The 118,471-nt window shown below is 42.9% G+C and overlaps 2 protein-coding genes across 8 annotated transcripts; both read right to left on the bottom strand.

The window, feature by feature from the left end:
• Positions 1-3,917: 3,917 nt before the first annotated feature.
• On the bottom strand, positions 3,918-6,906 carry b3galt8 (beta-1,3-galactosyltransferase 8). Its single transcript, XM_021606414.2, has one exon. The coding sequence runs from the start codon at positions 6,649-6,651 to the stop codon at positions 5,662-5,664; it is 990 nt and encodes a 329-aa protein (XP_021462089.2). The 5' UTR covers positions 6,652-6,906; the 3' UTR covers positions 3,918-5,661.
• Positions 6,907-7,467: 561 nt separating this feature from the next.
• Positions 7,468-118,261, bottom strand: LOC110525909 (tenascin). 7 transcript variants are annotated; one of them, XR_005052093.1, is made up of 23 exons: positions 55,415-55,731; positions 41,794-42,377; positions 40,226-41,446; positions 38,750-39,013; positions 37,953-38,068; positions 36,526-36,679; positions 33,762-34,031; positions 32,820-33,005; positions 31,079-31,168; positions 30,352-30,615; positions 16,465-16,740; positions 14,945-15,067; positions 14,177-14,320; positions 13,396-13,515; positions 12,761-12,904; positions 12,454-12,584; positions 11,983-12,115; positions 10,779-10,930; positions 10,435-10,531; positions 10,064-10,225; positions 9,633-9,796; positions 9,248-9,459; positions 7,468-9,165 (listed from the first exon to the last, which is right to left on the bottom strand). XR_005052093.1 is itself a non-coding variant. In XM_021606412.2 (22 exons), exons 2-22 carry the CDS (start codon positions 42,278-42,280, stop codon positions 9,349-9,351), a joined length of 4,809 nt encoding a protein of 1,602 aa, XP_021462087.2. In that variant the 5' UTR covers positions 42,281-42,377; positions 118,131-118,261; the 3' UTR covers positions 7,468-9,348. The 7 variants fall into 7 exon arrangements, 5 of the variants coding, with proteins under 5 accessions (XP_021462087.2, XP_021462086.2, XP_021462085.2 ...); XR_005052092.1 differs by having other exon boundaries at positions 9,253-9,459; XM_021606412.2 differs by lacking the exon at positions 55,415-55,731 and adding an exon at positions 118,131-118,261 and having other exon boundaries at positions 7,468-9,459.
• Positions 118,262-118,471: the final 210 nt, after the last annotated feature.

Raw genomic sequence — 118,471 nt, 5'->3', positions numbered from 1 at the left:
TGAAGCGCGTAGCATGTAAAAATCGACTGTCCTAGGTTCGAACACTAACTACCGAGTTCCAAACTGCCTCTGGAAGCGATGTTAGCCCAAGTACTGTTCGTTGGGAGCTTAATGAAATGGGATTCCATGGCCGAACAGCGGCACACAAGCCTTAGGTCACCATGTGCAATGCCAAGCGGCTAGAGTAGTGTAAAGCTCGTCATCATTGAACTCTGGAGCAGTGGAAGTGCGTTCTCTGGAGTGATGAATCAAGCTTCACAATCTAGCAGTCCAACGGACAAATCTGGGATTGGAAGACACCAGGAGAACACTACCTGCCCGAATGCATAGTGACAACTGTAACGTTTGGTGGAGGAGGAATAATGGTCTGGGGTTGTTTTTCATAGTTCGGGCTAAGCCCCTTATTTATAGTAAAGGGAAATCTGAACACTACAGCATACAGTGACATTCTAGATGATTCTGTGCTTCCAACTTTGTGACAACAGTTTGGGGAAGGCCCATTCCTGTTTCAGCATGACAATGCCCCGTGTACAAAGCGAGGTCCATACATAAATGGTTTGTTCGTGATCGGTGTGGAAGAACTTGACTGGTCTGCACAGAGTCCTGATCTCAACCCCATCGAATACCTTTGGCATAATTTGGAATGCTGACTGCCAGCCATGCCTAATCGCCCAAAATTAGTACCCGACCTCACTAATGCTCTTGTGGCTGAATGGAAGCAAGTCCCCACAGAAATGTTCCAACATCTAGTGGAAAGTCTTCCCAGACGAGTGGAGGATGTTATAGCAGAAAAGGGAACCAATTACATATTCATGCCCATGATTTTGGAAAGAGATGTTCGACAAGCAGGTGTCCACATACTTTAGGTAATGTAGTGTATGGAAGGGTTCAGAATATTAGGGATCAATGAACGAAATCCATGTAAATACATGCATATTCATCTCCTTCAAGCACCAATATATAGATATTTTTTAGGGTTAGGAAAGTATTTTGGTAAAGTTTTTAAACAGGGTTGGAAAGCCTTTTATGCACAAAATTAGGGGTAGGCTGTGACCAAAAAAATCGGCCTTGGCATTTCTAACCCACCTGCAAAAAATATTCCTTGTGGCCCCCATTATTATCCAGATAATGATCATTTTGCACAATAAAACCAAGTTAGATAGGCCCGCTAGGATTACAAATGGACCAGCCCTTGCACAAAATTCATTGGTGAATCAAAAATACAGTGGTTTCATTTATCCCGAAAGTTCCATAATCAATTGTTCCATCCATGAAATATTGTAAGGGGAGAAAAGTGTACAGTAAGGGTTGAATAGTAGTCCTATAACTCTACCCTGATAACCCTCACTAATCATGAAACTGTGATGACAATGGTCCAGTTGTCATGAACCGCGTGTCAGGGTCCAGGTTTAAACTGCTAAGTCTGGTGTGCGTTCCATAATGATTCAAATCGGATACATTAATGCACAACTTGTGCTACGTTAGCCTTATATGATCCACTTTGCTCGCGATCCACATGAACGTGACAGAGGAAAGAAAGGTAACCTAACGATGTAATGGAATGATGCAAAATGTAAGGAGACTAACAAATAAAGTTAGTGACAATTATAAATGTACGTGAGTATAACTGAGCGTGGCTACCGATAGTGGCTAATATTTAACACTACAAATTGTAAAAGAAATACAGTGAAAAGTCTGGGCATATAATTAAAACCCTCTAGAAATAATCAATGAGCCAAGTAAAACCCCACCCGCCAAACCCTCCCCTAACCCGGACGACGCTGGGCCAATTGTGCGCCGTCCTATGGGACCTCCGACCACGGCCGGTTGTGGCACAGCCCGGGATATGAACCCGGGACTGTAGTAACACCTCTAACACTACTACAGTGCCTTGCGAAAGTATTCGGCCCCCTTGAACTTTGCGACCTTTTGCCACATTTCAGGCTTCAAACATAAAGATATAAAACTGTATTTTTTGTGAAGAATCAACAACAAGTGGGACACAATCATGAAGTGGAACGACATTTATTGGATATTTCAAACTTTTTTAACAAATCAAAAACTGAAAAATTGGGCGTGCAAAATTATTCAGCCCCCTTAAGTTAATACTTTGTAGCTCCACCTTTTGCTGCGATTACAGCTGTAAATCGCTTGCGGTATGTCTCTATCAGTTTTGCACATCGAGAGACTGACATTTTTTCCCATTCCTGGTTGCAAAACAGCTCGAGCTCAGTGAGGTTGGATGGAGAGCATTTGTGAACAGCAGTTTTCAGTTCTTTCCACATATTCTCGATTGGATTCAGGTCTGGACTTTGACTTGGCCATTCTAACACCTGGATATGTTTATTTTTGAACCATTCCATTGTAGATTTTGCTTTATGTTTTGGATCATTGTCTTGTTGGAAGACAAATCTCCGTCCCAGTCTCAGGTCTTTTGCAGACTCCATCAGGTTTTCTTCCAGAATGGCCCTGTATTTGGCTCCATCCATCTTCCCATCAATTTTAACCATCTTCCCTGTCCCTGCTGAAGAAAAGCAGGCCCACACCATGATGCTGCCACCACCATGTTTGACAGTGGGGATGGTGTGTTCAGCTGTGTTGCTTTTACGCCAAACATAACGTTTTGCATTGTTGCCAAAAAGTTCAATTTTGGTTTCATCTGACCAGAGCACCTTCTTCCACATGTTTGGTGTGTCTCCCAGGTGGCTTGTGGCAAACTTTAAACAACACTTTTTATGGATATCTTTAAGAATGGCTTTCTTCTTGCCACTCTTCCATAAAGGCCAGATTTGTGCAATATACGACTGATTGTTGTCCTATGGACAGAGTCTCCCACCTCAGCTGTAGATCTCTGCAGTTCATCCAGAGTGATCATGGGCCTCTTGGCTGCATCTCTGATCAGTCTTCTCCTTGTATGAGCTGAAAGTTTAGAGGGACGGCCAGGTCTTGGTAGATTTGCAGTGGTCTGATACTCCTTCCATTTCAATATTATCGCTTGCACAGTGCTCCTTGGGATGTTTAAAGCTTGGGAAATCTTTTTGTATCCAAATCCGGCTTTAAACTTCTTCACAACAGTATCTCGGACCTGCCTGGTGTGTTCCTTGTTCTTCATGATGCTCTCTGCGCTTTTAACGGACCTCTGAGACTATCACAGTGCAGGTGCATTTATACGGAGACTTGATTACACACAGGTGGATTGTATTTATCATCATTAGTCATTTAGGTCAACATTGGATCATTCAGAGATCCTCACTGAACTTCTGGAGAGAGTTTGCTGCACTGAAAGTAAAGGGGCTGAATAATTTTGCACGCCCAATTTTTCAGTTTTTGATTTGTTAAAAAAGTTTGAAATATCCAATAAATGTCGTTCCACTTCATGATTGTGTCCCACTTGTTGTTGATTCTTCACAAAAAAAATACAGTTTTATATCTTTATGTTTGAAGCCTGAAATGTGGCAAAAGGTCGCAAAGTTCAAGGGGGCCGAATACTTTCGCAAGGCACTGTACATGCAATGCAGTGCCTTAGACCGCTGCGCCACTCAGGAATGGTGTTATTTCTATTTGGGAAAGAATGAAGAATAATATACCTTTATGTTGTTCCACTTGGAAGTGACAGGTTGCTCTACATTATTCAACGTTTCATCGCGTTAAGGTGGTGGAATTATGAGGGAATTAAATCAAGGTCAGAATACGGTGTATCTGTGGACACACCTCCACCACGCCTTCATTTCTATGATATCCACTGGTGAATAGCATGCTATTCTCATGCTTAAGTTCAAGGTCACAATACACATAGAGAGAAAAGTTAATACAAGGGAATTAAGTTTCATTTACACGTGCTTAGCCCGGGTCAGAATCCCCCCCCCCCATAACACAATATAACAATCTGTAAAATGATGCAGTATTGGAGACATAGACATTATTCTAGCTAAGTCTTTAATATATAATCATTTTACACAGTATTTTCATAGACAGTCTCTGTAACTAAACTCACAAATATTATATGAACCAGCTATATTTCTTGGAACATTTTGATGTCAAACAGAGTTTGCATGCAGGTAACATTGGAGCCGGGAAAGCGGAACATGGTTGTTTTGCAGGCTTGAGTGCACCAGTCTAAGCATAAACTCGCTCTGAAAGTGTGGGAACCAAATAAACACAGAAGAGGTAAAGTAGCGTAACAAAGAAAGGCTGGAACTTGCTGTTTGTCACTGTCTCATGGTGCTATGGTTAGTGTGACTGGTCCTACAGCCTGACTGTTAGTCAACCATCTGCTGCAGGCTGGCTGAGAGAAGCGGGCTGCCGACTCTAATGTTCATGAATCATCAGCCTATTTTTGATCCCTCTCACTAACAAATCCCTCTTCTGCTGCAGGGAGATTCTATCATTATATCATCATTTTACCATCCACCCACCCTGTGATTACACAGCATCTGAGGACATCTTCATTCTGTTAACTTGACTATTTTCCCATAGCCATTATGTAACAGTCACCACCAACAAACACTTCATTATGATGATATGGATTACTATACTATAGCATCAAATAACTAAATAAAGTCATAAATATATACATTTTCCTCAGTTAGATTACATTGCATTAAGGATAGTCAGGTGAATTTGGAGTATGGTCTACTTGTTCAATGACACTATTCAGTGCAGAGGATAAAAATGCATTGAACATAATATGGAATACATTTTCTGAGGTAGTAGTTGGACAGATTCAATATGTTCTATGATCAGAAGGCACTTCAATAGACATGATTAAATAACATATGTGACTTGTAATGATACTCTGGCCATGACACCACACACCATTGCACTGTGACACTGATCTGTTCTCTTCCATGTCATTATAATAGGATAGTGGGTGAACTATGCCACCAGCTGTTTATCAAGTGTAACTGCAGATCTTTGCTTACCTTTGGAATGATTACATCTAATTTTATGTCAACCTCTTTAGTATTAGAGGTCGATAATAAACCTTTCACCTAATTGTAGCTTATAATTTTGCCAACAAACACCAGTCAAGTTCAAGATATTGTGTATGACATCAAAGAACATTGCCTCCACTAGTTGTAATGTCAGAGAAAACCAGTGGTGGAAAATACTTAAGTAAAAAATACTTCTAAGTACTACTTAAGTAGTTTTTTGGGGTATCATTACTATTTATATTTTTTTTACAACTTTTACTTCACTACATTCCTAAAGAAAATAATGTACTTTTTACTTCATGAATTTTCCCTGATAGCCAAAAGTACTCGTTACATTTTGAATGCTTAGCAGGACAGGAACACGGTTAAATTCCCACACTTATCAAGAGAACAAGCGGTCATCCCTACTGCCTCTCATCTGGCTGACTCACTAAACAGAAATGCAAAATTTGTAAACTATATCTGAGTTTTGGAGTGTGCCCCTGGCGATCTGTAAATTTGAAAAACAAGAAAATGGAGCCTTTGCTTAATATAATATAAGGAATTTGAAATGATTTATACTTTTACTTTGAATACTTAAGTATATTTAGAACCAAATACTTTTAGACTTTTACTCAAGGAGCACAACTGGATACTTTTTCCACCACTGGAGAAAACAAAGAAACATACACATTCATTTGAGGGCTTGTTATTCATTTTAGTGCCGAAGAAAGACTGGATTGAGACATCAGCAGGTGAGATGGCTTTTCTGAAAGTCACCCCAAATGTCCAGCAGCTCATGTGGCTTAAATCCAGTGACAATGACCCGCGTGGCATACGTACACGTCTCATAATCCAACCGATTGATCTCAAACAAGTTCCTGGGAGGAAGCAGCGTTTGAGAGTACACAGGCCGGACCCCTAGTACCCGGAGACACAACCCCACATAGACATCCTCCAGGGGGATGGGTCTCACAAACCTGGATGCCCATGAGATCCTGTTGGCCAGGTCAATAGAGAAGACATACCCTGCTCCAGAGACATATGGGGGGAACGTGTCTTCGGGGTAAATGTCCTCAGACAGATGCCACTTGCTCTTCCTATCCCTACGAGGCCTGCCGTCACTGATGACTGAGCCTGTGATGTACTTATGCCTGAGAGGGCCACCTCTAACTAACAGCTTATTGACCAGGTAGAACACGTTGACGAAAACGTCTGTGTCCACCTTCATCGCATAAGAGGCACCCTGACAGTGGGTGGCGAGCCAGTCCATGATCATCATGGACTTGATGGTCAGGTTGTGGTAGCTGTCCAGGAAGTCCATTTGGATGATGTCAGCGTGTTCTTTGCTCTCCTTCTCCAGGTCCTGTTGAATGTGGGAGCTTTGTCCCTCCGCGGGCAAGCCCACATAGAACAAAGTGAGGATATCCACATTAGAGATGAGGCCTGGTCTGCCCCATGTCTTTCTGATAGCATCCCTGGACAACCCATCAGAGGGTGCCACTGGAACCATTAGCACCAGAAATGGGCTTCTTTCCTTACACACAGACACATGGTTGAGAACGTATTTGTAGGTCTTTGGGGAAATCACCTTGTAAAGTTCCTGAGACAGAGGACTTGGTGTTGATAAATCCGTCTTTGGCTGAGCTTTTTTGTTCAGTAAGATATTAACAACAACTGTGAGTACACCTGCAATGATAAAATACTTCACTAACCTCCAGTAAGACGTTTTAAGCATTGCAAAGTAATCATATACAATCGGTATCTCGAGTGTATCTGATTTTAATTCCTAAACATATTAATTCCTAGGTTACTGTTTCTGTATTCGCGAAGCACCAAAAGAAAAGCATTCACGGTGGCGACAACATCAAGCTTGCATCATTTCCTTGCTACGATTTCATGTTGCCACTCCCAGGCCAAAGAGCAACCAGGAAAATAGTTTCCGTCTGACTCAGAGCTCCTTAAAAGCTCTGACTACTAAACAGCATACGGGTCATACTGGAATGGCCGGTGGTGGTGATTACTACCGGTTTTCAGCACTGGTGGTTTGTTTACATAGTGGGTTACGATAACTAATGTAGCAGATTAGGTTAATAAGTTTACGGTTAGGAAACGGGTTAGTTACAACGCTACAGCTGTCAACAACTGTTATCACCGAAGTGACAACTAGATGGCGCTATACGGGTAGCCACAACCGTACAAACTATCACTATGTCTCCGCAAACCATCAGTATCATAACAGCGGTGCTTTGTTGCGCTAGTGCCCCCTTCACGTGGCATTGATCAATACATGTGATCGATAGACCTTCATGTGTAGGCCACCTCCCATAAAAATACAATCTCATTATAAATATGAGGCGTGCATTCTTGGTACTATAAATAGCCCCCAAAATAGGCTTTATAGACACTCTATGGCTCCTTCCCATTTGTGCGTCGAAGAGCTATTGACGAGCCAACTCCAAATATCAAAGGTAAAAACACATTTATGGCGGTAACTGATCGGCGTCTTAAATTATTTAAAAAATGTTTTGCTTTAGACAAGATTGAAGACTCGTCATTTTTAAACAAACTTTGTTTTATTGTAATACGTGTTACAGAGAAACACCTGTTGTTCACCCAGTTATAATCCCCCAAAAATGTTAAACCACAGAAGCACAGAAACGTTTCATTACACAGGTATTCAAGGGACGGGGGTCAGTGGTTTCGTCTCCAGGCATGGGGAGGGGGGAGGGGGGACAAAACAGAATGAGAACAACTTCTCTTTAGTTAATTTTGGTGTGCCCAAATATATGTTTCTCAGCAAAGTGAACACTGTGACCTTACAATGTCAATTGGAATTTGCCATGAACCTCTTTTCAGCATCAATATATTTTGTATTTCAACACAATAGTCCCCTCTTAATTAAACTTCTGTAGTTAATTTTGGTGTGCCCAAATATGTTTCTCAGCAAAGTGAACAGTGACCTTACAATGTCAATTGGAATTGGCCATTAACCTATTTTCAGCATCAATATATTTTGTATTTCAACACAATATTCCCCTCTGACTTGTTGCACACATATATGTATCCATATATGTATTTCACATTTAGCAAAAAATGTAACAATCACCCACCATTTCATTATATATTGAATAATAGGTCCTGCCTTGGATTTTATAAAGGAAATAAAAACAAATCAAACACATTGACTTTTTCCTCTGGATCCTGTAGCTAATGCATGATAGCTGGAGGAACAAATAGTACAAGCTCAGGTAAATGTGTAAGAAACAATTGCACAGCACTTGCATGGCCCACACAATCAATGGAAACACATCATGTCATCCACATATGTCTGTGTGGGATGCAGCAGATGATCTATATTCAGAATGTCATTTCTTTTCGCCCGTGTCATTTCAGATGACAGTGTGCAGGTTGAGGTGAAGAAGGGATGTCGGGAAAGATAAAGGGACAAAGGATGAGTCACACATAGACTGATGAATGACAAGATAGGACTTTCTCTGGGATCTCTCTCCATTTTACACAGACATTTAACATCTTAACGAGTCGTGCGGTTTAATGAAGAAAATCCGTTTTTGATCAATAATCTCACTTCAATCCAGGAGATCAATAACATCACTTCAATCCGGATGATGGAATTGAATGTACATACGGTACAGTATGTGCTTTTATTGGGTGTTGTGTTATTCAAAGAATATAATTTCTATAATCCAGTTTAGAGGTTATCAGTATTATTGAAGAGGCCCTGACACTAAAACAAGACCACATGTATGTAGACAGCCATGCCCTCTCTGCGAACACCCTAATGAACAAGCTACCTACTGTGGCTGGAGGAGATGGACACACTGTAGAGGCAGAAAACATCAGTATTCTACATGTTAATGTGCCATGCCATACCAGACTCAAATGCACCCCTCCGCTTAGTGCTGTAACATTGTGAGAGTGAGAAGAAAGAAAGAAATGCTTTATACTCGGGTTTCATAGATTAAGCTCTCTTTGGTGCATGTTTAATCGGCGTGGGCTGGGTTGGTGGAGTTCATTTTTTTCTCACATCAATTTGGCTTTGACAGTATTTATACTGCACACAACCATTTTGTATCAGGTGGGGTTGGATAGTGGAATTTGTAGTGAATTTGACTGAATCTGTGCTTATTTCTGTGAGTGAGCAGGAGGAGGGGTGTAATTTGAGGTGGCTGGGCTCTTGGCAGTGGCTTTGGTAGCTGCGGGGAGGTGTGGGTGGTGTCCCAAATGGCACCCTATTCCCTATGTAGTGCACTATTTTTGACGAGGGCCCGTAAAGTAGTGCACTACACAGGGAATAGGGTGCCATTTGGAATGCTACCCTGGAATCAGCAGGGGCAGAGGATGGAGGACGAGTTCAGGGGTCACGAAGCGGAGCGACAAGGAGAGGGGTCGGAGCGTGGATTGGTCGGTTGGTTTACGATCGCTTCCTTCTTCCCTCAAAGTTCCTGAAGTTGGATGGCCTGATCTTCATCTCAGCAAACTCAATGGAGTGCTCGTGGCCTTTCCAATGGAACCAGTTGACTCCCTGAAGAACATTTTATTTTATTAACACAAATGCCTTGCATTTCCTCCTTTGCATAGTCAATTTGTATCCAAACATTTCTGTCTATAGTTTCATACTGCGCTACAGAAGTATTTTTGAATTATGGATGTAGAAATTGCTGTTAGTTTTGTACTTTCAAATATATGTGCGCTCACCTTGCTATGACTGTCATCTCCATATCGTCCCATAAGGTTGACACGATGGCAATTCTTATACCAGAAGGCACCCTTGTAGGACAGGGCACAGTTTGTGACGGCGATGTCATTGTCATGGTCGTAGGTTGAGAATGGGCGACCATGGTGGTAGGTCATAGAATCACCTACACAGGGCAGCAGAGAGAAAGTGATCGGACTTGAGGAAGGAGGTTTTGAATCCATGCTGACGTCATACTCACACCTAACACCATGTCAAGTCCTTTATAACTTCAGTTTAGCCTGTCTATTTGGGGCGCATCCCAAACGGCACCCTGTGCCCTACATAGTGCCCTATGTTTGGGCTCTGGTCAAAAATGGCGCACCATGTAGGGAATAGGGTGCTATTTGGGATGCAGGCATGTAACTAATGGTTGTAGAGAAGGAAGGCTGACCCGCGGTACCACTGTAGCCTCCAACGTGGACCTTGTAGCGACTGCGGGGATCAGAGACAGAGAACTTGTCATACTGGGCGTAGGCTACATCCCCCTTGTCTCTGAGGTCCACACGAAGTTCATACTGTCCTGCTACTGTGATCTTATGGAGGTTTGACAGGCCTTTGGAGAAAAAGATATCAAGTCAAGGTGATGTGCTTGACTTTTTATGTAAATGTAGGAACTGTGGACATGAATTTCCTCTGTGGAGGACAATAAAACATATCTCATCTAAAAGATTTCAAACATTTGACAAAATACTCCTGATCACACAGTGGTGCTATAGCTGAATCAATTTGTGTGTTGAAATGTTTTCCATAATATGACCATACCGAGCCAGAACTCGTCGTTCATGTCACCAAAGCCAGCAGTGTAGTTCCTCCAGTTGCGGAAGAACTCCAGTTTACCGCTCTGGCGTCGGACAAACACCTGCATGGGATGGGGCCAAACTACATCAGCTCACTCATTCAAACATCATATGGACTAAGATCCATTGCACCACGTTAGATACATCGGAATCAACACGGTTTAGAACCGCTTATGCGTTTGTTCATATAGTCAGTGTTATAACTCATTATAAAGCATGATAAAGGATGTGATATAAAGCATTATACGTATGCACTTCATAGGAAGTCTTGCCAAGTTGGGTTGCAGAGTTTACTGGCCGGTGACTTACAATCCATCCACCTCCATCCGTGTCCATGTCACAGTAGACTTGTATGGGCTGACCCTCATCTCCACCCAGGTAGATGGTGTGAACACCAGACGCTGTGTCTCCATTCAGCAAGGCCTGGGAGCAGTCCCTAGGGTGTTTGTACAGCACGCCAACTACGCACGCACACACATACACGCACACACACAGACACACACAGACAGACAGACACAGACAGACACACACACACAGACACACACACAGACACACACACACAGACACACACACACACACACACACACACACACACACACACAGAGGATTAGTTACTAAACAGTTCCATCCGCCCAACAAACTCTACGCTTGAGATTAATATGGAATAGAGATGGTCTCAGTGGATGGTGAACAGAACAGAGGGTACAGTGACAATCCACTGAGGCCATCTCTATTCATTATTCATGACATGTTTTGTTAAACACACAGTACCGTTCAAACGTTTTACGGTCACTTAGAAATGTCCTTGTTTTAGAACGAAAAGCCAGTTTTTTGGGGCCATTAAAATAACATCAAATTGATCAGAAATACAGTGTAGACATTGTTAATGTTGTAAATTACTATTGTAGCTGGAAATGGCTGATTTTTAATGGAATATTTACATAGGCATACAGAAGCCCATTATCAGCAACCATCACTCCAGTGTTCCAATGGCACGTTGTGCTAGCTAATCCAAATTTATAATTTTAAAAGGCTAATTGATCATTAGAAAACTCTTTTGCAATTATGTTAGCACAGCTGAAAACTATTGTCCCGATTAAAGAAGCAATAAAACTAACCTTCTTTAGACTAGTTGAGCATGTGGAGTATCAGCATTTGTGGGTTCGATTACAGGCTCAAAATGGCCTCTGTATGCCTATGTAGATATTCCATTACAAATCTGCCGTTTCCAGCTACAATAGTAATTTACAACATTAACAATGTCTACGCTGTATTTCTGATCAATTTGATGTTATTTTAAGGGCATTTCTAAGTGAGCCCAAACTTCTGAACAGTAGTGTATATTTTCATATTTTAGCGTTTATGGACAGGGACAGTCGGGGAGACATATTCAGAGGAAAACAGAGAGTAGGGGCTGAGGCAGGATCCATAACCCTATTGCTAGAAGGTATGTTCGGTCCGGAATCGGCAGAGCTACCACTAGACTCCAGCATCACTATGGTAACACACTCACTGGTGGTGAAGACGGTGGTGATGACTCTGCTCCTCTTGGGCCCTGCGATGGCCTGCAGTCTGACGGAGTACTCAGTGGAGGCACTCAGCTGGGCCATGTTGTAGGAGGTGGCTGTGGGGCTCAGAACAACCTCCTGGAGGAACACCACAACACCACAGTAGTCAGAATATACGCCAGAAATGCAGAATTAATAATACATTGGATTTAGATAGGACAGTGTCCATATTACCTAAAACTGTGAGACTGTGTCTGTCCTAACATAGACTCTGTAATATAATGATTTTCTAGATCCCAAATATGTATTCATCAATAGGTCAATAGACCTCTTGGACAAAACAATTCTAGAATTGAAAGAATGCAAGGTTGTTCCACCCATAGAAATAGGTTTCAGATTCAAATAGATTCTACTGGAATAGAATAGATTATATTTCTACGGTTCCATTTCTATGGCTCCAGCAGACCACTACTTACCCGGATTGTGCCGTCAGCTGACTCGAAGCTGAGGATGTAGCCGGTGATGCCAGCGCGTGGGGCCTTCCAGGTCAACATGGCGTTCTCTGTCTGGATGTTACTGGCTGCCAGGCCCTGAGGCGCATCCACATCTAGGGGAGAGAGAGCATAGTTTAGACTGCGTACCTCTTATTTTGACCTTCTTTTTGCAGGTTCAGGTTGTCTGTTTGAAGTGGTAGGGGGTAAAAAACAACAACTGGCAGACTTGGAAGTGAGAGTTTGTGTGTGGGAGGGAATGTTCTAGGTCTTGGCCCTTTAGGCCACTCACCAGTGGTGAATTCAGTTGTGGTGACGGCGCTCTTAGCAGATGCTCTCATGGCATAGACCTTGACAGTGTAGTGGGTGGCAGGGGTCAAGGAGCTCATCTCAAACTCAACAATGTTCCCAGACACTCTCTCCATCACTGGGGAAACTACACACACAGAACACACAGATACAGTAAGAATACAGAGATAGAGACAGACAGACAGTGACAGACAGTGACAGTCAGAGACAGACAGACAGACAAGGACATTCAGTGACAGTCAGAGACAGTCAGAGACAGTCAGAGACAGACAGTCAGAGATTAGACAGACAGACAGACAGACAGACAGACAAGGACAGACAGAGACAGACATACTGTAGACAGACAGAGACAGAAACAGGCAGAGACAGACAGAGACCATAAAGGAGAGTATCCGTACAGAGACAGTAAGGGCCCGGTCAGCATCTGTCTAAAATATTCTGCAAGGAGATTAAAGCAATCTGTCAATTTAGATCTCTTCTTAAATCCAAACAATGAAGGAACATACAACACACGCAATGGGAGGCCTAATGCCTTTTCTCCCACAATCCCTTGTAATATACTGTACAGTACATCCAGATGGTGTGTTTGTGTGTGTGTGTGTGCTTGTGATACTGTACCAGTGTCTGCGCTGTAGGTGATGACATATCCGTCTACAGTGGCGATGGCAGGCTGCCAGTGGAGCAGAGCCTGAGTGTCAGTGATGTTGACTGCGGTCAGACCACGGGGCTTGTCCAGAGCTGTCACATAGAACACGCACGCACGCACGCACACGGACAAACAATATGGTTACTCTGAGCAGAACCACATCAAATACCTCCCCAAGGATAGAGACATGTTCTGTAGTTAAACGGAAACACAAAGCCTATCCACCCCCAGCCATGCTCCATCTGTGCACACTAACAGAATTCACAATGGTCTACGCGCTCAGCCTTTAGAGACGGGTTACCACCATTAGTGTTTGATGCTTTGTTTAGAAATGTTGAATGAATCCAACCATTTCTGCAGAGCGTACAAAGACATGCCTATAATTGCTGTGAGGATGTACTCTGAGTGTACAAAACATTAGGAACACCTGCTCTTTCCATGACACACTGACCAGGTGAATCCAGGTGATGCTGTGATCCCTTACCGATGTCACCTGTTAAATCCACTTCAGTCAGTTTAGATGAAGGCGGAGGATACAGCTTAAAGAAGGATTTTTAAGCCTTGAGACAATTCAGAGGGTGAATGGGCAAATATTTAACTGCCTTTAAACGGTGTATGGTAGTAGGTGCAAGGCGCACCGGTTTGAGTGTGTAAAGAACTGCAATACTGCTGGGTTTTTCCACGCTCAACAGAATTCCCATTTGTAACACAAATGGACACAGCCCTTGTGCTGTGAACAAGTGTGAATCTCACCTGTGGTAACGCTGCTGGAGCCTGGCTCACTCTCCTTCTGTCCCTTCACAGAAATGACGGACACCTGGTAGGTAACTCCAGGGGTCAGGTTTGGCAGCACGGTCTGAGTCTCAGTTCCACCCACTGTCACAGTCTTGGGAGCGCCTACACACACACACACACACACACACACACACACACACGGTCAAAAGGTCAGTCAGACGTCTGATTCTGTATACAAAGTTAGTGTCATAACACATTATAAGTGTGTTATAATGCAAGGCATTCTAAAGCATTTTGCATATGAACTTCATAGAATGTGCTCCCAAAAAGTGTTTTCATTATCATCAAGTAGTGAGGTGAAACAGTGAACCAGTAGCGAAGCAGTTGACATTGAAGTTGTGTTGACACCCTGCTTTCAAACTGCCACATCCTCTCACATAGACAGAACAGCCACTAGAGGGCAGAATGAGACTAACATAGGATTCCACAGGATAGATCAGTTCTTTTTACAGAGACTCAAAAAAAACACCTTATTTATTTTTCATTGATTAAATGAAAACGAATGCCATATGACCACAACCATACGTGTCAATGACTTACCCCTGGTTTTGCAGCCACTGTATGTACAGTATAGGTATGTATCACAGGAGGTTTGTGGCACCTTCCTTGGGGAGGACGGGCTCGTGGTCAAGGCTGGAGCGGAATGGTTTCTATGTGTTTGACGCCATCCTCCCCTTAGCAGCCTCCACTGGTATGTTTAGTATAGGTATATCTGCATGTACTCACCTCCCTGAGCAGCGACATACGTGACACGGTAGCTGTCCACTCGAGCTCTGGGGATTGCCCAGTGTACGGTGGCAGAGGTATCAGTGACTTCAGAGAAGCGGATGCCCGTGGGGGTGCCCAGCCCTGGCATAGGATAAATGATAGAGAGTACAACAAACACACAGAAGACAGGTAGCTAGTTAGCTAAAGACTCCGTGGGCAGGCTTTTAAGTGAAGAGAAATGTATACCAGATCCTAAGATATCAAATAATGCCTAGTCACATTTTTTTATAAAATAATACTGGTGTCAAATTTAAAACAATTTTAACAGGAAAACACATCCCTAAAGCATTCCTAAAGATCCCATCCCTCAATACATCCGTAAAGATCATATTAAATCCCATCAATAACCCAGAAAATACACATCATTCTATTCTTTTAGTGTGAGCCGATACACCAGCATTGAGAACCACTAGTTAAAGTAGATAAAAGGAGATAGACTGAAACAAAGAGGCCAGCGCCTGTCGTCAGCACTGAGCCACAGTATCTGCGTGACAGACATGACAGGGGGAGATTAACTTGCCCCCATTGCAGACACACTAAAGTGAAACATGCGGCAGGGCCATTGGACCCGAGAGTGAAGCCATACCCCCAGAGAAGGCAGGGGACAGCAAGAGAGAGCCATCCAGACACTCAACAGACAACTTTCCCTTTACAGTTTAAAGACAATTAGACAAACCCATTTAGGGGCAAGCCAGCCAAAGACAACATTGGAGACAACTTGACAGATAGAGACAAAAAAAACGGAGCAAATTAATAGATGAGTAAATCTCCTGAGCAGTTCTCTGGCCCCCGTGAATGAGAGGCCATCAGAAGCTGAGTGTGGTGTTTAGACAGACAGACAGACAGACAGACAGACAGACAGACAGACAGACAGACAGACAGACAGACAGACAGACAGACAGACAGACAGACAGACAGACAGACAGACAGACAGACAGACAGACAGACAGACAGACAGACAGACAGACAGACAGTGTGTTGGTTCACAGACGCTGGGACTGGTTTAAGATGAGAGGACTGCTGGATGATTCCTGTGGAATCACTCAAGAGTGCTGACAGACAAGACAATGACAGGACAGTGAACACTGAACAGACATGCCCAACTGGGTTGACAAACCACGATGAGGCACATCACACACAGCTGCTGACACATGACACACAAGGCAGCCCAAGCAGGTTTTAATAATTAATTTGCAAAGCTAACTGTTTATAATTCTACCAGATTGCTGCCTTGAACAAATATTATCACACAATGTTATCAGGTTAGTAAACAAAAATGGATGCAGGGATGGGCGATATTCAACACTGACCCAACGTTGACCCCATTTCCATGCTGTTGTTTTAGGAGTACACATTGAGATGTTGAGAATATACCATTTACAGTATTAAAAGAAGCTGACACGTTGTAATGAATACATTCCTAACATAATCTATCCAGTAGCCCTAGGCCATTGCTGGTGTGATGTCATACCGCGTACCTGTTTTTGCCACCACGGAAATAGAATTGGAGAGCTGTCCCGAAATGACTCCATAGAGCTCAATGTTGTACTCTGTGTCCTCAATTAGCTCAGTGAGCACTGTTGTTCTCTCCTCCCCGGGCACGACCACCTCTTGCGGAGAAGCGAGGTCGTCGCTTGTATCATTGATCATAATGACAAAACTATCAAAGAGGTCCTCTTCCGCTGACCAGGCCAGTTTACAGCTGTCTGGTGTGATGTCGGAGACCAAGAGATACTCCACGATGGGTTCAGCTTCTGGGTGATAAGGGAAGACATGTTGTTTTTGTCCCCTAGACCTCAAGAGTACTTAAATAAGTTCTTATGAAGATTACAGAAGATCAGGAAGTAAAAGTTATTCAAATCTGTGTGTACAATAGACATCACAATTAGTTATGGATCCATATCAATCTATGGATCCATATGAGTCAAACAAGAAGAGCAGGTTCACAAGATGCAATAATTAAGAGTTGTTACATACCCCATCCTGGGGGAAATTAAGAGGTTATTTCCAAGAATTATAATGATTTTCATGTTGACTTTGTGTTTACTCATAATCATTGTGTCAGTCATAACTGAAGTGTTTATACCACTTAGGCATCTTAATAGGTTTTGACACAACTATACACGGGTAGAAAACCTTGTGCTTAGTGTATGTGCCTATCACATCCACCGTGGTGAGTGTGTAATGTTACAAAATTCCTGGAATTTTCAATCAATTCCATGGTTTTCCCAAGATCCCGGTTGGAGGTATCCCGGAATCAGGAATGAATTAAGCAAGAAATCCAGAGCACTCCAACCAGGATTTCTGGAAAACCAAGGAATTTATTGGAAGTTCCAGGAATTGTGCAACCCTAGGTAAGTATGACAGTAACAACATGCATTTTATCGGGGTAGATAGGTACATTGTTATTAACCAGCTAGTTTGATCAAATTCAACCCTCAGTTTATCGATGCTGTGACTGCAAAAGAACATACATGGGATTTGTGCATCAGTTCCATAAATACACTGATACGAAAAGTAATCTACATTCAGAAGAAAAGGAACATTAGACAGACTCAGCCAGAGTTTTACTAGAGTTTTAAGAGCTTGGGTGACGTCAGGGCAGATGGGTCGGTCATATACAGTGTTGTAAAAGCCAACGGTGTTAACTAGTCATTAGCAGGAGCTAATAATGGCCGAGGAAGAGTAGAGGAGCTGAGCGAGCAGGAGTCTACAGCTGTTAGAGAAAGTGCTCGGCAGAAGTCAGAGAGAGAGAGAGGTTAGACCGACTGCCTGCAATGCAGCTTACAGACAGCAGCTCATTAAACTAAAGCTGCTTCCTGGAGAAACAGAGTTACAGATGGATAGAAGGTGGCCCACAATGGTTTTAAAGTATCTCTGCTGTATATGAGAGACGGACTGCAGTAGACCTCGAAGTGGACTCAGTGCCGCCTCAGTGCCACTTGGCTAGATACAGGGACATAACTCATTAGAACACTACACCAAACGTTAGAGTCGCAAGGTCTTGAGCCAGTGTGAACCCAGAGGATTCGGCTGACGTGAAACGGGGGAACTTGTTGTGAGAAGAAGTGGTGGAAAATGAAAACCAGAGTAGACAAATCCCAGGTGCTGTCACTCTTCGTTAGGAGCGGGGCAGGCCTGCCTTAGATACAGTAGTCAGCCAGTCAGTCAGGGAAGCAGGGAGGGTGGTAGAGAGGGACATGGAGGCCCTGGTCAAAATAAGTGTACTATACAGTGGGGCAAAAAAGTGTAATTTTCATCATAGGTACACTTCAACTATGACAGACAAAATGAGAAGAAAAAAATTCCAGAAAATCACATTGTCGGACATTTAATGAATTTATTTGCACATTATGTTGGAAAATAAGTATTTGGTCAATAACAAAAGTTTATCTCAATACTTTGTTATATACCCTTTGTTGGCAATGACAGAGGTCAAACGTTTTCTGTAAGTCTTCACAAGGTTTTCACACACTGTTGCTGGTATTTTGGCCCATTCCTCCATGCAGATCTCCTCTAGAGCAGTGATGTTTTGGGGCTGTTGCTGGGCAACACAGACTTTCAACTCCCTCCAAATATTTTCTATGGGGTTGAGATCTGGAGACTGGCTAGGCCACTCCAGGACCTTGAAATGCTTCTTACGAAGCCACTCCTTTGTTGCCCGGGTGGTGTGTTTGGGATCATTGTCATGCTGAAAGACCCAGCCACGTTTAATCTTCAATGCCCTTGCTGATCGAAGGAGGTTTTCACTCAAAATCTCACGATACATGGCCCCATTCATTCTTTCCTTTACACGGATCAGTCGTCCTGGTCCCTTTGCAGAAAAACAGCCCCAAAGCATGATGTTTCCACCCCCGTGCTTCACAGTAGGTATGGTGTTCTTTGGATGCAACTCAGCATTCTTTGTCCTCCAAACACGATGAGTTGAGTTTTTACCAAAAAGTTATATTTTGGTTTCATCTGACCATATGACATTCTCACAATCTTCTTCTGGATCATCCAAATGCTCTCTAGCAAACTTCAGACAGGCCTGGACACGTCTGGCACTGCAGGATTTGAGTCCCTGGCGGCGTAGTGTGTTACTGATGGTAGGCTTTGTTACTTTGGTCCCAGCTCTCTGCAGGTCATTCACTAGGTCCTCCCGTGTGGTTCTGGAATTTTTGCTCACCGTTCTTGTGATCATTTTGACCCCACGGGGTGAGATCTTGTGTGGAGCCCCAGATCGAGGGAGATTATCAGTGGTCTTGTATGTCTTCCATTTCCTAATATTTGCTCCCACAGTTGATTTCTTCAAACCAAGCTGCTTACCTATTGCAGATTCAGTCTTCAATTTAGTTTCTGGTGTCCTGACAGCTTTTTGGTCTTGGCCATAGTGGAGTTTGGAGTATGACTGTTTGAGGTTATGGACAGGTGTCTTTTATACTGATAACAAGTTCAAACAGGTGCCATTAATACAGGTAACGAGTGGAGGACAGAGGAGCCTCTTAAAGAAGAAGTTACAGGTCTGTGAGAGCCAGAAATCTTGCTTGTTTGTAGGTGACCAAATACTTATTTTTCCACCATAATTTGCAAATAAATTCATAAAAATTTACAATGTGATTTTCTGGATTTTTTTTCTTCTCATTTTGTCTGTCATAGTTGAAGTGTACCTATGATGAAAATTACAGGCCTCTCTCATCTTTTTAAGTCGGAGAACTTGCACAATTGGTGGCTGACTAAATACTTTTTTGCCCCACTGTATATGGGGTGGCAGGTAGCCTAGTGGTGAGAGCGTTGGACTAGTAAGGTTGCAAGATCGAATCCCCCGAGCTGACAAGGTAAAAATCTGTCGTTCTGCCCCTGAACAAGGCAGTTAACCCACTGTTCCTACACCGTCATTGAAAATAAGAATTTTTTCTTAACTGACTTGCCTAGTTAAATAAAGGTTAAATAAAATATAGGGAATAGTGGGAATAGCCATTTGGGACACAACCTAGGAGTGCAAACATTTGTTTCTCGACTTCTTTCAGAAGTGAACATACATACATTACACAAACTAATCAATCAATGGAGACAGACTGACAGTGTTTGTATGGATACTTCATAGTGTTGTAAATGGATTATGTTTAGGCTAATGTCAATCAGCGCTGTCTGAAGAAAACATGGTAGCTCCAAAACAGAAACTTTTCAGTAAATGGGGAAAAAAAACAGCCATATTTTCCCTTTAACTAACATACAATTACGAAACTGGTTTCTGGGGCTGGTTTCTCTTCAGATCATTAGCATGCAGACAATGGGCTTCAGAGCAGACTTGAATATGTGCCACATTGAGCCATGGTCCCAGCAAGCCGCAACAGTCCCTGGCACCCCAACACCAGGCGCCAGGCTCCTGGCCACAGTGTCAATGTGAGCATGAGAATGAGGAGCAGAGGGTCTGGGAGCGGAGCAAAGCGGTCTGAGTCGAGGGATGGAGGGAGAACTGGGGGTGCATACAGAACAGAGCCTTCACAGAATGAAACAAAAGCTCCTCAGGGACTTGAAGAAACCACTGACTCTCCATCTATCCATTTGCTGAATCATCATTATCTGGGAAGAGCTGAACTATCATGTGCTTTTGATGTTTACTAACAATGATACAATACCCGTATTGTTTATACTGCGAGTATGCAATGGAAAAACTTCCCTTTGTCAAAATAAAGAATCATTTAAAATTCGCTTTGAAAAGATCATTTCAAATATATCCCTTTTAAAGTGACCAAATAAGTAGATGAGAGACAACTAATTTGACGTCGTTTTTTTGTTAGCAGGTGAGATGCAAGACAGAAAGCGAGACCTGAACAGAACAAAGCTATGTGTGTGTGCAGCCTGGTCTTTATGTGAGTGTTTCTGTAGAGTGGGTGGTAGCAGGGGTCTCTATGTGAGTGTTTTTGTAGAGTGGGTGGTACCAGGGGTCTCTATGTGAGTGTTTTTGTAGAGTGGGTGGTACCAGGGGTCTCTATGTGAGTGTTTTTGTAGAGTGGGTGGTACCAGGGGTCTCTATGTGAGTGTTGTTGTAGAGTGGATGGTACCAGGGGTCTCTATGTGAGTGTTTTTGTAGAGTGGGTGGGGTTAGGGGTCTCTATGTGAGTGTTGTTGTAGAGTGGGTGGTACCAGGGGTCTCTATGTGAGTGTTGTTGTAGAGTGGGTGGTACCAGGGGTCTCTATGTGAGTGTTGTTGTAGAATGGGTGGTACCAGGGGTCTCTATGTGAGTGTTGTTGTAGAGTGGATGGTACCATGGGTCTCTATGTGAGTGTTTTTGTAGAGGGGTGGGGTTAGGGGTCTCTATGTGAGTGTTGTTGTAGAGTGGGTGGTACCAGGAGGCTCTATGTGAGTGTTGTTGTAGAGTGGGTGGTACCAGGGGTCTCTATGTGAGTGTTGTTGTAGAGTGGGTGGTACCAGGGGTCTCTATGTGAGTGTTGTTGTAGAGTGGGTGGTACCAGGGGGCTAACTGATCTGAAATGACAGGTATTATTCTCTCCATGACAGCAGAAGTATGCAGAGGCCAGGTTCATCCATGTACTCTATGCTGTAAAACAGATGGCTGTAACCAAACTGAAACCCAACTTAAATCCCAACGGAAAATAGATTACCACATTGAACAACACTCAAAAGAAAGATTTGGTTGGGCGTCACCCCTACCTTGCTGGCAAAACATTTTAGTGGCACCCGTCCAGAACATTTTGAAGTTGAAAAGTTAATTTCTTACAATTCTACACATTTTGCTATGGGTATACATTTTGCCACGTGGCGGAGAGAAAATGTTGCACATTTAGAACTAATTTCATGCAACTCTACTAGTTTTGCCACTGCATACAAATACTTATTATTACTTATGGTAACTACTGCTTAACTTCTTAGCCCACTGACAGTTTAGAAATGGTTCAGGTGCTTTTTATCTCATGGCACGTCCTGACAGGCAGATAGTGTGCTAAGGGTGGATCAACGATTGATTCACCGAAGGCCATGCCAGGCCTCATGTGAATTGAATCATATTTGTCTGGGAGGGGTGGTTCTATACCGTGGACGGTTGGTTTCAAAACATATTTTACAGTCAGTGCATCAAAGTGAGGGAAACACACAATGTGGGAAGAGGTATTGTTAGGTGATAATGGGTTATGGGAGAGGCATGATTTGAGTGGCAAGAGGTTAAAACGTGTGTTTTTTTTTTGTATTGTGAGGTCGGGCATTAGAGAGGTTGGGCACTGATGATGGGTGATTAGGCCTGGCTCTCAGGTGGCTTTTCAATTCATTCCAAAGTTCTTCGATGGGGTTGAGGTCAGGGCTCTGTGTAGACCAGTCAAGTTCTTCAAATTTGACGAACTGACTTGTTTGAAAGGTGGCATCCTATGACGGTTCCACGTTGAAAGTCAGTAGAATAGCTCGGGCCATTCTACTGCCAATGTCTGTCTATGGAGATTGCATGGCTGTGTGCTCGGTTTTATACATCTGTCAGCAACGGGTGTAGCTGAAATAGCAGAGGCCTCTAATTTGAAGGGGTTTCCAAATACTTTTGGTCATGCAGTATATTTTCTGTGTCCCAAATGTCACCCTATTCCAGAACCCTATCGGCCCTGGTCAAAGGTAGTGCACTATATACAGTTGAAGTCGGAAGTTTACATACACTTAGGTTGGAGTCATTTAAAACTAGTTTTTCAACCACTCCACAAATTTCTTGTTAACAAACTATAGTTTTGGCAAGTCGGTTAGGACATTTACTTTGTTTACGTACACTAAGTTGACTGTGCCTTCAAACAGCTTGGAAAATTCCAGAAAATTATGTCATGGCTTTAGAAGCTTCTGATAGGCTAAATGACATCCTTTGAGTCAATCGGAGATGTACATTTGGATGTATTTCAAGGCCTACCTTCAAACTCAGTGCCTCATTGCTTGACATCATGGGAAAAATCAAAAGTAATTAGCCAAGACCTCAGAAAGAAAATTATAGACCTCCACAAGTCTGGTTCATTCTTGGGAGCAATTTCCGAATGCCTGGAGGTACAAATCAATCCCAGAACAACAGCAAAGGACCTTGTGAAGATGCTGGAGGAAACAGGTACTAAAGTATTTATATCCACAGTAAAACGAGTCCTATATCGACATACCCTGAAAGGCTTCTCAGCAAGGAAGAAGCCACTGCTCCAAAACCACCATAAAAAAGCCAGACTACGGTTTGCAACTGCACATGGGGACAAAGATTGTACTTTTTGGAGAAATGTCCTCTGGTCTGATGAAACAAAAATAGAACTGTTTGGTCATAATGACCATCGTTATGTTTGGAGGAAAAAGGGGGAGGCTTGCAAGCCGAAAAACACCATCCCAACTGTGAAGCACGAGGGTGGCAGCATCATGTTGTGGGGGTGCTTTGCTGCAGTAGGGACTGGTGCACTTCACAAAATAGATGGCATCATGAGGATGGAAAATTATGTGGATAAATCGAAGCAACATCTCAAGACATCAGTTAAGACACAAGTTAAAGCTTGGTCGCAAATGGGTCTTCCAAATAGACAATGACCATAGCATACTTCCAAAGTTGTGGCAAAATGGCTTAAGGACAACAAAGTCAAGGTATTGGAGTGGCCATCACAAAGCCCTGACGTCAATCCTATAGAACATTTGTGGGCAGAACTGCAAAAGCGTGTGCGAGCAAGGAGGCCTACAAAACTGACTCAGTTACACCAGCTCTGTCAGGAGGAATGGGCCAAAATTCACCCAACTTATTGTGGAGTGCTTGTAAAAGGCTACCTGAAACGTTTCACCCAAGTTAAACAATTTAAAGGCAATGCTACCAAATACCAACTTCTGAGACACTGGGAATGTGTTGAAAGAAATACAAGCTGAAATAAATCACTCTCTACTATTATTGTTACATTTCACATTCTTAAAATAAAGTGGTGATCCTAACTGACCTGAAACAGGGGATTTTGACTCGGATTAAATGTCAGGAATTGTGAAAAACTGAGTTTAAATGTATTTGGCTAAGGTGCTTTTACTGTGCCATTTGGGATTATTGTCTCTCCTCCCATTTTCAGTCATCAGAAGCAACTGTGGCAGGGTCTCAGGTTTGGCCTTTAGCACATGCAGATGGATATGTGATGGGATGAATAAAATAACTTATTGTCAAGACGAGATAATCTCAAAAACATGCAGGACAGGCACTTTGTGCTCCATTTGGAGGAGAAATTGTCATGCAACATTTTTATATCAAAATAGTATCAACAGGGCCTCCCGAGTGGCGCAGTGGTCTATGGCACTGTATCGCAGTGCTAGCTGTGCCACTAGAGATTTTGGGTTCAAGTCCAGGCTCTGTTGCAGCCGGCTGCGACCGGGAGACTCATGGGGCGGCGCAAAATTGACCCAGCGTCGTCCGGGTTAAGGGAGGGTTTGGCTGGCAGGGACGTCCTTTTCCCATCATGCCCTAGCAACTCCTGTGGCAGGCCGGGTGCAGTGCACGCTGACACGGTCGCCAGGTGCACAGTGTTTCCTCCAACACATTGGTGCGGCTGGCTTCTGTGTTAAGTGGGCATTGTGTGAAGAAACACCACGGCTTGGTTGGGTTGTATTTCGGGGAGGACGCACGGCTCTCCACCTTCGCCTCTCCCGAGTCCTTATGGGAGTTGCAGCGATGAGACAGGACTGTAACTACCAATTGGATACCATGAAATTGAGGAGAAAACAGGGTAAAATATTTTTTTTTTATCAAACATCAAAACGTATTTAAAATTCAACAACATTTCCGGTCTTGTTCCTGGAACTTAGGTTTCAGAGGAGGAAGGGGAAGACCATACTCCTCAGTGAATTTCATCAAAATAAACTTTAAAAACTACAAATTATTTTAGGTAAAACTATACTAAATATATTCGCGTCACCAAATAATTGATTAAAACACACTGCTTGACAATGAAGGTCTACAGTAGCCTCAGCAACACTCTGCAGGGTAGCACCATGGTTTAGCCGGAGGACAGCTAGCTTCTTTCCTGCTCTGGGTACATTGAATTCAATACAAATCCTAGGAGGCACATGGTTCTCACCCCCTTCCATAGACTTACATAGTAATTATGACAAATTCTGGAGGACATTCTCCAACCTATCAGAGCTCTTGCAACATTTACTGGCATGTTGTCCAGGATCAGAGAATTAATCTAGTCCTGAAAGTATAAGCTACAGCTAGCTAGCACTGCAGTGCATAAAATGTGGTGAGTAGTTGATTTAAATTGAGAGAAAGACAATAGTTGAACAGTTTTGAACAAATCATTTTTTTACAAAATGAAGGAGAAGCAAGAGAGAGAGAAAGAGATTTTGATTGTATTTTTTTTTAAAACTTTCACTTAGCTAGAGAATGCAGCTACCTAGTTTAGCCTACTCAAATACATGGCTCAAAAAGAGAGGATTGCTATGTTAGCTAGCTGGCTACTGCTGTCCAACACTGGAACTCTTCCAAGTCAAGGTAAGCTTTTGGGTTCATTAAATTATTGTAACTGCTAAACTTCTTTCTGACTGTACACTGTACTGCATGATTGTAGCAGGTTTACTAACATATTAGTTCTAGTTAGTTCTAATATGTTGACTATGACATGATAAAGGTGTAGTCTGCGTGTAGTGGTTAGCAGTCATGATATGAAAGTTTGGCTTGGAAAGGTTTTTTCGCCTGGTCACAGACAGCTGATGTGTTGTGCACTGAAGTCCACAAGTGAAGGTAAAAGATGAGAGGAGGAGAGCGCATAGATAGTTGTGAGAAGTAATCAGATAAACAAAGAGCATGTTGTTTTTATGTGGCTGTTATGAAAGTGAACTGTGTTTGTTTCTTAAACGGAAGCAAACTGAGTCGAAAAGGGGATAAACATAGCGGAATTTGGATGTCGCTTAAGGCAGCCCCCCGCACCTCTCTGATTCAGAGGGGTTGGGTTAAATGTGGAAGGCACATTTATGTTGAATGCATTCAGTTGTACAACTGACTAGGTATCCCCCTTTTCCTAATTTGTCCAAAATAAACTATAATTTGCAACTGTTGGACTAATGATTACACCCTAGATCAGCTAGATGCTGGCAAGAATGTGCAAGGCGGTATTGAATGCGTCACTGTCTGTCTCCTCAATTGATTACTCAAAATTCTCTCGGCCTGTGTTCACCTACACTGTAAACTTTCATTCATAGGCTAGGTTTCGCACATTGACTCTGTACCGGTACCACCTGTATATAGCCTCGCTACTGTTATTTTCACTGTCATTTTACTGTTTTTTTTTTATTTCTTTACTTATCTATTGTTTACCTAATACCTATTTTTTACTTAAATTTCGCTGTTGGTTGGGACTTGTAAGTAAGCATTTCACTGTAAGGTCTACTACACCTGTTGTATTCTGTGCACGTGACAAATAAACTTTGAATTTATTTGATGGATACAGGGACAATTTTAGAATCATGTAGTAGCCTAAAACAGAGATTCTTAAGCTTTTTCAGCTCAAGACCCAAAATGAGAAATGTTCTGTCCTTGAACGACCGAAATGAATAAGAAATAGTGTGTCATAATAAATGTTTACTCATAACTCGCGACCCACCGCTCACATCGGTGGCGTTCAGGGCCATTTAAGATGAGGGAGGATGTTGTTTTTTTCATGAGCATGGCCTTATTTCTGTTACAGCATATTGGATGACTCTCATTCATATTCCATTCACCCAGTTCAATGTAACAGCGATAGGTTTAGGCTACTATATGATACACAACTTTTCCCTATACCCATCATGAGGTTGCTACAACCTAGCCTATGAATGAAAGTTTATAAGTTTATAAAGTTTATAGGTGCACACAGGTCGAGAGACAAATTTGAGGTGACAGAGAGTGACACATGGACTGACAGAGACATTGAATACCGCCTTGCACACTCTTGCCTGCATCTAGCTGATATAGTTTTTCAATAGAATCGGTGGAATGAATACACCCCTGATCACGTGTAAACACAGTTCACTTTCATAGCAGCCATGTTGTATTTCTTCTCATGCGCTCTCCTTCGCTCACCTCTTCCCTTCACTTGTGGACTTCCATGCACAACAAGTTAGCTGTATGTGACCAGGCGAAAAAACCTTTCCAAGCCAAACCGCATCACACAGCCTACATCGTTGTCACCATATTTGCTAAAGTAACAACAAAGATATGTATAACTAAACTCACTGTTCTATCTGTGGTAGCATCATAGTCAGCATAGCTGATAGAACTAACGCGTTAGTAAACCCGCTACAATCATGCAGTAACGTTACAGTGTACAGTCATTAAGCAGTTACACCGGCGGGCCCCGGAGGCAATATATTAGTAAACCAAAAGCTTACCTTTAATTGGAAGAGTTCCAGTGTTGTGTTGGAAAGTCATAGCCAGCTAGCTAAAATGTAATTCCTCTGTTTGAGCAGGGTGTTTCAGTAGGCTAGCTGCATTTGCTAGCTAAGTAAGGGAAATAGAAAGTGAAAAAAATAACTCTCTCTCTCTGTTTTTCTCTTGTCTCTCCTTCATTTTGGAAGAAATTAATTTGTTCAAAACTATTCGACAATTACCTCTATCTCTCTTTGAATCAACAACTCACCACATTTTATACACTGCAGTGCTATCTAGCTGTATTTTATGCTTTCAGTACTAGATTAATTCTCTGATCCTTTGATTGGGTGGACAAAATGTGAGTTCATGCTGCAAGAGCTCTGATAGGTTAGAGGACGTCAAAGCATCCCGGAGGACTTGTGAGGCGTCTGTTTCTCAAACTAGACTCTAATGTACTTGTCCTCTTGCTCAGTTGTGCACCGGGGCTTCCCACTCCTCTTTCTAATCTGGTTAGAAACAGTTTGCCCTGTTCTGTGAAGGGAGTAGTACACAGCGTTGTACGAGATCTTCAGTTTCTTGGCAATTTCACGCATGGAATAGCCTTCATTTCTCAGAACAAGAATAGACTGACAGGTTTCAGAAGAAAGTTATTTGTTTCCGGCCATTTTGAGCCTGTAATCATAAACAGGTGCATGTTCATTAATTGTTTATGGTTCATTGAACAAGCCTGGGAAACAGTGTTTAACCCTTTACAGTGAAGATCTGTGAAGTTATTTGGATTTTTACAAATTATCTTTGAAAGACAAGGTCCTGAAAAAGGCATGTTTCTTTTTTTGCTGAGTTTATATATATATATTTATATGTGTTTTTGTATATTTTGTATAGTTTTATCTGTTTACAAATGTAAAAAAAAAATGTATTCACTGAGGAGGATGATCCTCCCCTTCCTCCTCTGAGGAGCCTCCACTGGCTCACATGCTCAGGTCCCACCTTGGGTCCCAAACCATAGTTTAAGAAACCCTGGCCTAAACCTGTCAATGGAATAGAGAGGGTTATGTACAGCAGAATCTTAATAAGGCTTTAATAAGGCTTTGTTTGCAATCTAGGGTTATACGTCATAGTCTGAATGGTGTGTACAGGGCATGAAAGCCAATACATGCTGATGTGTTTATTCTGTTATTCCAATCCGGTTATTGGCTCCTTTGACTATTGCTCAAGATATGATCAATCAAACAGTTCTCTCTCATTGTGCCTGAGTCTCCCGTTTACACAAAGGCTCCCCACAACTCGGTGAGTCCCTGAATTTGCAGATTAGCCTAAATGATGGTTAAACTGCAGGTTTATTGTCTCCTGATCTTCCTGTACATTTCTGACTGCTGGACGGTACTTTCAATTTACCGGGACATTTATTATATTACTGGCTCAGCATTTGAAAAAGCCTCAAAATTCAGAACCGCTGTCCCTGAGCGTTTTTTCCCGCCAGAGGTATGTGTTTCTTATTTGTCTCCAAACACTTGAACTCAGATTCTTGTAATCCTTTCAATGCCTGATGATTGTCAAACACAAGTACAAGTAAGGCCCAGACCTGGGGGGGGGGGCAACACCCCCCCTTGTCCAATCCCTTTATATCCCTGCTAACATGCAGCATGCTTAGTGTTTGCATTACCCATCTGGAGACGATAAAACAGTCGGAGGAACGAATGCTGTATGCGGATTAGAGGAGTGTTAATTTCGGAGACACAATGTTTTTGCAGGGGCTCCCGCATGTGTCTTTTTATCTGACAGACCCACAGTTCATCGTAGTCAAATCACAGAAAAAAACACAGGGGAATGGGCTCACTCCAACAATTATCACATGAATGAGCTTTGTATGGAGCACACACAACACTGCCTCCATTCTGCACCTTGGCAGCATGGGACACAGATTCAACAAAATAAAGTTATTCTGAACCATCCCAGCGTTTTCCATCCCAGCGTTTTCAATTTTGCCCATAGCCATACACATTACTGGCTACCCTGTTACATAACTGGAGGACTTTCTTCTCAAATGTTTGGTTTGGAAGCACCCTGACCACTGGGGCTAGCAACAAAAAAAAATCACAATCATCTTTTTCTTTTTCTTTCCTTAGTTTCAGTCAAATAAGTTAAATAAACCCACATTCAGTTAAATGAAAGGCTTGAGGGGGGAAACAGAGACAGACAGAAAAGTGGTAACAATGAATTCAATTCATTGCCTAGGTTTGGCTGCAGGCCTCGAGAGCAAAACTGAATCTTTGGTTAATGAGAAAAGGGCTGGGGTCCTACAGTACGAAAGCCTGCAGTACAAAACCATATGATAAAAAACCCTACAGCACCAAACCTCACTAAACACAGCCCAAACTCATTTTCACAGAATAAAAAAAAAAAACTTTCTTCCATACCCCTACTATACAGCATCAACATGAATGATGGACAGTGTAAATCCCTCCTATAGCTTTTTAAGATACAGTAAGAGATTGTTGATAGTTAATATACCTGGAAGATGAATAGGGGTAGTGCTAAGGTATAGCCTAACATAGTTATTTTCTAAAACTCATCATGTGAAGAGATGTAGCCTAGTCGTCCAGTATGTTTGTGCTTTAGCCAATGAAGATAGAGTTAGGTCAGATACTGTACATACAGTCTGGAACCAGGCTAGGAGAGGTGTACTGTTAGCCTGGTTCCAGATTAGTTTGTGCTCTTGCCAACTCGTCATTGTCAAGACAGTTATTGTCAATTAAATTGAAGTTTTGGCTTGACAATTACAGTACTGTTTACACTGACCTGTGGCTCGTATACATACTGTACATTCTGAGACCATAAAAAGATATGTATGGGACCAGGTTTGGAGAGGTTCTGTCCACACTGACCTGTGGCTACTGCAGTATGGGACCATATACTGTAAATAGAATGAGGGGACACTCAATATGGTCGCCAGTCCTCCCATTATGGCATAACTGACCTGAATGGGCATACCTGCTCTATTCATTCTAATTCTATGTATGGGACAAGGCTTGAGTCTTCACAGACCTGTTGCTGCTGTGATGGTTGCGGTGCCACTCTGCTTGTGTCCCCTCTCAGCGGTCAGGGTTATAGTGTACAGCATGCCAGGCGTCAGGTTCCTCAGGGTGTACTTGATGTCATTGGAGAAGGGGGTCAACTCAGCCCTGTACCCGTCGGCTGACACATATAGCAACTTGTACTTGTCGATCTTAGCCACCGGCTTCTGCCACACCAGCACCAACTGAGTCTCAGTGGAAGACTCCACCTCAAGGTTTTTAGGCGCATCCAATGCTGAAGATTAGAATAAAGAAGGAGAATATAGAACAAATAATATGAAATATAGAAAGAGAATATAGAACATAGAAGGATAATATAGAACAAATAATATGAAATATAGAAAGAGAATATAGAACATAGAAGGATAATATAGAACAAATAATATGAAATATAGAAAGAGAATATAGAACATAGAATGATAATATAGAACAAAGAATATGAAATAGACAAAGAATATAGAATACATGATATAGAAGGAGAATATAGAACATAGAATAGGAAATATAGAAGGAGTATTTCAGGCTAACAAGACTAGGATGTCTGACTGTAGTGCAAGACAAGTGGAGAAAACTATTTGTGGATTGTAGGAGGTAAATAGTTGAATGGGAATTATAATTAGTAGATTCCTACTACTATCCATGACAGTAAACAACACAATGTATTTATTTACAATACAGTAAAAGTGAATAGATCTCACCTGTAACGGCATTGGTGGTGGAAGGAAGGCTCTCGCGCTCGCTCTTCACGGCAGTCACTCCCATCCCATACTCTGTCCCAGGTCTCAGGCCTACACAACACACAGACAAATAACACGTATTGTACCAGATGTGTGCAAACAGAGTATGAGGAACATATTTTTGTTGTATTGACCAATGATCAGGTTTTGATCTATGAAAATAGTGTAATAGAAAAACACTCAGCTGTTTGCAGCTAATAGCTTCGACAACAATAAAAAAGACTCAAGCACTTCAAGGTCTTAATTGCCTAAAAGAGATTCAAGCATAATTGGGTTTCAGCCTCTTCATCCTGGATCCTGTATTTGGAACCTCTATTTGCACTGATGGCTCTAGAAGAGGCTCTCTATGGGCCAGAAACAACATTTGCTGTGATATAAGAGGCTTTTGAGATCGCTGTGTGTGGTGCAATTAACAGCCCTCAGTCCAACTGCCCTTATTTCCTTTATTAACTCCCACAGAGGTCACTAGGCAGCCAAGCACCAGGAGTCTTGCAGCATGAAATTACATCTAATGCAGAGGAAACTCATTATCAATAAAATCACAAGCGTGAAGGCAATTACAGATAATAACTGTGTGAAAAAAGTGCTGAGGTGTGTGAGGATCAGAGAGGAGCGGAGGGGGACGTCAGTCAGCTAAATAGAAACACTGGGTTTGTCCCAAATGGCACCCTATTCCCTACAGAGTGCACTTTTATTTTGAGTAGTGCACTATGCAGGGAGTAAAACGCTATGTAGATAATGGAATGCCGTTTGGAATGCACGCACTGCCTTATATACAGAGGATGTGCCTCCCAAGGACAAAGAATGGGCCTCAGACAAAGACACAATTACTGGTTTGGAATCTTTTTTCTTTTTTTCACAGGTAGGGAGCCTAATCCTTCAATGCAGTGGCACATGGTTTAGAAAAACACGTCCGTCCGCCCACCTCAAAGCATGGTGCATTCTGGGAGCCGATGCATGTGGATGAAAAAAGGCCCTCCCTGCTTTTCTTGTTTGACCAGGATGGAGCTCACATGGAATAACACTGTTGCTTGTTTCAATTTAAAGCCCGAATGCACTTTCCTTTTAGCTGTTTTCTAATAAATTGGGGGGCTTTTGTGACCGGGCAAACGTTTCACAGACAAAAACAAAGCAGGCCATTTGGAAATACTGTAAGTGCATTGAATATAATGGAGAACATTTTTGAAAGAGGACCACAAATGCAGAGCGCCGCCGCTGTTTACATTGAAAAACAATATCTATTAATTTACACAAAGATAGCATGGTTGTTTTAAAGCTGTTATCACATTGAAAGAAATCCTTTTTTAAAAAATAGTTAACGAGTTAATGAGTTAATGTAAACTCAAAGAAAACAAAAGTATCTAAAAAACTGAAACTGTACCAGAAGCACAGTTCACTTCCTCACTTCCTGTAGAGTGGGAAACGAGACTAGCACCACCACAGCATCCTGTAACTCTGGACTAGTGGGAGGGGTTCTGTCTTACCAAAGGGAAAGGAACACCGCCACAACCTTGCTCTCCAACAAAGCCGATTTGAACTGAGGAGCTAACTGAAGTGAAGAGGAAGTTGTCTGGAAGAGAAACTCTTGGAGGGCAGTTGAAGTAGATCAAAATAACATCTTTATTGATATAACTAACGCATTTGAGCCCTCGCCAGGGAGCCTTCGCCAGGGTTTTACAGATATTCAAATGAGATTACTTACCACTGATCTTGGCCTGGGTGGTGTCCATGGGTCCTGTAGGGAACAGCAGCTCCCCGTGGTCTCCTCCAGAGAGGGGGCCGTATTTGATGCGGTAGTTGTCTACTTTAGCCTGGCTGTTCTTCCACTCCAGAGTGATGCTCTCGTCAGTCAGCTCTACCGCCTGCAGATCCCGCGGGGCATCCAGGTCTGGAACACATCCAGTCACAGATCAGTCGGAGTGGGAACAGACCACCACTTTTTTTTTAAACAGAATTTTGCATCCCTAGTGCTGTATGAAATGCTTGTTCCAGGTTCCTTGGCTGCATCCCAAATGGATCCTGGAACCAAATATTCCCTATATAGCAGGATTGGGGTCCAATTCCACAAATTCAATTCTAATTCTATTCCATCCCTGTAAATTCCATTTAATTCAATTATTTGAATTCTGAGATAATTCAATTCCTTTCAATTCCAATGTTAGGTAATTCCAATAATTCATTCCCCGATTCAATATTATCCCCAGAACTTCTACAAATTCAAATGAATTCCCAGACAGCCTAGCTGTACTGAAAATATAGAAACACAAGTTGAAATGACTTAAACAAATCATGTAGTCAACTTTTGATACTGCATTAATTATATTAACTGGGACATATACAAATATCAATTAAATGAAATTACAGAGATTCAATGTTTTTACAATTCTAATTCAAACAGTCTAATTACAATTCAATCCCAATTGTGTAAATTGACGATTGTTGAAATTAAAATGGAATTCAATGTACATTCTCCACTTCATGAGTGAAATCAAAAATGTAATTGGAATTTCAAATGAAATTGGAATTGACCCCAACCCTGCTATATAGTGCAATACTTTTGACCAGAGCAACAATGGGGCTTGATGAAAAAGTAGTGCACTATAAAGGGAATAGGGTGCCAATTGGGACATTGCTCGTGTCTTACCTGTTAGGAAGTTCTCAGACACAGGCACACTAGTCATCTCTCCCCTCTTGGCCATGAGAGACACCTCATACTCTGTGTCAGGGTTCAGGCTGCCCAGGTGGTACTGTGTGTCGCTGGAGGACAGCTCCACTGTGTTCCTGTCTGAGGGGTTGTCGTTGGGCCCGTAGGTCACGCTCACCCCGTCCACCACAGCCACCGGCAGAAACCAGGTCACCAGCGCTGTGGTGTCCGTTACGTCACGCACATCCACCTCTCTGGGCGAATCGATCTCTGCAGAGAGAGGAGTCCAGAAAAGGGGGCGGGGTGAATACAAGGTGCTATTCCCTATATAGAGCACTACTTTTGACTAGAGCACTATGGTACCGGGTCAAAAGTAGTCCACTACATAGGGAATAGGGTGCTATTTGGGTCGAATCCCATTTAATAAGCATTTAGTAAGCATTCATAAGGTTCGTAGGCCAGAGAAGGGGGTTTGGTTGTTAAATTAAGGCAGGTTGCCTATTTAGGAATGCACTGGGCAAGGGAGGAAGTGGTACTGGGTGCAGGTGCCCAGGTAAGACGACAAGGATCGGGCAGAGAGACTTGGAATCCAGGTTAGAGAGTGTGAGCTCTCACCAGAACCTTTGCTACAGGTTTGAATATGAATAGTGAGAGCATGTACTACCAATAATAGTTTGAAAACACTGCCATTTCTAGTATGCATCCATGCATGCGGTTGTTCATGTAAGTACACATCAAAACCTGGAGCATGAAAGGCACTTTCCCTACAGTGTGATGGAATTGATTTGTCACATTCAGCAACTTCAGGAAAGTCAAACCTTCTGCAAAAGGGAGATAAGACATGGAACCTGCATTGGAGCTTAACACAGATTTAACCCCCAATGAGACTGGCTGTGTGCTTGTGCGCGTGTGTGTGCGTGCATGTGTGCGGTTCCAGGGTTGCGATTGTCTCCTAAATGGTGCCTCCATCCCATACACATACACACCATGGGGGGAGGGGAGGGGGAGAGTGAGGGGGGACGGGATCACTCCATGCAATTAGACCCCCAGAATGCAAATCCCACTACAGTATGTCAATGTGTGTTAATGGCAGACATAAAGAAGCCCTGAGTGACATGGAGATATAGGAAACCCCATCCCTGTGCTGCTGTGTGTGTGTGTGTGTGTGTGTGTGTGTGTGTGTGTGTGTGTGTGTGTGTGTGTGTGTGTGTGTGTGTGTGTGTGTGTGTGTGTGTGTGTGTGTGTGTGTGTGTGTGTGTGTGTGTGTGTGTGTGTGTGTGTGTGCTTAACACCACCCAGTGTGGTGCTCAGGTTCCATTGTTCAACAGCTCCATAGACTTCACACACGTTGTAAATGCTAGTCCTATAGTAGTGACAGTCAATGCGTTAACTTATAAACTACCCATCCGATCCTAAAGAGGAGGTCTATAAGAGGAGAACGTCAGGTAGCTAATGGCTTCTCCTTGCCTTGCTCCGTTTACTCTGGCAAATTGGGGGCTGTTTTCAAACCATAAATAAGCAGAGAGAGCCTGACCTTGCTTTGGGATGGAGGTGAGGCCATAAAGGTTAGTAGAGAACCTTGTGAAACATTTTCTTGAGCATATTGAAATTGCCTTATTCTGATTGGTTGTTACAGAACTCTCTGGGGCAGCGTCAAAAGCTCACACTCTGTTCAGATCCCATTTCAGTGCTGAAATGTTCCACAAATCTTTTAAAAAATATATATATATATATAATAAAACACCATTCCCGAAGACTACTAGTCTTGAATGTGTTGGTGGTGAGCCACCTAAAAATAACTTCCCACCAACCCTGAGAGGGTTGGTGGGAACCAAGCTGGCAGTTGGAGTATAGTTTCAACCCCAACACCTGTAGTTCTATTGATCCAAAACCCAAAGTACTTCTCACTGATACAAGCCATTAGCCTTGACAGCAGCACCCTGATGGAGATATTATTTCCTCATAACTGTTAAACCTTCCAAGGGGGTAGTGATGGCTTTTTACAGCCTCTAGTAAATCAAGACGAGGATGTGAAAAGTAATGAGCTAATCACTCAACGTTGGAACTTCAGGATGCCTTGGACCGACTGTCCGACTGCATCCTCCTAAATTGTACCCTGTCGCCTACATAGTACACTACTAGTCCCATAGGACCCTGGTCAAAAGTAGCGCACTACATAGGAAATAAGGTGGCATTTAGGACAGAATCTCAGAGCTGCAGGAGAGGGGATATTCAAGAAATCTATTGGATCAATGTGACAATGTGTTTCTGTGTGCAACTTTGACAGCTGAAAGCTGCTTCTGAGTCTGTCTGTATTGATGGAAATCATGTTTAAAATGTATGCAGGAGGTCAGAATGGCGTAAGGGGGGTTTATGGCTTATTCCCATGCAAATATGTCATGAATACAAGGATTACAGTAGACTTGATGCTGGCAGGTCCCTGTGTGAAGCTCTCCATATTTTGAATTAGTTATTTACCTGTAATTGTGTGTAGCCAGCATTGGCAGGCATGAAAAAAAATCTAATTCTGAATGAATTCTGAACATTTAATTCGAAGCTTCTTCAGAGATTAGACATTCAAGCCTTGAGGCATTAAATCAAAGGCCTACTGTATATATGATTCTGTAAACCTTGGGTATCACAGCTACCATCTACTCAGGCTCAACATTCAGGTACATTTTTCAGGTACAAGTTATTTTCAGGTACAAGTTATTTGCCTGGAGGAGTAAATTGTTGTCCTGTAAACAAATGGATATACACTCACTTGTGAAAACGTTCTTGCGTGCCGGGGGTCCGCTGGTGTTGTTCTTCACCACCTCCAGTTTGACCTCGTACTCCTGACCAGGTCCCAGCCCAGACTGCTCGAACATGGTGTCAGGGCTGCCCAGGGAGTTCAGAATCTCCCCGTTCTCCTCTTTCTGTCGACACCAAACAACACCAATCATTAAAATGATATGGCATGTTTCATAATGGCACAGTTCCCCTTGTGGATTAATTAAGTACCTATCTATCTATACCCACCTCAAAGGCAAGCTTAGGCTTGAGCAGCTTCCCAAACCCTATTCACTTTACAGTGCACTACTTTTCACCACTGCCAATTGGGCTCAGGTCAAAAGTAGTGCACTATATAGAGAGTAGGGAGCCATTTGGGACAATCCCTTGGTGTGGGAATAGGTCAGCCACATCATACCCAGGGGTCCAGTCTGTGATGGTGGAACTATAGTAGGGTGTGTGGGGGGAACTAAATGTAATTAACTGTGGCTTTCATGTCCTAGGACTATTTCTCATAGGCTCCTGAAAAGAAAAAAAGCTTTTAGAAACAATAATCATTCTGTGCCTCGTGGCTGCAGTACATGGCCATTAGAGCTGTCAATAGAAGCCTCGCAGAACATTCAGTCACATTTAAACTTAGAGACTTAAAGAAAACAGTCTTTGGATACTGTCTCGGCGAAACTATTTTCCATGAAATACTAACCCTGTTTCACATAATCTCCCTCTCAAATGGCACCCTACACCCTATTCCCAATATAGTGCACTACTTTTGACCAGGACCCATAGACCTATAGGGCTCTGGTCAAAAGTAGTGCACTATATAGAGAATTATGTGCCATTTGGGACGCAGTACACATAGCTAGGGCAATTACTGAAGCTTGGAATGGGTGTCTGTCCTGTTATGGGGCGTATATGGTTTCTTCCACAGGGAAACAGGGATAATGATAGGCTGTGGGCTTCTGAAGATCTCAACCTCCTCCTTGTGGAATAGGTAGAGAGAGCTCCATTAACAACATGCAATGCACCATGGGAGACAGGAGAGGGGCGTGCTGCCCACTCACACTGTTTCTGAAGATGAATGGTCTACTGTTGCTAGCTCACAGTGTTTCTGAAGATGAGGGATCCACTGTTGCTAACTCACAGTGTTTCTGAAGATGAGGGATCTACTGTTGCTAACTCACAGTGTTTCTGAAGATGAGGGATCTACTGTTGCTAACTCACAGTGTTTCTGAAGATGAGGGGTCTACTGTTGCTAACTCACTGTGTTTCTGAAGATGAGGGGTCTACTGTTGCTAACTCAGTGTTTCTGAAGATGAGGGATCTACTGTTGCTAACTCACAGTGTTTCTGAAGATGAGGGGTCTACTGTTGCTAACTCACAGTGTTTCTGAAGATGAGGGGTCTACTGTTGCTAACTCACAGTGTTTCTGAAGATGAGGTTCCAGCCATCAAAGGGGATGTCCAAAGGGTCCCACTGAACCTCCACTGCAGTCTCCCTCACTGATGTGAACTTGAGTCCCTCAGGCACAGGAAGATCTAAGGGGATGAGACGGACAAATAAGACCATATTTGATGTTCTGTTTACTTAACCCTCAGGACACCCAGCACATGGTTACATCTCAAATGGCACCCTATTCCCTATACACTACACTGATTAGACCAGAGCCAGCCCTATGGGCGCTGGTCAAGGTAGTCCACTATAAGGAATAGGGCGCCATTGAGACCCAGACATGGACTCACGGCCAGCTGGTTCCAATGACGGGTAGATCAAGGGCAACATTGAAAAACTGCACCATCCCAGGTACAAATTAGTGATTTAATGAAATTACATTGGCAACAGATTTTTCGCATTAGCCCTGTAATCAATTTGTTGATATTAAAAGTTACATTGGATTTTTATTGACTGCCCTTAATGAATGGCATTTTTTGCATTACCCATAGCAGTCAGGCATCAACGGTTAAGGTTGTACAGTGTCCATATTAGGACAGTCTCAGTCAGACTTTAGTCAGCCTTATCATGAGTGCCTGCTGAGACAGAGAATGTCCGAAAGTGGGCACCGCAGAGGTGCCTGATGGCTCCGGGGTGAATTTTACCCTAGATACAGATCTAGGAACGGCTTCCCCTACCCAAATCCTAACCTTAACCATTAGTGGGGGAAATGCTAAACTGACCCAAGGTCAGCATCCTGGGTCAAAGTTACGCTACTCCTGACTTACGTGTTGCCACCCTGGCACTGACAGGGACACTCCTCTTGTTGTTGAGAACAGCGAAGACACTGATCAGGTACTCCACACCAGGCTCCAGCTCACTAATGGTGGCAGTCTTCTTGTCCCCAGGCACACGCATGTCCAGCTCCAGGCCCCCAAGGCCGGTTGGCACATAGGTGACCAGGTACTCTGACACCTGCATCTCGTTAACCCAGGAGAGGTCCACTGTCTCCGGGGTGACCTCTAGCACTGTCAGGTCCTTGGGTGGAGACACTGGAGAGACACAAAACAACAACATGTTAGGGGACATATTCATATTTTTTAGAAGTGATAATTGTTTTTTGTTGTTTATATCATGGAAGCTTGTATATATCATGGAAGCAGGGAAATTAAAATGTCAAGATAGGCTAAGTGAATATTTTTTTGTATGAAAATTACAGCAACACAACTACAGTTCAATGGAGGGTGGGCTTCAACAGTATAATTTGACATTTTTCTCTGATCTGAGTTATTTTGCGGCGTCTAATGACCTAACTTCAACCAAATCATCAATTCTCCATGTTGAAGCCAGTGGAAAACTTCAACCCATATGTCATCATTCGACAACCACATTAAACTGCAATATTATTGATTTAAAGCAATATAAACAATGTTGTGAGGCCAGACACATTAGCATTCCAATGAATGTCATCATGTGGAAATGTTCCTTAAAAATATCAGCCGACATAAACAAATGACATCACATCAAACAATACTCTCATCAACCAAAGGATCTCTCTTTCTCCTATATAGTGCACTACTATTTACCAGAGCCGTATTGGCCCTAGTCAAATATAGTCAGTGGTGGAAAAAGTATCCAATTGTCATACTTGAGTAAAAGTAAAGATAACTTAACAGAAAATGACTCAAATAAAAGTGAAAGTCACCAAGTAAAATACTACTTGAGTAAAAGTCTAAAAGTATTTGACTTTAAATATACTTAAGTATCAAAAATAAATGTCATTTCAAAAATATACTTAAGTATCAAAAGTAAAAGTGAAAGTATAAATAATTTCACATTCCTTATGTATGGCAAACCAGACGGCACGATTTTCTTGTTTTTTTGTAATTTACAGATAGTTGGGCACACTCCAACACTGACATCATTTACAAATGAATCATTTGTGTTTAGTGAGTCCGCCAAATCAGAGGCAGTAGTGATGACCATGGATGTTCTCTTGATAAGTGTGTGAATTTGACAATTTTCCTGTCCTGTTAAGCATTCAAAATGTAACAGGTACTTTTGGGTGTCAGGGAAAATGTATGGAGTAATGTAGTGGAGTAAAATAAAAAGTTTTCAAAAATATAAATAGTCAAGTACAGATACCCCAAAAATGACTTAAGTAGCACTTTCAAGTATTTTTGCTTAAGTGTTTTACATCCCTGAACATAGTGCACTATAAAGGGAATAGGGTGCCATTTGGGACGCATGCCTATGTCTCTTACCCTCAGAGCAGTCTTCTCCGATGAAGCCGTCGTTACACAGACACACTCCGTTCATACATTTCCCCTGGTCCTCGCAGTCTCCTGGACAGGTCAGCAGAGAACAGTCCAGGCCCTGGAATCCCTCGAAGCACACACACTTCCCGTCCACGCAGTAACCCCTCTCCAGGCAGTTATTGGGACACGTCTTCTCATTGCAGTCCTCCCCAGCAAAGCCCTGGTTGCACACACACTGGCCATTGACACAGTGGCCACGGTTCAGACAGTTGTTGGGACAAGTCAGCTCGCTGCATTCTTTGCCTGTGAAGCCCACAAAGCACACACACTTGCCATCAACACACTCGCCGTGTCCCAGGCAGTCTTTGGGGCAGGTCTTGATGCTGCAGTCATCCCCCGCAAAGCCTTTACTGCACACACACTCTCCGTTCACACAACTCCCTTGGTTCAGACACTTCATAGGGCAGGAGATTTCAGAACAGTCCTCGCCCTCAAATCCTGCATTGCAGACACACTCTCCATTGACACACTGGCCTCTGTTGCTGCAGTTGTCTGGGCAGGACAAAATGGAACAGTCCACTCCCTCGAAGCCTGGGTCGCAGATGCACCTCCCGTTGAAACAGTGGCCTCTCTCAGTACAATCGTTGGGGCAGGTGAGCTTGGAGCAGTCTTCCCCGCTGTAGCCGGAGTGACACACACACTGGCCGTTGACGCACACCCCGCGGTTGTTACAGTTGCTGGGGCAGATAGGCTCCCCACAGTCCACTCCTGTAAAGCCCTCTTCGCAGAAGCAGGTTCCGTTGACGCAGCGGCCGCGGTCGTAGCAGTCGTTGGGACAGATGAGCTCGGAGCAGTCGTAGCCCGTCCACGGCTCGTCACACACACACTCATCGTCCACGCAGCGGCCACGCCCCAGGCAGTTGTTCAGGCAGTTGGTCTGGGAGCAGTCGTTCCCCGTGAAGCCTTCCTCACAGATACACATGGCGTCGATGCACTCCCCGTTGTCCCCACAGTCCACCTGACACAGCTCCATACTGCAGTCATCTCCATAGAAGCCCTCGAAGCAGACACACTTGCCATCGATGCAGCGCCCCTGGTCCTGGCAGAAGTTGGGGCACTCAGGCTCGGTGCAGTTGGGTCCCTTCCAGCCGGGCTCACACACACAGCTGCAGGTCTCAGTGCTGAAGTTACCACGGCCGTTGCAGTAAGGCTTGGTGGCCACCTCACCTGAGGAAACATGGAGGGAGCAACACAAAATTCTATTTAGGTGATTATAATAGTAGAAGTTCTACCACAAATATTATGCAAAAAGACAAAGACAAGTCTGATTAGGGGTTATTGATCTTTAGAAGAATTAAGACCAATCTAAAAATGTTATCTAAATCGAAACTACAACTAACTGCCCCGAGAGCAGTGTTTCCACATCCTGGTCCTTTTGTTTTTGTCATAGCACTAACGTATGTTATTCAATTAATCAACTCATTATCAAACCTTTCGTTGAATCAGGTGTGTCAGGACCAAGATTGGGAAACACTGGCCTAGAGTGTCTGTAGACCAACTGTGCTATACTGTACCTGTAATCTGAGCTCCACAGCAGCTGGTTCCACTGCCACACTGTTCTCTGAGGCTGGACAGCTCAGACTCCAGCATCTCCAGCCTGCTCAGGATGTCCTTCATGTCGTGCATGGGGTTGTCACAGCCGCACGCCTGCTTGGGAATGTTGATGCGGTGGGTGAACACGATCTGGTTCTCCCCGTCCACCGTGTGCTCCAGGTGCTCTGTGGTCTGCATGTCCGACTGGACTGGACTTCCTTTGGGCTTGATCTCGGTTCCTCCGGGGCTCTCCACGTCTACGGAACACAGGGAGCTGGAGGGGACATTGATGTTGTAGATGTGGTTGAAGACCACTGGCTGGTCAGGGTGGGGCAGGGTCATGTTCTCAGAGGGGTCTCTCAGGGTCTCTCTGCGGTGGCGGATGATCTTCTTGACCAGGCCAGCGCTGGAGAGCTGGAGCAACACGGTCACGGTCACACAGCCTAGGAGCAGGCCTTTCATCACCATGATGACCAGGTCCTGTCAAGTCCTGCTGGGAGAGCTTGTGATCTGTCAGGAGAATGGAGTTGTTCTATCTGTGAGATGGCGAAGATGCCCTTGTATCCTAGAATCAAAGAAAAAAAGAAAGCCTAGTGTGAATCGAAGCCGAAGGTTCAGATAAACTGTATGTAAGAGAGAGTAGGGAAAATAATAGGAGAAAGATTGGAGAACAGTGGCTACTTTATCTATTTATAAAATATTGAATGCACAATCTCAACCCACTCTCAATTCTCAAGTTATGAAACTCATTGTTCATCTTGACATTTCTAGTTTGCCCTTACTAGCCAGTATGGATCTGACAGTGACCAACACACAACAGCCTGATTCACTTCAGATCATGTGGCTACAGTGAAATGTCAAAGTATCCTACTAAAAGCAATTAACATTCCACAGTCTCATTTAACAAAATACCTCCTACAATACATGATCCTGTTGCTGCCTGTCTGTCTGCCTGTCTGTCTGTCCTGCCTTTCTGCCTAGTTATCTCCTTGCCTGCCTGCACCCCATCTCAACCCCCCTGCTCACAGTGGAGGAGACAGACATTTTCTCTGAGGACCAACACTGCAGGGGCAATTACTGCAGGGGTGGCGAGTTGTGACCTTGAGTGCTGCGGGATTTTATTCTCTGTCCGGGTTTCTCATGACAGGCTGCCATGAACAGCAGGCAACACCTGCATGTGGGGAAAATGGAACTAACCTTCTCCCTCCCCTCCCCTTCCCGACGCCCCAGACCACAACCCAAGCTGACAGATTAAAACCGGTGAGGGGGAGACCATCTGCAGGGTTCCGGCTAGCCTTGCAGCACACCGCGCAGGGTTGGCCGGGTGTTCAGGGCTTGCATCCCAAATGGCACCCTATTCCCTTTATAGTGCATTACTTTTGACCAGAGCCCTGGGTTGAAAGTAATGCACTGTAAAGGGAATAGGGTGCCATTGGGGATGCTCTCCAGACGAACATTCAGTTCAATTTGGTAACATGATTCTTTCCACACCAAAAGTTACTGGGCTGTTTCTCTAGGCTCCCGAGACATGTTGCTTCTTTTAAGAGTAACGGTCTGCTGGAAAATGTGCTGAGATTGAGTTATGGTTTGGAGGCTGGCAGTAAAACCTTGTGGTCTGTCCTTTGATCTTGTTGTTACATAAAAAATACATGTTAGTGAAAATATGCCCCTCTGTGGGCAACAGAGCTTGAACGTGGAGCGTACATTACATGTTCTTTATCAACACAAGAACAAATCTGGACATATGGAAGGGGTTTGTAAAGACAATGCTGAACAATCAGGAATTAAGTAACTATTAAGTCACTTTGTGTAAGTTAAGAGTGACATACAATTCAACACGTTTTTTTACCTTCTCATTATTGGTCAGTTATAAGGGGGAGGGTAAATACACATTTAACAATGGATTTCCTGCCTTCAAAAAAGAGGTGTTTCCCCCTTGCTAATTACACAGTAACTTTTTATTTTTCCTTTATTTTAACTCAGGGGCAGAACGACAGATTTGTAACGTGTCAGCTCATGGATTTGAACTTGCAACACTTTCGGTTTCTAGTCCAACGCTCTTACCACTAGGCTACGCTGCCACCGTCAAAATGCTGACACCATCTATTTGGTGTTTCTCACCTTCAGTAAGAACAGATACACAGGTTGCTCTAAAAGTAGGATTGCTTTCAAGCAGTCAAAATAAAATGTTCTCCATATGTTCCAAAAAGAGTTGCGACTCAACACCAATTCAACATTCACTAGACATGAGCCCCTAGACATGTTCCGTACGGGTACGTCCCAAAAGGCACCCTATTGCCTGTATAGTGCACTTCTTCTGACCTGGTCAAAAGTAGTGCACTGTATAGGGAATAGGGTGCCCTTTCGGACTCAGCCATGGATATATAATGGAGGGAGTTCCATTATCGTGGGGTGATGAAAAGGGGGTTACTGCCTTGCCGCAGACAGGGTCAGAGTGACACAGAATATACTAACGGTGTGCAGCGAATCATAAATCTTCTCTACACACAGAGAGCGGGAGCCTGACAGCCAAGACAGCCACTGGCACAGGGAGGTCATGAGCAGTAGCTCCTGTGATGTGAGGAGCCACTGCTCTGCTGCTCTCTGCTCAGTCTCCTGAACCTGCGCTGACGTGTGATTAGGCTGTCTGACAGATGAGCTCCAGTCCCAGGGATAGAGCGAACGGGATCCCACGGCTGATCTCAGCATCAGCAGCCAGCCCCTGATTAGACAGACAGGGATGAGTGCCTCCGTGATGGACGCACAGTAAGAGCACTAATGTAGCCTGCTGATGGGAGCGCTGAGATCTGGGCCCTCGGGGGCACGAAAAAGCTACCCCCCCCCCCCCACCTCACAGGCATACATGCAGGCACACACACACACACACACACACCACACACACACCACACACACTTGCTCCGCTGTGCCTGAGCATCGCAAACCAGGGATTAAATCAACAAAATAGCCAGAAAATTGCTTTGAGTTGCTGCTAGGGTTTTAGTTCTGGGCGGATGGTTGGCTTTCTCACTTTGGAGGCTGGCTGGCGTCTCTCCACATGGAACACTTAGGGAACCAACCCTCTCTGAGAGAGCAAACTAGTCTTTGTGCGAGGCATTATTTAGCAAATCTGTGGCTTTGGCGAAACAAGTGGAAAGGAACTAAACTTGTATTTCTCAAATATCCATAGACAGTAGTCTAATATATCAACTACTTGCAACCATAATTTGATATGCTGCAACGGTTATTATTAGATGATCATTGAAATACACCAGACAGTTCTAGCCTTTTTTCCACCATGGGAACAGAGAAAACAACCTCCCCTCCTGGACTTCCGTCAGCAGACCCCTGTGGCCATGGCACTATGCTAATGCAGTTGGTTGCTGGCACACTCACTCGGACTTGACACAATTTGACTGCTGCTACTTTCTAATTCTCTCACTTTTATTTTACTCTATTGTTAGCTTCTCAGACGGCAACAAAGCCAGTTGGCTGCCATGTGGCCAATGTGTGGGGGATTTTACCAGGGGAACAAGAACCTGCTGGCTGGCACACATATTTAGTGCAAGTGATCTAAATTAGCCCAGTATTGTAAGAGTGCTGCTGAGCCGGCAACACTTCAGTTATATATCCACCACACACAGAGGATAGCTGGGAATGGTTTCAAACAAAGTCCCCTCTTCCTAAGCTTCTAATTCAAAACAAATTCTAATTTAAAACACTGCTGTATATGCCGTTCCTCTGAGACAACAATGATGCCTGTCATAGATTATAGAACAAGGTCTCCCCCAACATACATATGCAAAAGTTTGGATTGGTTAGATAAATGAATGAGACACAGTAAATCTCAAAACAATGAAGTCAGCATTGGTCTCTGATCATACAGTATTGATGATGGGGATCACAGTAATAAGAAATAGTGTCAAGTGTGGCCGTGCTAACTAAATTGACATGATTTTGACTGATCAAATCAGGATGATCCTGCACAAAATCTACATGACGAGAATCTAGAAATCCATATCAAACTGATGAACGGTTTTGCCATGTGGGTGTGAATACAATAAGCATGCTTCTTCATGTTGCATGGAAAAGAAGAGACTGTATGAGACAGAATTGAGACCCTGCAGAGATTAAAGCCTACTCTGTTTGTAACGTGGTGTTATTTCCTCTGTATAAACCACGTTTCCATCCACAGTTGTCATGCGAGTAGAATCCTACCGTATAAAAAATACATTGCGACAGCTGTGACGGAAACGGGCAGGTTCGGTACATCTCCTTCCCATACGGTACCTTCCTGACTTTCTCATTAGTGTAATGTAAAAACCATGGCGCTGTGTTATCCATCTCCAAACAATGCAAGCGAAGATCGCCCCCCCCCCCCCCCCCCCTTACCATTACAGTACCAAACGTTCTTTCTTTCTCTGATAAATACTCCTTTCGTCTCTCCGCTGCGTGTTTGCATTTGGAGTCTTGGAGGATCTTAATCCTTCAGTAAATCAAGTGAATGCACTTATTTAACACAAAGCAGAAGGAAGAGGATCAGGGTGGAATATAGGGAGTTAGCAAGAGGGAAAACCCGGACACTTCTACAGCCCATTTAAATCCATATGAGCTACAGTGGTGTATACCAATATTTGATTTCATTCCAAATGGCACTCTATTCCCTTTAGAGTGCACTACTTTTGACCAGGGCCTCAGGTCAACAGAAGTGCACTATATAGGGAATAGGCCCAAGTTTTGACTTGTGTCAAGATTTGCACTGTAAATGTTCAATCGCTTAGCATCGCTGCTACCATTTCTCACGTTCACCTCTAGTGTCAGGGGAAATAAACACAGAAATATTTTGTCAATGATTGTTTTTCCAGTGGTACCATGTCTTTTTTTCTTTCCTTCTCCCGTCTTTCAGACACTCAGGGCCGGCCCTAGCCTTTTGGGGCCCCTAGGTGAGATTTGGTTGGGAGCCCCCCCCCCCCCCATTTTGCTATGGGAAGGACATAACATTTAGCAATTTTATAACTAATTTCATGCAATTCTACTTTCGTTTTGCCATGGGACAGAGAGAAAGTAAGTTGAGACCCTGACTGAGTTCCCCCAAAAAATATGCCCAGGGCCAGCCCTGCAGACACTGGAAGTTTTGAATTTTGAATTCTATCCCGTCAAGGATTTCAGACGTCCTATGCAGAAGCCAGGATTTCTTTCAAACTCAGCCCAGCCTGGCCCCCATGCTGGCAAACTTAATAATCACTGTAGTCTACCTTTACTAATACCCACTGTGCCATATGGTGCAGCCAAGATAAATCACCAGAAAACACCACTGTTCACCATGCACAGTGCAGGCTGTCACTGTGTAGCCCGTTTGGTGAAAGATGCTGGCTATCGATAGAGCAGGAAGGAAGGCAACCATCCTTCTGCACGGCAGGCACATGTTTTATGACTTAAATGCAAGCTAATACAGGTCATGATAGTTTGCTAATGATAAATAGAAGATATGCCTGTGGGATGGAGTATAAGGGAAGCATTCACATGGCTGGAGCGTACTACTATCTAGTATCAGTAAGATAAACTCCACAACAAACAAACTGAATATTGAAGCAGATTGGCCCACTTGATGTGTAAAAACTGTAAATATTCAATGACTTCTTCAACCGACCAACTCCCCAGACTGTACATCACCAGTATGTTAAACCGGGGAATGTGGAAAAGCATGCTTTTCTTTTCATTTCTGTGGAAATCATCAAGCTTGCCTAGTTTTGTAGGTCACCCATGACAACAACGAGCTTTCCTTCTTTGCCACACACTATTCCTTAATCTGGGTCGCTCGTGAGGAGATGAATGAAAAGTTATTGTCTGGAGGATCTTTTCACCTTGAGAGACGCCATACAAAATGTTGGGGTGGATGGACCAGGCTCAATGACCAGGAAATGTTGCTCCGTCAAAACAAAAATGAAACATGCCAAACTGCCATACTAAGAGCATCCATTCATTGCAAAGCCAAGAATAAATCGGCTAATAAGGAACTCTCTTCACATGTCAAGATTCATCTCTGAAGAGAAGCTCCTCAATAAGGCAGTCCTACTGGCTGATATTGAAATGATTTATATGTACATAAATCATAATGAAACGCCTGCAAGTTGAAAGGGGTTCTACTTATGTCCTCTTCTGGAGCAGTTTAAGTATTGATTTGTTTCAATCCCCACCAAGGTCACAATCAGAGAGAGAGAGAGAGAGAGCGAGAGAGAGAGAGAGAGAGAGAGAGAGAGATCGAGCGAGAGAGAGCGAGAGAGTAGCTGAGGACAGCACTATGGCTGCGAGTTATAATCATCAAACACAAAAATGTATTTCCAGGACAACTCATGACATGGATTGACTGCAAAGAGAGAGACATGGGATCGATTGTAAAATTCAGCCCTCTGTTGCGATGTTGCTGCTCCTCAAAATGGGTTTTTAAAGTTATCACCTTGCAACAATGGAAGACTCTGTCCTCTCTGTCTCAACCTATCATACAGTGCACGACCTGTGCTGATATTGCACAGGGTTCAGGATGCCCCAGGAATTCATATTTGATAACACAGCGGATTAAGCAGTCAATCAATCTCATCTTATCTGTCCAAAGGGAGGGGAGGAAGGCACCGCATACTGTAGAGCAGGGCTGGGCAAACTTTTTCACTTGAGATTTTGAAATTCAACGGAGGGACGCATTTTTTGGGGGACCAATTGTTTGTTAAAATCAATTTGCCAGGGCTTCCCGAGTGGTGCAGTGGCACTGCATCACAGACCTGGGTTCGATCCCAGGCGGGGTCACAGCTGGCAGTGACTGGGAGACCCATGAGGCGGCGCACAATTGGCCCAGCATCGTCCGGGTTAGGAGAGGGTTTGGCAGGCCGAGATTTCCTTGTCCCATCGCGCTCTAGAGACTCCTGTGGCGGGCCAGGCGCATGCACGCTGACACGGTTGCCAGGTGTACGGTGTTTCTTCCGACACATTGGTGCAGTTGGCTTCCGGGTTAAGTGGGCATTGTGTCAAAAAGCAGTGCGGCTTGGCTGGGTCGTTTTTCGGAGGACGCACTGCTCTCGACCGCCTCTCCCGAGTCCGTACGGGAGTTGCAGCGGTGGGACAAGACTATAACTACCAATTGGTTACCATGGCCATCAGACTGTTAAACAGCCACCACTAACATTGAGTGGCTGCTGCCAACACACTGACTCAACTCCAGCCACTTTAATAATGGGAATTGATGGGAAATTAGGTAAAATATATCACTAGCCACTTTAAACAATGCTACCTAATATAATGTTTACATACCCTACATTATTCATCTCATATGTATATGTATATACTGTACTCTATATCATCTACTGCATCTTTATGTAATACATGTGTCACTAGCCACTTTAACTATGTCACTTTGTTTACATACTCATCTCATATGTATATACTGCACTCAATACCATCTACTGTATCTTGCCTATGCCGCTCTGTACCATCACTCATTCATATATCTTTATGTACATATTCTTTATCCCCTTACACTTGTGTCTATAAGGTAGTAGTTTTGGAATTGTTAGCTAGATTACTTGTTGGTTATTACTGCATTGTCGGAACTAGAAGCACAAGCATTTCGCTACACTCGCATTAACATCTGCTAACCATGTGTATGTGACAAATACAATTTGATTTGATTTGATTTGATTTGAAATTGGGAGAAAAAAGGTATAACATTTGTTTTTCTTTCTTTTTTTTGCCCCCACTTGCCTTAGAGGGATGAGGCTAACTGATGGGACTGACTGTGCTCATGACCTACAACCCTACAGGAGCCTCAAATGGCACCCAATTCCCTATATAGTGCTCTAGTTTTAAACGGAGCCCTATTGGAGTTGGTCAAAAGTAGTGTACTACATAGGGAATAGGGTGCCCTTTGGGACGCACCCTGCAACACAGTCCACTGCCTCCAAACAAGCCCTCTTAGTCTAGTCTGCTAGTGGACGACTGGACGCCGACGCCCCTTAGCCATTTATTTTGTCTGGCCTGGACACCCTTAATAAAAGGGCAGTCGGTCGTGGCAGGTCAGGTTTGGGTTCGCTGATTGGATTGTTTTGAGCAGTCATAATAAACACACAATACACTTCCATTTGTACAGATGAAAGGCCTGGTGGGTCACAACACAGAAACTGACCCTGGCTGGTTATCATGTCTGGCTGTTGGACAAGTCACAGTATTTCCGTATTGTGTAAATTTACACGGTGACAACTTTAGTTGAATAATTGCAGAAATGCAATTAAATCCCAAAAGATTAACTTTAAGAAACTTTAAATTGTAGGCGACTCTCTTTTAATATGCTGGCTTTCAAAACTAAGGGGAAAACACTCCAAGAAGCGAGAATATGAAATCAATTATGTGTTGCAATGTTTTGATTACTTCCCCTCTTGGCATATAGCTTATCAATTTCCCTCTTATGGGAAAAGCATAAAATTACACAAAATGAAAATTAAATCGAAATATGGTCTGTTTTTTTTTCTTGGGATGAATTGGTTTGGTTTCATATAAATTAAGGCCCATGTTATTGGTCCTCCCTGGTGTATCTGATGGCACACATAGTGCGGGAGTGGGGGGTTGGTGTGTTCACGTCTGATAAGACAGGCCGGGGGTGGAGGACTGTGATACCAGCACAAACACTTATCTCGCAGCACTGTGCTACGTCCCAAATGGCACCCTATTCCCTATATAGTCCACTACTTTGACTAGAGCCCTATGCGGCCCGGTCAAAAGCACTGCACTATATAGGGAATAGGGTGCCATTTGGGACGAAGCCAATACACTGCAGTGAGATCACTTTGCCAAGGGTGAACAGTATCACCCTGACGGAACCACAAGGTTGCCCTGGAGCCCTCCTACCTTATCTGACTGTTACAAAAATAAACACACATTCATTTAACAGAAAAGCCATTTCCAAATCTGACATTGAGATACAAAGACAAAGTGTGATACTGTGAATGCACATGGGAGGGGAATGCCTTGGCAGATATCTGAAGACTCAATTCCATTTTATGATGTCAAGATTTTGCTCATCTCTGGACAGTGAGCCCATCAATATTCTTCACTGCTTCATGGCCCAACGTACAGTAGGTCCGTCTCACGCTGCTCTTATAGCCCAGTCCAGCTGGAGAGGATAGATACTAGTCATTGTTCATGAGCTCTTTTTTACATGTTGAGGACTGTTGACCTCCTGTTTATTAGTCTAACCTCATCTGCTGCCTTTACAGAACATCTAATCACTCATTTTTCTAGACGATCTTAACAACCTAACCCTCCATTCATTTATCCCACTTCCTTTCCCTTAGGTTGAGCAATTCCAATAAAATCTGCTTGTGTTGAACTGTATTCCAACTATGTCGTAATGTGGTGAAAAGGTATCTTATTGAGGCTGGCTGATAAACTTTCCAAGTAACCGACACCTTCCGTCTCAGGTCACCAAATCTAGCTGCAAGACGAACTCGACCGAGATCTGATTGCAGTCCTATAACAAGAGAGCTAGGAGCTGTGTGGGCTTCATATTAGTTACCTCTAGAGAGTGATTTATTACTTAATACCTACACATACAAAAGTGACACTAGGATCACACACGAGTGAAGGGAGACAAAAAGAATCGGACAGCATGATCCAATTCCTTCACAGACATGAAGACAGAAGATACCTCAGCTAGGCTCTTTAGTGGCTTTATAGACCAATAACCTTCTACTTCCTGGACTGTGGTAGGCACAAGGCAAGAACAATCTGGGTGTTCATGTTTACTTGGGAGAGGAAACCATCTATCAACTGTGGACAGAGAATTCCTTTTCCTGGAGAGGGAGCACCATGTTGTCTGGGGAGCGTCTCGTGGTGCTACTCCCTGACTTTGCACTGTAGTAGTACATTCAGACAGAGGAGAGGACAACTTCCTCTGTCCTTGGTCCTAGTTCCTCCCTCGCAAGCTGCACTGGCAGCAGTCCAGTATTTCCAATATGGCAAATGTGTTAACAATGTACAGCAGACAACTTGATGAAAAGGTATAGAGTAATCAAAATGATGCTCTCTTCATTCACTTGCAAATTAATCGAAGGGATGTTCAGGTTATGTAAGGACATCCAAAGTACTGTAGACTTATCTTTTCAGGACTGAAAAGAGGGAGATTCTTCACAGCATTGACAGGCTTTATGACTTTCTCCCACCCTATTCTCTAAACAGGAAGGAGAGGTTTTCCCACTCGGAAATTGAGGCAGGAATGTTGGCTGTGATATGAGGACATCTGTTTGTCCTTGTCTGCATGTCGATAAGGGCTGAAAGTGTGTCGCGTGTCCTAATGGGAAGTACTACCATCCATTCACACACTTGTATGAGCTATATAACCCCACCCCGGGAACATTATGCTATGGTGGGTGCATTCCAATATGTGGGGTCACTGGTGAAGGCAAAGAGTCACAGCCGTGTTATTAGCCACATGTGTTCATCTCTTGGACGCCTCCAATGCAGTGACTATGTTGGTAACACAGAGGCCCCGGAACACAGGCATGCTGTGTCCCAGGGCTCTGGTCAACAGTAGTGCACTATTTAGGGAATAGGGTGTCATGTGGGATGCACAAACCGGCTGCCAGTGCTTCCCCTCTACTCAGCTCACACATTAGCATCAGAGGAGCATTAAAAACCATCTGCGATTTCTGCACTTTAAGACATTGGATTCTTTTGAGAGAATCTTTGTTTCTTTGTTCCCGTGGTGATGACTAATCTGTCGGGAGCTTTTTGTCTCAGAGGGGCCGTCACCACCAGGGGCCAATTCTGGGAGTGACATAGGAAAGAGGCCTTTTATAAGGCTTAATACATGCGTATGTGTCACTCTCAAATGTGTTCAGCAAATATAACATGAAAACAAAGCACAAATACAAAGCATGATACTACAGAGGTCAATTTACTGGATCGAAGGCTTAGTCTGTGTGTACATGAAGCAAATAGGTCCTCTCAAAGAGGTAGATTGATGGTATTCATTCATTGTCAATGGTGGGATTTCATGAGTCACAGGAACTCAAACTACTACAAGCACAAACAATGACTTCTTCACTCCAGAAAGGTTTTGGTCTTGCAGTCAAGCTCCACATTGTGGGCTATGTGTTCCCAGGTACTGGGATCTGATTAAATCTCTGTGTTGTAGCTAACATCTGGCAGACAGACATGCCCTACTGCCAGCGGCTGGGATATACAAGGTGATATGCACGACTTCCTTATCAGAAATACCAACACACATTTACCAACCTGGAATAGTCTAAATGATCCGCAGCAGGTCATTATCTAGTAAATTACTTAACATCATTCAATTCAATCAATGAGACATATGCAGAAATGTAATTATGTCATACGGTCAGTGAGAGCAATGACTGTGCAAAGAGACACAGAGCGAGAGAGGGAGAGAGAGAGAGAGAGAGAGAGAGAGAGAGAGAGAGAGAGAGAGACGGAAGGGGGGGGGGGGGGGGGGGGGGGGGTTGCAGTTGTTTGGTCCAGCAAAAAAAAAAAATCACCATTTGGTCCTGAGAATCATCCAAATTCAACTCATTTGCTATCCTTCCCTCTCCTCGTGGGCGTGTACAGACAAACCTCTTCAGGTCATTATGAATACACATGTAAAAACAGTTCATTTCTCCAAGTGCGTTGATTATCAAGCGTGGGGTGTTAGAGGATACAGCTGTCCAAACAAAGGACATTTCCCCACTCATCTCTGGCACTGGGTGTCACTGTCAATGGATCCTCCCTCTGCACATGGCAATAGCGTCATAAAACATTCCTACCCCAAGCCTGAGCAACCACCGAAGGCAAGCAGTCGGCACTAAAACACCACCAATCTGACACTGGCTGTACACACGTCAAGTATATGAGAAAGTGGTTGACAGAGGAAAACCTACATTGAAGCGTCATATGTCTTAGCTCACGGCGATAGAATAAAACCCACACAAATAAACCAAGATAACAATAATCCCACAAGCATTGGAATCGTGCGTGGAAAAAGTTAAATGTCGGCCAATTAGGCACTGAATATCATTGTGTTGCATGGGTTGAGCCTGTTTCAACCGTTATTTACCCAACAATGTTTAAAAGATTAGATGAGGTGTAAGTATGACATTGTATCTCCCCCTAATTTCGCAATTACCATCCAACAGACACAACCCTGGTATCCTGGGAGTCTCCTCCTTCACTGCACCCCACATCTCCATACATATACACACACAGCGCCTCAAAATACACAGAGCACACCACACAAATATCTCCACACACAGCGTACACACACACACACACACGCACGCACATACACACAAACACAACTCCATACCCATCCTCTCCTCCACTCTCAGTCATCCCAGTCACAGGGGTGTAATCTCTTTGTGGGACGTTATCGACAAACCCCCCAATAAGCTCCTTACATCCCTAATTTCTCTCTCTGAGCGTGCTGATATATTTGACATCTGTGAGGAGTGAGGACCACGTGCACACACACACTGAACAGCGTGAACAGTACATTGCTATAGGCTAGAGGGAGGGAGGGAGTCGGCGGAGCTGCCAGCTAGTACTGCGTACCGACCGTACAGTGAGAGAACCTGGAGAGAGGAGAAAGAGTAGATAGAGTAGAGAGAGCAGAAAGAGTAGAGAGAGTAAAGAGAGCAGAGAGAACAAGGAGAGAGCAGAGAAAGCAAAGAGAGCAGAGAGAGTAGAGAGAACAGGGTGAGAGTAGAGAGAGCAACTCAAAAGCACAGCATCTGTCTGTCTTCCGGGCTACAGAAGCCCGCTGTCTGCTGGCACACATTTAGTAGATTTACAGAGGGCTGGACAGACTCAGATCTGGCAGGCTGCAGCAGGCAGCACCCACGGAAACAACCATACCCCTATCTGTACTCCTAACACAACCCGAGCCGACCGCAACTGAACACAACACCTTGCAGAATTATTCAGTAGTTAGCTGATGTCTTAGATCCCTCAATTTACACATTTTCCTCTGTTCAGGTAAGAGCTAACCTCACCCTCAGGCTCTAGAGAGAGAGCCGGGTGGTGGAGGAGATTAAGTAAGGGCTAAATAGTAGAAGCATGTCAAAAATGTGGTGAACAACATCCTTCATAAACTGTAATGGGCACCTTTGAACATGTAAAGTAAATTTACTGTCGGTAATGATGGAACAAAACCTAGCCGGTCTCAGAAGTGTCTGCTTGTTAAATAATAATGAAGGTAAACAATAAAAGATCCCACTTCGATTGATGAAATCTATCTAATTACAATCCACAGTTTACTATTTCAAAATATGTTGCTACGACAATAAACAGCAATTTCTCTGATGTGTCTATAGAATATTCGTTGATGTCTACATATTTTGCAACAAATACGTCATTTCCTGTGAAGATTTAGAAACCAAAATCATGAAATTGATTGTATTTTCCAATTTGATACTTCTCTAATATGAATACAAGTCCACAGTCACAGTCACACTAACAATAGTCTTAAATGATCTGATTACACAAAACCTAGACGTCAGCACTCATTCTATTTCGAACAGAGCATCAAAGTGTTGCAGCCAGGTAAAGACAGGAGCAGCTTACCTTCTACTGAATTCACAGAATCTCTCCACTGGAGCTAAATCAATGTAGAGTTGGGCTCAAATAAATAAAACAAATGTTCTTGTGGGTCTGTCTTTGCCTTCTAAAGCAATGACAGTTATGTCATTTTCCTCTCTTTCTCCCAGTCACTCTATTCCTGCCACCTAGAGAGCCAGCCTGCTGATGCTGTAGCCAGTGAGAGAGAGAAAGAGAGAGCAGCCAGGAGATCTAGGGACTGAGTGAAAGAGAGACGGAGGGAGAATTCCCTTTCTCTTAAACAGTAGGCTCTGCGGTCAGACCCCACTCCTACCTAGCGCTCTTAAATACCCCCCCACCCCTCTTACGGGAAGCTGAGGAGTTGAAACGGGATGCCTCAAGGCTGGCTCCTGCTCGCTCACGGTACAGAGAGGGAGAGAGAGAAAGGGACGGAGTAGACGAAGTAGACGTAGACGGGGAGGGGGGGGGGGGGGCATATTAGCCACAAAGTAAGGCAGCCAATGGGAAAAAATGAGTGAATGCAGGGTCACATTAATATACAATTTTAGACTTGAATATAAAAGAGAAATGCAGCTAGTGACTGCCTCTGCTTTATGATGATGATAATAATGGTGGTGGTGATGGTAATGATGATTATGATGATGCCAATCAGATCTTTGTCCTCTTATCCCTTCTCATCAACTACCTTCCCCAAGTATACCAGGAGACTGAAACCTCATACAGAGCGAGCCTGCTCTCCCTACAGTGCTCCACCAACCACACAGCCCTTGATTAGTGTGTGTTTAGATACAGCTTGCGTCCCAAATGCCACCCTATTCCCTTTATAGTGCACTACTTTTGACCAGGACCCACAGGGACCTCCATCCCTCTGGTCTACACCCAGGTCTGGGGTGAATGTAACACTTCCTTCTTTAGGATCCACTACAAGTACGCCAGTAGAGCAGAACCCGGTGGATGCTGGTAGCAATTACCAGCCGTGAGCTGTGCTGCACTGAGCATTTAGTGTAAACAGACAGCCCCACTTCAAATAAACACAGGAACAACCAACGAGGACGAGGCAGGACCCAGCCAGAGCCAAAGCCATACTGCTCCCAGGCAGTGTCCCCTAATTCCCAGGGACTTCAAAAAGGGATGTGCATCAAAGATATTTCATAAGAGCCAGAGGATCCAGCATGGAGAATGGAGTGACCCGGCCTGCAGACTAATCGGGAGCTACAAAGGCTATGGTGCTGATAATGGTCGTGGTGCATGGGGGGGGGGGGGGACTTACCTTGTGGAACGTTTCAAGAAACCCTTTGACATACATTTTTATCAACCCCCATTAGCTTCCTTCTCCTCAATATATCATGAAATAGAGCTGCTGTGACAGAAAAACCTTGTCAAAATGTGGCATATTCTAATGGTGCCTGTCTCTGGATGTTCTCTGTATAAAACAATCTGAAAATGGAAGCACTTTCAATGTCTTCCTTCCTCTCTATGGCTGAATAACACTGGTTGTGTCCCAAATGGCACCCTATTACCTTAATAGTGCACTACTTTTGAGCAGGGCCCATATGTCTCTGTTCAAAATAAGTGCACTATATAGGGAAAAGGGCGCCGTTTGGGATGCATAAACAGTGATAAGTATGCCTGGTGTGTGAGGCAAGGGACGTAGCGGTGTGTGGTGAGGGGAAACAGAGAGAGAGGCTTTCTCAGCAGGGGACATGATCCCCTCCTTGTTATTGAGAGCCAGTGACCAGTCAGATGGAAAATGTCCCCCTAATCCCATACAAAACACAATGGCACATACTGTATGTAGCTTGGCCGTTGGGTAATAAAGCATATTCCATGACTCAAGTGGCCTGATTCATTTTGCTTTGGCTCCCCTGAGGGTAAAAGAGAAAGAGGATCTAGTCTATAGATGTATAGTTGTGTTAACAATCAGTGCTTAGGTTATAATCAACGCCGTCATTAACTATAGGATGAAAAGAAGCTGTGGAGCCATGTCTAAGTATAGCACCTGTTTTAAATGAGTGTGTCTGTACACGCAGAGAGACCCTACGTTCCTGTGGAACACGTACTGCGACTCTCCATCTGTTCCTCTTCTCACCTTCCTGTCGCACTCTCCACTTCTCTCTCTCTCTTTCACCGCAGCGCAGTCAGGGAGGAGAGGGAGGATTCACAGGGAATTGCAGTGGGAGCTTGACTACTCCCTGTTTGTCATGCTTCTACTCCTACCTCTGTCTACTGACTTTTCACAAAATGCATGGAGCAGAGTTTGATTTCCCTGCTGACGTGTGTGTGCGAGCGTATCCTTCCCTGTCATCCATTCTCGTAGCTATCCGGAACCAGACACTCGCTCAAGGGAGACAAAAAATAAATGTATTAAGTGCAGAAGGATGTTCTGATTTAGATTGTCATTTAAATGTACTGTACTGTACATGTCTGATGTTTATCACTGCGACTTTAATTCTCCTAACCTGCTATGTTAATTCTCCTAACCTGCTACGTTAATTCTCCTAACCTGCTACGTTAACTCTCCTAACCTGCTACGTTAACTCTCCTAACCTGCTACGTTAATTCTCCTAACCTGCTACGTTAATTCTCCTAACCTGCTACGTTAATTCTCCTAACCTGCTACGTTAATTCTCCTAACCTGCTACGTTAATTCTCCTAACCTGCTACGTTAATTCTCCTAACCTGCTAATGTTAATTCTCCTAACCTGCTACGTTAATTCTCCTAACCTGCTACGTTAATTCTCCTAACCTGCTAATGTTAATTCTCCTAACCTGCTACGTTAATTATCCTAACCTGCTAATGTTAATTCTCCTAACCTGCTACGTTAATTCTCCTAACCTGCTACGTTAATTCTCCTAACCTGCTACGTTAATTCTCCTAACCTGCCACAAAAGTCAAATCTGGGTTTTCATTTGACAAAAGCTGGATCCCTTTTAGCCATGACCACAGCATGAAAATGGCCAGCTAGTACATCTCTCTCCAGATCGACATTGAATAACTTGCTAGTACACAAGCCAGCCAAAGCAGCAAATTAGAATGAAATCAATACAGCGCTCTAGTCACTCATTTGTGGTGGAGGAGCTAGCTAGCCTTCCGTCTAATGTTAGCTGACAGAAAACATCATCTGGCGAGAGTGAGAAGAAAAACTAAGGCAAGGGTTGCCTGGAGCATATTTAATAAGGTCTTCTTGCCACTGTATAATTGGTGGCACTCGACTTGAAGGCGAGGAAAAGGACTCGGCGGGAAGTGAGACACTTTCTGTCAATGACAGTGAGACCTAATTATAAGATGGAGCCCCTGCAGCAATTCTGTGTGTCAAGGCAGGGAGGTACTGTAGTAGAGGCAGGCAGGCAGCAATAAGGCAGCTGATGGGGCAGACACACCACCCACTGAAGGTGCAGATGACCTGGAAAAACCTGTTTACCTCATTAAAATTGAATTCCCAGGTAATAATGGGGCCTGGTCACTTTGCCTCCCTCCCGATGTCTGTCCTTCATCTATTATGCACTAGCCGCTAGCTGGCATGGTGTGGGTTAAATCCTCAGGGAAGGTCAACCTGGACAGTAGCAAGAGTAGCAAGGAGCGGAGAAGTCCTGCAGATCCTCCAGTCTACAGGAACCCATGCTGCTTAATGCAGTAGTGAGACAATAACACAGCATTGGGAGGCAAGGGATGTGCTAGTGGATCTGTAAGTGGAGAGTGCTCAGCTTGGGTGAAGTGAGTGTGCCATTAAAATCAGACATCAGCACAATAAGCCCGTGGCTGCAGTAAGTTAAACAAGGGAGAAACCGCCTATTAGAAGGAATCCATAATTCATAACCCAGGGAGGGAAGAGACATGGCTCCAGGATAGGCTCAAGCAGAGCCACACTGTGAGCTGGAGGACAGAGGATCCTTTCTTCCTCTTTCACTGTTCAATGGCTCTTCAATCTCTATGAATGATGGACATTTGGCAAAAGCAAATACTGCAGAAATGACGGAAATACACAACTGGAACCAATTAGACAATACTCATTCATGAGCATTCCTCCGTGTGAAGAAATGGGATGATCAACACACAAGGAAAGTACTTGTTCAAACAGAGAGCCCCTGTCAAACGTCGATATTGAGTATCGTCTTATCTACATTGTTGGAAGCCTGGAGGTCTGATGCTGTGGGCCACACAAGCGCACACACACTTAGTTGTGATCAGCCTTATAAAACGCCTGTACATTTCCCAACACAATGACAGGACCTTGTGAGTTTACAGCCTCTGTGTGACCCCAGTAAGCAAGGACCTCCCACCTTCTGTGTTGCCACAGTTGGCACTGTGTCTACAGTAGGGGTGTGCCGACCTGGCCACGGGCTACTCGAATTCGTTATCGTACTCCGTAGACTGACCGTTGATAGTCGTATTGGATCGGTTTTAATATGCCTAAACAGACTAGATGTTGGCACATTCATAAACTCAAAAAAGCCGCAGATGAGGAGCAGGGTGCAGAGGGATGTGTGTGTGTGTGACTGTGTCGGGGCCGGCGTTATAGGCGGGCCTAAGGGGGTCCTACCGTACCTCCTTGCCCATCCAAATAAAATATAGAAATATTTCTAATTTATTTGACCGAGATGAGCGCCTAAAGAAAGACGCATCAATCTCAGATAAAGCGCCCGTGTGAGCCAGACAGCGCTCCGTAGTATGTGTAGATCATGTATCTGGATGAAAAGAGTATGGCATGACATACTCTTTCTGGCCAGACAGGATCAGATACATACATGTGCTACATAGAGTACAGGTCAAAAGTTTGGACACACCTACTCATTCAAGGGTTTTTCTTTATTTGGACTATTTTCTACATTGTAGAATAATAGTGAAGTCATCAAAACTATGAAATAACACATGGAATCACGTAGGAACCACAAAAGTGTACCCCGTGAGGCTGGTTGAGAGAATGCCAAGAGTGTGCAAAGCTCAAATAGAAAATATATTTTGATTTGTTTAACCCTTTTGTGGTTCCTACATGATTTCATATGTGTTATTTCATAGTTTTGATGACTTCACTATTATTCTACAATGTAGAAAATAGTCAAAATAAAGAAAAACCCTTGAATGAGTAGGTGTGTCAAAACTTTTGACTGGTACTGTATAGTAAGACAGATGGGTGCTGTTTGGCTCGCTCGGATGCTTTCTCCAGTGATAGATTTAGCAGAGAGCAAGGAAGAGGTTTCACTCTTGCCAAAAATCTGTCCAGAATACATCCAATGTGTTTTTATGGGCATATTATGCAGACCTAAGCTTGTAGCTTCCATTCCCGACTTTGGGACAACAACTCCTATTGTTAGGGCGGAGACATGGACATCTCGTCATTATATTCAGATCTCTGGTTTCAGCCTCTTGCGAATTGGAAAGGAAAGTTGGCGATTGCACAGTGCATTGTTCGGATGCTGGCTTCCCCTAAAGTGAATTGATGTTTTGCCAAAATTATATAATTACTCCAGTGTAAAGACAGCATGACAAAGGATAATTAGCTTCTTTAAAAAAAATAGCTGTGGATTGTTTCAAATCCCAAGTTTGTAGGCCTATGTCTATTTGGGAGGCCCACAATTTGGGCCGAGCATGTAGCAATAGTCCTAGCTGATTAAGTTGTGGCTGTCTGTGAAGCGCTTCTAAAATATGTGTTAAGATAATGTTTCTTGAGTATAATATAAAAATGTTGAAACAAGAAGAAGGGGAGGGGTGTGTGGAGAAGACATGGCATGTGGCTCTCCAGAATACCTGTACTCAGCTCTCCAGAATACCTGTACTCAGCTCTCCAGAATACCTGTACTCATCTCTCCAGAATACCTGTACTCAGCTCTCCAGAATACCTGTACTCAGCTCTCCAGAATACCTGTACTCAGCTCTCCAGAATACCTGTACTCAGCTCTCCAGAATACCTGTACTCAGCTCTCCAGAATACCTGTACTCAGCTCTCCAGAATACCTGTACTCAGCTCCCCAGAATACCTGTACTCAGCTCCCCAGAATACCTGTACTCAGCTCTCCAGAATACCTGTACTCATCTCTCCAGAATACCTGTACTCAGCTCTCCAGAATACCTGTACTCAGCTCTCCAGAATACCTGTACTCATCTCTCCAGAATACCTGTACTCAGCTCTCCAGAATCCTCTCAGCTGTTTCCCGCCAATTCTTGCACATTCATTTTGTGAATTGTTTGCCCTTTTGATTGTATATCTATTTATCAATTCCCCATTACATATGTCACCAGCAGGCCCAGTAAATGTACCATTAATGATCCATTAATTGGTTACATTAATTTCTGTTAATTCATGTATTAATTACAGTCATTTAGCCTACCGTTCTCATTATCGGAGTGGAAACTTTGAGTTCACAACCTGCTACGCTTGTGAGAAACAAGTTTTGCTTTATTTCATAACCATCACTTATGAGTTTTGAAAAATATTTCATTGTCTTTTGTTTAGAGCACTCCATGTGACCAATGAGCATGTGTCTGGTTTCTCTCTAGGAACATACAGAGGGAGCTAGCGAGCCTGAGCACACACTGTAGTAGGTCGTACTTGGCCTGCTGCATGCATATGTAGGAAAGTTCCATTTGGAATATCTGATTTTGGATTCTCTTACCTCACCAAGTTCACCACTAATAAGCTGGGTTTCTCATTCATTTTTTTTATTCACCTCACACAGTAAGTCAACAAGTCTGTTTGTTTTGTTTCCTTACATCCTTTGTAAATAATAATAGTTCTTCACAGTATTTGAATTTTTTTCCCACCACTCTCCCGGCCTAAGAGGCAATCCGTAATTTCGATGAAGACATTAATGAGCGAGCTAGGACAGACGTAGTCAATACAACTATTTGTTCAGCACTGTCACGTGTGCTCCCTCTCGGCCTCTAGGTCACCAGGCTGCGTTATGGCGCACACCTGTCACCATCGTTACGCGCATTATGACACTCACCTGGACTCCGTCACCTCCTTGATAACCTTCCCTAAATATGTCACTCCCTTTGGTTCCTTCCCCAGGCGATGTTGTTTCTGTTTCATGTCTGTGTGCTGTTCGAGTTTCTTGTTTGTATTATGTTCCATTTATTTATTAAAACACTCACTCCCTGAACTTGCTTCCCGACTCTCAGCGCACATGTTACAGAATGATGCCTCACCTAAGGGAATCATCAGGGAGTGTTTTTTTGTTGTTTTGCTTTTATTTTGGAGGTGATGTCGGGTCCGGGTGCGAGAACCGGAGCTACCTGGGAGACCTTAGCCGGTTTGTCGGATTTCCATGCTTTGGTGGGTTCGACGGGTTTCCCTACCTCAGCTGGCTCGACGGGTTTTCATACCTCAGCGGAATCGATAGGCTCCCATGCCTCAGCTGGCTCGATAAGCTCCCATGCCTCAGCTGGGTGAACAGGTTCCCGTGGCTCAATCGAGGCAACTGGGGGGGTCTCAGCCGGTTCATCAGATTTCTGCATCTCAGCGGAGGCGACCAGTACACTCCTGATCCCCGGGATCTTCCCTATGGTTGTTGCCCTGCTGCTGGAGCCGAACGTGCTGGAGAGGGGGCACTGTCACATGTGCTCCCTCTCCGGCCTCTAGGTCACCAGGCTGCTCGTTATGGCGCACACCATACACTTAGTATTAATTTCTTAGCTACAGTGTACATATCTCTCTAGAATTTTACACAATTTAAGCAGTAGCATACACAACATTTTTGGACTCATTCTGAGTTGGATGACCATTCAAAACTTATATTCCCAGTCAGAGTTAGTTTTTCCCCAAGGTGACGTAGTGTCCCCATGAGTGACAAAACACTGAGCCAATATCGGACTGCTTTTTTTCCACTACATCACTGGATTCCTGCCGCAAGCTCTGGAGCATTACACCGGATCATCGCAGCTAGCTAGCTGCTACCGAGTGGCTATTGTGGCTAACGCCCTTGTCCAGAAGCAAGCACCAGTTAGCCTCGAGCTAGTCTCAAGCTAGGTCCATCTCCCGGCTATTAAAAGATGTACACCAACTACAATACCTCTCTTGCCAATTGACCTGGAACCTTTGTGGACACGGAGCCCCACTGATTCATCATGACTGGTCTGCTGGTCTGCTGATGTAATTCGGCCGATGTGCTCTCAACCGCCCCCTGCTTTGGATATCGGTGAAGACCCTTCTACTAGCCCCGGCCAGCTAGCTTCCTGAACACCGTGTCTCCCGCTCGCCTAGCGTAGTAACGACTACCGAACGTAGTCTATTGCTGCTCATTGGACCCTTTGATCACTCGGCTACACAGCTGATGTGTCACGCGGGACTAGGTGGGTGAGGAAGGAATCAGGCACAGAGAGTTCCACAGGGAAAAGGTGCACTTTAATGCGGCACAAAATAACAAGCCCACAACACAGGGCGCGGACAATAATGTGGACCACCCAAAACACAGGGTGCGGACAGTAATGTGGACCACCCAAAACACAGGGTGCCAGGTCCAGAACATGAACACCTCTACCTAACGCACACACTTAACACAAATACAATCCCGCACAAAACAAGGGCTGGTACACATACTTTAAATAAGGAAGCCCATTAAAAGCACATACAACAGGACAAAGGTGAAACTAATAAGACAAAACAAACAGACAACGAAAAAGGGATCGGTGGCAGCTAGTAGGCCGGTGACGACGAGCACTGCCCGAACAGGCAGGGGAGCCAACTTCGGTGGAAGTCGTGACATGATGCCTGCTGGACTGTTCATTAACACGGTACATTGTTTTGTTTATCTGTCGGCCCCAGCCTCGAACTCAGGCCTTGTGTGTAGCTAACTAACCCTCTCTGCCCATTCATTGTAATTTACCCGTTGTTGTTGTTGTCTTAGCTGATTACCCGTTGTTGTCTTACCTGTTGTTGTCCTTGCTCTCCCAATCAACAACAACTGTGATTGCTTATATGCCTCTCTCTAATGTCAATATGCCTTGTATACTGTTGTTGAGGGTAGCTCTCATAGTTTTATTTTACTGCGGAACCCCTAGTCCCGCTCAACATGCCTCAGATAGCTCCTTTGACACACCCCCACACCTAGCTTAACTGGTGCCTCTAGAGGCAAACCCTCTCTCATCATCACTCAATGCCTAGGTTTACCTCCTGCACTTACCTGCACTCACAGCCTACCATAACTTTGTCTGTACATTATGCCCTGAATCTATCCTACGCCCAGAAATCTGCTCATTTTATTCTCTGTTCCCAACGCACTACACGACCAGTTCTTATAGCCTTTAGCTGTACCCTCATCCTACACCTACTCTGTTCCTCTGGTGATGTAGAGGTTAACCCAGGCCCTGTGTGTCCCCAGGCACTCTCATTTGTGAACTTCTGTAACTGTAAAAGCCTTGGGTTCATGCATGTTAACATTAGAAGCCTCCTCCCTAAGTTTGCTTTATTCACTGCTTTAGTACACTCCGCCAACCCTATGTCCTAGCCGTGTCTGAATCCTGGCTTGGGAAGGCCACCAAAAATTCTGAAATTTCCATCCACAATTACAACATTTTCCGTTAAGGTAGAACTGCTAAAGGGGGCGGGGTTGCAATCTACTGCAGAGATAGCCTGCAGAGTTCTGTCATATACTATCCAGGTCTATGCCCAAACAGTTCGAGCTTCTACCTTTAAAAATCCATCTCTCAAGAAATAAGTCCCTCACTGTTGCCGCTTGTTATAGATCCCCCTCAGCTCCTAGCTGTGCCCTGGATATCATATGAGAATTGATTTTCCACCCATCTATCTTCAGAGTTCGTACTGTTGGGTGACCTAAATTGGGATATGCTTAACACCCCGGCCGTCCTACAATCTAAACTAGATGCCCTCAATCTCACATAAATTATCAAGGAACCTACCAGGTACAACCCCAAATCTGAAACCATGGGAACCCTCTTTGATATCATTCTGACCAACCTGCCCTCTAAATACACATCTGCTGTCTTCAACCAGAATCTCAGCGATCACTGCCTCATTGCCTGCATCCGTAATGGGTCCTCGGTCAAACGCTCCCTAAAACAGTTCAGCGAGCAGGCCTTTCTAATCAACCCGGTCATCCCGTCAGTAGAGGATGCCTGGTTGCTCTTTAAAAGTGCCTTCCTCACCATCTTAAATAAGCATGCCCATTTAAAAAAAATGTAGAACTAAGAACAGATATAGCCCTTGGTTCACCCCATCCTGTGGCGTTCTGCATTAGCATCGAATAGCCCCAGCGATATGCAACTGTTCAGTGAAGTCAGGAACCAATATACACAGTCTGTTAGGAAAGCAAAGGCTAGCTTTTTCAAACAGAAATGCTCATCCTGTAACACTAAGTCCAAAAAGTTTTGGGACGCTGTAAAGTCCATGGAGAATAAGAGCACCTCCTCCCAGCTGCCCACTGCACTGAGGCTAGGAAACACTGTCACCACCGATAAATCCATGATATTCCCAAAGATTGGAAAGCTGCCGCGGTCATCCCCCTCATCAAAGGGGGAGACACTCTAGACCCAAACTGTTATAGATCTATATCCATCCTGCCCTGCCTTTCTAAAGTCTTCAAAAGCCAAGTTAACAAACAGATCACCGACCATTTTGAATCCCACCGTACCTTCTCCACTACGCAATCTCATTTCCGAGCTGGTCATGGGTGCACCTCAGCCACGCTCAAGGTCCTAAATGATAGCATAACACCCATCGATAAACGACAGAACTGTGCAGCCGTCTTCATCAACCAGGCCAAGGCATTCTTATTGGCAGACTCAATAGACTTGGTTTCTCAAATTATTGCCTCGCCTGGTTCACCAACTACTTCTCAAATAGAGTTCAGTGTGTCAAATCAGAGGGCCTATTGTCCGGACCTCTGGCAGTCTCTATGGGGGTGCCACAGGGTTCAATTCTCAGACTGACTCTTTTTTTCTGTATATATCAGTGATGTTGCTCTTGCTGCTGGTGATGCTCTGATCCACCTCTACGCAGACGACACCATTTTGTATACTTCTGGCCCTTCTTTGGACACTGTGTTAATTAACAAACCTCCAAACGAGCTTCAATGCCATATACACTCCTTCCGTGGCCTCCAAGTGCTCTGAAATTCTAGTAAAACTAAATGCATGCTCTTCAACCTATTGCTGCCCGCACCGGCCCGCCCGACTAGCATCACTACTCTGGACGGTTCTGACTTAGAATATGTGGCCAACTACAAATACCTAGGTGTCTGGATAGACTGCAAACTCTCCCTACAGACTCACATTAAGCATCTCCAATCCAAAGTTAAATCTAGAATTGGCTTCCTATTTCACAACAAATCCTCCTTCACTCATGCTGCCAAACATACCCTCGTAAAACTCACTATCCGACCAATCTTTGACTTCAGCGATGTCATTTACAAAATAGCCTCCAACACTCTACTCAGCAAATTGGATGCAGTCTATCACAGTGCCATCCGTTTTGTCACCAAAGCCCCATATACTACCCACCACTGCGACCTGAATGCTCTCGTTGGCTGGCTCTCGCTACATATTCGTCGCCAACCCCACTGGCTCCAGGTCATTTATAAGTCTTTGCTAAGTTAAGCCCCACCTTATATCAGCTCACTGGTCACCATAGCAACACCCACCCGTAGCACACGCTCTAGCAGGTATATTTCACTGGTCATCCCCAAAGTCAATACTTCCTTTGGTCGCCTTTCCTTCCAGTTCTCTCCTGCCAATGACTTGAACGAATTGCAGAAATCCCTGAAGCTGGAGTCTTATGTCTCCCTCTCTAACTTTAAGCATCAGCTGTCAGAGCAGCTTACCAATCACTGTACCTGTACACAGCCAATCTGTAAATAGCACACCCAACTACCTCATCCCCATATTGTTATTTATCTTCTTGCTCTTTTGCACCACAGTATCTCTACTTGCACATTCATCATCTGCATCATCTTATTTCGCCTTTATGGTCTATTTATTGCCGTACCTCCCTACTCTTCTGCATTTGCACACACTATACATATATTTTGCTATTGTGTTATTAACTGTACGTTTGTTTATTTGTAACTCTGTGTTGTTGTTTTTGTCGCACTGCTTTGCTTTATCTTGGCCAGGTCGCAGTTGTAAATGAGAACTTGTTCTCAACTGGCCTACCTGGTTAAATAAAGGTGAAATAAAAAACTTGAGAAGACTCATGAAACCATAGACTTACTGGTAAAATGCTCATGAGGGGGTACTTCAGAGGTACTCCGGACAGACAAATGACACTAACCGAAAAAGGTTGGCAACCACTGGACTAAATGATCCGACCAAAACATGCAAGGTGAAGTGATCGGGTGGAGGAAGCAAAGCAAGTGGATGGAGAAATACAGCTTCACTCTATCCAATCAGAGCAGCAGGATCAATGTACATCCCACCCTTCTCTTTACAGATAGGGAAACTAGCCAGTTGAGTTATTTAGACCACGTAGCATCTTACACTTGATAGAAAGATGCGCGCTGGCACCCCCCAAAAAATTTGGGGCACAATCACTGATGGTGACAAAAAATACTCTGTCATAATCCAATGAGGACAATTGCCCATATCCATTACAATATATGTTTTAATCCAACTACTCAGCAAACCCCTGGCCTACAGTAGGTTTTCAAAATTCCATGAACTTTCAATAAATTATCTGGTTTTACAGAAATTATGGTTGCAGGGAATCTTCCAACCGGGATTTCGGGAAATTCCAGGGAATTTATTGAAAGTTCCCTGCATTTTGCAACCTTAGTCTACAGTGACTGACTGACCTCTACTTTTCATTACACAACTGCTGATTAACATCTCAGGGCTCAGGACACTTTCATGACTGGCTGACATGCATGACGCTCATACATACACTATATATACAAGTATGTGGACACCACTTCAAATGAGTGGATTCTGATTCTTGTTGACAGGTGTATACAATCAAGCACACAGCCATGTAATCTCAATAGGTGTTATCTGGAGTGATGAATCACGCTTCACCATCAGGCAGTCCGACGGACAAATCTGGGTTTGGCGAATGCCATGAGAATGCTACCTGCCCAAGTAATGGTCTAGGGTTGTTTTTCATGGTTCAGACTAGGCCCTTTAGTTCCAGTGAAGGGAAATCTAACGCTACAGCATACAATGACATTCTAGACTATTTTGTGCTTCCAACTTTGTGGCAACAGTTTTGAGAAGGCCCGTTTCTGTTTCAGCATGACAATACCCCCGTGCATAAAGCGAGGTCCATACAGAAATGTCCACATACTTATAGTCATGTGGTGTATAATGCATGAAATCAACAAAAACTGCTAAATTTTCATTTCATGTCAGTGTAATTTACATTACAAAAAAAATGGTAACTGTAATCTGTTACGTTTCCAGCAAAAATATTGTAATCAGATTACCGATACTTTTGAAAAGATGATAACTTTAAAATTCAGAAAGGATCTTTGACATTTCTCTGTTTTCTCAATGACATTCAAATGAGCATTGAAAAAGGCACAACTTTAAGTTTGTTCCACCTGAGCGTGTCTGACCACCATGATGACACACCAAATGTGTTTGATGGATCCCGGAAACGAGCAGGAATGGGCTTTTGTAGGCTACATACACTCCAAGTCTTCCAATGGTGCGACTGCTGTCGGAATCCAAAGATTATCCAACATGAATAAGCGCTTGGTGGTAAGGATGACAGGATATCGCTTATTATTGATCTACATAACGCATTGATGTGAATGACACTGCTGCTCACTCATTGCTGCTCACCCTTACGTATTGTGGTTGTTGTGGATGGCTGTTCACAAATCTAAATGTGTATTTGAACCCAATAATGGTTCAATTCAAGAAGTTTAAGCTGCCTATCAATCATTGTTTTTGAAAACAGTGGACAGCCAGTGAAAAATGCACTCTTGCAACAGCTGCATAGTGCAGATCCAAGCCTATGGAATAAAAGTGGGGCTTTTATTGCTCAATCTAATTCATACTGATATATAAAAGAATCAAGAGGCTTAATGGATACATGCTAAAACTTGTACACTTCTGATTGACTTAACAGGGCAATCTGTAGTTGCTACATCCATTTTTGGACTTATATATTTTATATATGTAAACATTGTAAATGTTAACAAACACTGTACAGCCTCATAACAATAATGTTGATATCATGGATGGTCAGTCCTTGCATCCATAGCTCTGTCTATTAATCTGAGTGGTTACATTTCTCTAGGCCAATCCCTCAGCTTTTTACTAAAACAGAGGTGGGGCAACTGTTTTGTTATTGTTTCATCTGTGAATTTGCCCTTTAAACAGCTGCATATTATCAAGATATCAAAGTGTCACCAACAAAAAGGTAAAAAATAGGCCTATATCAAATGCAGCATATGGCATTCATTTTTCACATGTAAATAGTCCTCCATGACAACAAAATCATAAACAACAGAGTAGGGCTGGCTAATAAGTCATGTGACGGTAATGCTTATACGAACTCGAACCAAGGCACAGAGCAACACAGAAAGCAGAGGTATGGGTAAATCCAGAACTTTTACTTAGAGTTTTAAAAGAAACAAGAGCACACAAAAAAAAACATGAGCCCACAGCAATGATACAGGCCAACTGAGGAACCTAATTAACCAGGCAACCAGGTGAACAGAGAAGGTAATTAAACACAGGTGAAACCAATAAGAAATAATCAAGGTAACCTGGAAACTAGAAAACAAGGTGCCCTCCAGCAGTAACCTAAGGAAACAACTCTCAAATGAAACAGAACCTGTGACAAAGTCCTTTGTTTTGGGGTCATGCTCAGGTAAAACAATTTGGCAAATCTATACTTCCATATTTCCAAGTCCTATTCTTGAAGATCAAGGGATACAACATTTATTGGAATGACTGGAATTCTGATAGACTTTGGTTTTTAACGTAAAGAGATCATTTAATTGTATTATCATATATAGTAGAAAACAGTGAGTTAGAAGAAGCCTACATAACCAACCCATAAAGTAAAATGTAACATCCATGTATGGCCAGCTATGTAAAATTTAAAGTGATTTATCCTGCAATAGATGTCGTTCAATTGGTAATATACATTTTTGTCTTCTTGTAACGCCTCTTAAGGGGAAAGTAATCTAAAAGTAACAATGTAATCAATTACATTACTGATTACAATTTTGGACAGGTAACAGATTACATTTAGAAAGTAATCTACCCAACCCTGGCTATGGATATGTTAAAATGTTGGTAGGTTGTATTAATAATTTCCCTGTCCATCCCTTGTATAAAGAGAAAAAAAGTAAGACCAGTTTAACACAATCTGGCCTACATTTCATTTTTCAGTTCAGGGTGATTGAAAGGTAGAGCCTGTTAAAACATTAACAGCTGAATATGCCTCTCGATATATTTCTCTCTCTCAGCTCTGTATGTTTTTCTATTGGCTCAGATATGGCTCATTTTAAACATCAGGGACTCAGTGCCAACACCTCTCCCTATAAACAAACAAAACATGTAGAGACAAGTAAACCATTTCCTCCTGACTGGCTTCTGATAAAGGGCTCAACAGTGAATAGAGGGGTCTATGGAGCACAGATAGGGCTACTGAATGAGAACTTTATTGGGGGACTTTAAATGGGCTGATTCCTCTCCACTAATGGAGCCAATGGAACATATTTAACCTGCACACAGGGAAACTATGAACCAAACCTGACCGCTGATATTTCAAAGGGCAATGTTTTAATTGGACTATGGAATAAAGTAGTGCATTATATAGGGACTAGGGTGCAGTTTGGGCCGTAACCAGAGTGAGTAGAATGTGGCAATGTGAGCCACGTCAAAGCTGGGCAGTTGGGACCTCATGGGTAAAATGTGACAAGTGTGACCCCTGAGACCTGATCTCTGTCCAACCTCATCCCAGAGACGACAGGCTGACAGCCAGGGAAATACCACAGTCACACTGTGTCCCAAATGTCATTATATTCCCTATATAGTTTTGTACTTTTGAGCAGGGCAACATACACACAGACACCCTGGGACACAGGACAGCTCAGGCTAATAACATACAGAAAACTTCAGTTCATTTGATTGAATGAAAGACAGTACATCGAAAAGACAATAAATAATTTTTAAGTTCCGCTGCCTCTCTTTTTCTCTTAATTGCTGGGATGACAAACTAATGTACAGATGACCTCTAGTGCACCCTATGCCATAGTCAACTCATCTCAGTGTTTTAATTATGAACATCTGATTTTTTAAAAAATTGGAGCACCCCCAGAGAACATTTTAGTTAGAGGTGCTGACTAACAGTGAATAAACTGGAAGTGGTAAAATAGTTGCGCACTTTTATTTTTATATATATATATAACTCCCAGTAATTTATTGGGTAAAACACCAACATTTTGGCATCACTGTCCCAATAAATTACTGGGAGTATATATACAGTCAAAGTCGGAAGTTCGCATACACCTTAGCCAAATACATTTAAACTCAGTTTGTCACAATTCCTGACATTTCATCCGAGTAAGAATACCCTGTTTTAGGTCAGTTAGGATCACCACTTTATTTTAAGAATGTGAAAAGTCAGAATAATAGTAGAGTGATTTATTTCAGCTTTTATTTCTTTCAACACATTCACAGTGGGTCAGAAGTTTACATACACTCAATTAGTATTTGGTAGCATTGCCTTTAAATTATTTAACTTGGGTCAAATGTTTCGGGTAGCCTTCCACAAGCTTCCCAGAATAAGTTGGGTGGATTTTGGCCCATTCTTCCTGACAGAGCTGGTGTAACTGAGTCAGGTTAATTGGCTTCCTTGCTCGCACACACTTTTTCAGTTTTGCCCACAAATGTTCTATAGGATTGAGGTCAGGGCTTTGTGATGGTCATTCCAATACCTTGACTTTGTTGTCCTTAACCCATTTTGCCACAACTTTGGAAGTATGCTTGGGGTCATTGTCCATTTGGAAGACCCATTTGAGACCAAGCTTTAACTTCCTGACTGATGTCTTGATGTTGCTTCAATATAGCCACATTTTCCATCCTTGTGATGCCATCTATTTTGTGAAGTTCAACAGTCCCTCCTGCAGCAAAGCACCCCCACAACATGATGCTGCCACCCCCGTGCTTCACGGTTGAGATGGTGTTCTTCGGCTTGCAAGCATCCCCCTTTTTCCTCCAAACATAACGATGGTCATTATGGCAAAACAGTTCTATTTTTGTTTCATCAGACCAGAGGACAATTCTCCAAAAAGTACGATCTTTGTCCCCATGTGCAGTTGCAAACCATAGTCTGGCTCTTTTTATGGTGGTTTTGGAGCAGTGGCTTCTTCCTTGCGGAGTGGCCTTTCAGGTTATGTCAATATCGAACTCATTTTACTGTGGATATAAATACTTCTGTACCTGTTTCCTCCAGCATCTTCACAAGGTCCTTTGCTGTTGTTCTGGGATTGATTTGCACTTTTCACACCAAAGTACGTTCATCTCTAGGAGACAGAACGTGTCTCCTTCCTGAGCGATATGACGGCTGCGTGGTCTCATGGTGTTTATACTTGCGTACTAATGTTTGTACAGATGAACGTGGTACCTTCAGGTGTTTGGAAATTGCTCCCAAGGATGAACCAGACTCGTGGAGGTCAATAATTTTTTTTCTGAGGTCTTGGCAAATTTCTTTTGATTTTCCAATGATGTCAAGAAAGAAGCACTGAGTTTGAAGGTAGGCCTTGAAATACATCCACAGGTACACCTCCAATTGACTCAAATTATGTCAATTAGCCTATCAGAAACTTCTAAAGCCATGACATAATTTTCTGGAATTTTCCAAGCTGTTTAAAGGCACAGTTAACTTAGTGTATGTCAACTTCTGACCCACTAGAATTGTGAAACAATGAATTATAAGTGAAATAATCTGTCTGTAAACAAATTACTTGTGTCATGCACAAAGTAGATGTCCTAACCGACTTGCAAAAACTATAGTTTGTGAACAACAAATGTGTGGAGGGTTTGAAAAACAAGTTTTAATGACTCCAACCTAAGTAACTTCCGACTTCAACTGTGTGTATATATATATATATTTATAAGTGTGTGTGACTCACTTTATTTTTTATATAGCTTACAATTATGAACATCATAACATGCAACAAGAGTATCAACATTTTTCAATTTCATTTTGAACCCACAACGTTCCAATTTACTACATTAAACACTGGTGTGCAACATTAGTTTGTGGAATCTGTATTCTCGAGTATATCATTAGCTCGTGGCACATAAACGGTTAGTTAAGTGAAACATGCAACTTTCTAAATACCTACTGAGACTTTCCCCATATCTGCTTCAGTTTTAAGCTCTACAGAAAGAGAGAAGCCTGTGGAAGCGCATTGCAGTTCACACTGTGTGTTCCCGGTGTTGAACTGATGACTTATTCATGTGACACAGGTAGGAGAGGAGACAGACTACTACTATTTGTCAGGGTTTTATTCCTGTCTAGATTAACATGTCGCAGAGTTAACTTATACGTCTTCCAGTCTGTAGACCATGAGCTAATGTCGAAATGTGATGTTGTTTGCCCCACTAAACGCAAGGGAGGGCTAAGCCGAGGATTCAAGCTGTCAACAAGTCTTCAGTCGCAAAGCTTTATTATTAAACAAGAAACAGTGGAAGTAAAAAATGTACAAATGTTAAGTAACTTTGGAAGGAACAAGGTTCATGTGAACCATAAATTGGAATACAGCCTGTGTCTGGCTCATACATATGCATAAAACGAGGCCCACTTCTTACTTGTAAAGAGCAATTAGTGGAGGTTATCAAATAGAGCAACGATCAGGGCGACTATCAGAAATATATCATAGATGGATGAGACAGACAAACATTGGCTGAGGGGGGCATCTTAGCAGAGCCAGAGACAGAGTTATAGGGGGATCCCCATCCTCATCCCCACCTCACCATCCCCAACCCCAGTCAGACTCCAGCAGTCTTCATGGACCATTCTCCACAGCCTGTCTGGGCCAAGGATTCAGCTCTCCTTTTACTCTTTTGCCTACTCTCTTGGGGGAAATGAATGGGAGGTTGTGTACAGGACAAAGGAGAGATCATGGGTCTATTCGTTGGACAAATGAGCTTCATTCTGGTTATGGCAGCCAATGTAAATGAGAGGTCTGGACAATGTTGGGGGAGGGGGGCAAGGGCTCGATCACCTTCAGTCTCCTGTCCAGGATGGTCAGGAAGGGGATGAGTAATTGTAGTGTGCATTGGAACAGCTGAGCTCCTCCCTCTATCCCACCACAGCCACAGTATGTCTGTGTCATACAAATACCTCATCAATATCTATCAGTAACATTACTGATGCCGTCCTCAAGTGCATGGAGAATGGGGGAGAGAGGCAGCAAGCTAAGGGAAAAACTATTTGAAAACCAGGAAGGAATGATGGAAAACCAGTTTATTTATATTCTGTTGGGCCATTATTGTAATGGTTGGTTCTCTTTTGGCAAAATATGTTTCTGCAATATGCTCAGATCTGAAACCTATTTAAAATGATAACTGGAAATAAATCCCTAATGTATGTGCTTATTTCTCAAACTGTTTATAAAATTTACATTGAAATTGCACTGTCCCCTTTAATAAAGCTTGGAACCTTTCCTTTCATATGATTGAATAGAGATCTCCTGAAAATTCACCCTCTCGAAATTGCCTTTTGGGTTCCACCCAATTTGCTGCTGGTTTCCTCTTTTTCCCCTGCCTCTCCATCAGTCCTGATATTTCATTTTGCGGCAAAGCCATCTCTTTATGCCCACCCCCCCCCCCCCACCAGTCTCTAGTACCCCACCCACACATCCCAGTCTCCAGTCCATCCCAGTCTCCAGTATCCCTCCCAACCACCCACCCAAGTCTCCAGACTCCAGGCACCCACTCACCCAGTCTCCCTCTCCCGTCTCCACCCCTCCACCCACCCCAGTCTTCAATCTCTGATCCACCCCTGTCTCCAGTCTCCCACCCTCCAGTCTCCCACCCACCCCAGTCTCCAGTCTCCCACCCTCCAGTCTCCCACCCACCCCAGTCTCCAGTTTCCCACCCACCCCAGTCTCCAGTGTCCAGTCTCCCTCCCTCCCACCCCAGTCTCCACTCCCCCACCCACCCAGTCTCACTCCCTCCCACCCACCCCAGTCTCCAGTCTCCTACCCGCCTCAGTCTCCAGTCTCCCTCCCACCCACCCCAGTCTCCCTCCCACCCACCCCAGTCTCCCTCCCACCCACCCCAGTCTCCCACCCACCCACCCCAGTCTCCAGTCTCCCACCCACCCCAGTCTCCCACCCACCCCAGTCTCCCTCCCACCCCAGTCTCCCACCCACCCCAGTCTCCAGTCTCCAGTCTGCTTCTTCTTATCACTACTTCCTTTCAGCTGCATTTCTCCATCCCCAGTGTCAGTAATCCAGCACAGTGCTAAACAGAGTCATGCTTATGAACTACTGCCAGCAAGCCCCATCAACTCCTCTTCCTACACACACACACATACTCTCACACACATTCATATTGACACAACAACAAAAAACGTCTCGCTCCTAAATTGATTATGTATGGATGAGATGAGAATGTTCCAGAAAACACAGTGTGTAGGAGTCCCAAAGATGGTCCTGGTATGAGACGACAGAACTATTGTTCATTATGCTATCGGTGTATATTTCAATATAATGCTACAGTGCGCCAAACAACATACAACATGAGTAAAATAAAGAATTCTGCCATTACACATTTCATTTTAGTAACATTACCTTTATAAATTACATCAAATTGTACTGTTATGCATTTATTGATCCACAAACATCAACCTTATAATCATCTGAAATGATGACAGACATCCAAATGATGACCATCTGACCCCCTTGAACTCTACACGTTAACTGAGGGTGACAGGTGGGGGGGCTGGGTGTGTGTGTGTGCGACAGGCTGCAGGGGGCTGGGGTGACAGGGGATGAGGCGGTCTGTCTGAATAAAGGGCTTTGTCAGCCCCCCTCGTTTCAGGGGAATAACAGGCCCTGTCACCAGACAGGGGATAGAAACCCCACATGATTGATGTCTACCTTGGGACAGGTCTGGTAGCCTGTTGGTGGTCCACTAACCTTGTCCCCAGCCTCGAATTACTGGCGCATAGAGCCTGGTAACACTGTGCCACAAATTGGGACTTGAACGGTTTGTGGTTAAAATGGAGGGGAGCAAGCCTGGGAATGGGTCGCCACTTGTTACCACAGTCACAAAATCATAATTATGATTTTAGACCAAAAAGCTCATTTTTGTTTACATGAATATATACAGTCAATTCCGACTTTGTGGCTGTGGTAACTAGTGAAAACCCACTGTCCATTGACGGGTCTTTGAACAATGCAGAAAATCGGCAATCAAAATAAATGTTCTGAGTGACAATGTTATTTTTGGAGAGCCCAATTGATTCTGAGATTGTGCATAACGTTTAAATGTGAAAACAATTTCTTAGATGCATAGACGGATTGGTTGTTTAGCAACAAAACCGACACGTTCAACTATTGGGGAAAATAGACAGGTTTGGTTTAGAATGTTGACAACATGTAAACTATATTTTGTCTAATGTTTATTGAAAATAAATACATTTGCACAATGAGCACCTGTTTTCTCTCAAGTACATCGTTACAGTTAATTAGCTAGCTAGAGAATTTTAGCCATATTAGCATAGACATGACATCAGTCAAAACACCTCAAAACAAGACATGGTATCAAGAACAAGATAAAACTAGCTGAAACGAGCCATCTACGATTTCCCATATGGCAGCTTCTTGTAATTGTTGCTTGCTATCTGGCCATCCAGAATCACAACAACACATGTACTTCTGCCCAATTGAATCCCGCACATAGTTTTTGTGATGTTGTCAGCTAACACGACTATATTTTCCGATTTCACGAACTCACTTCTGTCATGACTCTCCTGGGCTGGTCCAAAAGATCAGGTTACGGTGGATCAGCTCTACAGAGATTTCTCCCTCCCACAGAGGGGTAGAGGGATGAAGTTGGGGGGTTTATGACACCTAGTTTGGGTGTCTGGAATGTCTTTGTGCCGTATTAAGAGTTTACAGCACAAAACTAAAACATCAAATAAATGGACTCTGGGACAATATATTTCATCCCCCGAATGCTGGCAATAATAAGAGGTGGAATGTGGAAGATTAATGTCTATTTTTGTGATGTCATTAAAAGTTAAATGAAGACGTTATGACGAAGACGTTGTAACTGGAAGAGTTTTCATAATGTGTATATGATTTTTTAACATTTTATTTATTATTTATCTGTTATTTTACCAGGTAAGTTGACTGCGAACACGTTCTCATTTACAGCAACAACCTGGGGAATAGTTACAGGGGAGAGGAGGGAGATAAATGACCAATTGTAAACTGGGGATTATTAGGTGAGGGCCAGATTGGGAATTTACTTTAAATTGTGTAGAAAATATCCAGATTAAAGAGTGTTTTTGTGACGATAAGATTTTAGTTGTCTAAACGAGATCATAAATTCTAATACCATGTCTCAATACTAGCTATGCCACAGGGAACCCAGAGAACATGTCATAAAGACAGAAACGCCCCCTTTTTACCCGAGGGTATAAAGCTTGTGAGTTAAGAATTGACATACCAGATTAGGATGACCAGCGCTGTAGCCAAGGTCTACAATTAGTCATGTTCCCGAAACGTAACCCGAGGTTGAAGAAGACAAAGAAAACCTCTTAACAATCAATGCTATAGTGGATCTAAGAAGGTGATTTTAAGCAGGACCATCCGGTGATTCTCTTCAAGTCATCGGTTGTCTACACGGCTTTCCTACCCACGCTGGGAGCATTGACACGTCTGATTAGCCGTCCTCAGAAGACTACTCTCACAGAATGAGTGCAAGGAAACAGACAACTAAGAGAAAGGATATTGTGACATCTTGTGGACAACCAGAGGCTTACATCGGTTGAACCTCTCCCACTAAGCAGAACTCGGCCGACGAAGGCCTGGGCCTAACAGAGATAGATACCCAACAGAGATACCCGACGAAGACCTTCAACACGTAAATACATGCATTACACTTCTTACCCATAAGAGCGGTAGTTCGCGGCAAGGTATTAGGGCTAAAATAAGTATTGTTTACAAACGTATCCAAGTGTTATTTATTTTTCTCTCTCTCTTTCTCTTTAAATCTCCATCTTTTGTAACATGTGCCATAATGTGTTGTTCCGCTAGGGACCTGTTGTCATTGTATTAAGTTCTAATCAATAACCTAGACTGTGTGTGTGTGTGTGTGTGTGTGTTATGTCATCATTTAGCTTGTTCGTAAATAATTAATCAACTCAATTTGTGTTGTACGGAATGAGTAGTGAGATCCGGGTTTGTGGAGATTTACAGAGTCTACAATGTTCAGAATGAGACTGTTGAGGAAACGATTGAGTATTGACTGTTATCGTATCGAGATATTTTGATATATTCTTGAGTTAATTCAGGAAATGGTAACTCATTAAACAAACTTTTCCCGTGGTGCCCCAGATTACGAATTAGTTGATTGTTACATGATTAATTTAATCACGTAATAATTAAACATAGTTAATTATTCGATAAATAGCATGTCATCACATTAATGATAGTCACATCACGACACTTCCTTGTTTAGCCCATTACTTGAGCTGCTCGCCCTTTGAAATCCACAAAGAGGGGGAGGTGCTGGATGGTAATGGACTGAGAGATCAGCCAAATAAAACCGGTCACTCTTTTCACCACACCTGCTATAGACTGCCATTCAAGTCCCGTTCTGAGGTGTTCTGAAACCAGACTTTTCGTCAGAAAGAGAGCCGGCTGGTGGGCGAGATTAGTGGTCCACAAAATGTGAAATGTAGCCATTTAACTGTGCAGCTGTCTGCACAGATGGACATTAAATACTATTGTGAGAGCATGTTTATGCATACACTTAAGTTCTACAGCATACTACATTTCAGAATAAAATAATTGCTGTGAGTTGCATTATATATAACCCTTGTGTTGTTTTAACGGTCAAACATGACCCACCACTATGTTTAACAGCAGAGAAAACCCCCTAAATTACATTTTTTCAACTTAAAGTTTCATGACTTTTCCTAGAGTGACCCCAACATTAGGAAAAGTGAAACCATGCCTTTGTTCCTATTTGCATGAAAGCTGTTCACCACCAGGGTACAAAGATTGTCTTAGGGTCATTTTTGACCCGGCAGTTATAAAATAATTTACACACCACAAAAACCACAAAGACAAGAGAAAAAGGATTTAGAAGAGCAGGAGGTATCTGAAGAAGAAGAATTTGGAGAAGAATACAACCCAGAGCACGATGCATCATCGTCAGATGAAGAAGAAATGCCTCAAGCTGAGAGACATTTTTGTCTAAGAACAGCAAAATAACATGGTCCTTGTCACCATATGACAACCAGGGCAGGATAGCAGCACAGAATATCATAAGGATGACCCCAGGGCCCACAAGACATACAGTTGCCCATTCTCAGGACATCGCCTCAACGTTCTACATGTTCATTACAACAGCCATTGAAAAAATCATCCTGGAGAAGACAAATTTGAAGGGTTTCCGTAAATATGGAGACAACTGTAAAAGGATGGATGAGATTGACCTGCGTGCCTACATAGGGTTGCTAATCTTAACGGGTGTGTATAGGTCCTGAGGCGAGGCTACATGTAGTTTCTGGGATGCAGAGAGTGGAAGGGCAATTTTCCGTGTCATGATGCCACTGACAGTCTTCACACTTTCTCAAGAATGCTACAATTGAATTACTGTGAGTCAAGACCTGCAAGATGTGTGAGAGACAAACTGGCGGCCATAAGAGAGGTCTGGGAGAAGTGGGTGGAGCGTCTGCCATACCTCTACAACCCTGGGCCTGAAGTAACAGTGGATGAGCAACTGGTTCCATTCAGAGGTACATTTTTATTTTCATATCTGGTAATGTAAGTGATATTCACTGTTCATTTTATTATGTATTGCTGTAATATCATTGATTTATGTGATTGTTTTCTGTGACACTGATACTAATTCCTGATAGTAATCTCTATTGTCAAAAGGTCTCTGTCCTTTCCGGCAGTATATGCCCAGCAAGCCAGCAAAGTATGGCATCAAGATATGGGTGGCCTGTGACGCACAATCCAGCTACGCTTGGAAGATGCAAGTCTACACGGGGAAGTCGACCAGTGGAGGCCGCGGAGAAGAAACAGGGGATGCAGGTTGGGCTTGATGTGACAGGTGGACTGAATGGGCACAATGTCACGTGTGACAATGTCTTCACCTTTTATGAACTCAGCGAGCCCCTCCTGAAGAGGAAGGTCACCATGGTTGGCAAAGTTAGAAAGAACAAGTCTGAGCTCCCCCTGCACTCCTCGCAACAAGGGAAACTTTCTCATCAAAGTTTCCCTTCACCCCCACCACCATTCTAGTTTCTTACCTCCCAAAAGGAACAAGAATGTGGTCCTCCTGAGCACACTGCACAAAATGGCTGAGATCAGTGATTGTGAGGACAGGAAGCCAGCCATCATCCTGGACTACAACCACAACAAAGGAGGCATGGACAACCTGGACAAGGTGGTTGGAACTTACAGCTGCAGGAAGATGACTGCCTGCTGGCCCCTGGTCATCTTCCACAACATCATTGATGTGTCCTCATACAATGCCTTCGTGATATGGAACAAGATCAACCCTACCTGGATGCCTGATAAGCGGAACAAGAGGAGGGTGTTCCTGGAGCAGCTGGGAAAGGTCCTTGTAAGCCCACACATTCAAAGAAGGGAGCGCCTCCCCCGCACAGCAGCCTCTGCAGCGCTTGTGAAAGCTGTTCAGGGAGCTGAATCTTGTCCTGAACCAACTGAGGCTGCAGCTGGAGCACGCAAGAGGAGGAGATGCCAATTCTGCCCCCCAAAGAAGGGCTGTAAAACAAATACTATGTGCTACACATGTGAGAAACACATCTGCAATGTCCATGCACACACACTTGCATACTGTCCTACATGTGCTAATTAGAGTTGATTGATTTATGTGCTTCACATTTTTGTTTTGAATCTATTTTATTCTTATTTATTGTTGTTGTTTGTTCACCTTGTCGGTGGGGGAAATGGGTAAAAAATGGGAGAAGACTAGTATTTTGTAGTTGAACTCCATATTGTACATTATATAAGAATATATCACTATGTTGCCAAAAAAGTTTAGGACATTGTTTCCCTTCAATAAAATGCACTCAAAACTACTTTCTGCACATTTCTGCTACTTTCTTCGGCTATACAAGTGCTGTCTCTTGCTAAAAATGTTATGCTTACACCTATGCAGTACCTTTAGCAATAATAATAATAAACCTCTACTAGTAAAGAAAACAATTATGACAGGAATGTTGTAATAAAATGAGTGTAGTCTTTCTGCATTGTGAAGAGGGAAAACCCAGATATTCACAAAGTTTGTGACAAATGACAGGTTGGGGTTTAAAATTAAATTAAGCTGCTTTATTTTAGAGGTTTAGAAAAAGGCAGGTCATGTTTTACCCTTAGGACAAGTGAAGTATACAAAATGTTAAGACTACACAAGGGTTAAGCATTAAGGCCCAATGGATATGGGGATATGGGGATGTGGGTATAGCACGGCTAAGGGCTGTTCTTAGGCACAACGCAACGCAACACGCCCTTAGCCATGGTATATTGGCCAAATATCACAAAACCCGAGGTGCCTTATTGCCATTATAAACTGGTTACCAATGTAAATAGAGCAGTAAAAATAAATTTTTGTCATACCTGTGGTATACGGTCTGATATACCACAGCTGTTAGCCAATCAGCATTCAGGGCTTGAACCACCCAGTTTATAGAATAGAGTAACTACTGGTAATACCGTACCTAAATAGCAAACATCGCTATTAAATGTATAGCTAGTTATTATGGAAAAAACATTACTTGCTATAAATGTGATAACAGGTGTCTCTCTTAGCTACCTTAAGATGAATGCACTAACTGTCTGCTAAATGACTAACATGTAAAAAAAATATATATATATCTATATTTAACCTTCAGGAAGTCCCATTGAGGTCAGAGGACTTTTTTTTACAAGGGAGTCCTGGCCAATTACAAGAAGCGATAAAGGATACATTATTTACTTATTGTATGGTTTACAGGTCCATTAAAACACTGCCCAGATCCTCTTAGCCCCCACAGCAGTGGTCAGAGGTCAGAAGATCAGGAAGTGGAGGTGGAGGAAAGGAAGCGGACTGCTAGTCTGATTAACTTTCCCCCAGAAGACTCGGGCATTGGCCTGTCTTTTTCTTTCTCTCTACACCCCCTGCTTGAAGCCTGCTGCTACAGCCATAAAGATACATAAAGACCAAACAGCTCATCATGGAAGTGGAGCCTCAGTAAGGAATCTACAGGTAGATATCTAACAGTGACCACAGACTGTCATAAATCAGCTGTGAACCACCAGTAGAATCTGGATCCTGAACAAGCCAGCTCCGAGAACAACCATCCATCATAACAATGTGGACTCCCATGATGGACACAAGGTCAGGAGTCAGGGTTTAGGCCCAACAGGCTGGCAGGGAGCAGGAGGTCCAGTCGTAAGCCAGTCCGACATGTGAGTATCTGGGCTGGAAAGCAATCTCTCTCTGCAAAGATTAGATAAGTGGGTTTGAAGCATTCAACCTTAAGTGATGCTGTAAACATCCATTAAGTTCTTGCCGACTCAATGGATATACCATTAGCATGCTGTTCTACTTAGTTCAGTAGCAGCTCAATGCAGAAAGAATGCCAGAATAATGTATGCTATGTACCTAATGATTTTGCGAGGCACTAATGCTGATGTTATAGCTCATCCTCACACCATAGCCTCACACTGAGCACGGCGAACCAATGGAAAACTTCAAGAGTTGAAACGGAGATCTTCAGAATACCACAAGTTCTGTGTTTTCCAGTTGACCATGGAAAACACGTGTTGTTTGTTTATGCCAAAGAGCAAATATCCCATTTTCATCTTGCCCTTTCATTTTGCGCTGCATACTAAACGCATGCTGTGCTACTGTAAAAGAGTCCACATGTGAAACTGATGTGACGTTTCTTAAAACAAATATATTGAATCATTACGACAGCATTCCTCATCTCCAAAAATCAATAAGGTCTATCTTGGCGGTGGGATTGCCCTGGTGGTGAAGGTCTAGTTGGACCAAACTACCTGCAGTATTGTCATGTTACCCCTGGACCATGAGAACCCTGACCCCCAGGTCCTAATACACACGTATTATTTGGCAAGAACTCCGGCTTGCTTTGCTACTAAAGAGCTAGCTAGTATACTGAATGACAAACGTGTTAGTGAGGCTCAGTGAGACCGCAGCAGGCTACTGCCACCATATTAGTCGATACTGTAGCACAAATTATGACTTTCTGTTTGCTGAAAAATCAAATCAAATTTTGTTTCTCACAACAGGTGTAGACTTTACAGTGAAATGCTTACTTACAAGCCCTTAACCAACAATGCAGTTCAAGTAATAGTTAAGAAAATATTTACTAAATAAACTAAAGTAAAACATTTGACAAAAAAAACATAATAAGGGCCTTCCGGGTGGAACAGTGGTTAAAGGCGCTGTACTGCAGCGCCAGCTGTGCCATCAGAGACTCTGGGTTCGCGCCCAGGCTCTGTCGTAACTGGCCGCGACCGTGGGGCGACGCACAATTGGCCTAGCATCTTCCGGGTTAGGGAGGGCTTGGCCGGTAGGGATGTCCTTGTCTCATCGCGCACCAGCGACTCCTTTGGCGGGCCGGGCGCAGTGCACGCTAACCAAGTTTACCAGGTGCACAGTGTTTCCTCTGACACATTGGTGCGGCTGGCTTCCGGGTTGGATACGCGCTGTGTTAAGAAGCAGTGTGGCTTGGTTGGGTTGTGTATCGGAGGACGCATGACTTTCAACCTTCGTCTTTCCCGAGCCCGTACGGGAGTTGTAGCGATGAGACAAGATAGTAGCTACTAAAAACAACTGGATACCACGAAATTGAGGAGAAAAAGGGGTAAAACAAAAAAGTAACACAATAAAATAACAATAACGAGGCTATATACAGGGGGTACCGGTACCAAGTCAATGTGCGGGGGTACAGGTTAGTTGAGGACCTGTTCTAAAAACAACCAAAGTGCATCAGGCAGAGAAGGTTCAATTTCAGCGATTCCTTAAACAGATTGGTCCCTCTAACAGTTCAATAGCTCAACAAAACTATTATCGTCTCTCTTGCTTCCCTGAAGGCAGCTCAGAAGCTCAGCGACACCCCAGTCTCAAATAAGAGCTAGAATGATCCATCTCCTACAGCAGGGAGGGGTGGGGAGGGGTGGGGGGTAGTGGCGGGAAGTGTTTATTAATGACAAACTAACGTTGGCGACTCCAGAAGGGCCCTGGGAATCTCCCGAGGTGTGCAGTCTGTCTGTTCTATTTATTTTCACAACACAAAGAGACTCTGACACAAAGAGAACGCAGATTTAGAGTCATGCTGTGCTCACTTATGTGGGGCTTGCAGATTTTTCAAAACGTGCGTTACCATTAAAATGTGCCCCAAAGCCTTCCTTCACTGATAACATGTTATATGTTGTATGCCCATAAGCCAATCGCAGAGCCGAAAGATAGAACAAAACCATATGCGCGTCTTTTAAAAGAGCAAAACCATATGTGCGTCTTTTAAAAGAGCATTGGTATAGTTTTGATTGATGTGGATTGGATCTAGTTATTTGGCTTTTAAGTTGGGTTATTAATATTGTACATTGTTCCGGTTGGACACAATGTATTAAAAAGACTGCATCCAGTATAATGACAGGCACAGGCAAAACATTTTACAAAAGTATAAAAACACATTAAATATTAAATATGTAATATGACATACTGTAGAGCTGGTGTCTAGCCAAAATAAGTTATGGTGAATCGTGCTGTCATTTTCCACCAAGGACACGCTTTCTTGACACTGGAGACTGGAACACAGCATCCATCTCCTCTTTGACTCAAGCACATACAGCACGTTATTACCCCTGTCTTCACTGTGGTCCATTATATATGAGTTTTAAAACATAGATATGATATTACATGATTGCAGATGATTCTGTGTCGGATAATGTGCATATTGGTCTGAGATCCCTTTACTTTCCCACACAGAAGTCAATTTGGCTCTGCCACAGACATTTGATTTCCTCCATGTGCATGTTTTACATGTGTGCTGCCCTAACTGTCACAGTAGTTATAATGATTATCGGACCAAGGCGCAGCAGCGTATGTTGAGTTCCACATCATTTTTATGAATAAAGTGAAACTTAGCAATGACAAAAACAACTAAACAATAAACTAACAACGAACCGTGACTACAGAGATGTTATGTGCACTAACTCAAAACACATACATTCAAACAATATCCCACAACCCACAGGTGGAAAAATGCAACTTAAGTATGATCCCCATTTAGAGACAACGAATACCTGCTGCCTCTAATTGGGAATCGTACACAAACCCCAACATAGAAAATTAAACATAGAACGTCACATAGAAATAATAAACTAGACTAAAACCCCTAGTCACGTCCTCTACCATAGAAAATATAGGCTTTCTATGGTCAGGACGTGACACTAACATACTGCACACCTATGGCTTGTTCAAATGCATGTTCTCTATATGGGTGACTCGACAGAAGTGAGATAAATTGCTGTCCAAAAAAAAATATTTAAAAAACAGTTAAGTCTCCAAACTTAGGACATTTATTTCCATCATATGTTCAAATTAAATCCAAGGTAATAACAAACATATTGATAAATGAATATACAAAGTCATTTCTTATACCCATATTTCTATTGAGAGCTGGCTGTCCCAAAACCCCAAACTTTATGTTTGAAAATAAAGCAATTAAGGAAACAAAAAAAGTATCATCATGTAACACTATTGTTTCAATATGACATCTTCAGTTGTTCTATTATTAAATTGAAAGATACTGGTCCAATTATTAGTTGTTTTTATTTTTAAGAATCTTTCTCAGAAAATGCTGTCCCTAATTTTGATGTCACTTTGGAAACACATACTTTAAAAGCCTGTAGAATGATTGTGCCTTAAGCCACATCCCTACAACTTTCACCGGGTGATGGGATTTCACACCGCTCTACTATGGTCACATGGTGAGTAGTCTGTCTGCAAACATTTTGGAGAAAATTAGTGATGAAGTTGGTAAATCTCAATGTATTTTTATCAAGTGTTATCAAGTTTATCAAGTATCAAAATCTCAAGAAATGTAAGTATGGTTTTGGGACTAAAATATATCTTTGCTGGGATGTACATCTATCCAAATGAAAGATAGCCAGACATATGTTAGCCATGGAGATTCTTCAAAGTCCAAAATAAGTCAAAATTGTCAAAACCAAAACAGTCACAGTTTACCAAAACAATTGACACCTTTGAGATATATAGAGATCTCATCGTTGTATCTGTGCCATGATGAAGTCTTTGACAGCACAGACAGTGCCATCAAGGCTATCTCCAATTTCAAGTTGTATGAGCCATGCTCTACCTACTGACCTACAGAGGACCACCATGTGGATAGTGAACAAGCGCACACAAATGTAGACTATTGAGATGCATAACCAGAAGGGGTGCTCCAACCCTCCAACAGCCCAAACTGTACTGTATTGTACTGTATTGTGCTCTACTGTACTGTACTGTGCTAAGTTGTATTGCATCCTACTCTACTGTTCTCTACTGTATACTTCTAGACCTTCTTTGGACACTGTGTTAACTAACGTCCAGATGAGCTTCAATGCCATACAACTCTCCTTCCGTGGCCTCCAACTGCTCTTAAATGCAAGTAAAGCTAATTGCATGCTCTTCAACCGACCACTGCCTGCACCTGCCCGCCCGTCGAGCATCACTACTCTGGACGGTTCTGACTTAGAATATGTGGACAACTACAAATACCTAGGTGTTTGGTTAGACTGTAAACTCTCCTTCCAGACTCACATTAAGCATCTCCAATCCAAAATTAAATCTAGAATTGGCTTCCTATTTCGCAACACAGCATCCTTCTCTCATGCTGCCAAACATACCCTCGTAAAACGGACTATCCTACCGATCCTTGACTTTGGCGATTTAATTTACAAAATAGCCTCCAACACTCTACTCAGCTAATAGGATGCAGTCTATCACAGTGCCATCCATTTTGTCAACAAAGCCCCATATACTACCCACCACTGCGACCTGTATGCTCTCGTTGACTGGCCCTCGCTTCATATTTGTCGCCAAACCCACTGGCTCCAGGTCATCTATAAGTCTTTTCTAGGTAAAACCCCGCCTTATCTCAGCTCACTGGTCACCATAGCAGCACCCACCCTTAGCACGCGCTCCAGTAGGTATATTTCACTGGTCACCTCCAAAGCCAATTCCTCCTTCGGCCGCCATTCCTTCCAGTTCTCTGCTGCCAATGACTGGAACGACTTTCAAAAATCCCTGAAGCTGGAGACTCATATCTCCCTCACTAACTTTAAGCATCAGAGCAGCTTACATATCATTGCACCTGTACATTGCCCACCTGTAAATAGCCCATCCAACTACCTCATCTCCATATTGTCATTTTTTTCCTTCTCCTTTGCACCCCAGTATCTCTAAGTGCACATTCATCTTCTGCACATCTATCACTCCAGTGTTTAATTGCTAAATTGTAATTACTCCGCTACTAAGGCCTATTTATTGCCCTACATCCCTAATCTTACATAATTTGCACACACTGCATAAATACTTTTCTATTGTATTATTGACTGTACGTTTGTTTATTCCATGTGTAACTCTGCGTTGTTGTTTTTGTCACACTGCTTCGCTTTATCTTGGCCAGGTCACAGTTGTAAATGAGAACTTGTTCTCAACTGGCCTACCTGGTTAAATAAAGGTGAAATAAATAAAAATACTCTACTGTACTCTACTCTAATGTACTGTGCTCTACTGTACCATGCTGTACTGTGCTCTACTGTACTGTACTGTACTGCACGGTACTCGAGATTACTCTACTCGAGTTTCTTATAATTGAAGAAAGGGCCCATGGACTCTTGATCTAGTGGTCTTGGTCTTTAGATGCATTTCGGTCTTTAACTTGTCATGGTCTCTACTCACTGGGTCTGGATCTTGGGACCAATGTCCTGGTATAAATCATGGTCTTGGGTCCTAGATATTGCATTATTCTTTGGTTTACAAACAATAGGCAACCGAAATTGAAGAAGACAATACTCTCTGATCATTGGCTTATCACTCCTAACCAATGTTCCCTCTAAACTGCTCGGGTGAGCAGCCACGCACCTCCCCCAGGACTGCCACGCAGATGAAATGCCATGCTGTGCAGAGACTCTGCAAGAGAATTTTACTGAGTTCGCCCCATTAGTTTGCACTGCGTAGACTAATGTTTTTTCTGTGATCGAATCAACATTATATCATCCCCTTTTCATTGCAACAAACCAAAACAAATCTAACTTTGCAAAAATGTATTCTGAGATTTTGTTTGAGGCAGACCCCAGAGTGCAATGGGTAGGTGTCTTTCAATCATTCAGAGCGCAGAACCACGCGTGTGCACATTTGTTGTTATTCTTAGCTAGTTAGCGAGTTATTAGCCCAGTTATAGATAAGTATATGTCAGCAACGGAATTAATGCTTCCTACAAGAGCACAACACATGTAGGCCACATTTCAAGCTGTCTTTGAAAAGCCAGTCAAGTAAAAAGCTTACATCTTAATTAAAGGGGCAGTGTTTTATTTTGAGACTGGCTTGAATAAGAAAATAAGTCAATAGGCATAGGGGTAGCCTACATTATCTAATTCTCTGTATGGTAATAATAATACATTGTATTTTGTAAAGTGGTTTCTTGCATCATACAATGCATTGCAATTTACAGTCAGCTAAGTAAAAAAATAATTAATTTCAACCACTTCATAATGTAAAAACGTTTATAAAAGTCTCATGCATTGTAGGCCTGCATTGAACATCACATAGGCTACTGGAGGCTATATCAAAAGCTATTTCCATGTGAAAATGTAATGCGATTTGCTCCATTGGTTTTGTTGGTACAGTGCCTTGCGAAAGTATTCGGCCCCCTTGAACTTTGCGACCTTTTGCCACATTTCAGGCTTCAAACATAAAGATATAAAACTGTATTTTTTTGAGAAGAATCAACAACAAGTGGGACATAATCATGAAGTGGAACGACATTTATTTGATATTTCAAACTTTTTTAACAAATCAAAAACTGAAAATTTGGGCGTGCAAAATTATTCAGCCCCTTTACTTTCAGTGCAGCAAACTCTCTCCAGAAGTTCAGTGAGGATCTCTGAATGATCCAATGTTGACCTAAATGACTTATGATGATAAATACAATCCACCTGTGTGTAATCAAGTCTCCGTATAAATGCACCTGCACTGTGATAGTCTCAGAGGTCCGTTAAAAGCGCAGAGAGCATCATGAAGAACAAGGAACACACCAGGCAGGTCCGAGATACTGTTGTGAAGAAGTTTAAAGCCGGATTTGGATACAAAAAGATTTCCCAAGCTTTAAACATCCCAAGGAGCACTGTGCAAGCGATAATATTGAAATGGAAGGAGTATCAGACCACTGCAAATCTACCAAGACCTGGCCGTCCCTCTAAACGTTCAGCTCATACAAGGAGAAGACTGATCAGAGATGCAGCCAAGAGGCCCATGATCACTCTGGATGAACTGCAGAGATCTACAGCTGAGGTGGGAGACTCTGTCCATAGGACAACAATCAGTCGTATATTGCACAAATCTGGCCTTTATGGAAGAGTGGCAAGAAGAAAGCCATTTCTTAAAGATATCCATAAAAAATGTTGTTTAAAGTTTGCCACAAGCCACCTGGGAGACACACCAAACATGTGGAAGAAGGTGCTCTGGTCAGATGAAACCAAAATTGAACTTTTTGGCAACAATGCAAAACATTATGTTTGGCGTAAAAGCAACACAGCTGAACACACCATCCCCACTGTCAAACATGGTGGTGGTAGCATCATGGTTTAGGCCTGCTTTTCTTCAGCAGGGACAGGGAAGATGGTTCAAATTGATGGGAAGATGGATGGAGCCAAATACAGGACCATTCTGGAAGAAAACCTGATGGAGTCTGCAAAAGACCTGAGACTGGGACGGAGATTTGTCTTCCAACAAGACAATGATCCAAAACATAAAGCAAAATCTACAATGGAATGGTTAAAAAATAAACATATCCAGGTGTTAGAATGGCCAAGTCAAGTCCAGACCTGAATCCAATCGAGAATCTGTGGAAAGAACTGAAAACTCTTGTTCACAAATGCTCTCCATCCAACCTCACTGAGCTCGAGCTGTTTTGCAAGGAGGAATGGGAAAAAATGTCAGTCTCTCGATGTGCAAAACTGATAGAGACATACCCCAAGCAACTTACAGCTGTAATCGCAGCAAAAGGTGGCGCTACAAAGTATTAACTTAAGGGGGCTGAATAATTTTGCACGCCCAATTTTTCAGTTTTTGATTTGTTAAAAAAGTTTGAAATATCCAATAAATGTCGTTCCACTTCATGATTGTGTCCCACTTGTTGTTGATTCTTCACAAAAAAATACAGTTTTATATCTTTATGTTTGAAGCCTGAAATGTGGCAAAAGGTCGCAAAGTTCAAGGGGGCCGAACACTTTCGCAAGGCACTGTAGTCCCACGTTATGCTCACATTCTGGGTACAGCGTGTGAACACTGAAGTTGCAAAAAATTCTCACAACGTTCAAGTTTCCGCTCACAATACCTAAAATTTGCTAAGTGCCCCAAATAATTTGAGGGAACATTGTTCCCAACCCATAGAAATCCCCACATACTGTAGTTGACTACTTTTAAATGGTGAAAGCCCTCAATGGCAATGTCTATAACAAAACGTGTTATTTCCACCTAGAACCCTCTATTTAACTCTATGATTGACACTTGACACTGAAATGCTTGTTATTTTATCAAAATATAAGTGAACATTTAAACATCTAACAACATAATTAATTAGACACAAAAGTAATTAAATCCACAAGTTTCAGATTCATTCAATCAACATTGAACATTTTAAAGAGATCAACAGAGACTATATTACTCTAAATTCAATTTAAAGGTTTAGAAAATCTGTTTTAACTATTATGTTAATTCGGTATGCAAATAACATTTCTAAAATGAATCTGTAATAGTAGAAATTCATCTGTAGTAGAAGGTTAATCAAATGGTCACTACTATGCATGGTTCTCCCTTTATTGCGACCTTTTCACTACATTTCAGTAGGGACAGATTTAGTTGGATGGTAAGGAATTCAGGTAAATATTTCAAATATGCAATACAAACAAAGTATGTGAGTAGAATATACAGTACAAGTCAAAAGTTTGGACACACCTACTCATTCAAGGGTCTTTCTTTATTTTCACTATGTTCTACATTGTAGAATAATAGTGAAGGCATCAAAACTATTAAATAATACACATGGAATCATGTAGTAACCAAAAAAGTGTTATACAAATTAGATTCTTCAAAGTAGCCACCCTTTGCCTTGATGACAGCTTTGCACACTCTTGGCATTCTCTCAACCAGCTTCATGAGGGATGCTTTTCCAACAGTCTTGAAGGAGTTCCCACATATGCTGAGCACTTGTTGGCTGCTTTTCCTTCACTATGCGGTCCAACTAATCCCTAACCATCTCAGTTGGGTTGAGGTTGGGTGACTGTGGAGGCCAGGTCATCTGATGCAGCACTTCAACACTCTCCTTGGTCAAATTCCCTTACACCGCCTGGAGGTGTGTTTTGGGTCATTGTCCTGTTGAAACAAATGATAGTTCCACTAAGCGCAAACCAGATGGGATGGCGTATCATTGCAGAAGGTTGTGGTAGCCATGCTGGTTAAGTGTGACTTGAATTCAAAATAAATTACTGACAGTGTCACCAGCAAAACACCCCCACACCATCACACCTCCTCCTCCATGCTTCATGGTGGGAACCACACTTGCAGAGATCATCTGTTCACCTACTCTGCGTCTCACAAAGACACAGCGGTTGGAACCAAAAATCTCAATCATCAGACCAAAGGACATATTAACACCGGTCTAATGTCCATGGCTCGTGTTTCTTGGCCCAGGCAAGTCTCTTCTTATTATTGGTGTCCTTTAGTAGTGGTTTCTTTGCAGCAATTCGACCATGAAGGCCTGATTCACGCAGTCTCCTCAGAACAGTTTATGTTGAGATGTGTCTGTTACTTGAACTCTATGAAGCATTTATTTGGGCTGCAACCTGAGGTGCAGTTAACTCCACTGAACTTATCCTCTACAGCAGAGGTAACTCTGGGTCTTCTTTTCCTGTGGTGGTCTTCATGAGAGCCAGTTTCGTCATAGTGCTTGATGGTTTTTTTCTACTGCTCTTGAAGAAACTTTAAAAGTTATTGAAATGTTCCGCATTGACTGACCTTCATGTCTTAAGGTAATGATGGACTATCATTTCTCTTTGCTTACAGTGCCTTGCGAAAGTATTCGGCCCCCTTGAACTTTGCGACCTTTTGCCACATTTCAGGCTTCAAACATAAAGATATAAAACTGTATTTTTTTGTGAAGAATCAACAACAAGTGGGACACAATCATGAAGTGGAACGACATTTATTGGATATTTCAAACTTTTTTAACAAATCAAAAACTGAAAAATTGGGCGTGCAAAATTATTCAGCCCCCTTAAGTTAATACTTTGTAGCGCCACCTTTTGCTGCGATTACAGCTGTAAGTCGCTTGGGGTATGTCTCTATCAGTTTTGCACATCGAGAGACTGAATTTTTTTCCCATTCCTCCTTGCAAAACAGCTCGAGCTCAGTGAGGTTGGATGGAGAGCATTTGTGAACAGCAGTTTTCAGTTCTTTCCACAGATTCTCGATTGGATTCAGGTCTGGACTTTGACTTGGCCATTCTAACACCTGGATATGTTTATTTTTGAACCATTCCATTGTAGATTTTGCTTTATGTTTTGGATCATTGTCTTGTTGGAAGACAAATCTCCGTCCCAATCTCAGGTCTTTTGCAGACTCCATCAGGTTTTCTTCCAGAATGGTCCTGTATTTGGCTCCATCCATCTTCCCATCAAGTTTAACCATCTTCCCTGTCCCTGCTGAAGAAAAGCATGCCCAAACCATGATGCTGCCACCACCATGTTTGACAGTGGGCATGGTGTGTTCAGCTGTGTTGCTTTTACGCCAAACATAACGTTTTGCATTGTTGCCAAAAAGTTCAATTTTGGTTTCATCTGACCAGAGCACCTTCTTCCACATGTTTGGTGTGTCTCCCAGGTGGCTTGTGGCAAACTTTAAACAACACTTTTTATGGATATCTTTAAGAAATGGCTTTCTTCTTGCCACTCTTCCATAAAGGCCAGATTTGTGCAATATACGACTGATTGTTGTCCTATGGACAGAGTCTCCCACCTCAGCTGTAGATCTCTGCAGTTCATCCAGAGTGATCATGGGCCTCTTGGCTGCATCTCTGATCAGTCTTCTTCTTGTATGAGCTGAAAGTTTAGAGGGACGGCCAGGTCTTGGTAGATTTGCAGTGGTCTGATACTCCTTCCATTTCAATATTATCGCTTGCACAGTGCTCCTTGGGATGTTTAAAGCTTGGGAAATCTTTTTGTATCCAAATCCGGCTTTAAACTTCTTCACAACAGTATCTCGGACCTGCCTGGTGTGTTCCTTGTTCTTCATGATGCTCTCTGCGCTTTTAACGGACCTCTGAGACTATCACAGTGCAGGTGCATTTATACGGAGACTTGATTACACACAGGTGGATTGTATTTATCATCATTAGTCATTTAGGTCAACATTGGATCATTCAGAGATCCTCACTGAATTTCTGGAGAGAGTTTGCTGCACTGAAAGTAAATGGGCTGAATAATTTTGCACGCCCAATTTTTCAGTGTTTGATTTGTTAAAAAAGTTTGAAATATCCAAAAAATTTCGTTCCACTTCATGATTGTGTCCCACTTGTTGTTGATTCTTCACAAAAAAATACAGTTTTATATCTTTATGTTTGAAGCCTGAAATGTGGCAAAAGGTCGCAAAGTTCAAGGGGGCTGAATACTTTCGCAAGGCACTGTATTTGAGCTGATTTTGCCATAATATGGACTTGGTCTTTTACCAAATAGGGCTATCTTCTTAATGCCACCCCTACCTTGTCACAACATAACTGATGGGCTCAAACGCATTAAGAAGGAAAGAAATTCCACAAATGTACTTTTAACAAGGCACACCGGTGAATTGAAATGCATTCCAGGTGACTACCTCATGAAGCTGGTTGAGAGAATGCCAAGAGTGTGCAAAGCGGTCATAAAAGGTGGCCTATTTTGAAGAATCTCAAATATAAAATATATTTTGATTTGTTTAACACTTTTTGGTTTCTACATGATTCCATGTGTGTTATTTCATAGTTTTGATGTCTTCACTATTATTATACAATGTAGAGAATAGTAAAAATAAAGAAAAACCCTTGAATCAGTAGGTGTGTCCAAACTTTTGACTGGTACTGTATGTTTACCTGACATGTAGTATATTGGAAAAATGTTTGCTGAAAGCTTTGTGGAAATAGGATACAAATTAGATATTTTTCCAACCCCCAATTCACACCACTTCTGTAGACAACACATATACATTTCCTCTTACAATCTGGTGTGTGTGTGTGTGTGTGTGTGTGTGTGTGTGTGTGTGTGTGTGTGTGTGTGTGTGTGTGTGTTTACACAAGCCTGCTCTGATGGTGAGAGAAAGCACTGGCGCAGAGCAGCAGCCTGTAATTAATGGAGGCAGCTTCTGTGTGAGAGCAGAGCAGAGCAGAGATCCTACTGGGTCATTTTGTCTAAGAGCACTAGAGGAAGTATGGCTCCTTTACTTTCTAGCACTTATTTAAATATATCAACTCAAGCCATTCCACAAAATGAGCTGGCCAAAAAATGAATTCCAAGAACTCCCTCCCTCTGATGATTACAGTACATAAGAGGAAACTTCCTCTCTCTGATGATTACAGTACATAAGAGGAAACTCCCTCCCTCTGATGATTACAGTACATAAGAGGAAACTCCCTCTCTCTGATGATTACAGTACATAAAAGGAGACAAAGGAGTAAAGAAATGATCCCCAAGCCTATATCAAAAAAGGTATTCTGAAGATAGCATACAAATCCAAGTCGGTATACAGTATCTACAATACATGCAGTGAGAACTGGCTGAATCCGGTTTCTTCAATCCCTGCATCTGGAAGAGTGAGTGAGATGTTGCTAGCACCCAATGAGAGAATACATGGCTGGCTTTAGAATATATGGCTGACTTAATGGATTTAAAAGGGCGAAAAAACTCAGAGAGAGTTATGGAGCATCGGTGACGTGCTGTCCAAAGTCGTCAAAGCCCCCTGGAAGGTGAATCACAGAGGAAGATGTTGCACGCCACACGCACAGGCAGGCATGCACACGCACACACAGTGGACCAGGGCAGCAGGGCAGCTTGTCTGAGGGACCCAACAATTTACTGCAACACAAGCCTGCTGCGCACACCCACACACACACACACACACACACACACACACACACACACACACACACACACACACACACACACACACACACACACACACACACACACACACAAAATATATTGTCACCTCGAGTCACCCGGAGATCATTCTGCCAAATGTGAAGAAACAAAGACTGGCCATAACAAGAGAGCAACAAGAGAGCAATCTGCAATATGTTTCTAATCTGAAGATTTGATAGACTATGATGTCATCTTATCAAATGATATAGAGTGTCCCCATTGCATTGGACAGTGTATGATCTGATATGTTCTTGTGGGACTCAACAAAGGAACATTGCACACTCCAGCTGTTAAACGAGTTTGCCTTTACACAATCTTTACACCATCTCATTTGGTGGATGGGGATGGCTTCGTGTGGATTCTTCTATGATCAAAGGTGAATCAACGAAGGCTAGCTTGCTTTTAGAAGATAGTGGAGCTATCTCCAACTCCATCCCCCTGCTAGTTGTTTGTTTTACAGTAGCTATTTCATATCAATCAAGTGCTAAGGCTAATGATCCAAGCACTGACACACCAGGCTGGGTAACAGTCTGTTTAACTAACATTCCACTCCTTGTACTCTGTGTCATATGCCAAAGTTTAGCATGACAAGGATTGGCAAGGAGTGGAATGATAGCTAAACAGACTGCTACTCAGACTACTGACACACTGATGTTTCTCAGAATATGCATGTAATTGCTTCACTGAATATGTTCTCCATTTCAATTTCACCAAGAACTCTCCAGATTAAATGTAAGCTTTTTTTGCCCCAAGGTTAATTTGTTATTAATATCCTAAAATCAATCCCTAGATCATTTGATATCAAGTCAATAAGAAAAGATTAGAAACTGTTGGTCTTTTGCCAGTATTCTGCAGCTTGATCCTCAAATCAATTTGGTTGAATTATTTACAGTTGAAATGCTATGATGATTTACATACAGACATACTGTATCATGCGCCTCCACAACCATACCACATTGCTGCTCACTCACAGTTTTGCTTTGAGACATAAAATACAGTACAGCTATAAGTCTAAACCCAGCATGAGAGGGTTGACATGTTGGAAGAGTACATACAACGTCCCACAAAGCTGTGCAATTCAAACATCCCCATATAGAATGCAGTTTTCATGAACCACCAACACGAAGCACCAATTCAAACAGACAGGATTTCAGTACATCTGCCACCTTTGTGTCACAAAACATAATTATGTATATACATAACCTGTATATACAGTAGGTCATCACTGTTTGTGTGTGTGTGTGTGTGTGTGTGTGTGTGTGCGTGTGCGTGTGCGTGTGCGTGTGCGTGTGTGTGTGTGTGTGTGTGTGTATGTTTGGGTTCATATACAGTAAATGTTTTATTTAAAACACACACAATTGAGAAAAAAATGTGTCCTTCAGATTGTAGGTTGGGTATGTTTGAAGAATAAAGCAAACTTTGCTAGATCTATTTTTCTTCTTCAGTTTCAAGGCTTGTATTTGGGATCAGTGTGAGATGAAGCACCATTTTGAGCTGCCGGGGACAGAGACCTTGATACTTACATTCTGACCCACTCATATTTTACAAGCAAAGCACAAAGCTGTATGTATATACATTGAGATCTATCGCTGGTGCCCCTGAACAGGCAGTTAACCCACTGTTCCTAGGCCGTCATTGAAAATAAGAATTTGTTCTTAACTGACTTGCCTAGTTAAATAAAGGTTAAAAAAAATGTTTTTATTAAAGAATAATTTACTGTTGTTGGATGCAGAACGACAGATTTGTACCTTGTCAGCTCGGGGATTTGAACTTGCAACCTTTATAGTGGTTACTAGAGGTTACTAGTCCACCACTTTAACCACTCGGCTACCCTGCCGCCCCAAATATGCTGGCCAGAACTAAAACACAGTCCCAGGGTTTTGACCAACGCCTTGTGGGATGAAGGGGGGCCGCCTCAGCTCTAGTATGAGGGATTTAGGAGAGAGATTGACAGAGAGCGAGAAAGAGAGAGGAGGCAGATAGACAATCAGACTGTTGTGAATGCACAACACGGCAGCCCATGACTCATCTCAGCTTTTCAGCAACCTTCCTGTCTGCTGGGGGTGAAGCCCTGATTTGTCCCCCAAATAGCACCCTATTCCCTTTTATAGTGCACTACTAGTCCCTAAGGCCCTGGTCAAAGGTAGTGCACTATAAGGGGAATAGGGTGTCATTTGGGACACAGACCTGAACATTTGGCTGCAGCACCAGCACTATTATTCTCCATCCTCTGTCCAGCAGGTCAGTCTGTCTGAGGACCTGGCCTGTCAATCAACAAGTCCTGAGGTGAGATGCTGGACAAGGCTTGAAAGCCAGGATACTGAAGAACACAATATATTTTGTAACGCACGGGGGGGGGGGGGGGGGGGGGGTGTTGAATCAGAACAGTAATGTCTCAAATGGTACCCTATTCCCTACATAGTGCAGTACTTTTGACCAGAGCATGTTGTGCACTATAAAGGGAATAGGGCACCATTCGGGACACATCCTCAACAACATCTCAGGGGGTTTTGTTTGGCAAACTGTACCTGTAATGGGCTTTGCAGCATGATCTCACCCTGCGGAGCTCCTACATTAACGCTTGGAAGAATCAACTTCGGTGAACTTTCCTGCATCGACACATTAAACCATCATTATAACATATATATTTCGCCGTCAATCTCTGTGCTCCGCCGACCCCGAACAGGATCAACTCTGCATCAAATCTTTGTGTCCAAAGAAAACATTTGCTGATTATCCATCCCTTTTACAGTACGTGCGTACCCTGTAGACTCATGTATATGTCTGCACATATTCATTTCATTCTGAAGAATGGGAAAAATATTTCCAAATTCCAAATTCATGGTATTCCATCCTTAAGCATTAAACAAACCAACAGGTTTTTAGTATCATAGCAGTCACTGGTGTGTGACAGACAAGCATTGCAGCTTCTTAATCCCACTGGGGACGCCTGCAAAGTCCATTAAAAAAGGCTACACATTGACATGCTGGGAAAGTATCTGAGTGAATGAGGATGGGGGTCTACTTGTTTTGATTTCTGTCCGTCACTTCCTCTGTGTGCCATCCGGCAGGATCCATACAAAGAGATCAGTGTCTAACTCTATAGGTGTGAAAGAGAGGAACTAACGTGCTACATGCGCGTAAGTGCACGGAAATACACACACACATACGCACACGCACACCCATAGCCTAGTGATTAGAGCATTGGGCCAGTAAAGGAAAGGTTGCCATCCGAGTTTGAATCCCAGAGCCATGACAGTGACCCCACTCTCAGGGGGTGGCATATGCAAAAAAAACACCTTTATAATTCACACGTGTATTAATACACACTTGTGCATGTGAGATTGGACAAATATAAGCACCTACCAAATTTGTATTATCATTATATAGACACACACTTTCCAAGGTCACAATGTGCTATTATTAATAAGGAAAGGTAAAGAAAGAAGGGAAGGTTGCTAGCTGCCATGCCTACAATCAGTCACATGTAGGCCCCCAAACCACAGGTTTCAATCTACAGAGCCTGGTACTGGGGGCTCCAATCAGAATGCTGCCTTGTGAGTACTGAGGCATGGTCTGATTGAGGAGCTCTTGGACTGGGGAGAGAGGAGAGAGAGGGTCCTCTGCTGGGTCTTATCCTCCAAGATGACACGTCGCACATACCAGATGGATCACCCACTGTCTCCTCCGCATCCTGTGTCAAATAACCTGGGTGACAGGGTGGTTTATTCACGGACCCCCCTCCCCACCCCAAACAATCACCTGCATCGTGAAAGCATTTATAAGAGTTAGTAATCTGCACTTGAGCACAAATCCTGAATTATTACCCTTGGTTCTGTCGCCGACAGACTCACTCCTTCCCTTTATCCCTCCACGCCCCCATCCTTCCCCAGCCCACTCATCTTTCCCCTCTTCATATAGTGCAGGGATCATCACCTAGATTCAGTTGCAGGCTGATTTTTTTTGTTGAGTGGATGGTAGACTGCAAATTGACCGCAAGATATAATGCCCAAACAGATATAATGTTTGACTAAAACATGATAATTTCAGGCCTTTCTTACAATTGCATACAATCACATCTCTATATTATTGCTGGGAATAATTGGGAAAAGATAAATTTAAATTAAAATCACTTGGAGTTGATTTCCTAGGGCAGGCCAAATTCAGAAACACTGATTCACTGTAGAGGGATTCAAAGTGAGAATTGATGGAGCACTGGCCTTTCCACCTCTATTTATTACCTCTACTCACTTATAGCCACCTCTACCCACCTCTATCTATTACCTCTACTCACTTATAGCCACATCTACCCACCTCTATCCACCTCTACCCACCTCTATCCACCTCTACCCACCTCTATCCACCTCTACCCACCTCTATCCACCTCTATCCACCTCTATCCACCTCTATCCACCTCTATCCACCTCTACCCACCTCTATCCACCTCTACCCACCTCTATCCACCTCTACCCACCTCTATCTATTACCTCTACCCTTCTCTATCTATTACCTCTACTCACTTATAGCCACATCTACCCACCTCTATCCACCTCTACCCACCTCTATCCACCTCTACCCACCTCTATCCACCTCTATCCACCTCTATCCACCTCTATCCACCTCTACCCACCTCTATCCACCTCTATCCACCTCTATCCACCTCTATCCACCTCTACCCACCTCTATCCACCTCTACCCACCTCTATCCACCTCTATCCACCTCTACCCACCTATATCCACCTCTATCCACCTCTATCCACCTCTACCCACCACTATCTACCTCTACCCACCTCTATTCACCTCTACCCACCTCTACCCACCTCTACCCACCTCTACCCACCTCTATCCACCTCTATCCACCTCTACCCACCTCTACCCACCTCTACCCACCTCTATCCACCTCTACCCACCTCTATCCACCTCTATCCACCTCTACCCCAGCAGCTCGTAGACACATTTATACTGAGAGATCCCCGCTAGACCCACATATGGCTGTAATATACTGCCTGTCCGTGATGTGTGCGTCTGTGGACACAAATTTATTGGCTCCCTAAAGCCATTATTGTATCAGCACTCCAGTAACCATTCATCCAACAAAAATCTAATAAACAGTTTACAGGTGGCTGGCTGGCTGGCTGGCTGGCTGGCTGGCTGGCTGTGTGTGTGTGTGTGTGTGTGTGTGTGTGTGTGTGTGTGTGTGTGTGTGTGTGTGTGTGTGTGTGTGTGTGTGTGTGTGTGTGTGTGTGTGTGTGTGTGTGCATGCGTGCATATGTATGTGTGAAATTACCCGACCTCAACCCAATAGAGATGGTTTTGGGTGAGTTGGACCGCAGAGTGAAGGAAAAGCAGCCAACGAGTGCTCAGCATATGTGGGAACTCCTTCAAGACTGTTGGAAAAGCATTCCAGGTGAAGCTGGTTGAGAGAATGCCAAGATTGTGCAAAGCTGTCATCAAGGCAAAGGGTGGCTACTTTGAAGAATCTCAAATATAAAATATATTTTGATTTGTTTAAAATAATTTTGGTTACAACATGATTCCATGTGTCATAGTTTTGATGTCTTCACTATTATTCTACAATGTAGAAAATAGTAAAAATAAAGAAAAACACTTGGCGTGTCCAAACTATTCTGGTATTGTATATACTGTATACAGTTGAAGTTGGAAGTTTACATACACTTAGGTTGGAGTCATTTAAACTCATTTTTAAACCACTCCACAAATTTCTTGTAAAACAAACTATAGTTTTGGCAAGTCAGTTAGGACATCTACTTTGTGCATGACACAAGTCATTTTTCCAACAATTGTTTACAGACAGATTATTTCACTTATAATTCTCGGTATCACAATTCCAGTGGGCCAGAAGTTTACATACACTAAGTTGACTGTGCCTTTAAACAGCTTGGAAAATTCCAGAAAATTATGTCATGGCTTTAGAAGCTTCTGGTAGGCTAATTGACGTCATTTAAGTCAATTGGAGGTGGGACCACGCCGCCATACCGCTCAGGAAGGAGACGCGTTCTGTCTCCTAGAGATGAACGTACTTTGGTGCGAAAAGTGCAAATCAATCCCAGTACAACAGCAAAGGACCTTGTGAAGACGCTGGAGGAAACTATCTATATCTATATCCACAGTAAAACGAGTCCTATACCGACATAACCTGAAAGGCCGCTCAGCATGGAAGAAGCCACTGCTCCAAAACCTCCATAAAAAAGGCAGACTACGGTTTGCAACTGCACATGGGGAGAAAGATGAAACAAAAATGGAACTGTTTGGCCATAATGACCATCGTTATGTTTGGAGGGAAAGGGGAAGCTTGCAAGCCGAAGAACACCATCCCATCCGTGAAGCACGGGGGTGGCAGCACCATGTTGTGGGGGTGCTTTGCTGCATTAGGGACTGGTGCACTTCACAAAATGGATGCCATCATGAGGGAGGAAAATTTGGTGGAAATATTGAAGCAAACATCTCAAGATCAGTCAGGAAGTTAAAGTTTGGTCGCAAATGGGTCTTCCAAATGGACAATGACCCCAAGCATACTTCCAAAGTTGTTGCAAAATGGCTTAAGGACAACAAAGTCAAGGTATTGGAGTGGCCATCACAAAGCCCTGACCTCAACCCTATAGAACATTTGTGGGCAAATCTGAAAAAGGGTGTGCTGGCAAGGAGGCCTACAAACCTGACTCAGTTACACCAGCTCTGTCAAGAGGAATGGGCCAAAATTCACCCAACATGTTGTGGGAAGCTTGTGGAAGGCTACCCAAAACGTTTGACCCAAGTTAAACAATTTAAAGGCAATGCTATCAAATACTAATTGAGTGTATGTAAACTTCTGACCCACTGGGAATGTGATGAAATAAATGAAAGTTGAAACAAATCATTCTCTCTACTATTAGAGATTCTTAACATTCTTAAAATAAAGTGGTGATCCTAACTGACCTAAGACAGGGAATTTTTACTAGAACTAAATGTCAGGAATTGTGAAAAACAGAGTTTAAATGTATTTGGCTAAGGTGCATGTTAACTTCTGACTTCAACTGTATATATGTACGTTACTGTGCAAAAGTTTTAGGTAGGTGTGAAAAAATGCTGGAAAGTAAGAATTATTTCAAAAATAGACATGTTAATAGATTATATTTATCAATTAACAAAATGCAAAGTGAGTGAACAGAAGAAAAATCTTCATTAAATCAATATTTGGTGTGACCACCCTTCAAAACAGCATCAATTCTTCTAGGTACACTTGCACACAGTTTCTGAAGGATCTTGGCATGTAGGTTGGCCCAGACATCTTGGAGAACTAACCACAGTTCTTCTGTGGATGTAGGCAGCCTCAGGTGATTCTCTCTCTTCATGTAATCCCCGACAGGCTTGATGAGGTTGAGATCAGGGCTCTATAGGGGCCATACCATCACTTCCAGGACTCCTTGTTCTTTTTTACACTGAAGATAGTTCTTAATGACTTACGCTGTATGTTTGGGGTCGTTGTCATGCTGCAGAATACATTTGGGCCAATCAGATGCCTCCCTGATGGTATTGCATGATGGATAAGTACCTGCCTGTACTTCTCAGCATTGAGGATACCATTAATTCTCACCAAATGCCGAACTCCATTTGCAGAATTGCAGACCCAAACTTGCAAGGAAACTCCACCATGCTTCACCGTTTCTGGCAGACACTCATTTGTGTACAGCTCTCCAGCCCTTCAGCGAACAAACTGCTTTCTGCTACAGTCAAATATTTCACATTTTGACTCATCAGTCCAGAGCACCTGCTGCCATTTTTCTGCACCCCAGTTTCTGTGTTTCCGTGCATAGTTGAGTCACTTGGCCTTGTTTTCAAGTCGGAGGTATGGCTTTTTGGCCGAAAGTCTTCCATGAAGGCCACTTCTGACCAGACTCCGGACAATAGATGGGTGTACCAGGGTCCCACTGTTTTCTGCCAATTCTGAGCTGATGGCACTGCTGGACATCTTCTGATTGCGAAGGGAAGTAAGCATGATGTGTCTTTCAGTAAGTTTTCTTGGCCAACCACGGGGTCTTACGGTCCTCAACGTTGCCCGTTTCTTTGTGCTTCTTCAAAAGAGCTTGGTCAGCACATTTGGAAACACCTGCCTGTCTTGAAATGTCTGCCTGGGAGAGACCTTGCTGATGCAGTATGACTTGTGTCTTGTTGCTGTGCTCAGTCTTGCCATGGTGTATGACTTTTGACCGTAAACTGTCTTCAACAACCTCACCTTGTTAGCTGAGTTTGGTTGTTCCTCACCTAGTTTTATTCCTCCTACACAGTTTCTGTTTCAGTTAATGATTGTGTTTCAACCTACATATTGAATTGATGATCATTAGCACCTGTTTGGTATAGTTGTTTAATCATACACCTGACAATATGCCTACAAAATCCCTGACTTTGTGCAAGTGTACCTGCAAGAATTGATGCTGTTTTGAAGGCAAAGGGTGGTCACAACAAATATGGATTTGATTTAGATTTTTCTTCTGTTCACTCACTTTGCATTTAGTTAATTGATAAACATAATCTATTTCTAACGTGTCTAACATGTCTATTTCTGAAAGCATTCTTACTTTACAGCGTTTTTTCAAACCTGCCTAAAACTTTTACACAGTACTGTATATTTATATATATATATATTTATTTCATCACATTCCCATATGTGTGTGTATATTTATATATATATATATATTTATATGTGTGTGATGGGATGTATACATATTAAGCACAGCATGTGGATAGAGTATATAGTACAGCTGAAGAATACATGGATAGAATAGTATATGTACAGCAATAGTTGAATAGGATGGCCTTGACTAGACAGTATATGCATATGAAATGGGTAAAACAGGATGTAAACATTATTAGAGTGACCAGTGTTCCATCAATCAGTGTTCCATCAATCAGTGTAGATTAAGGGGAGGAGACAGGTTAAAGAATGATTTTTAAGTCTTGAGACATGGATTGTGTTTGGGTGCCATTCAGAGGGTGAATGGGCAAGACAAAATATTGAATTGCCTTTGAACAGTGTATGGTAGTAGATCCCAGGTGCACCGGTTTGAGTGTGTCAAGAGCTGCAACGCTGGGATTTTTCACGCTCAAGGCCATCCAGCCAACTTGAAACAATTGTGGGAAGCTTCGGAGTCAACATAGGACAGCATCCCTGTGGAACGCTTTTGACACCTTGTAGAGTCCATGCCCTGACAATTGAGGCTGTTCTGAGAGCAAAAGGGGGTGCCTCTCAATATTAGGAAGGTGTTCCTAATGTTTTGTACACTCAGTTTATATTGAAAGCAGGTGCTTCCACACAAGTATGGTTCCTGAGTTTATTCAGGAATTAACATCCCATCATGCTTAGGGTTATTTATTTAAAAAATGCCGGGCCAATATTTTGGCTACCATGGCTACGCCGCCATAGGATGATAATTCTCCCATCCAAAGAGCACAAGTGGTCACTGAATGGTTTGATGAACATGGAAACTATGTAAACCATATGCCATGGCCGTCTCAGTCACCAGATCTCATCCCAATTGAACACTTATGGGAGATTCTGGAGCAGTGTCTGAGACAGCGTTTTCCAACACCATCAACAAAACACAAAATGATGGTATTTTGTGCGGAAAAATGCTGTTTGCATCCCTCCAATAGTGTTCCAAAGATCTATGCCAAGGTGCATTGAAGCGGTCTGGTTCGTGGTCGCTCTACGCCCTATTAAGACACTTTATGTTGGTGTTTCCTTTATTTGGCAGTTATGTGTGTTTGATTGTGTTATTTAAATACTTATTTTCTGTGTATTTGAGCATTTTCAAATAATGCGATCTTAATCAGTTACTTCTATTGGAAGTATTTGAAAGTTTTATCAAATACTTTCCTATAAATAGCATACTATTTTAAAGTATTTTCTCATTCTTATTTCAAATACTTTTTTTTCAAATACCTGGGTTAAGTGCATGGGAGTCAGTGTATCTGAATATTTTCAAACGCACGTCAACACTTTCCACTTTCCTTTTTTTATTTTTTATATCTGACTACTTACTTCGAAATGCATGTGAAAGCAATTGAGATATTTAAAATAGTATTTTAACCCAGGTCTGGAAGATACAACCTCTGTCTCAGTCTTAGACACATTCAAATAGGGCCACATTAATTTGTTCTCTTGTCTTCCCTTATAATTGCTCATAATCTGAAACATTAATAATGGAAATAAAAATAACATGATAGCCTATTTCAAATTAGCAGTGCCTCATAACTGTCTTTGACATTGATACCTAGCTAACACCCAATGGAGACATACTACCAGTTAGTTACGTTCCTTTAGGCAAATCATTAAATAGGACACTTGCTGCCAATCGCTTCCACAAACACACTGGCCTGGAGGACTGTTTAAGCTCTCCAGTGGCCTATAGAGTCAATTCCAATTACCACAATGACCTGACATACAGACTACTATATGGATCACAGACAGTCAGACACATTTAGATTCATCACTGTCCCCTGCATTAAGTGTGAAAGATCCATCTGAGAGGAACTGAGATCCTAAATGGCACCCTATTTCCTAATAAGGAGCACTACCTTTGATCAGAACCCTATGGCCATGTTTTTATTTGACCTTTATTTAACCAGTCAGTTAAGAACAAATTCTTATTTTCAATGACGGCCTAGGAACAGTGGGTTAACTGTTTTGTTCAGGGGCAGAAAAACAGATTTTTACCTTGTCTCCCTCGGGGATTCGATCTCACAACCTTTCGGTTAACTAGTCCAACGCTCTAACCACTAGGCGACCTGCCGCTCTCATCCCAATTGAACACTTATGGGAGATTCTGAAGCAGTGTCTGAGACAGCATTTTCCAATAAGATGTCAAATTGACCGCAAGAAGCCCAAACGGATATAATATGTGACGAAGATAATAATTTCATAACTTGCTTACATTTGTATACGATCATGTCTATTATGCGTGTGAAAACTTGGGAACAGATTTTCTGAATTAAAATAACTTTAGAGCTGATTTCCTAGTGTACAGTCTTTTATGTCCAACAATGAAAATTCTATAAATTCTAAAAAATAAAATACAATTTTTTTTTTCAGAAAAGTTTGGGGGCCAAACAAAACCACCAGTGGGCCAGGCTGCCAGTTGAGGAACGCTGCCATATACAGCGAGGGATTAAAATGCAAATCAATTCAAATGCGAATCAATTTATAACATTTTTGACATGCGTTTTTCTGGATTTTTTTGTTGTTATTCTGTCTCTCACTGTTCAAATAAACCTACCATTAAAATTATAGACGGATCATTTCTTTGTCAGTGGGCAAACGTACAAAATCAGCAAGGGATCAAATACTATTTTCCCTCACTGTACTGTATAACAAAATCGGTCTAAATGTTTGTACAACGATCACACTTTTTCACAAATTTTATTCTGTGTGGGGTACTTGCTCTAATTCTAATGATTCTGTGTATGACAGTGAAACTGTGACTGAATCTCCTCACAAGTAACAAACAGTCATGCTGAGCCAAGTGGCTAGGGGCCACTTCACTAAAAACAGGAAATCTGGAGCCGTTTGTATCAGAGTAGAAGTATTGATCTAGGACCGGCATTGCATTTTACTTCATAATGAACAGTATTTTATATGGACAGAGTGTACCTGATCCTAGATCCGCATTCATACTATGAGATGCTTTATGAATACGGATAATAACCTCATCAACTGAGTTCTGCCAGGACAGAAGCAAAGAGGTTGATATATATTTTCTCTACAGCAATAGGGTGAGACCAAATCCTATCTTGCCTCCAGTCCGCAGCAGACAGACAAATGGGCGCACTTACCAGACCTGGGTTAAACTACTATTTGAAATCATTTGTCATTTTTTATCTGTGCTTCATTGAGCTTGCCTGGCTTAATGGACTAGTCCCAAAAGCCCCGTCCACCTGGCAGGCTAGAGTTTGAAAAATGCTCAAAGAATTTGAAAAATGTCAAACAGTATTTGAACCCAGGTCTGAACCCTTCCCAGCCATTACCCCCACTACACAACATTACGGCGTGATGGGATTCAACTGTGGATGTAATAACACATCACACTAGCTATGCAGACTCCATTACCATGCTGAGATACTGGCACTGCAGCCCTACCGCCTTGCCACCTCGCCTGACCTCCTAACATCATCACTTGGCCATTAACACAAGCAGGACAGAATGGAGCTAAGGCTTTAAAAGCTACTTAAAGCAAAGTGCACTGTGTCTATGTGGCCAAGTATGCCATGTAAACACATTCATTCATCCTCTGGTGAGGAATGGGATGGGCTGCTGCTGCTGGGAGGGATCAACTGGCCTGACAGTCTGGGCTGGTTCCTCAGTGCCTGGCTTATCAGCATACATAGCACCACTCCAACACACCACAAGTCAACAGTCCTTACTGAACAGTGTTATGGTTATTACCATAACATTAATCCGGTCCACCAGCCGTCTCTCTCTGTCGAACCCTATATGCGTTAGCAGAGCCTGGGGATGAGGTTACCAACACATAAATCTGCAAAACACACAACAGTAAAACTGCTGTGTTGACTAGATTTGACAGTTCTGAAATGTGTATTATTATTTTTGGCCTGGCTTGAACTAATGTTGTTGGGTGTGAAGCAGTGGCATCAATACTGGACATTGGTGATTCACACATATCCTATTGCCTTGTAGTGAACAGAATGGGTGTTTCCCAAATGGTACCCTATTCTCTATGTAGTGCATTACTTTTGATCATGTCCAATAGGGCTCTGGTCAGAAGTGGTGCACTATATACGGAACAGGGTGGCATTTGGGACTCAGATAAACTGTGAGACGGTGGCCGGGGCAAGCCTGCTGGCACGGTGATATCTGGGCTCTGTAGCCCACTGTAGTGAAAGATGAGATGGCAGGTTGAATAATGCAGCCGTTTGTTCTGCAGGATGAAAAGGAGCTGGCGCACAGACACACACACACTAATGAAGCTGGCACTCTTGGCACTTCAACTGGCAGATGATCCGTGCCACACTCTCTCAGAAAAAAAAATAGGTCTAGGCCTGTATTCATGAAGCGTCTCAGAGTAGGAGTACTGTTCCCGGATCCATTTTCCTTTTCGATCATCATTAATAAGGTTATATGAACAGGGAGGACCTGATCCTAGATCAGCAATCCTACTCTGACATGCTTTATGAATACGGGCCCTGGATTGGAATAGGCACCGGTTTCATATCATATAATCAAACTGGCCAGGAGTAGGAGAGGAGAAAACACACTTCTTAATGGAGGTGGTCGACAACAGGTCATACAAAGTTACCAGCTGATGTAAAACACAAAGATGTAATTGAGCTTGAGGAAATTGTCCTTACAGCTACAGCAATACCTGGTCCACTGTGACACACACAACACAACCCACTGCTTGTGCCCATGGAAACCAGAGACAGAAAAGCGTGTTTTTTCAAGGTGTTTTTTCTGTCCTTCTTTCCTTGATTGCCAAAAGCACTTGACTGTAGTGAGTTGAAGCCCCCTCTCAGTGTGTATTTAGCTCAATCCAGAGGAACTAGGGGCCAGATGAGTTCTGGCTGTGCCAGCTCACGGTGCCAAGCAGCCATGGAGCTGGGCCATTTGGATTTGGCGTGATTAGATAGTTATGTGTCAGACAAGGCCGAGCTAACTACTTTCTCTCTTTCTCTACCTCTGCCTGTCTGTTTCTCTCCCTTTCTTTATATATCGCTCTCTTTCTCTCTCTCTCTCGCTTTCACTGTCTCAGTCTGGTTCTCTCTCTCTTTTTCAATTGATTGACAAAGGTAACAGACTTAAAAAGGACATAATTGCTGCTGTTAGTCTCATGTCACTGATGAGAACATTGCTAATCTATTTCCTCTAAACGACTGTAGCGTGTGTATGTTATTCAAGGCAACAGCATAGCATTGAGAAAAGACAACAGCAACATCTACAGTGCCTTGCGAAAGTATTCGGCCCCCTTGAACTTTGCGACCTTTTGCCCCATTTCAGGCTTCAAACATAAAGATATTAAACTGTATTTTTTTGTGAAGAATCAACAACAAGTTGGACACAATCATGAAGTGGAACGACATTTATTGGATATTTCAAACTTTTTTAACAAATTAAAAACTGAAAAATTGGGCGTGCAAAATTATTCAGCCCCCTTAAGTTAATACTTTGTAGCGCCACCTTTTGCTGCGATTACAGCTGTAAGTCGCTTGGGGTATGTCTCTATCAGTTTTGCACATCGAGAGACTGAAACATTTTCCCATTCCTCCTTGCAAAACAGCTCGAGCTCAGTGAGGTTGGATGGAGAGCATTTGTGAACAGCAATTTTCAGTTCTTTCCACAGATTCTCGATTGGATTCAGGTCTGGACTTTGACTTGGCCATTCTAACACCTGGATATGTTTATTTTTGAACCATTCCATTGTAGATTTTGCTTTATGTTTTGGATCATTGTCTTGTTGGAAGACAAATCTCCATCCCAGTCTCAGGTCTTTTGCAGACTCCATCAGGTTTTCTTCCAGAATGGTCCTGTATTTGGCTCCATCCATCTTCCCATCAAGTTTAACCATCTTCCCTGTCCCTGCTGAAGAAAAGCAGGCCCAAACCATGATGCTGCCACCACCATGTTTGACAGTGGGGATGGTGTGTTCAGCTGTGTTGCTTTTACGCCAAACATAACGTTTTGCATTGTTGCCAAAAAGTTCAATTTTGGTTTCATCTGACCAGAGCACCTTCTTCCACATGTTTGGTGTGTCTCCCAGGTGGCTTGTGGCAAACTTTAAACAACACTTTTTATGGATATCTTTAAGAAATGGCTTTCTTCTTTCCACTCTTCCATAAAGGCCAGATTTGTGCAATATACGACTGATTGTTGTCCTATGGACAGAGTCTCCCACCTCAGCTGTAGATCTCTGCAGTTCATCCAGAGTGATCATGAGCCTCTTGGCTGCATCTCTGATCAGTCTTCTCCTTGTATGAGCTGAAAGTTTAGAGGGACGGCCAGGTCTTGGTAGATTTGCAGTGGTCTGATACTCCTTCCATTTCAATATTATCGCTTGCACAGTGCTCCTTGGGATGTTTAAAGCTTGGGAAATCTTTTTGTATCCAAATCCGGCTTTAAACTTCTTCACAACAGTATCTCGGACCTGCCTGGTGTGTTCCTTGTTCTTCATGATGCTCTCTGCGCTTTTAACGGACCTCTGAGACTATCACAGTGCAGGTGCATTTATACGGAGACTTGATTACACACAGGTGGATTGTATTTATCATCATTAGTCATTTAGGTCAACATTGGATCATTCAGAGATCCTCACTGAACTTCTGGAGAGAGTTTGCTGCACTGAAAGTAAAGGGGCTGAATAATTTTGCACCCCCAATTTTTCAGTTTTTGATTTGTTAAAAAAGTTTGAAATATCCAATAAATGTCGTTCCACTTCATGATTGTGTCCCACTTGTTGTTGATTCTTCACAAAAAAATACAGTTTAATATCTTTATGTTTGAAGCCTGAAATGTGGCAAAAGGTCGCAAAGTTCAAGGGGGCCAAATACTTTCGCAAGGCGCTGTACATTATGTCTAGACTCAAACTGATGCAGGCTTATTTATGTGCCTGTTTGTCATTTTTGAAGCACCACTATATCCCTAAAAGACTTGCCACTAAGGGGACAAATAAAGTTATTTGAATTTAATTGCATTGACCTCGCAAAGAGTTGCCAGACATAAAATTCACAAATATTTTTCATATTCTGAAGGAGGAACCGATTTGATTTGGGAATATTTGGGGAATTAATGATCTACTCTGTTTATTCATGTGTTACTTAATAATAGGCTATTCAACATTTTCACCTAACCTCTCAGTCTTCACAGCTGCCTAGTAACTGAAAGATTGCTGGTTTAAATCCCTGAGCCGACTAGGTGTAAATTATGTCGATGTGCCCTTGAGCAAGGCACTTAAACCTAATTGCTATGGATAAGAGAGTCTGCAAAATGACTTAAATGTAAGTCAGTGGAACAATACCTGCTGACAGTCACTCTTTTGTCAGAAACATATATTTCATTTTTTTTCTAGGTACAGTGCCTTCAGAAAGTTGTCATATCCCTTGACTTATTCTACTTTTTCTTGTGTTACAGCCTGAATTCAAAATGTATTAAATGTATAGTTTTTCTCACCCATTTACACACAATACCCCATAATGACAAAGTGAAAACATGTTTTTAGAAATGTTTTCAAATTTTTTGAAAATGAAATATTTAACTTAGTAAGTATTCACACCCCTGAGTCAATACATGTTAGAATCACCCTTGGCAGCGATTACAAATCTCCCCACAGTTCCGTTCCCCGACAACTGCCCCTCAACCATCCAAGACCCCCCCCCCCCCCCCCCCCCCGAAGTCTCCCCCCCCCCCCCCCCGCCAATATGCCAATAACCAACAAAATGAACAAAAGAGGAAAAAAGAGAAAAACAAAAATCTAAACAGCAAGGCCGACTGTATGCGTCTGAGTGCATGTGTGCCACTATTTACAAGTGTGTCTGTGTGTGCACGTGTGCTTTTGAATGCGAGTGTGTGTATGCATGTGTAAGTGCGACATCAGCCTGTGGCAAACAAGCATTGGATGTAACAGCGTTCCCCCTCCGTGTCATTCAAAGTACTTTATTTTGGGTTTATTTTGACTTAATTTTTAATTTTTATCTTAGACTGTCATTCTATCCCCCACCCACACTCTTCACTCCCACTTGTCTCTAGTTCCACATCCCAACCCTCAGTTTCCCCCAGCCCATCCCACCTATTTCTGCTGGCCTCCCTCATTGGATTTCTACATGCCATATATCTTTCAACTATGCTGAGATGTTCACCATACACTTTGAATCTATCTAATCGAAGAGAATCCACAGATTGCGAGTTGAAGATAAATCATTTTACTAAGAGTATTAGTATATTAGTAACTGACTGACCAGGTCTCTCCAGATCTCCCAACAATGCTATTTCTAGGGTCAGTTTTAGATTAATGTTATGCTTTTTCAGCCATTCCTGAACCTGAGACCAGAAACAGGCTACCTGAGGGCAATACCAGAACAAGTGGTCTATTGATTCTGTATCTACCCAACAAAATCTGCAGAGTTGTGATGATTCTATGCCACAAATATATATTTTTTGCAGTTTTACTTCAGTGCCTTTTTGCAAACAAGATGCATGTTTTGGAATATTTTGATTCTTGACAGGCTTCCTTCTTTTCACTTTGTCATTTAGGTTAGTATTGTGGAGTAACTACAATGTTGTTGATCCATCCTCAGTTTTCTCCTATCACAGTCATTAAACTCTGTAACTGTTTTAAATTCACCATTGGCCTCATGGTGAAATCCCTAAGCGGTTTCCTTCCTCTCCGTCAACTGAGTTGGGAAGGACGCCTGTCTCTTTGTAGTGACTGGGTGTATTGTTACAAAATCCAAAAGGTACTTATTAACTTCACCATGCTCAAAGGGATGTTCAATGTCTGCTTTTTTTAAACGTTACCATCAACCAATAGGTGCCCTTCTTTGCGAGGCATTGGAAAACCTCCCTGGTCTTTGTGGTTGAATCTGTGTTTGAAATTCCCTGCTCAACTGGGTGACCTTACAGATATGTGTGTGGTACAGACATGAGGTAGTCATTCAAAATCCTGTTAAACACTATTATTGCATAAAGAGTGAGTCCATGCAACTTATTGTGTGACTTGTTAAGCACAAATTTACTCCTGGACTTATTTAGGCTGAACTTATTCATTTTTTATTAATTTGTAAATATGTCTAAAAACATCATTCCACTTTGACATTATGGGGTATTATGTGTAGGCCAGTGACACCAAATGTCAATTTAATCAATTTTAAATTCAGGCTGTGACACAACAAAATGTGGAAAAAGTCAAGAGGTGTGAATACTGTCTGAAGGTACTGTAGTATTAGCTAGCGCTAGATGTAACTGTAGTATTAGCTAGCGCTAGATGTAACTGTAGTATTAGCTAGCACTAGATGTAACTGTAGCAGAGCTTGGATATGTCCCACATCTCACCCTATTCCCTATACATCACACTACTTTTGACTAGGGCCCATAGGGCTCTGGTCAAAAGTGCACTTTGTAGGGAATATGGTATCATTTGGGAAGCAGAACCTTGACTTTGGAGACTGGAGCCAACGCACCAGTCCAACTGTCAATCAAGAGACCACATTAGACTGTTGAAGTATTCACGTTTAACTATACTTGAATAAGACAACCTCCACACTCACCTTGCTATGGAGTAACACCATTTGTCAACGTTTTTGCAACACTGTAACTAAGAACAGACTCTTGACACTCGTGAACCAAATCAGCTACTTGTTAAGACTGTGATTATTAAGAACATACACGCATTCACTTGCTTGCTTAGATAAGTGTGCTTTAAAAGTGAATAGAGAGATGAAGAATGAGTTCAGTACCGCGTCCTACACTGTGCTGTATGATGATGATTTGCTGTGAGTCCTGGTCAAAAGTAGTGTACCGTGTGATGATTACTGGGGGATAAAAATAGAGAGTGAAAATCTGAGCCATTAAACGTTCGAATCTGATGGCAATGAAAGGACCACGCGGCGGCGTACATTAACGTGAAGCCTCCACAGCTTCAACAACTTAATGGATGTTCATTAATGGCCTATAGGCTTTGTTCAGTCGACATCTCTCTGCTCTGTAGCCCACTAATACATGCTCCATTCACTGATTTCCATGGGAACTTTGGAAATGTCTCACTGATGCATGATTACATTTCATGTATGAGAAAGGCATTTATTTTTATCCTGTGCCTGAACACAGTGTCAATTGTTACAATGAATGATGAATGTTGGTGAACAGAAACGTGGAGGCCTTATCCTTTTGTTTTGGGGCGATGTGCAAACATGTACCGGAGCAGAAACCGTTCCTAACTTTTTTTCCCTCTGCATTATGTTATGTCAAAGTGAGTGAGCATTACGTTAATCGTCTACTGCACTCTCATTGATACCGTGTGAGTTACTGAACATAGAACAAGGTGGCCGAATCTCAAATATCTCCCTTTCTTGACCGTGGTAATATTAACGGAAGACATATGAAAGGCTACAGGAAAGCAGCATTGATCAAGTAAAGTGCTATCCTCCTGTGCTTGTTCGCTCTCAACGCTCTCTAAACGGGATGCCATAATAATGCCTCCTCGTCTTCAAGCACGCAGACCAACTTCCCCCATGTGTGGAGTGTGACCTACAAGCATGCCAAGGTAAAGTGGGGGTAATTCTGCAATCAAATACCTCTAAGAGCTTCTCCCACTGAAGATTCCTCTCTCTCTCTCTCTCTCTCTCTCTCTCTCTCTCTCTCTCTCTCTCTCTCTCTCTCTCTCTCTCTCTCTCTCTCTCTCTCTCTCTCTCTCTCTCTCTCTCTCTCTCTCTCTCTCTCTCTCTCTCTCTCTCTCTCTCTCTCTCTCTCTCTCTCTCTCTCTCTCTCTCTCTCTCTCTCTCTCTCTCTCTCTCTCTCTCTCTCTCTCTCTCTCTCTCTCTCTCTCTCTCTCTCTCTCTCTCTCTCTCTCTCTCTCTCTCTCTCTCTCTCTCTCTCTCTCTCTCTCCTAACCCCCCCCCCCCCCCTCCCCCCAGGCATTGTTCTGCCTGTTATCTTTGGCAGCCCATAAGCCATACGGCATTCTCAGGGCTTCCTCCCTCTATCCTAACCACTGTACCGGTCGTCTCATCCCGCACATTCATGCTAAGCTCATTAACTATTCAAAAGAGAACAAAATCTCCAACATATCTGGTTGCTCGGGGGTTGTGTGTGTTTTGTGTGAGTGTGCCCCATCCCCCATACTTGAACACGCTTCCATCACAGCTGTACTCATCCCCCATTTAGCCAATACTTTTCATAGCTCGCCTTACTTGACTGTTCAAAGGATCTTTATCATATCACATTTGATCATATTCGCATCATTTTAAATGATTGTATAAACATGCAGGTAGTGCTCGACACAATCAAATACAAGTTAACATGGTGAAGTGTGTAGAGAACTCTCAAGTCCAAGTGCTCATTATTAAAACAATATTGAACTTGAGACGGAACAAGCCAAAGACTGCAGTAACTAAAACCTACTGACTTCCGAGGTTGCGCTCCCTGGGGACAAGCTTAAAGGAAACCCTGTTTTGTGGAGCATTTTGTCTAAATCACTGCTATAAATGGCTTAGGCATGTGTGAACCTTTTGAAATAAAAAATGGATAAGAAGATGACATGGTTTGCTGCACATGCCATGGATGGCTCTAATCCATTCACGGCCCAATGTCAGTTACCCACACAAGGTCATTTACTGGCCTATATCCCACAATGTAACACCTCTACATTCTAAAAGATTGTTGTATAAACTCAACGACACAATAACCATGTCGGAGACATGAAAATGAACTGTGTCAAGAAACCACCCTTGTTTGGATCTGAGGACTGGATAATCCATGTTTGCATGTGAAGATCATACTAGGGCAGTCCACGGGCTGCTGATCTGTCTAAAGACCTTCACCTCTACACTCACCCTTAATCCGTTCCCCAGACAGACTGATGCCAGATCAGCAACGGGCTTCAGTCTCAAGTCCCCCTGCCCTAAAATAAGCTGGGACCCTCCTCCACCCAGCACAGAGGTCACATGCTCTCCCTGTTCTCCAGGCTACCACATGCTACCAGACACAGAGATAACTCAAGACCTGGGAGACACCTAAAGCTGCTTAATACACAAGGCCTGTTTCCCGGCCATGGCCAAAGATCAATTTCATATCCCGACACTTGGGTTTTAGAGTATCTCATTTGCCCAGCTGAAAGATAAACAATTACGCTTTGTCATTTTAAAAATACCAAGATTGGGAGCTGAATGAAATTGCTTGGAAACCTGTCAGAAAAGAGCAACCTATGCATGAGAGAGAGGACAAATAAGACCTGGCTCTGAGTCATTATTATGTCTACAGTGTGCATTGTACTCATTAAAATATACCAGAACTTAAAATACGATTGGAAGAACTCATCTCAGTGACCTTTTAGAAAACAATTTTCAACAACAAAATAAAAATATGGCCGCCCTTCTTAGTCACAGTGAGTGTATGCATGGAATACTAAAGTGATTTTACCTTGAGCTGCTCTACCTCTGAAATAATGGCCCAGATTAAACTGATAAAGCAACTGGTCTCTTTGTTGGCATAGCTTTTGAGTCAATTCGCACCCATTTCCTATATAGTGCACTATACAGGACAGAGGGTGCCATCTGTGACACAAACCTAGATATTTATTTACAGGAGGACACGCTTGGACTGGGATTCAATATCACTCGTCGTGAGCATAGCCTGAACTTCTGTGAGGGGCTCCTTCCTGTGGCCCTTATTCGCCTTAAATTCCTCGTCAATCTCACTCAAGTTGCCATTCCACCACTCTCTATCCCCGCCCTCTCTGTCACTGACATTATTTTAATCCATGTCCATAAGCACATCGCCACTCTATCCTCATCAGATCAATGAGCGATTACAACAAATACACAAAATATAATATATATATATATCCCTGTAAAACCCTACAAACTGTAACTAACAACAGGCTTTCTGATAATCTGATAAGCCAGGTCTTGGTAAAGGAGAGGGACACAGATTCAAGGCAAATGCTCAACGATGACTGTCTCTTTATAAGATGCTCCTGGGTCAATTTAACACGGACCTGGACGGATCAATAGTTTGTCTGGGTAAACAGTCTTGTGGGTTTGTCTTGTCAGCCTGATTAAATACAAAAGGAAATTGGGTTGATTAACAAATATGAACGCATCAATATTGCATGAGATTGAATCTATCCTTTGAGGGGGTTTTAGTTTAGAAAAAATACTTTGTCTCTGCATTCTGAATTGTAGCTGCTTCAGTTCATACAATGAAATGATATACTGAGAGAACACAGTGATTCATAAAACTAAGCATTTTTGCAACACATAGTCATGATGCAAATCCACCATTTCCTAAAAATGTCTAAAACAAAACAAATAATTCCACTCTGAAAATAATGAACCAACGCTACACAAAAATATGAAAAATATATTGTGACACATCTGAATGGATCCCAGCACATAGAAACATGGAAACAAATACCTTATTTATATGAAGATAGAGCAGGGCACTTCAGTGGCATTGTCAGGGCTGAATGTTGCTGCAGGGTGCTTGTGGTTCCCTAGTGAACTGAGGCAGATGTCACAAGAGACACCTGCTCTGCTTGGACTCTAGTCTCCTCCTCTACTCTGCTGCTTGTTTTGGTGTAGGGGGGTCGTTGCTTGCCCTGCCCCAAAATAGACCCATCGCTCAGCTAGCTGGGATTTATGGGTAGGAAACTCATTAAGTCACATTAAATCATTTTCAACATTATCTACAAACAAAATCAGCTGTTTTACCTATTGTATAGATCATAGCATTGACATGGCCCATTAGAGGGGGCC

Source organism: Oncorhynchus mykiss, chromosome 6 (assembly GCF_013265735.2).
Source record: "Oncorhynchus mykiss isolate Arlee chromosome 6, USDA_OmykA_1.1, whole genome shotgun sequence".
NCBI classification, from domain to species: domain Eukaryota; kingdom Metazoa; phylum Chordata; class Actinopteri; order Salmoniformes; family Salmonidae; genus Oncorhynchus; species Oncorhynchus mykiss.
Note: the sequence above shows the minus strand (reverse complement) of the source record. Positions and strands in the feature narration are given on the sequence as shown.

What these genes read in the sequence shown, in the direction of transcription:
- b3galt8 (XM_021606414.2), bottom strand. Translation starts at nt 6,651, where the DNA reads ATGCTTAAAACGTCTTACTGGAGGTTAGTGAAGTATTTTATCATTGCA.
- LOC110525909 (XM_021606412.2), bottom strand. Translation starts at nt 42,280, where the DNA reads ATGGTGATGAAAGGCCTGCTCCTAGGCTGTGTGACCGTGACCGTGTTG. An exon ending in CTGTGGAGCTCAGATTACAG is followed by an intron (nt 41,447 to 41,793) that starts GTACAGTATAGC and finishes ATGTTTCCTCAG; the next exon opens with GTGAGGTGGCCACCAAGCCT. An exon ending in AGGCTACAGTGGTACCGCGG is followed by an intron (nt 9,797 to 10,063) that starts GTCAGCCTTCCT and finishes TGCCCTGTGTAG; the next exon opens with GTGATTCTATGACCTACCAC.